Source organism: Moschus berezovskii, chromosome 21, assembly GCF_049115385.1.
Source record: "Moschus berezovskii isolate FMDL1 chromosome 21, NW_MosBer_1.0, whole genome shotgun sequence".
In the NCBI taxonomy this organism is placed as follows: Eukaryota; Metazoa; Chordata; class Mammalia; order Artiodactyla; family Moschidae; genus Moschus; species Moschus berezovskii.
In genome coordinates this window covers 4,504,820-4,646,413 of record NC_142480.1, presented here as the reverse complement: position 1 = coordinate 4,646,413, position 141,594 = coordinate 4,504,820, and the positions used below count along the sequence as shown (strand labels likewise).

General features: G+C 52.2%; 2 protein-coding genes across 4 annotated transcripts; one reads left to right on the top strand and one right to left on the bottom strand.

Annotated features, from left to right (window-relative positions):
• Nucleotides 1-79,443: 79,443 nt before the first annotated feature.
• Nucleotides 79,444-114,198, top strand: LOC148774474 (uncharacterized). Of its 3 annotated transcripts, none has more exons than XM_088829845.1 (7): nucleotides 79,444-79,544; nucleotides 82,091-82,195; nucleotides 82,391-87,232; nucleotides 89,282-89,450; nucleotides 89,557-89,690; nucleotides 99,191-99,266; nucleotides 113,829-114,198. In XM_088829845.1, exons 3-7 carry the CDS (start codon nucleotides 87,117-87,119, stop codon nucleotides 113,949-113,951), a joined length of 618 nt encoding a protein of 205 aa, XP_088685971.1. In that variant the 5' UTR covers nucleotides 79,444-79,544; nucleotides 82,091-82,195; nucleotides 82,391-87,116; the 3' UTR covers nucleotides 113,952-114,198. The 3 variants fall into 3 exon arrangements, 2 of the variants coding, with proteins under 2 accessions (XP_088685971.1, XP_088685972.1); XM_088829846.1 differs by lacking the exon at nucleotides 113,829-114,198 and adding an exon at nucleotides 99,550-112,134; XR_016035725.1 differs by lacking the exon at nucleotides 89,282-89,450 and having other exon boundaries at nucleotides 82,391-89,157.
• A 16,074-nt stretch (nucleotides 114,199-130,272) lies between these two features.
• On the bottom strand, nucleotides 130,273-134,295 carry RTL1 (retrotransposon Gag like 1). Its single transcript, XM_055417588.2, has one exon. It carries the CDS (start codon nucleotides 134,293-134,295, stop codon nucleotides 130,273-130,275), a length of 4,023 nt encoding a protein of 1,340 aa, XP_055273563.2.
• Nucleotides 134,296-141,594: the final 7,299 nt, after the last annotated feature.

Here is a 141,594-nt window from a genome sequence, read left to right as displayed (position 1 = left end):
AAAACGATGACCCCAGAGCAGTTAGTTAACACAGCCCCCTCCTCACATAATTGCCATTTTGGGCTGCTGTTGTTTGTAATAGGAACGCTGAAAGTTTACTCTCTCAGCAAATACCAGCTGCACAACGCAGTGCTGTTAACTATACTCACCATCCGTGCATTGGTGGTTTCAGAGTTCAGTCACCAAGTCGTATCTGACTCTTGCGACTCCACGGACTTCAGCCTGCCAGGTTCCTCTGTCCATGGGGTTTTTCCAGGCAAGAATACTGAAGTGGGTCACCATATCCTCCTGCAGTGGATCTTCCCTACACCGGGATCCTACCCCGGTCTCCTGCAGTGGAGGCAGATTCTTTACCGACTGAGCTAGATCCCAAGAACTTTTCGTCTTGTAGTTGGAAGTTTGCACCCTTGACCACCATTTCCTCATTTCCCGCACCCCTCAGCCCCTGGAAACCAGCAATCAAGTCTCTGTTTCTATGAGGTCAGCTTTTTTAGGTTTCATATATACAAGTCATACAGTATCTGTCTTTTTCTTACTTCATTTAACCTAATGTCCTTAAGATCCATCTACATTTTCACAAGTGGGAGGGCTTCCTTCTTTTCACGGCTGAATAATATCCCGTCACGTGGGTATGTGTACACACATACAGAGACATCTTCTTCTCCATTCAGCCTTTGGTGGACACTTAGGCTGTGTCCATGTTTTGACTATTGTAAATCATCCTGCAGTGAATGTGTGAGTGTTATTTGCTCAGTCGTGTCTGACTCTTTCAGACCCCATGGACTGTAGCCCGCCAAGTTCCTCTGTCCATGGGATTCTCTGGCAAGAACACTGGAGTGGGTTGCCATGTCCTTCGCCTGTTATCTCTTTCAGAGAGTGATTTCATTTCCTTTGGGTATATACCCAGATATGGGATTTCTGAATCATGTTCAGTAATTTTTTTCAGTTTTTTGAGAAACCCCTATGCAGTTCTCCATAGTGGCTGCACCGGTTTACAGCCCCACCCACGGCGCACAGGAGTTCCCCTCTCCACATCCCCACCACGTTTGCTGCTGTCTCTCGTCTCTTTGATAATAAGTGTGAAGTACGGTAACACCATCATCTCCTGTAACTCACTCAACAGCCCAAGAGGCAGATAATATTATCTTCCAGTGCTACAGATAATTTACATCCAGGCTCAAAGAGGTAAAAACACGTGCCCAAGATCCTCTGGCTGGAGAGGGGTTGAGCTAAACCCAGCATCGGCTCTCTAAACATTTACACCAATTTTCTTTCCACTACCCAATCCTCCCTTATGTTTTGAAAAATAATGTATTCCCGATTTTCTTAGCGTTAGTAACTGTGTTTCCCAGGGAGTTTCTGGGAGACAGGCGATCTCAGTCCCTCATTCCTGGAACTCATCAGGGAGAATCTTGAGCAGAATGAGCTCCTAGGCTTTGTCATTTCGGGATGGAGCGTCTCTGCTTACCTCCTTGTCCACTCACTCACCAACTATGGGATAACTCATCTGCCCCTGATGTCTCCTCCTGAGCCCCGCTCCCCCGCCACATAGTCACATCCAGATGTCACTCTGCAAGTTGTAGACAAGAAGGGAATCAGGATGGTTTGCTGTCCTTATTATCAATCATGACAATACCGAACTAGTCTTAATGCTAAGGCACTATATTCAGCCCTGCATTTTTTAAAACAAATTTTATTGGAGGATAGTAGATTTACAATGTTGTGTTAGCTTCAGGCTTATGGTAAAGTGAATCCTGAAGCTAACACAACATTGTAAGGCAGAGTACATCATGGGAAATGCCTGGCTGGAGGAATCACAAGCTGGAATCAAGACTGTCAGGATAAATAGCAGCAACCTCAGATACGCAGATGATACCACTCTAATGGCAGAAAGGGAAGAGGAACTAAAGAATCTCTTGTTGAGGGTGAAAGAGGAGAGTGAAACAGGTGACTTGAAACTCAGCATTCAAAAAACTAAGATGGCATCCAATTCCATCACTTCATGATAAAGTGGAAGCAGTGACAGATTTTGTTTACTTGGGCTCCAAAATCACTGCGGATGGCGACTGCAGCCATGAGATTAAAAGTCACTTGCTCCTTGGAGGAAAAACTCTGACAAACATGGAGTATTAAAAGCAGACTTTTGCCAACGTAAGTCTGTATAGGCCTAGTTATAGTTTTTCCAGTGGTCGTGTACAGATGGGCGAGTTGGGCCATAAAAAAAGCTGAGTGTCGTAGAACTGGTGCTTTCAAAATGTGGTGCTGCAGACTCTTGAGAATCCCTTGAATAGCAAGCAGATCAAACCAGTCAATCCTAAAGGAAATCAACCCTGAATATTCATTGGAAGGACTGTTGCTGAAGCTCCAATACTTTGCCCAGTTGATGCAATGAACCAACTCATTGGAAAAGACCCTAATACTGGGAAGGTTGAGGGCAGGAGGAGAAGAGGGTGACAGAGGTTAATGGTTAGATAGCATCGGTGACTCAATGTACATGAATTTGAGCAAAATCCAAGCTATAGCAGAGGACAGAGGAGCCTGGTGTGCTTTAGTCCATGGGGTTGCAATGAGGTGGACATGACTTAGCAACTGAAAAACAACTATATATATATATATATTCATTTTTTTCAGATTCTTTTCCCATAAAGGTTATTACAGAATATGGAGTAGAGTTCCCTGCAGTATACAGTGAAAGTTGTTCAGTCATGTCCGACTCTTTGTGATCCCATAGACTATACAGTCCATGGAATTCTCCAGACCAGAATACTGGAGTGGGTAGCCTTTTCCTTCTCCAGGGGATCTTCCCAATCCAGGGATTGAACCCAGGTATCCCACATTGTGGGGAGATTCTTTACCAGCTGAGCCCCAAGGGAAGCCCAAGAATACTGGAGTGGGAAGCCTTTCCCCTCTCCAGTGGATCTTCCTGACCCAGGAATCGAACCGGGGTCTCCTGCCTTGCAGGCGGATTCTTTACCAACTGAAAAATCAGGGAAGCCCTGTAGTTAGTTACTTGTTAGTTACTTATTTTCAATATAGTAACTTGTGTATGCTAATCCCTAACTCCTAATTTATCACTTCCCCCCACATTTCCCCTTTGGTAACCATGAGTTTGATTTCAAGATCTGGGATTCTGTTTCTCTTTTGTAAATAAGTTCATTTGTAGTATTATTTAAAGAAGAAATTAGATTTCACCCACAAGTGAGATCATATGGTATTTGTCTTTCTCTGTCTGACTCACTTCAGTTAGTATGATTGTCTGTAGGTCCATCCATGTTGCTGCAAGAGCCTTTCATTTTTATCTTCTCAGACTGTTCAGGGACTCCTGGACACTGGCTCTGAATTAATGCTAATTTCTCTGGACCAAAGCATTATTGTGGTTCACCAGTCAGAGCATGGGAAGTCAGATGGGCAGTGACTCCTTACTTAGGTCTGTCCCACTGTGGATTTCTGAACCCAACCTGTGGCTATCTCCTCGCCTGGAGCTCATAATGAAAATAGACACCCTCAACCCCAGAAGACCCATGTTGATTATCTGATTCAAGGAGGGGTGGATATGATGGTAGGAAAGACAAAACAGAAGCCACTGGAAGCACCCGTTTCTATGAAAATCGTGGGCCAAGAGTAATACGGTATCCTTGGAGGGACTGCTTGAGATCAGCGCCCCCATAAGAGGCGTGAAAGATACAGAATTCCTTCAATATTTCCTTTTGACTCCTTTATTTGGTCTGAGAAGAAATAGATGGATCTAGAAGAAAGACAGTAAATTATTATCGATGAATCAAGTGGTGAGTCTGATCTGCAGCTGCTTTTCTAGCTGTGGCTTCATAGCTGGAGCAAATCTGCACGTCACCTGCTGACACCGGCTGTGTAGCCAGTACATGCTTCTTTCTTTATACCTGCCAGTAAAACTACCAACCAGTTGGCAAGGCCAGCAATACCTCACCGCTGTCCTTCCCGGGGCATGTCAATTCTCCAGCACTTTCATAATCGACTCCCCAGGGATTTTGCTTGTCTTTCCCTTACCAGGACACCATGCTGGTTCATCACATTGATGATATTCCACTGATTGGATCTGGCAAGCAGGATAAAATGCAGGGAAAATGCCTGTAGCCAGAGAGTGGGAAATAAATCCCACAAAATTCAGGGGTCCTCCACCTCAGTAAAAAATTCTAGATGCTCAGTAATTTGGGGGGCACGTGGATACTTTCCAAGGTGAAGGGCAAGTTGCTTCATCTGCCACCTCCTATCAATGTGAAAGGGACATGGACTTCCCTGGTGGTCCAGTGGTTAAGCATGTATCTGCCAATGCAGGAGACACAGGTTTGATTGGTCCGGGAAGATCTCATGCCGGGGGGCAGCTAAGCCCATGTGCCACAACTACTGAAGCCGGCATGCCCCAGAGCCAGTGCTCTGCAACGAGAGAGGCCCCCATGATAAGAAGCCTGCGCCTCGCAGCGAAGAGTAGTCCCTGCTCGGTGCAACTAGAGAAAGCCCCCACACAGCGGCAAAGCCCCAGAGAAACAGCAAATACATCATGAAAAATGTAATTAAAAATATGAAAGGAGCACCCCAGTATATATATACCTTTTCCTGAGAGACCTGAAAATCTGCTGGTTTTGAGCAGGGGTCCAGAATAAGAGCCCAGGCTGCCATCTGAGCAGCTCTGCCTTTTGGGCCACATGATCCAGAGAGTCCAAGGGTGCTGGAAGTGTCAGTGGCATAGAGGATGCTGTTTGGAGCCTCTGGCAGCCTGTCCGAGGTGAACCCCAGTGCAGACCACTAGAATATTGGAGCCAATTCTTGCTGTCTTCCGTGGCTGGCTGCTCTCCATCTGAGAGTAGCTGAGAAGCCGTTTTTGACTTGCTGATGGGCCGTTCGTAGAGACTGAACTCTGTCCTGTGGGCAGCCAAGTCGCCCATTGTGGACTAGGTGTGTGCTGACCCCCAAAACCTTGTTCAGCGTCACACAGGCTGAAGTGGTGTCTGTCAATTCAGGTTCAAGCAAGATCTTAAGGCCAAAGTGAGTCCAAGGGGAAACTGATCTGGATACCCACGGCCCCCGGTCTCTGCCTTTTCTCTGTCATGGGGAGAAAGCTTCGTGGGGAGTTCCCATAAACTCCCAGCTAAGTGAGGAAGAAAAATTTCCACCCTGGTTTATAGACAACTCTGCATTAGATAAAGGTACCAAACCGGATAACTGCAGAACAATAGCCCTACTCTGGGACAGCCCCGAAGGTCAGTGATGCAGGGAGAATCTTACCAGTGGATAGAATTTCGATAGTTCATTTTGTCTGAAAGGAAATTCGGCCAGAGACCTATGGGCCTGTGTTGATTGATGGTTTGGCTGGGTGGTCAGAGTATTAGAAGAAATAGTCACAAAATTGGTGACAAGAAGGTTTGAGGGAGAGATCAATGACTAGGCCCCTGCAAATGGGCCCAGAGTGTAAGTATTTGTGTCCCATGAGAATTGTCACCAAGATTCCCAAAGGGTGACCTCGATAGAAGGAGGTTGAGTTAACCAGGTAGCTAGCCTGTTTCATGGAGAGTGGACAGTTCTGCTCAGCCACATTGGGATTGTCACTTGGGCTTGGGAACAAGCAGCTTTGTTAGAAGTCTGTGCATGGTCCCAGCACCCCTCATGTCCACGTTCCAAGGCAGGTCACCTCCAGCCTCTGATGGGGTCCGATTTGCCAACAGCAGGGCCCAGCACTGGCTCCTGATACAGTGCTGTTCCCCAGGGTGGGGGCATCTGGAAGCGGATTGATTATGTTGTACCCCTTCCTTCCGGAGCAGGGAGCACTGTGTTCTTACTGGAACAGGTATTTATTTGGACGTGAATTTGCTTTCCTGCCCTCAGTGACTCTGCCAGAACTAGCACCCACGGATCTACAGAAAACACACTTCCATCACGACACAACAGTGGCTCTCCTGAGCGGGATGTCGAGACAGCCACCGGCCCCTTGACTTCCCCATGGTGCTGAGTCAGCACGCAAAGAAGGCAACTGGACTGGCTGGAGCGGTTGATGCCGACTGTCGAGGAGAAAGTGGGTTGCCACTACACATTTGGGGAAATGTGGGATGCGGAAGGTCGCCTCGCAGTTTCTTATCACTCCCAGGTTCTGTGATTAAAACCAACGAAAAGCCTTGCTGTTGTTCAGTCGCTCAGTCACGTCCGACTCTTGGCACTCCATGGACTGCAGTACAACAGACTTCCCTGTCCTTTACCAACTCCTGGAGCTCGCTCAAACTCATGTCCATGGAGTCGGTGATGCCATCCAACCATCTCATCCTCTGTCACTCCCTTCTCCCACCTTCAATCTTTCCCAGCAACAGGGTCTTTTCCAATGAGTCAGTTCTTTGCGTCAGGTGGCCAAAGTATTGGAGCTTCAGCTTCAGCATCAGTCCTTCCAAGGAATATTCAGGATTGATTTCCTTTAGGATTGACTGGTGTGATCTCCTTGCAGTCCAAGGGACTCTCAAGAGTCTTCTCCATCACCACAGCTTGAAAGCATCAGTTCTTCAGCACTCTGCTTTCTTTATGGTCGAACTCTCACATCCATGCATGACTACTGCAAGAGCCATAGCTTTGACAATTCCAACCTTTGTTGACAAAGTGATGCTTCTGCTTTTTCATACGCTGTCTAGGTTTGTCATAGCTTTTCTCCCAATGACTAATTCAGGTAGAACCTCCAATAGCCCAGACTCTCCACACATAAATGCTTGGGCCACTCTGCAAGGCAAAGAGCCACGAGTAGTTGAGAGGTTTGCTAAAGGCAACGGAAATACGAAACAGGCATGGGAAGAAGATAGCTATAAACATCATTTACAATGATGGAGCCAGTGGTAGGAATGACTATAAGAATTATGAGTAGTTCTTCCTTCTTTTAAATATGTCTATTTATCTATATGCACGTTATTTCTGCTTTCTTCCAGTCTCTCATGTCCTTATCATCTAGCTTAAGATGTGGCACTAGTCCAACTTCCTATCTCAATATTTAAGCTGCAGGACTTCAGAGGAGGCCCATCCCCGAGTGATGGCCGGACGTGTGTGTTTAGCTTCGTGGGGAAGGTCTGGGATTTTACAGGATGCTTATGTCACCAGCTTCACAGGCAACGAGGAGTGACCTCAATCTGTTTCTCCTTGTGAGGCTCCAGCTCGGTTTATGGGCTTTTCATCCCCGGCCCGCCTCTCTTTCCTCTTATCTCCCCGACTGCCTGCCCTGTGTTCTTCCAGCTCCAGTATCAGAAAGTCTGCAGAGACTGCTTACCAGGCCCCACAGTTGTGCAAGGTCAGAGCTGCCCCCTACCCACCCTCTGCCTCTTCCCTTGGAGTGGTTCTACTCTTAGGATTGAACCCAAGAGTTTTACCATCATTCAGTCGGCCTATGGGTCACAGACTTCTCTGAGAGCAGTGCCCCGTGTGGAGAACGCACCCTGCTCACTCCATGGTCTGAAGGTGTTTCCAACTCAGGTGCCCTAGAAGTCACTGTCAAAGTCCCCAGAGGTCCCAGCCTTGTGCAATCATGATTTTTCATCGTTTTAGACACTGGCGTCCAAAAATGGTGCAATTACCCGTTCACGGAACAGTTGCCCTCATTTTTTAACATCTGTCATTTAGGCTTTTGTTTTGTTTGGTTTGGTTTTGTTTTCTGCCACCCCTCTCTCCCTACCAGCTGCGAGGAAAATGGAGAGGGGAGAATTGATTCATGATAAATGCTGGGCTTAATTGTGTATGATTAAATCAAGAGTGAAATACCAATTGTTGCAGGTTGGATTCCCCTGGAAATATACTCTAAGGAGATTTATGAAGGGGAGTTTGTTGAGAAATGTTCGTGAGATTGACCCCCTGTGGTGCAGGGTGGTAGTGGTGGCGGGGGAGAATTGATGAGCCAGGAGTGGACGGCAGGGTGGGATGGGGTGGGTTGTCAAGTGGCCGTGAGGGCTTCAGATAATCCTGTGTGGGGTTTGGGAGCTCCGATGGCTCTTCAGTGTTGGCCCACATTGGGAATTCCCTGGTGGTGCGAGGGTTAAGACTTCACACTTTCACTGCTGAGGGCCCAGGTTCAATCCCTGGTCGGGAACTAAGATCCCACAAGCCACGTGACATGGCCAAAAGTAAAAAAAAACATTGTCCCACAATGGGGGAAGGAAGCTAGGTCCTTTTACCCCTGTATAGACCAGCCATTGAAAATAGATTGCCCCCGGAAGAGGGCTCTAACTTTGGGCAAGGAGGCCCTCTGCAGACAAGGCCAATGCTAGGAGTAGGTGGTTGGGACTCAGCAGGGAGCTGTCAGCCGTGACCCTCCCAGTCCCCGAGCCTAGGTGAAAACAGTCCAGCCCCGGTGCCCCTGGCGCCCACATGCTCCATGTGAATCCTGAGAGCGACTCCTCCAGGACTGAGAGGCCTCTTTCCCTGAGGAAACCTCGCAGGAGGAATGTCATGGGCTCAACCTACTGCCCGGAAAATGCAGCTGATCAAGATGCCACGCCTGCCACTCAGTGAGTGTCTCCAGCTTTTTACTACCCAGTCTGGAGTCCTCTCATTGTTGCAGGAAGGTGGTACTGCCCACAGTATAGGTGGCCCACAGGGAGGGATACACGACCCTCAGTCCCGAGAAATCTGAAACCTTGGTCACCATGCACTGCTCAGGCCATGGTTCTGCACTGGTCCATTCACCACCAAACTGGGCAGAGGTCTACTGAGAAGGGCCCAGAAAAATCACCTGGGTGCCTAGACTGCTCCCTCCTGTTCCCATCATTTCACCAAAGCCCCGTTTCCTCCTCCTTATCAGCATCAGTTTCTCCTGCCACGTGCTGACACCTTTTGTTGTCCACAGGTCTCTGTTCACCAAGAGCTGGACACGACTGGGCAGCGACTGAACTTGAAGTTTAGTGGGGACAGCCGCAGAAGGCAGACCCCAGTGAAGCCTGTCTCTGGAGAAGCAAGGAGAAGATCGGACATTGTGGTCCAAACAACCATCTCAGAGACCCTGGAAATTAACCAGAGGCCTTTGACAAATTGAATGACATTGATTCCAGAGAAGCTACTTAACCTTGGTTGACAATGGGGGGAATCTGTGCCACGTTAGCTGGGCTGCTCCTGTCTCCCCAAATGGATGTGGCAGCATGAAGAGTAGCAGTCTTGCTGCTGCAGGAGGGCGTTGATTTAATTTGAAGCTCCAGAGAAAAGCCCCTTCTCCGGGGGCACTGTCAAAAGCAATTGCCATCCCTGCAGAAACCAATCAAGAAAGGCCAATATCACAGCTGCCCAAGGGCTGTAATACTGATTCGGGGGAGCAGCAGACCAGCCAAAATGTTTAAGGAGAGATCTGGGGGGCTGGGACAGCCATGGGGGGCTTTGATAAGACTGCACACATTCCTGAGGACCTGGGAGGCTGTGTACAGGAGGGTACTCAGGAGAAAGGGGAGAAAGCCTGCTTATCTACTTGGCTCTGGCTGACTACAGGCAGAGAAAGCCAGGACAGGCCTGTAAACTGCCTGGGTTTTGAATGCATGCCTGACCACAGCAAGAGGGGGGGGAAACTCACTGGCTCAGGGCGTTTGAGCAAAACCTCTGACCAGCTATTGGCTGACTGTGAAGCTATGCTTACTCAGATCAGTTTCTAGGAAGTCAGGCTAACGATGAAGCCAAGATTTTTTTTTTTTTTAAAAAAACACTGACATTAGTGTTTACACGCGGGAGAGAAGTTAGTGTCTAAATAATTCATCCAGACTATTCCCTGAACAAACAAATAAATGCAGCAACAACCCCCGGGGAAGGTGAACCAGAATCCAGATTTGCCATAAAAAATGATCCAAAATGTCCAGTTTCTAACAACAATTGTGAAATACACAAAGAGGAAGACACGGTCAGACGCAGGAAAGAAGCCGTTGGTAGAACGTGTCTCTGAGGGACCCTAGGTGTTGGACTTGGTAGGCCAAGCCCTAAAACCAGCATAGGTTCAAAGACCTATAGGAAATTGCTTTTAAAAGAATTACAAAGTAAAGGAAGCTATCAATGAAATGAAGAGTCAGTCTACCAAATGAGAGGAGATGTTTGCAAGCCATACATCCAACAAGGGGTTAATAGCCAGAAAACACAAAGAACTCATACAGCATGACATAAAACAGCAGCCAACCTGACCAGAACGAGGCAGAGGGCCCGAACAGGGCATTTCCCAAAGAATGCACTGCAGATGGCCAACCAGCACACACAAGACGCTCAACATCACTAAACCGCAGGGAAACGCAAATCAAAACCACAGTGGAACGCCACCTCACACCTGTCAGAACGGCTATTATTAAAAAGACAACAAGCAACCAGTTTGGCAAGGATGTCGAGAAAAGAGAACTGTTGTACATGGTTGGTGGGAATGTAAGTTGGTGCAGCCACCACGGAAAACAGTATGGAGGCACCTCCAAAAATCAAAACTAAAATGCCAAATAACCAAAAGGTGCTTACTGTGTAGCACAGGAGACTTTTTTCAATGTCTTGTAATAATCTATAATGGAAAAGAATCTAAAGGAAGAATAGATATATGGGTATGTATAATTGAACCACTTTGCTGCACGCTGGACACTAACACAACATTGAAAATCAACTATTTTTCAATAACATTAAAAAAATAGAACTACCATGTGACCCAGCAATTCCACTTCTGGGTGTTTTCCCAAAGAAAATAAAAATTTTATTTATTTATTTTAATCTTATTTATTTTTATTCTTTACACTAATTAGAAAAGATACATGCACCCAAGTTTCACTGAAATATTATACACAATAGCCAGCATATGGAAGCAACCTAAGTGCCCATCGAATTTTCCAGGCAAGAATACTAGAGTGGGTTGCCATTCCCTTCTCCAGGGGATCTTCGCAACTTAGGGATTGAACTCTTATCACCCGCATTGGCAGGTGGATGCTTTACCACCGAGCCACCTGGGAAGCCTCACACACACACACACACACACACATATACACACATGTTTTGCTCAGCTATTTAAAAAAAAAGAATGAAATTTCACCTTTTGTGACATCATGGGTGGACCTAGAAAATATTATGCATAGTAAAATAAGTCAGAAAAAGTAAAATAAGTCAGACAGAAAAAGTAAAATAAGTCAGACAGAAAAAGAAAAATGCTGTATGATTTCACTATCAATTGGAATCTAAAAAAGAACAAACAAACAGAAATAGATTTCCAGGCCCAGAGAACAAAGAGGGTGCTGTTGGAGGGGACGGGGGGGGACTGAGACAGGTGAGGTAAATCACAGGTACATACCTCCGGTTACAAAACCAATGAGTCACGGGGAAGAAATGTGCAGCACGGGGAATGCAGTCAAGAATAACTCAACATCTTTGTACAGTGACAGCTGTAATGAGACTTATCGTGGTGACCATCTCGTAACGCACAGAAACATCGGATCGTTGTGTCATACACCAGAAACTAAAGGGGTTATAAGTCAAAAACAGACAAGCAAACAAAATCACAGAAAAAGAGATCAGACCTGTGGTTACCAGAGGTGGCAGGTGAGGGGGAAAGCTGGATGAAGGTGGTTGAAAGATACAGACTTCCAGGTACTAGGAGCGTAGCATACAACAGGATGAATATAATCAACCCTGCTTTATGTCTTAGGTGAAAGTGATTAGGAGAGTAAATCTTAAGTGTTCTCATCACAAGGAAAAATATTTTTTGTCTTATTTGTATCTACATGAGATGCTGGATGCATCTGAATTTATCATGGTCATTATCTCATGATGTATGTAAGTCAGATCATTATGCTGTGCCTCTTATACAGTGCTGTATGTCAGTTATATCTCGATAAAATTGGAAGAAGAAGAAAAAAGAAAAGCCTGATAAATTTGACTCATCAATCAGAGAACACCAAAGCAGAGGCATCTTTGTTTTATTACACTCAGCTTTGCAGATATTGCTTTTTTTTTTTTTAACAGATTGAAGTTTGTGACAATCCTGCATTGTCAGATAACGGTTAGCATATCTAAAAAAGCAATAAAGAAATTTAAAAATAAGGCACTTACATTGTTTTTTAGATACAATGTGTTGTACATTCTTAGATTATAGTGTGTGTAAATGACTTTTACATGACTGGGAAACCAAAAAATAAAGTGTGACTCTTATTGCAATATTTGCTTTACTGAGATGGCCTGGAACCGAACCTGTGATTTCTCCGAGGTCTGCCTGTATAACAAAGAACCAAATAGAAATTCTGGAGTTGAAAAGTAAAACTGAAATGAAAAATTCATCAGAGGGGCTCAAGGATAGATTTGAGTTGTACAAAGAAAGACTCAACAAACTTGGAGATAAAGCGATAGAAACTGTCTAAAGAACGGAAAGAAAGAAGAATGTGTAACATGAACAGAGCTTCAGAATTTTGTGAGACCATTGGTGAAAGGCACAGAATTTTTTTTTGTTAAGAAATAAGGGCTGAATTTTTCCCAAACTTAGTTTTAAAAAATCCATCAATATATGCCTGCAATAAACTCAACACATGTCAGAGGATAAACTAAAAAAAAAAAGATCACACCTACACGTATCATAGTCAAAGGTTATGACTATCATATATGTCATCAAAGACGAAGTCTTGAAAGCACCAGCAGTAAAATGACTCATCGTGTACAAGAAAACCACCGTCGGATTATCTTTAGAAATAATGGAGACCAGAAGGTAGCAGGTTGTCATCGTCAAAGTGCTAGAAGAAAAAACAGTTGAATTTTCTGTATCTGGCAAAATTATCCTTCCAACATGAAGAGACATACAGACACACCCAGATAAGCAGAGGCTGAAAGAATTCATTGCTAGCAAACCTGCCTGACAGAAAGCACTGAAGTTATGTTCTCCAGGCTGAGAAGGAATAATCTGGTGACAAGAGCCTACAGGAGGAAATAAAGAGCGCCCGTCAAGGTGGTTGTGTAGGTAAATGTAAAAGATACAGTCAATGTATTTTTAATCTTTTCTTCTCTTCACGCATGTTTTGGGTTGGCCAAAAAGTTTGTTCAGGTGTTTCCATAGGATGGTGTGGGAGAACCCAAAAGAACTTTTTGGCCAACCCAATAGATCAAAACTGCATACAGTGATAATCATAAAACTGTGTTGTTAGGCTTATAACATAAAGCTGTATGTTTATATGGCAATATGAGGGCAAAGGAGAGGGAAGGGAAGGGAGATATATTGGAGCCAAATTTCTGTATACCATTGTAATTTAGTTAGTATCAATGCTAAACACATTTTTAGGTTAAGCTGCAAATTATAATCCCCACAGCAATCACTAGGAAAATAATTTTTTAAATGTAGGTTAAAAAAAAGAGTGGCAATCGTACACTAGGAAATATCCATTTAACACCAAAGAAAATTGAAATAGCAGGGGAATAGATGAATAAAAAGGCATCAGACATCACTGTAAAGTGACTGCAGCCACGAAATTAAAAGACACTTGCTCCTTGGAATAAAAGCAATGACAAACATAGACAGATATTAAAAAACAGAAACATTACTTTGCCAACAAAGGTCCATACAGTCAAAGCTATGGTATTTCCGGTAGTCACATACAGATGTGAGAGCTGGACAATAAAAAAGGCTGAGGGCCGAAGAATTGATGCCTTTGAACTGTGGTGTTGGAGAAGACTCTTGAGAGTCCCTTGGACTGCAAGGAGATTAAACCAGTCAATCCTAAAGGAGATCAACCCTGAATATTCATTGAAAGGACTGATGCTGAAGCTCCAATACTTTGGCCATCTGATGCCAAGAGCCGACTCACTGGAAAAAGACCCTGATTTGGGGAAAGATTGAAGGCGGGAGGAAAAGGGGCAACAGAGGATGAGATGGTTGGAGGGCGTCACCGACTCAATGGGCATGTGTCTGAGCAAACTCAGGGAGATGGTGAAGGACAGCCGTGCTGCAGTCCACGGGGTCGCAAAGAGTCGGACCTGACTGAGCAACTGAACAATATAGGAAACAAACAACAAAATAGCAGATGAATGTTGAACCATACCAATCATAACATGAAACATAAATAAAAACTCAAAAAGCAGAGATTGACAGATTGTTAAAAACAACAGCAACAACCAGGATCCATTTTACAGTCTTTACAGTAAATACACTTCACATTCAAAGACAGAACGAATTGAAAGTAAAAGGCACACCTCATTTTATTGAGCTTCCTTTGATTGCACTTTGTAGATACTGAGATTTCTACAAATTGGAAGTTTATGGCAACGCTGAATCGAGAAAGTCTGTCAGCATCACTTTTTCAAACAGCACTTGCCTACTTCATGTCTTTGAGTCACGTTTTGGTAATTCTCAACAATATTTCAAACTTTTTCATAATTTTTATTATAATATCTGTTATGGGGACCTGTGACCAGTGATCAGCGATTCGACTGTTATGACTCATGGAAGGCCCAGAATTTTTGGCAGTAAAGAATTTTCTAATTTTATTTATTTATTCGGCTGTACCTAGTCTTAGGGGGATTCCGCAGTGGCTCAGCGGTAAAGAATCTGCCTACAATACAGGAGATGAGGGTTCGATTCCTGGGTGGGGAAGATCCCCTGGAGGAGGGCACGGCACCCCTCTCCAGCGTTCTTGCCTTGAGAATCCCATGGACAGAGGAGCCTGGTGGGCTACAGTCCATGGGTCACAAAGAGCTGGACATGACTAAAGTGACTGAGCACACACACACACACACACTGGGTCTTATTGAGCAGGCAGGCGCTTCCTTGAGGCATGTGGGATATTTATATTTGTGGTATGTGGGATCTTCTTTTTTTGTTTTTTTTAGTTGCAGCATGCAGGATCTAGTTTCCTGACCAGGGACTGAACCCCGGCCCCATGCATTGGGAGCACAGAGTCTGAACTGCTGGACCACCAAGGGAGTTCCAGCAATAAAGACTTTTTGAAATCAGGTATGTTCATTTTTAAAGACATAATGCTATTGCATACTCACAGACTAAAGTATAGCACAAACATTTTATATGCAATAGGAAACCAAAAATTCATGTGACTCACTTTATCGTGGTGGTCTGGAACCAAACCCACACGGTCTCTGAGGTCAACAGTCACCATAAGAGAACTGAAGTGGCTGTATTATTAGAAAAACAGAACTTTAAGACCAAAAAAAGTTACTAGAGACAAAAAAGATATATTTTACAATGTGAAAGGATCAATTAATCAAGAGGATACACTGATCCTAAACTTGCTTGTGCCTCATAACAGTTTCAAAATACATGAAACAAAAGCTGATAGAAATGCAAAGAGAAATAGATAAATTTGCACTTGAAGTGGACAATTTCAACACCTCTTTTATAAAATAATGTATAGGACAAATAGAAAATCAGCAGTATGATAAGGCTGTATATTTTCACCCTGCATATTTAACTTATTTGCAGATTGCATCATGCAAAATGGCTGGAGGAAACACAAGCTGGAATCAAGATTGCCAGGAGAATTATCGAAAACCTCAGATATGCCACTCTAATGGCAGAAAGTAGTAAAGAGGAACTGAAGAGCCTCTTGATGAAAGTGAAAGAGGAGAGTGAAAAAACTGGCTTGGAATTCAACATTCAGAAAACTAAGATCGTGGCATCTGGTCCCATCACTTCATGACAAATAGAAAGGTAAAAAGTAGAAGCAGTGACATATTTTATTTTCTTGGGCTCCAAAATCTGTAGATGGTGACTGCAGCCATGAAATTAGAAGACGCTTGCTCCTTGGAAAAAAAGCTATGACAAACCTAAACAGCATATTAAGAAGCAGTGACATCACTGTGCCAACAAAGGTCCCTTTAATCAAAGCTATGGTTTTTCCAGCAGTCATGTATGGATGTGAGAGTTGGACCATAAAGAAGGCTGAGTGAGCACTAAAGAACTGATGCTTTTGGATTGTGGTGCTGGCGAAGACTCTTGAGAGTCCCTTGAACAGCAAGGAGACCAAATCAGTCAATCCTATAGGAAAACAATGCTGAACTTTCATTGGAAGTACTGATGCTGAAGCTCCAATACTTTAGCTATCTGATGCGAAGAGCTGATTCATTGGAAAAGACCCTGATGCTGGGAAAGATTGAGGGCAGGAAGAGAAGGGGATGACAGAGGATGAAGTGGTTAGATAGCATCACTGAAGCAATGGACATGAATTTGAGCAAACTCCAAGAGACAGTGAAGGACAGGGGAGCCTGGTGTTCTGCAGTCCATGAGGGGGCAAACAGTCAGACATGACTTAGCGACTGGACAGCACAACCAACTGACGTCTATAGAACCTCTACCAGCAATAGCAGAATGTACATTCTTTACACTGTCTATGAGATATTCTCAAAGATACACTGTGTTCTAGGCCATAATACATCTATAAATTTTTAAAAATTGAACTCATAGAAAGGTTCTCCAATCACAACAAAACTGAATTATAAAAAATAGAAGGAGATTTGGGAAATCTTAAGTATTTTGAAATGAATGAAAATGGACTATGGTGCTGGAGAAGACTCTTGAGAGTTCCTTGAACAGCAAGAAGATAGAATCAGTAAATCCTATAGGAAAGCAAAATATTAAAAAAATTTTTATGTCAAAAATATATCAAAATCGATCAGATACAGCGAAAGTGGCGCTTAAAGGAGAAGGTATAGACTAGATGGTTGTGTTAGAGAAAAAGAATGAGTTCAGATCATTGATCTGATCTTTTGCCTGAAGAATTTAGAACAAGAAGAGCAAACCAAACCCAAGGCAAGCAGAAAGAAGTCAATAAAAAATATTAGAATGGAAATAAGAATTGTAGAAGAGAAGTGAACAATGTTGTGGTTTAATCACAAAGTCGCGTCTGACTTGGGACCCCATGGAGTGTAGCCCACCAGGCTCCTCTGTCCCTGGGATTTTCCAGGCAGGAATACTGGAGTGGGTTGCCATTTCCTCCTCCAGGGGACCTTCCAGACTCAAGGATGGAACCCGCGTCTCCTGTGCTGGAGGCAATCTCTTGCATTGCAAGTGGATTCTGTACCAACTGAGCAAACAGGGAAACCTGAAATGAAAACTAGAGAAAATCAATGAAAACAGAAGTTGCTCCTTTGAAAAGAACAACTCAATAGGCAAACTTTTAGCTAATTTGATCAAGAAAGAAAGGGAGAATACACAGAGCACCAAAATTATTACTGCAAGAGGGACGTCCAATCCTATAGAGTTTAAAAGGATTACACAGGGGAGTTCCCAGGTGGCCTAGTGGTTAGGCTTCGTCACTTTGACTGCAGAGGCCTGGGTTTAATCCCGGGTTAGGGAAAAACCCCACATGCCGAATGACGCAGCTGCAACAGAAAAGAAACAAACAAAAGACCTGAAAAGAAACAAACAAACAAAAGTTTATGGGACTACTGTGACCAGCTCTAGATCAGTGTCAGGCCACTGAGGAAAAGGATAAATTCCTGAAAAGACATAAACCACCCCAATTCATTCCAGAAAAATAGGAAATCTGAATATACCTATAAGATGCAAAAGAAAAAAAATTATTAGCAATCAAAAGCTTTTGCACAGAAGAATTCCTGGACAGTTTTTACTGGTGAATTCTATCAAATGTTTGAAGAAGAAATAACATTGACATTCTAGGAACTCTTCCAGAAGAGGAAGGGACCGTTCTCAGCTTCTTCTTTGAGGTCAGTATCACCCAGTGCCAAAGGCAGACAAAGATATTACTAAGAAAATTAAATGACATACTAATAACCCTCATGAATATAGATACCATAATCTTCAACCAAATACTAGCCAAGTGTATTCAGAAAGGTAGAAAAAGGATTACATATTACGGCCAAGTGAGATTCATCCAGGAATGGAAGACTGGATGAACATTCTCCAAATCAGTTAATGTAAGGCACTATATTAATAAATAAGAAACAAAACTCATATGACCATTTCAATAGATACAGAAAGCATTTAACAAAATTCAGCATGCATTTATGATTAAAAAAAAACTCATTCCTGACAAACTTGGAATAGACAAAAACTTCATCAAACTGGTAAAAGGCATCTATCTGAATCCTATAGATAAGGTCACATGTAAATGATGAAAGAATAAGTGCGTTCTCTCTAAGGTCAGGAGCAAGGCAAAGATTCTCTTGGCACTTCTATTCGTTGTCCTACTGGAAGTTTTGGCCAGTGCAATCAGATATAATAAAGAAATAAAAAACTGTTAGTTGCTTAGTTGTGTCCGACTCTTTGTGACCCCATGGACCATAGTCCACCAGGCTCCTCGGTCCATGGGATTCTCCAGGCAAGAATACTGAAGTGGGTAGCCATTCTCTTCTCCAGGGAAAGAAAGAAAAGACAATCTAGATTAAAAAGAAGGAAGTATTGGAAAATTGTCTTTATTCCAGACGGCATGTTTTTATATGTTGAAAGTCCAAAGGACTCAATGAAAATTCTACTATAGTAAATAAATTCAGCTACGATATGGGATACAAGATCAACATACACAAATCCTTTTCATTTTTATATATTGGCAATGAACCATCTGAAAATGAAATGAAGGAAACAATTCCATTTAGTAGCATTCCCCAAAATAAAATGTGCCCCAGATGGCACTAGTGCTAAAGAATCTGCCTGCTGGTGCAGGAGATGTGGGTTCGATCCCTGAGTTGGGAAGATCCCCTGGAGGAGGGCATGCAACCTCCAGCATTCTTGCCTGGAGATCCCAAGGACAGAGGAGACTGGTGGGCTACAGTCCATGGGGTCTCAAAGAGTCGGACACGACTGAAGTGCCTGAGCACTGACATGCACAAAAGAACACAATCCTGAGGAATAAATTCAGTAACAGAAGTATGGGACTCGCACACTGAAAGCTACATCGCTGAGGGAAGTTAGGGAATGTCTAAACTAACAGAGACGTTTCGTGCTCACAGATTAGAAGAATCAGTATTGTTAAGATGGCAGTTCCCCCCGAATTAATCTATTGAGTCAACGGCATCCCTATCAAAACCCCAGCAGTCTGTTTCACAGACACTGACAAGCAGATCTTACAGTTTATACGGAAACGAAAAAATCCAGAGTAGCAAAAACCATCTTGGAAAAGAACAAAGTGGGAGGACTTTCACTGCCCAATTCCAGAGTTTCCTAAAAAGCTTCAGTAATGGAGCCAGTGTTGAACCAGGATAAGAATGGATGTGTGGATCCACGGAACAGAGCTGAGAGCCCAGCAAGAAGTTCTTGCATTTATGGTAAATGGATTTTTGATAATGCTGCCAAGACAGTTGGGACAGTTGAACAGCCACATACAGAAAGATGAACTTGGATCATTACACCACATACACGAACGAACTCTAAAGGGGTTGCAGGCATAAATGTAAGTGGTAAAGCTATAAAACTTTTAGAAGAATGCTTAGTAGAAAGCCTTCATAACCTTCAGAGAAGGCAATGGCAAGGCACTCCAGTACTCTTGCCTAGAAAATCCCATGTACGGGGGAGCCTGGTGGGTTGCAGTCCATGGGGTCGCTATGAGTCTGACGTGGCTGAGCGACTTCACTTTCACTTTTCACTTTCACACATTGGAGAAGGAAATGGCAACCCACTCCAGTGTTCTTGCCTGGAGAATCCCAGGGATGGGGGACCCTGGTGGGCTTCCATCTATGGGGTCACGCAGGGTTGGACACGACTGAAGTGACTTAGCATCATAACCTTAGGTGAGGCAAAGTTTCCCTAGATTCAACATCCAAAGCACAACCTAACAGAAAAAATCGACAAATTGGACTTCATCAAAATTAAAACATTTGCACCTTTAAAGTCATTAATAGGAAAATGAAAAGACAAGCTGTAGATTGAGAAAATAGCTGTAGATCGTATATCTGATAAGCGACTTGTACCCAGGACATAGAGAACCCAATGAAAAGACAAACATGCAATTAAAAAATGGGCAAAAGCTTTGAATAGACATTTCCCTAAAGAAGATAAACAAATGGTGAATAAGTGCTTGAGATGGTGCTCAACATCGTTGTCATCAGGGAAATGCAAATTAAAAGCACAATAAGATACCACTTCACACACACATCAGAATGGCTATACTTATAAATACACACAATAACAAATGTTAAAGAGAGAAATGGGCACCCTCAAACACAGCTGAGAGAAATGTAAAATGGTCCAGCCACTCTGGAGAACAGTTTGACATTTTTTCTTTTCTTAAAAAGTGAAACACAAATGTACTAAATGACCCTGCAATTCCACAACTAGGTATCTACCCAAGGGCGATAAAAACACAAGTCCATGCAAAACTGGCATGTAAAAATCCATAACAGTTTAATTTCTAACAGCCAAAAGGTAGAAATAACGCTGATGTCGATTAACCGATGAATGGACAAACAAGATGCAGTTTATCCACACCATGGAATACTATTCATCAATAAAAAGGAACGAAGTATGGATAGACACTGTGGATGAATGTCAAAAACACATTAAGCAAGGGAAGCCTGACACAGATGATTACCTGTTGTATGATTTTGTTTATATGAATTGTGCAGACAAGGTAAATCTGTAGAGACAGAAAGTAGATTTGTGGTAGTCTGGACTGTGGGTTGAAACAGAAATTAACTGTAAATGAGGGTGAGCGATCTTACTGAGTTGACGGAGCTGTTCTAAAACTGGACTATGTTGATGGTTGCACAATAAAGCAAATTTATTGAAAACTGTTGGCATGCATACTTAAAATGGGTGAATTTCAACAAAGCAATGCTGCTGCTAAAGTTTATTGGGACTCTTTCTATGGCCCTGGCAGAAGGATCCCCCTTGGAGAACTGGGACCTCCATAATCACAGGGTACTGAATCGTAGGATGGACCAAATTCCCCAGAAGAGCCACAGGGAGTGATCAGTAGCAGGTCCTTTCCTATCTCTGCCCTTGGTTCCTGGCTGCTGCTGCTGCTGCTGCTAAGTCACTTCAGTCGTGTCCGACTCTGTGCGACCCCATAGGTGGCAGCCCACCAGGCTCCCCCGTCCCTGGGATTCTCCAGGCAAGAACACTGGAGTGGGTGTTTTTCCATCTGGGGACAAAATAGCATATAATGGCCATCTGTGTAGTGCATATATGTCCTTGAGGACAGCCATCTTCAAGCCAGCATCTCAGCTGTGTTGTCAAAAAGCCATCCTACTATTTGTGTCCTCGGTTTTTGGAGGTTCAGTGTGTGTTAGCATCATGCTTACTTGGCCATTCCTCCTTTGCCGGGATCTTAAGCAGGCTTCTGTGTTGATGGATCAAACACTCTCTAAATCATCAGATGAGGTGAGTAGGGGGTTGTTGAGGTTTGGGGGCCAGGAAAGGCAAATTCCAGGATGTGATGTTTAATTCTATGTGTCAACTTGGAAGGTGTTTTGGATGAGGTCAACATTCAATCAGCCTAATTCCAGGTGAAGGAGATTATTCTCCACGATGTGGGTGGGACTCATCCAATCAGTTGAAGGCTTGAATTGAATGAAAAGATCAGCCTCCTGGAGCAAGAGGAAATTCCCAGCAGACTGCCTTCAGGCTTCATCTGTCCGTCAGATCTCCGGGATCTCCAGGCTGCCAGCCCTAGGACTCAAACTGCCCCCTTGGATGTCCTAGGCCTTGAGCCTGCTGGTAGACACTGTGACTGTGGACGTGCTAGTCTCATGATCACGTGAGCCAACTCCTTATAACAAATCTCTTTCTGTGGATGCACATACCCTATTGGTTCTGTTTGCTGGAGAACCCTGATTAATACACTGGACGTGTTAATTCCCAAGATGAATGGCTGCTTTTTTTCAGGGTGGAAGGGCCCAGCATAGTCAGTTTGCCACCATGTGGCTGGTTGATCTCCTGGAAAAAACATGTCATATTAGGAGCTCAGTGTTAGACTCTGTGGCCGACAGGTTGGACATTCAACCTTGGCCAGCGGGAGACCATGCTTCTGGGCTAATGGCTACTCTGGTCGTGTGCTGACATCAGCCGGCCCTGTCATCTTGCCCCCTCGGGTATGTCTTGCCTCTTCTGTTGTAGATCAGGTGATGCCCACCTGTAACCCAGAGACCTTCCTACATCAGGCCTGCGTGCTAAGTCACGTCAGCCACATCTGACTCTTTGTGGCCCTGTGGCATGTGGTCCACCAGGCTCCTCTGTCCATGGACTTCTCCAGGCAAGAATAGTGGAGTGGGCTACCATGCCCTCCTCCAGGGGATCATCCCAACCCAGGGATCGACATATCTTCTCCTAACGGCTGCACACTTCCCTTATCCTCAGACCTTTTCTCATTCCTCAGCTTCTAATCCTTCTCTTTCTTGGTCCCCAAGGAACCAGTCAAAGTGCTGGGCGCTGCTCAAGAATCAACAGGTGTCCTAACTTTTCCATATTTATGGATTCTCTTCCTTCCATATAAAGTGGAACACGTCATGCCCCACTGGAAGCCCTGTCTGTGGGAGGATTCCCCCTCCGCCCACATTAACTAATAGACTGTGGATCAGTCATAAAAGGCTGTATTAGCAGCATTAGCCTCTGCCTGGCTCCCTCTCTGGGACACTTGCTCTGGAGCCCAGAGCCATCATGTAAGAAATCCAGCTACTCTTGGTAGACAAACCACATGGCGAGAGACACACCAAGGTAGAGAGACCCAAGGGGCACCAACTCTCCTGGCCCCAGCTTGTTGCCTCTCCAGCCCAGGTGCTGGACACCTCAGTGCGAGAACCTGCAGGTGATTCCAGCTCCCTGCCCTGCCCCTGATGCACTGGATCTGCCTGGTTGGAGAATTCAGCCTCTTTCAGAGCGTGGCAATCCTTGTAATTAAGTCCTTGGCCAGATCGTCGGCTCTTTCTGCCCTCCAGCTGCAAGAAATGAGAGTCTCTAATTTGTATGGTGTTAAGGAGACCCTCTGGTTATCTTAATTAGCCTTTAATTGGTGATTAACCACCCTCAGACTTTGCTTCTCCTCCTCCAGGGCCTTAAGCTGCCCCCAGCAACAGCCATCCAATTCTGGAGTCAGTAGGATGACGGTTTCCCGGGTCATTCCCAGATACCCGATGAGCCGTACCCTCCTGGGCTTTCCTTTCTTCGGGTCTTAATTGCACCTCCACCTCATGCCATACCTATGCTTCCCTATCGCCCATGATAGAGTCCTCACTGCCAGCCATCTGGTGGCTGAGCCAGCTCCCAAATCCCATTTCAGAGATCCTTGGACCACCCCCTGGTACCATCTGTTGCAGGTCAGTTTCCCTGGCATCTGGAAGGTTTGACTGGGGAGAGTCCCTGGGTCCACCCTAGCGGGAGGGAGGCTGAAAAATATGAGATGAGGCAGAGGAAGGTGAAGAGCAGTACAGTCAAAGCAAAGGCCTCAGCTGATGCCCTGGGGTCCTGGGCACTGGGATAGCTTGTAAGAGCTGTCCCGCTATAGGGACAGCCTTTTGGTCTCCATACCAACTGGTCATTGCATACAGGTTACCTCTGCCTGGTGAGGGGGAGTAATCTTGGGTAAGGCAGTTTTTCTGGATGGAGGCAATCCCCTGAGAGGACTCAGGAGAGAGGTGTTTTGCTGAAAACCCTCTGAGCAGCTGGGGAAGGAGTGCCCCCAGGCTGGGATGGTGGTGAGTGAATCTGGGCAGGGTACTGCAGCATCTGTTGACACATCCATGGCGCACTTTCTCTAGGCATCTGCTCATGCTCAGTTGCTTGGTCATGTCCGACTTTTTGCAACCCCATGGACTGTAGCCCGCCAGGATCCTCTGTCCACGGGATTGCCCCGGTAAGAATCCTGAAGTGGGTCACCATTTCCTCCTCCAGGGGATCTTCCCAACCCAGGGATCGAACCCGTGTCTCCTGTGGCTCCTGAATTGACAGGTGGATTCTTTTCCCCTGAGCCACCTGGGTTATTGATTGAAAACCCAAACTTGGACTCTAGGATAGAGACCTATGATATCTTTGGATAACTTCCTAGAAATTCTAGGGAAAAACCATTTTTAAGACCACCGTCTCGGTAATCTATCTTCACAGGCTACATGTGTCATGTTCTGAAAGATTGAAATTTGCAGCGGTAAAGGCTGTGACTTATTTTCAATGCTGAGAAAAGCAAGTCTCGAAGCCCCATATTCCTGGCTACCTAAGGCAAAAAGAAACAAGTGTGTTCTTTTAAAAAGTAACACTGCACCCATTGCATTTATCAAATTCTATGTACATTCATGCGTTATTAGTCAGCACTTGTAAGCATGTACCCCATTCCAGACATTGTACTGTGAGCTGAAAATATGCTTCCCAGGAGGAGATTTGACAACCAAACATCCTTGCCTTGGGGAACCACTGGGTGAGGTCTTTGTGGAACTGACAACCATGAAACTCTGCTTCCTGTCCACCTGGACAATCTTACAATACTATACCCCACCCCCACCAAGAAATGAAGGTGAAAGAGGAGAGTGAAAAAGTTGGCTTGAAACTCAACATTAAAAAAACTAAGATCACGGTTTCTAGTCCCATCACTTCACAGCAAATAGATGGGGAAAAAGTGGAAACAGTGACAGATTTTATTTTCTTGGACTCCAAAATTACTGCAGACAATGACCGCAGCCATGAAATTAAAAGATGTTTGTTCCTTGGAAGAAAGCTATGACAAACCTAGACAGCATATTTAAAAGCAGAGACATTACTTTCCCAGCAAAGACCTGTATAGTCAAAGCTATGGTTTTTTCCAGTAATCATGTATGGTTGTGAAAGTTGGACCATAATGAAAGCTGAGTGCCAAAGAGCTGATGCTTTCAAACTGTGGTGCTGGAGACAGCAAGGAGATCAAACCAGTCAATCTTAGAGGAAATCAACCCTGAATATCTTGGAAGGAATGATGGTGAAGCTGAAGCTCCAATACCATGGCCACCTGATATGAAGAGCCGACTGATTGGAAAAGACTCTGATGCAGGGAAAAAGTGAGGGCAGGAGGAGAAGGGGGCGACAGAGGATGAGATGGTTGGATGACATCTTTGACTCGATGGACAGGAGTTTGAGCACGCTCCCAGAGATAGTAATGGACAGGGAAGCCTGGCATGCTGCAGTCCATGGGGTGGAAAAGAGTTGGACATGACTTAACAATGGAACAAAAACAACCTCCCAGAAATGGTTCAAGGGGGGGGCACGTGTCCTAAACCAGGGCAATCCATGCCCTTCCCTTGTGACTATACACGAAAGCAGGGAGAAAGCAGACCTTCCCGCTGGCGGTGTAAGTGTGGTATGATTGCAGTGAGGACTCCTAGAGGCTGTGTCTGTGGTGTGGGGAGGAAACTGGGGAGGCCAGGAGAGAAGGAGAGGGGAGAGAGTGGGAGAGGGAGGGGAGAAACTGTGTTTGAGCCACTGGATTTCACAACTCTGTTAAGTTCTGGAAGTTTCTTTCACAAGCTGGTTTGAGTTGTATCTCTGTTGCTGGCACTCCAGGGGGTCCTGAGGTATCTCAGCAGGTCTCCAGCTACTCCCAGCTGTTGACTCCGAGTAAGGCACACACTTCCCAGTTCACCAAGAACTCCAGGACACAGGAACCCTTGGCCCTTTGGGGTGAAGTCTCTGGTGCGTTCGTCTCCCTTTACAGAGGAGGACACAGGCTCTCTGAGATTTCTTGTCGACGTGACAGATGGGAAAACGCCTTGTAAGTTGGACGATGCTGTCCATTCGGGGCCTTTGACTGCTGCTGATAGTGAATTACTAATCTCACCTGCGAAACTGGTCTCCTTGCTCATGACACCTTCTCTGCCCTCGGCTCCTAAGGATCGGGCTTCCAATCGCCAGAGCCCAGCGGCTCAGCACGGAGCAGGTACTCATCGGAAGCTTTCCGACTGATCTGAGCGGTTGAGATGCAGTTGCTGGCACGGGCAGCCTGTGGTTCAGCAGTGTCCCCAGTGGGCAGATGGGGATGGAGAAGGTAGGACACTGTACGCTAGGGCGGCTGCAGGGGGCAGGTGGACCTGGGGCCGCCTCTCACAGCCTGCCCTATCCTGGGCCTTGCTTCCCTCCCCTGTTAAATGGGGAGGTGGCGCTGACAATGCTCCTTCTGTCTAGATCCCCTGGTTCTTGCTGCCTCCATGGACACTGACCATACGGCTCCCCACTGCACACACTGTGACTCTGCCAGACATGTCTTCTGAGTAAGGCCAGAAGTGCTAGGGGATGAACACCCACCAGAGCCCTCCTTGTGCCCGCAGTGGACCATGGAGGCAGATTCGATGCTATAGGAGTCTCCCAGAAGGATGGAGTCTGCATGGCCTCAGGGGAACCTGCTCACCCAGCTTTGTCATAGACGCTCCCCAGTCCCCATCCCTTACACATGCTCCCTGGAATCCTACAAACCAGTTGCGCTGGATGCTTGTTCGAGGCAGAGGACTTGGGCCCTCTGTCTCTGAGGTCTGTAATGTGAGGACCCTTTGCCAATGGAGGAAACCCAACGCGAATGGCCAGAGTAGAAAGAAAGGGGACCGAGTGACCCACCTACCCGAGAGCCCAGGGCTGGCTGAGCCAGGAACTGTCTCTCCTTAGACCTTCTCACCCCTGGTGACTTCATTTTTAGAGTCTCTCCCCTGGGCCCCCTGCAACTCTGGGCACAGAGCCTTCTAGCTTCAAGTTCAGACCTGGGATGGCGCCTGCTTCCCGAGGATGGACAGTGGCTTGCTGAGCTGGGCTGGACCTCTTCCACTGGCCAGGGGAGGGGTGTGTGCTTTGTTCTCTTGTTGAATTGGGGGTTTGCGCTCCAGCCTGGAGGACTCAGTGGGGAGGGTTTAGCCCCCAGCGAACGATGGAAGGGCTGCCAGTCAGAAGGAAGAGGGCAGCGCTGCGGGGGGAAAGCCCAGTGATGCTGCTCCGGATCCCTGGAGCTCGGACACCCCTCGCTGATCCGTTCAGCATCACCTCCCAGCCCCCATGTGGTGCGGACAGAGGGAGCCCCCAGGCTCTCTGGGGCAGACACGCGGCGGAACAGGATGCACGTGGTCTCCGGAGCTGCGCCAGTGCACCTCCCATCCTGCCCCCCACGCCCGCAGGCCCAAGTTCAGAGCCTCAGTGTCCCCAGCCACCTGACAGGCCGTGACCGCCCCAGCTGAGGTCTCAGGGCTGCGTCTCAACCCTGTGCTGCTGGGCACATGGTTGGTGCTGGACCACGGCTCCTCCATTCTTTCCTCCCTCTTCAAGATTTTTTTTTTTTTTTGCTTTGTTTTGTGTTTGAAAAGAAGAGAAGCAGGGAGAGCGAAGGAGATTTCCAAACGAGTTACTGGTGGGTGAGGGGGTTTGGGGGCCCTGCGGCGACTCCCCTCTCTTCTGGGACCCGCCGATGCTTTCTGCCTGATGCACCTGTCATGTCTGAGGCTCCATCCGTCATGCTAGTGCATGCCACGTCCCGTCCTTGTCAAGGCAGCCGGCAACCGGTGCTAATGAAGCCGCCCTGCGAGCCTCAGCGCGGGGTGGGGGCGTGGGCGGCCGAAACCTCCCAGCCCCACTTGCCACAGCTTCTCTTCCAGCTGCAAGCAACAAGCACCCAGATGCTCTGTTCACGTCGGAGCAAAATGAGACCGGCTTTACACCCAGGCTTTGAAAATTGTGTGGAGTACTTCTGCTCACTCTTGAGTTAAAACAAAAAGGGGGGAGCAAAATTAGTGAAATGGGGAATAATTTGAAGAAATTAGACCTAGTTTGTCCAAGATTAAGGGGAGCTCTAAATTAAGTGGCCCAATCTTTCTTGCTGGTGAGAAAAAAAAATCAATTCAGCCCTTAATTTTCTTAAGTGTCCCTTGTAAGGACCTATGTGCAAAGGCTTCTGGGGGTGTTTATTAGGTCGTTTTATTTTAATCACCCTCCGCTGGGCTTGCCAGGAGATGCTGTAGACATTTCCCTGAATTTGCAATCAGCCAATTCCAGAGCTCATCCAGAACCTTCTCAGGAAGGAGGAAATTTCCACTCCCCTCCAGGCTCCGGACAGGCATGGCCTAGGAGGCCCAGCAGTGGGGCTCCAGGACCCTCACAGACTCTGCAGACAGGGTGGTGGGTTCTCTTCCCAGCTCCATGAGAGAGATGGGATGGGACGGGCCAGGGGCTCAGGAGGGGCCTGAGTGTAGGCACAGGGAAAGAACCTTCCAGAAGGAAAGGAACAGGAGGCCATGAAGAGTGGCGTCTCTGAGGAGGAGGAGGAAGATAGGAGGTGGCAGAGTCAGGGGGTGCCGGGAGAGGAGGCCAGAGGGGGCGTCCCCCAAGGTGAGCCCAGGAGGAGGGCAGAGGGCCCCACCCAGATTGAACCAGGTTGCAGAAGCCAGATCACACGGGGTCTTGCCAGCCGGTTGGGACTTTGTCCCCGGGGGTGATGCAGAGGCGTGACACGCTCTGATGGATGGTTTTCAGGGCTGTCCTGAAATCTGGGTGCAACCAGGGAGCTGGTCAAAGAGGGAGCCCAAGGCAGCTTCCACGTGCAGGACCGGCGGGAGGGGGGCCAGTGGCAAGACGGGAGAGCCTGTGTGAAGGCAGCAATTGCCTGTCGTTGAGCCCGACGTGCAGGATGTGGAATTAAAACATCTGGGGATGGACAGGCGTGGGTGTGTGTGTTTGGAAGTCGCCAGGGTCCTGACACAGAGCTGCCATGCTCAGGTGCTTCAGACGAGGAGAGCAGAGGAACGATTCATGAGATGCCGAGATGACCACCCAGGGGTGTCGTAGTGCCTCCCTGCACACGAGCACCGGCAGGAAGGGGGAACACCCCACCCCACAGGCTGGACAGCTGGACCAGGAGCAGGAAGGAATACCCCTGACTCCCTGCCTTGCCCTCCTGTCTCCAGCCGGCCCCTCAACCAAGAGCCTTCCCCTCCAGGACAGGAGGCAGGAGACCAGGCGACCCAGGGCCCAGGGGTCCGCCCCAGGGCAGGGAACAGGCGGCAGGGCCAGGAGGGTGGCCAGGACAGAGTGTCAGCCACCTCCCATCCACAGCCCGTCTGTCTTTCTGCTGTGGTCGTCTTCTGCCCAGAGTGGCCACCCTGGACGAGAAGGGCTGCTCTGGGGCTTATCGACACGCCTGCAACTGCGGGAGAAGTGTCAGCCCAGGCGCCAAGCGCTCAGGGCGCCCCCGCTGATGTACATCCATGTTGGGGGGCCGGCCGTCCTCCACCGCTTGTCTCCTCACCCTATTCTGTGACCCCAGGGCCTGGAGGAGCCCCCTGAGGCTGACCTGTCTATCCCTCCCTGTGGGGTCCACACCGTGCAGCCCAGCCCTGGAGGGGTTCCCTCCTGGCTCGCAGACCCAGAAGGAGCCCGCTCCCCATGTCACACCCCAGGTGGGGTGGGCCCCCGCCTTATTTCTCTCCACGCCTTCCTAAGGGGTCCCTTTCCTCAAGGGTACGTCTGCTTGCTGTAGGACCCGGACTGAGCCAACGGCTGCAGTGTTTAATGAGGTGGACGGTGGGCGGGACGGGGAGACAGGGGGACACTGGTGAGGCGGACAACCCCGGGCGGGGACCAGGGCATGGATGGGGGTGCTGCAGAGAGGCAGCTGCTCAGACAACGTGCCAGGTCCGAGGCCAACAAGAGGCATCTCCTCCTCAAAATCTGCTGTCCCTGTGATGGGCACCGCAGGGTGGGGAGGCCAAGCTGAGGGCCTGCACATTCGGGGAAGGCATCTTGGTGTCCCCAGGGGCAAGCATCCTTCCGGGAAGAGCCGGGAAACAGAGCAGGACAGAGGGTCCATGGGCTGCAAAACCAAGCCAGTCAGGCCTGCGTCTGGCCTCCAGGCCAGGCTGCCCTCCTGGCTCCGCCCCACTGTCAATCATCTCTGAATGGCCCTGGGGTAGATGTGTCTGTTTAAACCCCACAGCCCCCATCCCCGCCTGCCCTCCCCACCCCTGGCTGGGCTCTGGGGCCCCAGGATGCAGCAGACCAGTCAACCCCCTCTGCCAAGACTGACTGGGCCCAGTTAGACTTGGAGCCTGGGGCCAGAGGTGTCCTGGTCAGGGGAGGGTCCCAGTGGGGGCCTGGGGGTGCCTCTTGCTCACGGGCATTCCGGGCTGGGCCTCCACATGATGGCAGCATCCCGGCACTGAAGCCCGCCGGGCTGCCTGCTCTGGGCTGCCTGCTCTGGGCTGGGACCCAGCACCGCCCTCAGCTCCCTGGCCCTGCTCCCCACTTTCTGCGGCAGCCGCCCCGGAGACACCGTCCCAGGAGCTGCCTGGGAAACCTTCTCATCGCATGGCCCCCCCATCACCTGGCTCTCCCCTGGGCCCACCAGCATCCCTTGGATCCCAGGCCCCCGGTGTGTAGTCCACCCACAGTGAGGGCACCTCCCAGAGTGGGCAGCGGGGGGTGTGGGGACTGGAGGCCTCACAGGCTCAGCTGGGGCCCCAGGCTGGCCTGACCCTGCCCTTCCAAGGCCAGTCTTGGGCCTGAGGGACTCAGTGGAGGGATATTCTCCCTAAGACAGTGCCCTGGGGAGACCCCATCCAGGAAACATGGATGGATCCATCTGCAGGTCAGAGATCCCCCCTGAAAGGTGGGATCTGACCAAGGCCAGCGCCCCAGGGTCCCCTGAGCAGCCCAGACCCTGAGCAGGGCGCATGCTGTCCTGCTCAGCCTGCTTCCGGGGCTCCCTTCTCGCCTCCTCAGTGCCCGCCGGGATCATCCCCTCTGGGACCCACTGTGTTGTTTCTGTACCTTCATGCGCGTGCTTTCCACGCTCAATTCCCTCTGCCCGCCCTCTCCTCCCGCTGTGAGCAAGTCCCCGCTCCCTTGAAAGCCAGAACCTTCCTCAGCCTTCGTTTCCATCACTTCTACTGGGTCAAGTGACTTGACCCCAGCGCCTGCGGGCGCAATGGGGCCTGGGCCGGAGATGGCAGGGGCGAGCACAGGCGCTTTTCTCAGGCCAGGCAGGGACCGGGAGGTCACCAAGCACAGTCCAGGGGGACACCAGACAAAGTCTGGAGACGTTTGTGATTGTGGCAGCTGCGTGCTACTGGCACGTGGCAGGAGAGGCCCTGGTTGGTGCTCGGGGTCCCACCCTGCCCGGGGTGGGCGGGAGCCCAGAGTGGTCCAGGCCCCAGAGTTAACAGTGGCCGGGTTCGGACAGCCTGATGCCCAGATAGAAAGAGAGGCTCACGGCAGGCATCCAGGCCCCCCCGGGACACACTGAGGACTTAGTCGGAGCATCTCTCCTGTGCCCTGAGCCTCTTTTCCTCTTTGGGGCCCGTTCTCGAGGACCGAAGGCATGTCCCATCAGGCCAAACTGAGCACAAGGCTTTCTTCCCAGCCGGTGGGCCTCAGATCACCCTCACTCCCTGTCCCCTCTTCTTCTGTTGAGCCTGGAGATGGGCCTGTGGACGTGGCATCGGGGCACTGAGGCCCCCAACTGCCCGTCCAGCTCTATACCCTATCTGGGCTCAGTTTCCCGCTCCATTAAAGAGGTGGCTGGGGTCGAGGCCTGCTGCAAGCCCCTGCCCGTCCCGATGCCTAGCCTAGAATTACCCGTGTCAGCACGAGCAAGGCCATCCATCAAGCCCCGGCCCACACGGGCACTGACCTCAGCCCCTAGCCGCGGCAGACATGTGCACCGCTGAGCTGGGCCCCCCAGGAATGAGCCCCGAGAGCCCCACCTGCCTTATTGATAACGACTGTGCATACATGAGACGCCGGGAATGTCTACATGATCGGGTCGGTCTGTTCCAGAGGATGCCGTACATACATCAAGGCTATTTTCAGGGGCTGGCGGGGCCAGGCGGGAGAAAGGCAGGGGCTCCTGGATGATCTGGTTACGGCCATGTGCCGGGGCAGCACATGCCACCACTTCTGTACAGTGATCTCATGGGAAGAGTGGCGGATGGCATGACCTACGTGCGGGCCCATCCCAGGGCTGGAGGGAAGGAAGAGGGTGGCAGCTGGCGCCAGAATGCCCGAGCCCCTTGGAAATATTCTACGTCTTTTTTTCCTGAGTGGAGTGTACCCCCACCACCCAATGCCCCCATGCTCACAGCAGCCCGAGGAGGGACACCCAGCAGGCCCTGGGGGCTTGGACTTGGGGGGACCTGGGGTAGGGGGATGGGTGCAGGGCATCCCCTCGGGCATCCCTGAGGGAGAGGCCACCTTGGTTCCCTTTCTGCTGCTTTGCAGCAAAAGCAGGGCAACTGTGACCCTCCAGCGGGCCGTCAGAGGAGAGCATGAGGATTCTGGTGGGGGGGTGTCTCAGTACCTCTTTGGGGGTTTCCTGGCCAGGGTGTGTGTTCTCTGGAGCCTTCTCTTAGGGTGCCTCTCCCTCACCTGCTCCCCACCTCTCCTGGAGTGATTTCCCTTTTCTTGAGAATGCCAGGCAAGGCTGGAGGGTGAGGCAGCGTTGGAAATTCACTATTGTTTGCACTGTGTCTGATGTGTTCAAACAGTGACCAGGGGCTGAGCCTTCACAGGCGCCCTGTGCGGTGTCCCAGCCGCTGGGGCCCTTGCACCACCCCAGGCCGTCCTTCTGCCCCTCCTGGCTGCCCGGCCGTGTCCACTTCCCAGCTTGGCACTTCTGGTTGCCTTCGTGAGTGCATGCTAGGTCACTTCAGTCATGTCCAACTCTTTGCGACCGCATGGACTGTAGCCCAGCAGGCTCCTCTGTCCATGGGATTCTCCAGGCAAGAATACTGGAGTGGGTTGCCATTGCCCTCCTCCAGGAGATCTTCCCGACCCAGGGATCGAACCCGCATCTCTTATGTCTCCTGCATTAGCACTAGAGCCACCTGGGATGCCTGCACTCATCTTTCCATTTCTCCGAGTCCTTCCCACTCTCCAACTGAAAACTGCCAAATGGTCCATTTTCCTCTGACAACTTGGGGTCATGGAGACGGTGGAGCAGGGTGAGACCTGTGCATCTGTCTCCTCCTGTGTGGCGGACAAATCAGCTTGTTCCCTCCGCCCAGCCTGCAGAGACGCCCAACCCACGCAGACCCGCGCTAAACTCACAGCCCCTGCAAACATGCAGGCTGTGTGCGTCCCTCCCCACCACACCGCTCTGCCAGCTTCATGGTGCCCCCTGCCAACTCTCTCTTTGCCTCCAAAGGACTTCCGGTCACCCCAGAGTTTCCTCTGACTTTCCTGCTGTGCCCCTTCCAAGCATGGGCAGGGGCGTGGGGTGGGGCGAGAGGGCTGGATGTTGAGCACACTTCCCACCCTGGAGATGCTATCAGTTAGGGAGGCAGCCCAGAACAAGGTCACCGTACTCATCACGAAGGCTGTGACTCCCTCTCCACCCGGAGACACAGTTGAGGCTGCCTTCCATCTGTTTTAATTTGGTTGACGGACATCAGACCTAAAACAGATCTGCAGTTGGAAGGGGAAAATTCCTCCATGTTTTAATTTGCTCCATCCGACTCCAGGCAAAGAGGCTGGGGGCTTATTTTTCCCACCCCCACCCCTACCCCCTGGGACGCGAGCATGTGTTCACGTTGTCTCGGATACAGAACCTGCCTGTTCCCGGCAGCCCCTAGAAAGGCTTGGCTCAGAGCATAAAAAAAGATCCTGACATTTTCTGTCCCCCCGACTCTTCCCAAAGGAGCGTCTCCTGGCGGGCACAGTTACCTTGTAAGGCAGCGGAGAAGGCCGGGCCAGCGAGGGTGTGCTCAGTGCCTTGGGGACAGGGGACAGGGCCGGTCATAAACAGCCCGGGGATTATCTCAGGCTCTCCGAGCGTTCGGGAGCGGGGAGGAATTGGGCGAGGGTGCCAAGGGAGGGAGAGGTGTTGGTGTGTTTTTTGAATGCCAGAACTATAATTAAGGGGCGAGAAGATTCATGCTAACCCGTAACCAAGGCTGCAAGAGAAAACCATGAAACCCAATCGCCGCGGGGCTTGGGGCTTTGGGACGGCCTGGGGCACTCACTTTGAAGCCTATTTCAGAGCTGAGCACATTTATCACGGGTCCCGGGGCTCTGACAGCGTCAGGTGGCCTCTGCCGTCTCGTGGTGCCACCTGTTCTGGGGCTACCTCGGGAGGCTTGGAGGGACTTTCCAGAGGGCCCATTTGGGTGGGTTGGGGGTGGGGGTCTTGTCTGAACAGAGGACTTCCCAAGGGCACAGGCGTGGGGTGCAGAGAAAGCTGCTCACCGAGAGCTGATGGAGAAAGCACGTCTGATGTGTCTGCTCGCATGGGCCAGGGCGTGCTCTGGTCCTGCCCTGGGTTTCAGGCTGGCCTCCAAACAGGCTGGTACAAACCCTTAGGCTATGGAATCTGGGAGAAGGTTCTACGGAGGCTTGTTTGGCCTTCTCCCCACCTTTGGGGCCATTACACACTTTTCATCGTTAAAAAGTGAAAGCAAAAAAAAAAAAAAATCCTTGGTCCTGGCTTCCCCTCCACCCATGTGAATGTCCGCAATTCCCTCGGGTTTGTCCTCCACGGCCCAGAACTCTGCAGTCAGGCCTTCCAGCTCCTCCCTCCATCTCTGACCACATCCTCCCAGACAAATGATTCCTGGAGAACCCCACACAGACAGACTCATTGTGGCCAAACCATGTGGTCAGGCTGTTGCCACAGGCGTTGGCCAAACTCCTTTCTTCGAAAGCCACAGGCTTGGTGTTCCTGGATGCACGGCGGCCGGGCTCCCCATCCTGGACTGCTTCTGCAGGGAGTGGGGACCATGGGGGCCCCACTGAGAGGGTTGGGGAGCAGGAATCAAGCCCCCCTGGGGGTTGCTTTGCCTTTTCCTGACCCTGGTTTGGTCAACAGATGAGGGCATCTGAGCCAAGTCTGGATAAGGCCTGGCTCTGCCCACGAGGACCCACGTTGCTAGGTGGGACAGGCAAAGGCATGAACTTGCAAAGTCTCGGCTTAATTTCTGGCGCTCTGAAGTCCACCTCCTTCCCGAGGCTGGCGGTAACTGTGCTAATCAGTTAGGCCGCAATGGCAATTAGACGTGACCGTGTGGGGAGCAGCGCCAGACCAGAGTCACCCTGGGCCGCCTTGAGCTGGCAAGCCGGCACCAGGCCTTCCCGACATGCTCAGACTGCGCCGAGCAGTGGGGTCTGTGCTCACCCCTGCTCCCCCTGCTTCCAGATTTGGGGGTCCTGGGCACGGAACCCCATCCCCACTGTGCCTCAGGTGGAGGAAGTGATCCTTGACCACGCCAGAATGTTCCTTCCTCGGGAGCATGGGCACCCATGCTGAGAGGATGTTCCAGCCTGGAACCTTGGCCTTCTTTTCCCCGCCCTTTGCCTCTGCTCAGCCAAGGCCATGCCCAGCGCCAGCTCCAGGGCTCCGGTCACCACAGCAGTCTACCTGCTAATCCTGCTCCCCACACGGAGCAGATGGTCAGCCTTGGGGCCACCCAACCCCAATCCCTTCTTGGCTTCCGGTTGGGAGTCAGACACTCTAGGCTCAGCAAGTCCCACTTGTTTTGAAAAAGTTTTTATTGAAATACAGTTGATTTGCGATGTTGTGTTAGTTTCAGGTGTAAAGTGATTCCATTATAAACACATGTGTGAGTGATCAGTTGGTTTAGTCGTGTCCGACTCTTTGTGACCCCGTGGACTGTAGCCCGCCAGGCTCCTCTGTCCATGGGATTCTCCAGGCAAGAATACTGGCATGGGTTGCCTTGCCCTCCTCCAGGGGATCTTCCCAACACAATGATCGAACCCACGTCTCTGTGGCTCCTGCCTTGCACATGGATTCCTTACCTCTGAGCCACCTGGGAAGCTCTCAGTTTTATATATCTATATATATACATATATATTTATATATGGACTTACCAGGTGGTATTAGAGGTAAAGAACCTGACTGCCAATGCAGGAGTCACAGGAGACATGGGTTCAATCCCTGGGTCAGAAAGATAACCTGGAGGGGAGCATGGCAACCCACTCCAGTACTCTTGCCTGGAGAATCCCATGGACAGAGGAGCCTGGCGGGCTACAGTCCACGGGGTCGCAAAGAGTTGGACACGACTGAAGCGACTTAGCACGCATACACGAATTATTATATATGCATGACTTTTAATATTCTCTTCCACGATAAGTAATTGTAAGACACTGAGTATAGCTCCCTGTGCTGTATACTAGGACCTTGCTGTTTACCTGTTTTACAGATAGTAGTGAGTATATGTTCACCTCAACCTCCAAATTTATCCCCCTCCTACTTTCTCTGGTAGCTATACGTTTCTTTTCTATGTCAGAGTCGGTTTCTGTTTTGTGAATAAATTCATCTGTGGTGTTTTTTTTAAGGTTTCGTGTGTCAGTGATATCAGAAAGTCTTTGTGTTTCTCTGGTTTCGTCACTTAGCATGATCATCTCTCGATCCATCTATGGTTCTGCAAATGGCATGATTTCATTCTTTTTCATGGCTGAGTAATATTCTACCACATAACTGCCCCACTTCTGCATCCGTTCATTTGTTGACGGACACTTAGGCTTCATCTGGGTCCTGGGTATAATAAACAGTGCTACTCTGAACATAGGGGCACAGGCCTATTTTTGAATTATGGTTTTCTCTGGATATATGCCCAGGAGTGGGATTGCTGGATATATGCCCAGGAGTGGGATTGCTGGATCGGATGTTATCAGCAAACCCCACGTAATTAGAGGCTTCCAGCAAGAAGACCCTCCAGAGAGCTGGGCCTCCCTGGAAGCCCACCCCCTTTTCCCTGCTCTTCTCAAGATTCAGGCAGTTTCAGCGTCCCTTCCCAAGAAAGACCTCCTCCGCCCTCAGCCTCAGCCGGACTTTCAGAAGGGCCTACGCATGTGGCTAGAGGTCCTCTTCCCTCTTCTCCCGTCTCCTTCCCTCCCTTCTGCTTTTCTTCCTTCTTCTCTTTTCTTTGCTAATATTTAATAAGAGTTTCTTGTGCATATAAGCAGTTTGCAAACTAGGAGCTTTCAAATACAAAACAGACATAAAGGTCCTCTTCCTTCTTTTTAGTAAAGCATAATATACACACCGAAATATGCACGTATCTTAAGTGTGCCGATGCCTTTTCTCAAAATGAACACACTGTGTAGTCCATCCCAGCTCAGGTACATTTATGCATATCGGAAGCCCTCTCACACTCTGCCTAGTGGCAGACAACCCCCGCCTCTCGTCCGCCCCTGGGTTTGATCCCTGGTCTGGGGAGAGTCCACGTGCCGTGAAGAAACCGAGCTTGTGTGTCACGACTACTGAGCTAGCACTCTAGAGCCGTGAGGCACATCAGAGAGTAGCCCACCCGCAGCCGCAAAGACCCTGTGCAGCCAAAAATAAACAAATAAATAAGATTTTTTAAAATTGCCATTTTATATTGTATATTAACCCATATATCTTGGAATCTAGAAAGACGGTACTGATGAACTTATTGGCAGGGCAGCAGGGGAAACGCACACATAGAGAACAGACTTGTGCCCACAGCGTGGGAAGGAGAGGGTAGGATGACCGGAGAGAGTAATATGAAGACATATGCATCATCGTATGCAAAATAGATAGCCGGTAAGAATCTGCTGTGTGGCTCAGGGAGCTCAGTCTTATGCTCTGGGATAGCCTAGAGGGGTGGGATGGGGTGGGAGGTGGGAGGGAGCTTCAAGAGGGAGGGGACATACGTATACCTGTGACTGATTCCTGTGGATGTATGGCAGAAACCAATGCAAGATTGTAAAGCAATTATCTTTCAATTAAAAAATAAATAAAAATTTTAAAAGTTGTGTTCGTAACCATTTTGCAGTCTACGGTTCAGCGGCTTTAAGTACAGTCACATTGTTGTACAGCATCACCACTATCCGTCTGTCAGAACTTTTTCGTCTTCCCAAACCCAGGCTCCGCACCTGTGGGGCCCTCACTCCGTGTTCCCCCAGCCCCTAGCACCCACCTTCTGCCTTCTGTCGCCGGGAACCTGATTTCCCCAGGAACCTCGTGTAAGCAGAATCCCATGGAGTTTGACCTTTCATGACTATTTTGCTGAGTACGATGCCTTCAAAGTTCACCTATGTCACAGCAGGTATCAGAATTTCTTTTGAAGACAGTACTATTTCATGGTACGTACATCTCACATTTTTCTAACCCTTTTGGCCATTGACGGGTGCTTGATTTCCACATTTTGACTGTGGTGAGTGAGGTCAACATGGGTTTACAAATACCTATTTAAGTCCCTGCTTTCAATTCTTTTGGGTGTACACCTAGCATTTTATTTTATATTATTGCTTTTTTTTTTTTTTTGAGGCAAGGAATAATGACTTTATTCAGAAAGCTGGTAGACCAAGAAGGTGGCAGACTAATGTCTCAAAATAACCATCTTTTATATGTAACTTTTTCTTTTGAAGAATATGTTGTTTATTCTCATTTGCCAGCTACACACTTAATTATATTTATAAAGTTTATTATATATGTAAAATCCAAGTTTATCAAATTGCCTATTGTCTTTCTACAAATAGACGATATCCATTAATTGTAAAAATTGTGCCATACACCTAGCATTTTAGAGAACAGAAGTTCATGTCCAGTTCAAATTTTTGGAAAATCCAGTTGGGGGCCCTCTTGGAGGTTGGAGGACACTGGAGGCAGGGCCCCCAGGGTGGAAGCTGGGTAGAGACCACGAGGCCTGAGCTAGGCCAGGGGGGAGGGGAGGGGAAAATGAGGGGCTGGGGGCTCTCTTCTGAGGCAGCCCAGATAGACACAATGGCCCTGGGCAGTGACGAGAGGAGAGGGTGAAATGGCCCACCCTGTAGCGGGGCGGGCTGAGTGTCTGATAGTGGCACCGTTATCGCAGATGCAGGGTGCGAGGCCTCCCTCATTGGCCAGGGGGAAGAGGGCAGAGAATGAGTTCAGTTTGGCTGATTTAATAATTTCTTCCTTCATGAGTTCAACAAACCTTTCTGGAGGGTCCATTATGTGCTAAGCGCTATGCTGGATGCCTGGAAAGCACAGCCAAGGGAGAGAGGCCACTGCCCCCCAGCTCCCCAGCTGGAGCTGCAGCGTAAACACATGCATAGCTGCGTTAAGAGGCGCCCCTGGGAGGGTCTGTGGCTGACTGGAGAGACAGAGGGAAGAATGGGGCTTGCTGAGGAGGCAGTGGTGGGGGTGCAGGGGGCCTGGGAAGGCTGTGCTGGGCCCCAACATCCAGCAGCGAGGGTGCCTGTGTATGAGGAGAAGGAGGGCAGGGAGGGGAGCAGGGCGGCAATACAGAGGCCTTGCATCCAGGCTGAGGGTTTGCACTTGACCACGGAGATTGGGAGCCATGGACTGTTGTAGCGAAAGCACTGTCACTTTGGGTGGATGCTCATGCTACGGTCCAGATCTGTGAATGGTCTAGTGGAGAGGAGCTGGAGGGCGGTGGACAGGGCAGGAGAGGCCCCTGGAAGCCCTCTAACCTCAGTGGTGCAGGTCAGGGGGGCTCAAGGGGTCCACCTCCTCCCCCTGAGGGGAGGAAGGCCTCCTGTCCACTGCTTGCAGCCCTTGACTGCATCTCTGAGGCAGTTGGGGGGCCCCATGCAGGGGAGAAAGCGCTGATCAGAAGCAAGCTGCAGCCCCCACAAAGGGCCTGTCCATCTCCCCGGGGGCAGTAGGGCCCCAGGCTTCCTTCTCTGCCTGGGATTGGGCAGGGGCGACGGGACAGACGGTGGGGGTTGCTCCCAGTGCAGTTGGAGATGCGATGGCAGCCCCAGAGCCAGGCCCCTGGTGGGGCTGGGGAGATGGGGTGGTGGCCGAACACGCTGTAAGTTGCGGATCCGTGACCCGGAGGTCTAGGCTCCCATGTGGAGGGCTGGGCACCTGTTCAGAGCAGCGGTGTGGCGACAGGCGTGGAGGTGAGCAGGCGCTCCGGGTGTCAGAGGATTAGTGCCCATTCAGAGCGGGTCAGGTGCACGGGGGGCTTTGTTCAGACCTGTTTGCCTTTTGTACCCGCCTGAAGAACACCCAGGATGCATGATGTCATTTCAGACGCATTAAGCTGGAACAGCTCAAAATTGAATAATTAATTACACTCAGCTTCAATCGCAGTGACTAATTGATCAGGGGCTGCCAGCAGACACCTGGACGGGATTAGCTGTGCACAATGAGGGCTGCGGGCAGGTGGCGCGGCCCCTCTGGACCCCCGGTCCCTGTGTGGGACTTAATTAAGACTGACTTGATTTCTCTATTCTTGGTGGATACCTCAGCAGGCCCCGTCCATCCCACAATCAGCGGTTGCAAGTGGACTGGGCACTCGATTCGGACTTGAGAGCTGCCTGAGGTCTAGAAAGACGCTGGCCTTGTCCACGCCTGGGTCCTAACCCTGGCTCCGCCTTCGGGCGAGCATTTAACCTGCTGGAGGCTCCCCTTCTGTCTAGCCGAGACCAGTACTGCTGGGTCCAGCTCTGGGCATGGCCCTAAGCTCGTGCTGCTGCTGTCCCTGGGAGTGCGGGGGAGGCTGCCCTTGCTCTCACCTCCCTTGTTTGGCTGCAGCTGGAGCAGCTGGCCTTGTCCACCGGCCCTGCGGCTCCTTGTTCACTCCCTGGAGAAATTTCTCCTTCAAGGCCCCTCTTGTGGACAGGACTGCCTTCTCAGCCAGCTTGAGCCACCGTCCTGCGTAGACAACAGCGTCCGGCTCTTAGGGGCCCAGCTCACAGTACTGTTCTCCGGAGTGCGCAGCCACATGAGTGACACACCCTGGTTCTACGAACGGCCGGCGTGCGCAGGTGGGCGGGTTGTGCACTGCACAGTTCAGACTTCGCTAGAAGTGGTGAGGCCCACAGTTGCGCAGTGGGACACATCGGCACATGTTTGCACCGCAGAGTTTATTTCTCCCTGTCCGTCTCCTCGCTGCTTCCTGGTCTTCTCCAGTTCATGCCACCTCAGCGCTGTACCCTGGGGCAGAACTGCCATGCAGAACTCACAGACCTCATACATCGCCTTCTGCCCTTCTGGCCCCCAGCACGCTTGCTGGTCCAGATGGGGCACCCCCCTGTCCCCTGACGCCTCCATGTTCATCATGCCCCCAGACCTTGTTGCCCCATCCCCCACCCCTCGTGCAGCCCCCTTCTCGTGACCCGCAGATACCCTGGAGACATTCTCCTCCTTCAAGACTCAGATTCTTCCAGGCGCTACCGTCTCCCAGGTGGGGTCTGCACCCCTCAACCGTTTTCCCTGCTGGCCTCCACTCTCCAGTTCCCCCAATGGTAATCTCAGGCCCTGTGTCCTCTCTGGGGGACATTCTCAGTCCTGGTCATAGCAGAGGCCCCCTGCAGGCTCGGACGCCACCAGCCCTCTGGCCTCCTTGAAGCTCCCTCCTCCCTGACCCTGCCTCGCCCCCGGCCTCCAGCCCCAGTGTGCCCTGCCCTTCACTGATGCCAGGACAGGACAGGGCTTCTGTCTGTGGCCTTCTGTGCTTGCCAGGTGGCCGGTCAGCACAGTCGACCACAGCCAGCTTATTTCGTTCCTCACTCGTCCTGGTCGTAATTAAATTATTTTCCCTCTAAAACCTGGGAACACCTGGGATGTGTGGACGGCTGTGTCTTCTGTCCTCTCCCAGGGTATAGCAAGGCACTCCTGGAGATCCTGGTCACTCTCACCTCCTCCAGCACACCCCCAGCCCCAGGCATGCGAATGCCCAGCTCATCGTGATAGAGTCTTTGCCACTGACCCTCCTCTACCCTTGGCATAGCCCAGAGTGGACGTCGGTACAATCTCCCTTTGGTTTTTTTTTTTTTTTGCAGAAATTGGAGGTGGTTGGATGTGAATTTCTTAAGTCAGAAGGAGAGGAGACAAGGCAGTGAATCTTCCCTCAATTGTGCGTCTTTGTCGTAATCAGAGCCCCTTTGGGTCCCTGAATGAGACTTAAGGGGTGTGTGGACTGGCATCCCCTTAGCCACAGACAATGGGGTTCATTATCTCCCTCTGGGGGTGCTTTCAGAGGCACCCATCGTTCCCATTTCCAGAAAGAGCAAGAGGCTTGACCAATCTAAACCAAAGCCCTCACTAGACAGCGTCGTCTCTGGTGCCCAGTCAGGCCGGCAGGTAAAGGTCTGAGTCTGTGTCCAGCATGGTGGGCACTTAGGGGAAACCCCCTGCCAGCCATCCAGTGGCCAGACCGCTCATCAGGAATGTACTTCTGAACCTGAACACACAGATGTGGTAGTGATGGGCATGTGGCCAGAACCCACAGGGTACACAGGGGCATTTCCCGGGATCTGGGATTTTATCCCAAGGTAAGTAATGTGTTTCTCATCTCTCTTTTTACCTGGCAGAAGTGGAACTAACTTGTAACAGGTTCAAACATAGAAGAACGTACGTTCCCCCAAAGTGATCACTGTTAAACTGGTCACTGTGACTTCCAAATATTTTTAGGCTGCTGCTGCTGCTAAGTCGCTTCAGTTGTGTCCGACTCTGTGCGACCCCACAGACGGCAGCCCACCAGGCTTGGATTCTCCAGGCAAGAACACTGGAGTGGGCTACCATATATGGTCATTTAACTAAATATTTACCTTTACGCCCTTCTTCTTCTTTTTTTTAATATAACAGATGGGATCAGCCAACCCATACAGTTCTTCTTCTTGTCTTAGCTTTCGACAGCTCTCCCCAGCTCCGTGCCGTCACTCTGCTTCATCCTGTCCATCAAGCGAACAGTGAATAGTGTTCCTTAAATGGATGTCCCTGTGGTTCATCCAGCCATTTCTCTAATGATGGGTAAAGAGGTCACTGCAATTTTTTATAATTATAAATAGTGCGGGGGGCGGGGAGAGCCCTAAACACCCTATTTCAGTGGTACTCAACAAAAGCACTTCTGACATATTGCTTCTAAAAGGGTTGTACCTATCTACACCCAATAATGACATGTGATTTTCAAAAATGTTTGAAGCTAAAGAATGGCACACAAAGCAAAATTCATATACATTATTTTTTTTCACTTTTTTTAAACTTCATATCAGATTTGGTGGGAGGCACTTTGCCTCTTTCACCGCCCCCCTCCATCCCGCCCTGGAGCCCTCGGGGGCTCTAAAGGGGGGGCCCTACTCCGCTCTGCGCTGCAATAACTCCAGGGGCGGCCATGGTCACCCATCTGTCCATGTCAGAGGGCCCTGGCAGGCCCTCTGACTCCTCATTTATCAACACTATGTAGGGCTGACCCCACTGAGTGATTTATTGAATTTCTCAAAAGTCCTTTTTCAAGTGATGTAACGTGCCTGAGGTTTGGGGAGACACAATTCCGCCTCTAAGGGGAAATACTTGTATCATTCTGAGAAAAGACACCAAAACTTTCCCCTGAGTTTCCTCCCTGCTGCCACCCCCACTTCTGAGACAGGTCCTGGGGTGCAGGCTCCCAGCTCTTTCCAATCCCCCTCTTTTGGTGGGAGTCAAACACCTGAAGGGGCAGAAAGAAGGGTTTGCACTTTCTCTAGTTGGCAGGCCTGATCAGAAAGCACACCCCAGCCCAGACTCAGACACGCAGCGATGTGGCCACATGGGGCAGAGTCTCTGAGCTCTGGCCATCCTCACAGCCCATTAAAGCTAGGCGTTTGGCTTCAAGCAAAGGGTCCCTAGGGCCCCCTGCCCTGGACTACTCCACTCGGAGGCCCCATTGTGCTAGTCTGGGCTGGTGAGGCAGGCTGGCCCTCAGACAGCAAAGTCTTCTGATGGCGGGTTCAGCACCCCGTGTGCACACGCTTGGCCCCCAAACCTTCTGCTAGGAGGAAGTGTTTAGTCTCCACATCTTAGCACAAGTTCCTCATGTTCCCTGCCTCAGTTTCCTCACCTAGAAAGTGGAGCTCATGATGCCTATTTCACTTACTCAGGATCTGGGATTTTATCCCAAGGTAAGTAATGAGCAGCTGGTGTAAGAACAGGGGGCTTTCAAATGGGTCCTCAGGCCAAACTCTGGAGCAGACATCTTTTTAAAAAATTTTTTAATTAAAATAAAAAATTTATTTTACTGCACTGCAGGGCATGTAGGATCTTAGGTCCCCGACCAGGGATCAAACACCCACCCCACCACATTGAAAGTGCAGGAGTCTCCACCAGGGAAGCTCCCTGCATCTCCTTTTCTAATTGTTCATCACCCTGGCCTGAGCGACAGCACAGATCTTGCGGGTCTCAGAGCCTCCACCCCAACACCTCCTCCAGGCCCCTCGGTCACCCAGAGTGGAAAGAAAGGGCCCCCAGGGCCTACTGACCTCAAGAGTAAACCCCTCCTAGAACATATGGGTAGTGAAAGTCTCGGTCACTAGCGCCGTCAACAAACCTGAGTCTTTCCTGACTGTCCCCGAACGGGTGTGCATGGGAGTACCCCCAATGATTGACAACAGAAGAAGTATTTCGACTAATTCAGCAGGAACGTGTGTGCCGGGGGAGGGGTGTCTTCTCTCTGTAGCATTATGAGCACCCACCCCCCAGGGCAAGCCCAGTCCGGCCCTAGGATCCAACTTTCTTATGTATTTATTTAAACCCTGCCTCATTCCGGAGAGAATCTAGGGCCTCACCATGAATACCATCTTTGTGTGGCCTCCCAGCACCAAAGGCCGGGAAACCCAAGCCAGGCACGTCTGGAGGTGGGGCCTCCATATGGCCTGAAGGCCTCAGCCAATCGCGCTGGGCTGCCTCCCCGTCCTGCTCTCCGCCAGGAGTGGGCCTCCCAGCCTCCCCACAGCGTCCCGTGGTCCTGGGGGCTCCCCCCTGGGGCTCTCAGCCCCTGGAAGCAGCAGTGGCCAAGTCCTCTTTACTGGAAGATAAAACAAATCTCGTTTCTCTTGAAAACCAGAGGATGAAACAAGCGGCAGCTCAATGGCCGTGTGTGTGTGTGTGTGTGTGTGTGTGTGTGTGTCTGTGTGTGCGTCTATGTGTGTGTGTGTCTGTGTGTGTGTGTCTGTATGTCTGTGTATGTGTGTGTGTGTCTGTATGTCTGTGTATGTGTGTGTCTGTGTGTGTCTGTGTCTGTGTGTGTCTGTGTGTGTGTCTGTGTCTGTGTGTGTGTCTGTGTATGTCTGTGTGTGTGTGAACGTCGCCCTGGGGCCTGGCACTCTGACAGCCATGGATGGCAAGAGAAGGGGTTTGCTGGAGGCTGCCTGCCCAGGCCCTGTGCAAGTCAGGCAGCCGCTTGGAGGGAGGCATGGCCCCTGCCCACCCCACGGCCTGAGGGGGATGGCGGATGGGCACTCAGTGCCCACGCACGTGGGTGGCCCTCACCTGAAACCTGGCCTGGCTCGTAGGCCTGTGCCCCTGCTCTGGAGCTAGGGCTCCCTCCCAAGTAGTCAAGACGCCCCACAGCCCTGCTACCACTGTCCCCCAGCATCCAGAGGGTGGCAGTTGGAAGTCTGAGGGACCCCAGAGCTGATGGCCTCAAGTTCCTTTCATTGGGGGGTGCGGTGGTGCCCAGCTAGGATCTGGCAGGTTGGAACATAGATGGTCCTGCAGAGATGGTGAGACCAGGTCCAGAACACTGCGGGGAGTCCTAAGGGAGGCCTTGGGTTTCCCGGACAGGCTGCCCCCAGGGAAGACCTTCATCCTACACTCCCAGGTGGAGCAAGGGGCAAGAGGCCTTCCTTCCCCCTTGACCTCAACTCTCCAAAATCCTTCCATTCCAATACCCACCCCTCCCCAGGAGAATCCTGCCATTTTTAAAGATTCTCCATGTGCAAAGAGACCACAGGGCCTGGGAGATGCCCCTCAAAGGCACCCCCCTCTGACACTGTGCCCGCCTCAAGCTTCTGATGAAGAACTGGGAAAGTCTGCAGCAACGAGTGAGTCTGTCGGGCCCAGCGCCGACCAGTTATTAATAAAACAATATGGTGGGTTCCACCAGGGAAGGGAGCGCTGAAACCAGACTCCCGGCGCACACGCATTCCGATCCGGCTCCAGCGGCCCCCGCGGCGCCTGCTCCTCTGGGGCAGGGGGACGTTTGGGTGGTCCTGCCACCTGTTGGAAGAGCTCGGATGCCTGTAACCCAAGCAGGGCCCGAAAATAGCTGGAGACGCGGCCCTCCACGTCATGCTGCCTTGACCGTCTGCTGGGAGGTGGTTTTGGTGGAGGGCTGGAAAGGTGGACACTTCTGAAACCCCAGAGAGAGGGTTTTAGAGAGAGGGGTGTGCCTGAATGGAAAGAAGATGGGCACGGCCGAGCTCCCAGGGGTCCCAGGACCCTCCCTCTCTGTGGGACAAGCAGAGGAGCCCTCCCTGGCCGGGGGGTAAAAAGCACCGGTGAGGACCGAGTGGTGACAGTGCAGTCACCCGCTGCCCCACAGGCCAAGGCCCCATCCCCGCCAGCCCCACTGCCCCAGCCTGAAACCAGGCCCAGCGAGGCCCTGCTTAGAAACCGCAGGTTGATCGCGAGCCCGAAGAGTCACACCAGGGCAGAGTGAAAGCCATTAGGCTTCCAAGACAGAGGATCAGCCACTTGGCTGGCTCCCATGGTCTAAAGGAAGCCACCACTTTGGAGAAAGCTCCTGGAGCTGTCCAGAGGTTATGGGCCATGGACAGAAGGTCAGAGAGTGTCCACGGGCCCCAGGCTTCGGGCCACTTGAATTTCTCCAGGACCAGGGTTTTACAGGCCAAGACTCCTGTCCCCACCGCCAGGGAACTAAAGGGGGTCTTTGGGTGGGCAGAGGTGTGTTGGCAAACCCAGAGAGGCCTTCAGTGGTCCTGGTCACATGCTAAATGCGTACTAATTCCTGACACCCAAAATAGCCTGGGACAGGGGACACGGTGCCAGGAAGCGTTTGTTCAACATCTCGGCAGCTGGTGGCTCCAGGCTGGGAATGAGGAACCATTGTTAGCAGCGTCGATGGCCTTGGAGGGGAAGAGCAGGCATTCCGGATGGGTACAAAGGTCACATCTGATCATTACTGGCCATGCGCACTTGAGAACGCTAGTCCCTCGCCCCCAGCCTCGATTTCCTCCACAGTGAAACAGCGAGATCTCTTGTACAATGCTTGTAAGAAAGCAGGCATTACATGCGCGTGCAGTTTGCAATCGATAAAGGCCATGCCTGGCTTCCCGTCAGATTGAGGCCCAGCCCCCGAGCCCCTTGTCCAAGAAGACAGTTCGTGAGCTCTGCCAGGAGAAGCAGGAGGCCTCAGCTCTGCCTGCCTCTAGCAGCTGGGGAGGCTGGAAATCCAACGGAGGACGGCAGCTTTAGACAGAAGTAAACTGCAGGCTTCAGAGTGCAGAGCGAATGGGTACAGGGCGGCGTCTGGGTGTTCGGGGAGGATGGAAGAAGCTGGGTGATGTCTGTGGGGCTTTGGGAAAGGGAAAGATGGCACATGGAGGCGCTCGGGAGAAGGATGGGTCCCAAGGCCCATGTGGATTGAAAGGACAGAGAAAACGTGAACCCGGAAGGATCCGGGTGACTTTCCCCCAAAACCACAGGTAACCAGCAGCAGAGCAGAGACACGGGGCCAGGTTTGCCTTCACCTGCAGCAGGCGTGGGAGACAGAGGAGGCAGCCCCCAGGAGACCGCCAGGAGACGCCGAGGCTGCTCAGAGAGGCCGGATGCTGCGGACGTGGGGCATCATCGGGTCCTGGTCTATTTTCAGGCCTCCGCTGAGAGAACAGGAATCCAGGCGAAGGGGCCTGAGGGCTGGGACCACCTGTCAGATCCTTTCCCCAGCTGAAGGCAGGGTGTGGGTGATCCAAGGCCGGAAAAAGTCAAGGCCACCTCCAAGCCTTCCAATTTTAGAGCCGCACGTCTCCAGCTCCGGGACACGGAGTATCCTGCTGGGGCTCGAGAGGACCTATTTAGGACCAAACAGACCCTTGCCCCAGATCCCGGCCAACATCCCCTCAATCTTTCATTAACTGTCTCTCCTGCCAGCAGGCAGTCAGCTTCGTTTTACTCACAAGGCCTGGAGGGCAACAGAGAGCCCGTCAGCGCTGCACCCCGCACGGGCACACTGCGCTGGGCCAGGAGTGAGGGTCTGGGACACCCCTGGACACCACTCCCACCAGGAAATTTGGGGAGCAGAGCTTCGGAGAGCTCAAGGGCAGTGAAGGGGACACGCATGGCTGGAGCATGGAAGGCTTCGTTCAGGCCGGCCTTTCGGTTTGTCCCGTCTGTCCGCTGAGTCACTCGGGAACTCTGGCTCTTTATCTGTAAAATGGGGCCAAGAACCCACCCTTGCCGGCCTCTTGAGGGGATTAACTGATCCCCTGGCAGCTACCCAGGCTGGAGCAGTGAGGCTCCAGGATGTGTGAGGCCCTGGCTGTCCTGCTGAAGCCGTGGACAGGCCCTCCTATCCTGCCTGGCTCCAGTGGGGTGGAATCAGGCGGGGGAGTGCGGAGGGCATTCCAGGCCTCAGCGCTGCTCAGCAGCAGGACAGACCTATAGGAAGGAATTTTCCCCAGGGGAACTGGGCCCCTCCTGCTCCTCCCCGAGTCCCGGTCCCCCTTCCTGGCTAGAGATAAAAGTGGTTGGTGGACAACAAGGACCCACTGTCTAGCACATGGAACTCTGTTCAGGGTTTTGCAGCAGCCTGGATGGGAGGGGAGTCTGGGGGAGAACGGATACATGGATACACACAGCTGAGTCCCTTCGCTGTTCCCCTGGACCTATCACAGCATTGTTTGTTAACTGGCTATACACCAATATAAAAAAAAAATTTTTTTAAGTGGTTGGTGTAAACAGTCCTACTGCATGGCAGAAACAGCTTCTCTTCACCCTCCCCATCAGTCCCACCTATAGAGTGGCTGCCTCCCACATTGGGGAAAACCTTCAGTGGGAGCTGCGCCCACCTCCCAGGGTTAATCACCACCATCTTTCCAATACCGTTGGATTTTCTACCCTTCCATTCATCCGGTCTCAAATGACATGACTATTTGCTGACCCCTCAGCAGCGCTGCTGGGCTGGGGCGCTTATTTTCGTCCAGGCCCAGACAGCTTCTTGATTTTCTGGAGAAAGTAGGGGGTGGTTTTCACAGCTAACCAGTGAGTGATCCTACTGGTAGGCTTCATCCTTCTCGTCAGGCTGAGTGGAATCCAGATAATCGGAGCGGTGGGATACTAGGCAGGATGGGTCCTGGGGAGGTCAGGAGACAGCTCAACCATGTCCTGCCGAACCTCCACTTTGGGTCAGGACAGAGAGACGGGGGGATAGATTTACTCTCCCCAGTGAAACCATCCAAAGCACCAGGCAAAATATAGTGGGCTGGCCAAAAATTTTTCTTTCGGTTTTTTCCATAACGTCCTACAGAAAAACCCAAATGAACTTTCTGGCTAACCCAATGTACAACGAGGCCTCTTCAAGACACCAGACAATGCTGAAAGCTGGGAAGCGAATGGAGTGAGTCCTATCATTGCCCCAGCTTACTCCTTGGGAGATTTCCCAGAGTGCCAGCAGGGAGGCAAACAGAGGCCACACCCAGAGGGCCCTGAGTCCAGGAGAAGGAGCTGAGGGGCTGGGGAGACCGAGGCAGCTAGAACACTGGGGGCTGAGTAAGACGCTGAGGGAGAGAAAGCCCTGGAGGTCTGCATGGGCACCCCCAGAGGACCCACCAGAGGACTGAGCAGTGCCCACCTGGAGGAATCTACCTGAGGCTGGAAAACCATCCTGCTCAAGCGTTCATGCACAGTCGCTCAGTCGTGTCTGACTCTTTGCAACCAGCTCCTCTGTCTGTGGGATTTGCCAGGCAAGAATACTAGAGTGGGTTGCCATTTCCTTCTCCAGGGACCTTCCTGATCCAGGGCTCGAACCCGGGTCTCTGGAGTCTCCTGCATAGCAGGTGGATTCTTTACCACTGAGCCACCTGGGAAGCCCCATTTTGCACAAATCCAAGGATTACAAAAACAAAACAACCTTTAAGCCACTCAAAAAGATTAGTGGGAACAGGCCCAGCACTCATGTAGGACTAGGAATAGTGTCAAATTCCCCCAACCGGCCTGGAAAAATTCATATTCAAAGGGTATTGAGTGGACTTCTCAGGAAGATATGGCCCCAACAGTGGGAAATAATTAGCTTTGGACTAAATGCTGCTTCAGACCTGCCTAGTAAATTATAAAAACAAGAGTCAAAAGGATCAGACTGTTTCCAAGTAACTTGACCAAATGCTCAGACTATTTTTAGGAATATACACTGCATACAAGTGCACAAAACTCATAAGATCTGGCATCCAATCAAACTTTACCAGGCACTCAAAGGGGCAAGAACACACAGCCTGCAATGAGGAGGCTCATTAATTAACCGGAACTGACCCAGAATTTACACAGATGTTAGAATTAGCAAAAAAAGAACATTGAAAGTGTTATTATAAGTACAACCCATATGTTCAAAAGGTTAAGTAGAGACATGGAAGAAACACACAGAAAGAACTGAATTGAACTTCAAGGGATGAAAATCACAATGTGGAAGATGAAAATTACACTGGGTGAGATTATTAGCAGATTAAACATTGCAGAGAAAAACAAAAAAAGGTAAATGACTTGAGGATTCAGTATCAGAAACTATCCAAAATGAAACACCAGAGAAAATAATCCAAAGCATTAAAATAGTGTCAGTGAATCACAGTATGATTTTAAGCCACAGGTGACTCCATGATAAGGAATTTGCCTGCAATGCAGATATAAGAGATGCATATTCAATCCCAGGGTCAGGAAGATCCTCTGGAAAAGGAAATGGCAACCCACTCCAGTATTCTTGCCTGGGAAATACCCTGGACAGAGGAGCCTGAAGGGCTATAGTCCACAGGGGTCACAAAGAGTTGGACATGACTGAGTGACTAAACAACAACAATACACAGGTATTTGAAAACTCTAAAAGAAAGAGGAGAGCACAAAAAAATATTTGAAAAACTAAGCAACAGATTTTTTCCAAATTCAATGAAAATAATAAACCCTGAGATCCAAGGAACTCAATGACCCTAAGCACAAGAACAAGGAAAAAAACTATACTAAAGCACATTATCATAAAATTGCTCAAAACCAGTAACAAAGAAAAAAAAAAAACCTCTTCAACACAGTCAGTAGAGAAAAGACATGTTAGCCCAGAGGAAGAAGAAACAGGATGAATGCAGAGTTCTTATTAGAAACAATGAAAACCAGAGGCCAATAGAGCAACAATCTTTAAAGTACTGAAAGAAAGGAAAAACTGTCAACCTGGAATACCTTCACTGATATACCTGGTGAAACTATCTTGCAAGAACAAAGGCAAAATAAAGCCTTTTTCAAGGTATACAAAAGCTGAAAGAAATTCATCGCTAGCAGATCCGCACCCACAGAAATGTCAAGAGAAGTCATTCGGGCATAAAGAAAATGGGATTAGAAATGTGGATCTAGACAAATGAGAAAAACACCCCAAATGATTCCTCCGTGGGTAAACAGTCGAGGTTGGTTTTTATTCTTTAAAAGAGAGTTGACAGTTAAAACAACAATATTAACAATGCGTTACAGGGTTTACAGTATATGCAAAAGCAAAATTTATGACAGCAATTTCACGGGGGTTGGGATTGGAGAGATGGAAGCCCAGGATGCAAGCTTCTTACACAAGATACTGTGAAATGACACGACGTGGAGACAGACAGTGCTAAGTTAACTTGAGAATTGCAAACCCTAAATAATGACTAACAGAACAAAACCGAGAGTTACGGCTAATGAGCCCACAAAGAAGACAGACTGGAGTAATAGAAACTAATGAGTAGTCCCCGAGAATGCAGAAAAAGAGGGAAATGGGAACAAAGATCAAATAGTGAGAGAATAGGCTTCAACGCCAGTAAAATCCACAATGATATTAAATGTGAGCGGTCCAAGCACCCCGATTAACAGACAAGCGAGACTCAATGTCGCTCATGACAAACACTTCTCGAGTATAATGACAGAAACAGGTTATCAAAAAGAAAAGGGTGGAAAAGATACACCATGCTGTCACTAATCAGAGGAAATCTCAAGTGGTTATATTAATATCAGACAAGTAGATGCAGAGGAAAGGGCATCACCAGAGCTAAAAAAAGATGTTCATTTTGTAGTGATCATAGAGTCACGGATCAAGAGGACAGAATCATCCCAAACATTTATACCTGGAGTAACAGAGCTTAAAAATACATCAAACAGGGCCTTCCATGTGGGCTCAGTGGTAAAGGATCTGCCTTCCAGTGAAGGAGATACGGGTTCAGTCCCAGATCCAGGAAGATCCCACATGTCACAGAGAAAATAAGCCCATGCGCCACAGCTGCTGAAGCCCACGCGTCCCTGAACCCGTGCTCTACAACAAGAGAAAGCTCCTCAGTGAGAGTCCTCTCACTGCGGCTGGAGAGTGGCCCCTGCTCACCGCGACTAGGGGGAAAGCCCACGCAACAACAAAGATCCAGCACAGCCGAAGACAAATATAAACAAAAGAGTTTTTAAAATACGTGAAATAAAGACTGGGAGCTATTTGCACAGGGAGACAGCCAGGTCTGCCACGTGAATTGGCTACTTGAAAATCCTTTTCTCAGTAATTGGTAGAACAAGTAATAGACAGAAAGGTAGTGGGCAGAAAATTGGTACAGAGTGGACTTCAGCTGCACAAACAGCCAACTTGACATGACTGACATTTACAGAGCATTCCAGCCAACGACCACAGATACACATTCTGTTCAAGTGGATGTGGAACACTTACAAGGATAGATCATATTCTGGGTCATAAAGCAAGCATCAGTACGTTTAAAGGGATACAAGTCATGCATAGTGTATTCTCTGACCATGGTGATATTAAATTAGGAATCAACAACAGAAAAATCTCCGGAAAATTCCCGAGCACTTTGGTAACTAAATAACACATTTCTAAATAACTCTTGGGTCAAAGAGAAATAAAAAGGAAAAGTTGAAAGTATTTTGAATTGAATGAAAATTAAAATACAACTTATCAGAATTTGTGGGCTGTCTCTCAAGCAGAAATTAACAGCACCAAATGCCTGTATTAAAAAGGTCTCAAATCAATGCCTCCATTTATAAATTAATAATCTACCAAAAAAAAAAAAAACACCTCAGCATATTAAACTCATGGCAAGCAGAAAAGAGGAAATAATTAACATCAAAACAGAAATCAGTGAACCATATAGCAGAAAATTGATAGAGAAAAATCAATGAAACCAAAAGCTGATTCTTTAGAAGATTAATAAAACTGATAAACTTCCTGCCAAGCTGACCAGGACAAAAAGAGAGAAAAATAAAAATCACCAGTATCAGAAATGAAAGAAATAGTATCACTACACAGCTACTGGTATTAATATGATAATAAGGTAATTTTATGAACACCTCTGTGCCTATAAATTCTGCAAGTTATATGGTATGGAAAAATCATTTGTAAGAAACAAACTATCAGAGTTCATTCAAGAAGAAATGGATAACCAAATTAGCCTTGTATATGTATTAAAGACATTGACTTTGTAGTTAAAAACTTTCCCACAGAGAAAACCCCAAGCCCAGTGACATTACCAGAGAACTCCACCAAACATTTAAGGAAGAAATAACACCAGTTCTACACAAATTCTTGAGAAAATTCAAAAGGAAGGAATATAGCCTACCTTATTCTATGAGACCAGCATTAACTGGACATGTAAACTGGATAAAGAGATTGCAAGACAAGAGAACTGTTCACTAAAATCCCTTATTAACACTGATGCGAAACTTTAGCAAATTCAATCAAACAGTGAATATATAAAGAGCAAATATTCATCACCTAATGGAGTTTATTCCAAGAATGCAGAATTTGTTTAACATTTGAAAATCAATCAGTGTTATTCACCATATTAACACACTACAAACAGAAAAGCCATAAGAACATTTTAATAGACACAGAAAAAGCACTTAATCAAATTTAACATCCATTTATGATAAAACAACTCCCAGTAAACTAGGAATAGGAGAGGACTTCTTTAATGTGACAAAGAGGATCCGCTAAAATCCCGCCTACAGCTAACTGGGAAAGACTGAATACTTCTCTTCAGAGGACAGGAGTCAGACAAGAATGTCTGTTTTCACTGAGTGTACTAGGGGACCTCATTCATCTTCCCACCAGCGTCTCCGTTAGAGAAAGAGGGAGGGAAGGGAAAAGACAGAAGAAAAGGCGCTCGGATTGGAGAGGAAGGCGTGAGACTCTACTTGTAGATGACATGATCATCTACGTCAGAAACCTCATGGAATGTAGTACAAAGCTAGTAGAACTAATAAGTACCTTTAGCAAGATTGCAGATGACAAGAGCAATATTAAAAAAATCAAATTTTTGTTTTACGCCAGCAACAGTCAGAAATTGAAGTGAGGAACTTGCCTGGTGCTTCCACTGCAGGGAGCACGGGTTCGATCCCCGGTCGGGAACTAAGATCCTGCCTGGCCGGCCAAAAACAAAATGAACAAAGAAATTGATATGGAAACACCATTTAGAATAATATCAAATATATTAAACACTAATAGGTTGATCTGACAAAAGACGTGAAAGATCTGTACAATGAAAACCATAGCACTGTTGACAGACATTAAAGATGTAAATAAGTGAAGATATACCTTGTTCATGGACTGGAAGACTCACTGTTGTTAAGATTTTATTTCTCCCTGAATTACCTGCCAGGCTCCTCTGTCCATGGGATTTTCCAGGCAAGAATACTGGAGTGGGTTGCCATTTCCTTCTCCAGAAATTAATCAATAGATCAACACAATCTCAATGAAAATCCCAGATGGATGTTTAGAAATAGTAGCTGGTAAATTCATTCTAAGCTGTTTCTCAAATTCATTCAGTAATGCAAAAGATCTAGAATAGCCAAATCAACTCTGAAAAAGAAGAATAAAGTTGGTAGGTTAATGTTACCTGGTTCCAAGGCTCATGATAAAGCTATAGTAATTAAAACCATGTAATATGGCTTACGAGAGAGACAAGATAGACCAATGGAACAAAACAGAAACTCCAAAAACAGAGCACATGTATATGGAGACCTGCTTTTGACAAAAATCTGTTCGTCAATACTATTAGAAAAATGCCAGTTAAAGCCATAATGATAATGAGGTGGATGAACCTACAATCTACTGCACAGAGTGATATAAGACAGAAAGACAAACATCATGTATTAATGCATATATATGGGATCTAGAAAGAAGTACTGACGATCTTACTTGCAGGAAAGCAAAGGAGACAGAACAGACTTTTGGACCCAGTGGGGGAAGGAGAGGGTGGGATGATTTGAGAGAATAGCACTGAGACACAGACATCACCATATGTAAAATAGATAGCCAGTGGGAATTTGATATATGTTGCAGGAACCCAAAGCCAGTGCTCTGGGACAGCCTGGGGTGATGGGATGGGGAGAGCAGCAGGAGGGCGATCAAGAGGGAGGGACAGATACGTGGCCGGTTCATGGTGATCTATGCAAAAACCATCACAATACTGTAAAGCAATTATCCTCTAAGCAAAAAAAAAAAAAAATTAATTTTCAAAAAAAGCCATTATAAGATGCTATTACAAAGTTATTTAAAAGGCAAAAATTATAGCCTGATCATAACAAGTTTTAGTGAGAAACTGGAACTCCAGTACACTACAGTGAATGTAAAATGGCTCAAACACTTTGTAAAACAGCTTGACTGTTTTAAAAAGTGGAAGACAGGCACCATAACCACTCCACTCCTACACATGCATCACCCCAAGAAAAGCAAGCATATGTTCACTCAGAGATTTGCACATGAATGTTCAGAGAAGCTTTATTTGTAATAGCCCCAAACTGGAAACAATTCATATGTCCATCAGTAGGTAAATGGACAAATTGTGTGGAGAAAATTGTGTTACACCCCTACCATGGAATACTGCTCAGCAATAAAAAAGGAATAAGCTATTCACAGTGGCAACTAAATGTGTGATTCTCAAAATGATCGTGGTGAATGAGAGAAGCCAGGCCCCAGGGATCACATATGATGATTCCATCTTTATAGAACTCTGCAAAATGCAAGCTAATCTACACAGGCAGAAAGCAGGTGAGGGCTTGCCTGGGGAAGAGGCGTGTGGCAGGGAGGAATTACAAAGAGGGTGTTAGGAAGTTTGGGATCCTAACGGCTGCATTCATGACCTTAGTTGTTCTGATGGCTTCGTGGTGGTTTACATGTGAAAACATTATTGTGCACAATTTACATATATTCAGTTTATTGTGTGTCACATATGCATGTATTTTTTTGTTGTTGTTGAGTCACTAAGTTGCATCTGATACTTTTGTGACACCATGGACTGTGTAGCCTACCAGACTCCTCTGTCCATAGGATTTCCCAGGCAAGCATTCGGGAGTGAGTAGCCATTTCCTTCTCCGGGGGATCTTCCCAATCCAGGATCAAACCTGTGTCTCCTGGCATTGGCAGGTGGATTCTTTACCACTGAGCCACCTGGTCATATGTACACATATTTTTACGGAGGTAAGAATATCTTGAGGGCAGGAGAAGGGGGCAGCAGAGGACGAGATGGTTGGATGGCATCACTGACTCGATGGAGTCAGTGCTCGTGAGTTTGAGCAAACTCCGGGAGACAGTGAAGGGCAGGGAAGCCTGGCGTGCTGCAGTCCATGGGGTCTCAAAGAGTCGGACACGACTGAATGACAGAACAACAAAAGCAACAAAATCTTGTCTTCTTTGGTGAGACTGCCTAGGGTGCAGGTGAAGGGGTCTCCAAGATTTCAGGGTGGGAAGGAATCTTCTGGCAACTTAGACTTGAAAGAGCCTTGCTTGCCTTCAGTAATTCTATGGCAGGACTGGGAACTCAGGACCATTCCCTGTGCTCTTCCTTGCCGAGGGTGCATGGAACTGGCTAAGCGTGGGTTCACCGGGGATGGGCCCCACTTCTGGGGAAACACCTCAGTGGGTTGAGTGGAGGGTCAGGACAAGGTAGTGTGTGGCTATGACACAGAAGGTCCCAGAAACACCCCTCACCCTCCATCCCTGTCACTTTTAAATTCAATTTTGCCTGAGAATGCTCTGAGAGGCTTATAGAGCACCTGCCCCCAGAGAGCCCTGCGGGTAGAGGCCATCCCAGTTGAGACAGGAAAACCTCTAGAGAACCCTGTGCCTGGCTCTCTAAGCTTGTCCCAAGACCCTTGAACAGATGAAAAACTGTACGTATTTGCTGGCCCCAGAACGCCCTCCCTTTCTTCCCAGGCAGAGACCAATAAACATCCGTTCCCAGCGGCCGTTATGCCCGGAACATTCCACTTTGCAGCTATTTTCGCTTTTTACTCACCAACTTCTCCACCGTCTCAGTTTCTTACGGACCCAGGACGAATGACGTTTGTAAACTGTAAATTAACACTGCACAGCTACCGTGTGGCTGTTCTGATGTGATTTCCTCTGTGTTATGATCCCAACCCATCTTGTGTGAGACGCGTAGGATTTAAACGACGTGACAGAGCTGAAAATGGAGTCACCGCGGCCAATGCGAACTTCATGTTCGTTGTTTTGCAACGTCCGGTATAGGACTGCGGGTGTCTTAGGATGATAAGAGTGTTACTTTAGATAAGGAATTCATTTGGCAGCGTCCGCGGCAAGACTTCGCTGGAACAGAAGGAGTGACTGATAGGGCCACGCGGCCCAGAGCCGTTCCAGATGGACGCTCCCGGGGCTGTCAGAGCAGAGGGAGACTTCCCACTCAGGCTTGTCGGGGGACCGCTTGCTGGGCCGGCCACCACCGCTCCTGCCAAGACGCCGCCTCCCCGCCTTTCTCTGCGCACTGACTCATCACCCCTCTTCTCCTTTCCCTACGTTGACTAACCTGTGCTGTGTTCAGGTTGGATGCAGTAAGCTGCGTGACTCATGAATTGAACAGGGATCATATTTTTGGACACCTCCAACCCTGTGATTCCTTCTGGCATCATCGCTGGACCCCGCGACAGACAGAGGCCTAAGTGGGAGATGATTCCATCCTGGGGATGGGTCATTGTCAGCATGGCGTGGCCCCCCTTCCTTCTGGCTGGGTTGGCAGGGGGAAGGACATCGGGGATGCTCCTGACCCAGGCAAGAAATGAATAGGGTGGGGATGCGACCTCTGTGGGCCCCAGGTGGAGGCACCCCCTCTGCCAGACTCAAGCCTGTCTCTCTGCACAGGGCTCGTGTTGAAGAGGTCACAGTGGCGCCTGGGCTGGCCTTGGGGTGTCCCCTCCGCTGGCATCTCACTCCTGGGGTGAGGGTCTTCCCTTTGACAGCTGCCCCACAGCCTGCTCCTATCCTGAGAAGCCCTGAACAAGCGTTCCCTCTACTGCCTCCTTCTTTTATTCTTAGCGGATGTCGGCCAGGGATGTGGGAGGTCAGAGATGGTGTTCTGGGGTCGTCCGTGCCGCCCAGGCCAACGCTGACCCCTGGACACAGGCCCTGACTTTGGTGTTCCGTTTGAAAAGCAGATGTGTCTAGATCTCTGCCATTGAGGAAGGTCAGAAGAGATGAGCCCAGGCGGGAAGCAGAGAAGCAGCTCCTATTTTTCTAGCCTGGTCCAGCCGCGGATACCTGAAAGAGAAAATGCTGGTGCTCTGCGGTCCTGGGCCCTGGGACAGCCCTCTCTGGGCTGCTGCTAGATTCCCTGGGCCACCAGGGTTCGCTGTCCAGAAGGGGATCGTCAGAGCCTGGCCTTGGCCGCCAGCACCCCACTCCCTCCATCCAGCCCCAGGAGGCCCAGCTCCAGGCCGCCACACCGACGTCACCCAGGCCCTGAGCGGCGGGCCCTGGTGGATGGGGGCAGATGAATTACGGCAGTCAGCCGGAGGTCGCCAAGCTTTCCCTAGAGACTCTGGGACGGCGGAGGGGCCGAGGGGGGGGCCCCGCCTCCCGAGGGCTCCAGGGGCACCGAGCTTCCTGCCCTGGGTCAGTAAGCAGAGCGGATGGAGGGCGGCCATCTCATTACCTTCATCCGACTCCTTGCTCACCCTGTAACAGAGCCCTGGGAATGAGGGTCTGGGACTGCCTGGGGCCCCCCGCTTTCCCTGGGAGGGAGGGGACAAGGGAGGTGCTGGGTCTGGGGTCGGGGCGGAGGAGAGTGAGGGAGAGTGGAAAAGTGAGCCCGGGAGGAAGGAGACATACAGTCCAGCTGCGGACACCTGGCCGAGGGGAAGGGAAGAGCAGACTCCTGCAGGCTCTGGGTCTTTCTTCAGCTGAGTGATTTCCACTGACCCCAGGTGCCTCTACATTTCCTCCTTGGTTAAAGGAGAACCTGCAGGCCCACTCCCTGGACGTTGTGAAGCAACAACCGCCCTCCCCATCCCCCCACCTCCCCCTGGAAACCATCCCCTACAATTCCCAGCCCAGGAGGGCCCATCAAGAATTCACCCCTCTGTTTGCATTTCTAGCGGGAGAAGGTTGCAGGAAGGAAGGGATTCCAAAGTCAGCGATGTCCCTCCCCTCCCCGACGTTTTGGAGTTCACCCTCCACCCCAAACTCCCCGAGATCGACCTTCTCAGTAGAGCTGATCTGAGAGGGCTGGCTGCCTTCACAAGACTCAGAGGGGCCCCCTGATCGGCCAGCATCCCCCCCGCCCTCCTCTTGGCTCCTTCTAAAACCCAGTGTGTCCGCTGACCCTCTAGTGACAACAGGGACTCTATGGAGAATAAGCTCTTCCATCCACATCCACCCTCCCATCCCCAGCATACCTGGAATCCCAGAAACCCACCTGGATCAGGATCCCCCCCTAACTCCAGGCAACTGGGGAGGGAGTTTACGACAGGAACCAGAGTCACACACCACGGCCTGCTTAGGTTTTTGTTTTGTGTTGTTTGTTCTTATTAAAAAAAAAAAAAAGCAACTGAGAAACAAGAATCATTCCCATAATTGTCTTAAAGGTTAAAATATTATGACAGTTCCCTGATTGGGCTGTTGGAAGAATTAAATGAGATAAGGCTCCAGGGAACGTCAGAGTGGCTTTCTGGAGCTTTCCAACTGTGCAGGAAAAAGAACGGCCCTTCTGCCACCAGCCTCCTTTGCCTCTGCTGTCTGTGGGGAGCTGTTTGGTACCCGAAGCTTGTCACTCATCAAACCCTGGCTACTGGCATCTTGCATGTGACAGATTCTCCTACAGGTTCTCCAGGGAAGCCTTGCATCTTACTGGCGCACTTAAGTCTTCGAGTGGCATTTTCAGTCATAAAGAACTTTCAGGGCACAATTCTTATTAGAATATTCAACCCCTTCAGAACTGCCACTCTCCCATCCAGGCTCGCCTCTCCAGCCAGGACGTGGATTCCAAAGCCAACAGCCTGGACACGGCTCCTGGCCACTGCCCGCCCTAGTCTCTGCTCCAAGATCCTGTGCTGTGGAGTGGTGGCAGGGGTAGGGGGGGTGGTCTTGTGCCCCCAACTTTGCCTTCCGGGCAGGACACAGGCCTTGAGTCACAAGACTGGAATCCAACCGTTTTAGCACAGTGAATGCAGACAGTCAAGTGCCTTCACGTCTGGAGTTTAGGCATCTGCAATGTAGAAGAACAGAAAACACACCTCCAGGGACAGTCGTGAGGGTTCGATCAAATAAATGCCGAGTAAAGACTCTGGAGATTGCAGTAAACTGAAGAATAGGCAGCAACCAGACGCGGTCCCAGCAGAGTTGCAGCGGGGAGGGAGTGTGGGCCCTGGGCCCCAGAAGGCAGCAGGGAGCCTGCTCATATCTGAGCCTGGAGTCCTGCCCTCTCTCCCAGCATGAGGCAAGGGGAGAGGACAGAGCGAAGACTCCCAGGTGGGGGGATATTTAGAGGTTCTCCAGTTGCTCATTTAAGAAGGGAAAAAATTCCCCTTCTTCCCACCCCCATCCTCGTGCTTCCAATAAGCAAAATCCACATTTTCTGGCCCCCAACGCAGCCGGGCTAGCTTGAAAATGCCAGAGAATCAGGGGATGGGGAAGTTGAGGGGCTAGGGGGAAGGACTGGAGACCAGTGAAGCCCCAAGCAAGGGGAATTGGGCCTTTAGGTACCTGCAGGGGCCATCCCAGCATCACCCCAGGCCAGTTGGGTGCTTCTTGGCCACATGCTCACCTTCTGTAGCAAAAAGAGGGGATCCTAATGCCCACATGTGTGGTGGGGCTTCCTGATGGTTGGGGGGTAAATGAAAGTCACTCAGTCGTGTCTGACTCTTTGTGACCCCACAGACTATACAGTCCATGGAATTCTCCAGGCCAGAATACTGGAGTACGTAGCCTTTCCCGTCTCCAGGGGATTGAACCCAGGTCTCCAGCATTGTGGGTGGATTCTTTACCAGCTGAGCCACAAGGGAAGGGTTGGGGAGTAAGGTGGTGGTAAAATGCACTGAAGGCCCCTGGCCGCCAGTCCATGATTTCAGTTGTTAGGGAGACTGTGAGAGGGGACAGCCCGTGGCGGCACCAAGGCTTGCCGTGGTCTCTGTACTGTGGTCTCCATGCTGGGGCGTGCTGGACTCCTGGGCCGTGGTCACGGGCCACGCTGCTCAGTTCAAAGTCTGCCCTGCCCTCGTTCATGGTGCTATGGCTCCCTGGCACTCCATCACTGGCTCTCCATCACTGGCTCTCCACACAGGCTTGTGGTCCACTGTGACCTTGAACTCCTAGCAGAAGCTCCTTCTATGCCTCATGAAGGCTGGGGATAGGATAGGGGGAGGGTTTGTTAAGTGGAGTCCTTGCCCTAATTTCTGTTTTCTGAACTGAATTTACCTAGGATATGGACATTTTGTTGTTGTTTATTTGCTAAGTCGTGTCCGACTCTTTGCGACCCCATGACTGTAGCCCACCAGGTTCCTCTGTCCATGAGGTTTTCCAGGCGAAGATACTGAAAGAGGTAGCCATTTCCTTCTCCAGGGAATCTTCACGACCCAGGGATCGAACCCCGGCCTCCTGCTTGGCAGGCAGATTTTTTACCACTGAGCCACCAGAGAAGGATATGGACATGGTTGGGCCAAATAACAAAAAGAACTTTGAACTCTTAAATCGGACCAGCAAACTTTCATATAGATCTAACGTTGAACTCTTGGAGCAGTGGGTGTAAATATGCACCTTTTGTTCATTTTTATAGAACTTTCGAATACTAGGATTTACTCGCAGTAGGACTAGGTTTAAAAAGTGTTTGTGCTTATATGAGTAAGTAGTGCTATTTCTTTCCTGTTCCTGCAGCCTTAGAAAAACAACTTTTTTTCCTTGCTAATTATATATTATGGTATTTTTGATAGATTTTTATCAACTGTGGGAAACCAACCACAGAGCTGGCAATTTTTCTTACAAACAACCCATAGTAAAGGAGATATAAGACTTACGGAGAAATACTTTCCCAAGGAATTAGAAAAGAAAAATTGCCTGTATTCTCAAATCAGATGGAACTGAAGCAAAAAAAGTGATCCCAATGTAAAGTTTTATGAGTTTGAACTTCAACAATTTGACATTCCTCTAAATTGTCTCTCGGAATGTTGGCCAAAACTCAGCGACGCAAGTAGTTCACAGTCTGTTTTGTTGTTTCGGTCACTAAGTCGTCTTCCTGCTCCTTTGCGACCCCAAGGACGGTAGCCCACCAGGCTCCTCTGTCCATGCAATTTCCCAGGCAAGAATACTGGAGTGGGGTGCCATTTCTTTCTTCAGGGGATCTTCCCCTCCCAGAGATCAAACCCATGTCGCCTGCATTGCAGGCCGATTCTTTACCACCTTACTGTAAACATGAAATGTAAATATTTGCTTAGATGTTCGCTTTAACTAGAGCAGAGTGACCCAGACTAGCCATATCAATGCTCATTTTGGATTTCCATGTTTCCCAGAAAAAAGAAAATTTCCTTTTTTGAGGAAGCTATTTAAAAGGCTACAATTTCAGTGTTACAGTTATCAATGTAAAGTGTGTTTGGTACTTACTAATTAAAATTTTGTCCTGAATCCATTCCCAGCAGAACCTAGCTGTGACTTCTCATGGGTACTCCTAGATTTGTGTGGTCTGGTCTTCCACAAGCCTGAGACAGACCAGTTTGTGGTTTTATTGGGTTGGCCAAAAAGTTCATTTGGATTTTCTATAAGATGTGCCAGAAAAACTTGAACAAACTATCTGGCCAGCCCAATACAAACCTGGAAGTTAGAAGACCCATTTCCTAGGTTTGTTGTGTTAAATAAATTCTAAGGTCCAATAAAGCACCATACATGGTAAGAGTGGGCAGGACCCTCACCCTTTAGGTTCCCCCAAACCTGATACACAGAATGGAGTGTAGGAAGGAAAACGATATTAGCTTCTCCCCAGATAAAAGGAAAAGACGATTTAGCCGAAATTGTTGTCAAATACAAGTACATGTGCCCGCTGCACAGTGAGGCCAAACAAATAGAAACTTTGGAGTTTGGAGCAAACAAAGGTTTATTGCAAGGCCGAGCAAATAGAACAGGCAGCTCATGATTGAAAAACCTGAACTCTCCAGTGATCTTCAGGGAAGAATTTTTAAAGGCAAAATTTGGGGTGATGACTCCAGGTGCATGGTTGTCTCATGAGGTAACATGGTGTTCCAGGAATGTTAACCATCAACCTTCTGGTTTGGACCAGCCTGAGGTCTCAGCAGGTAGTGACCTGGGTGGGGGCCTTAGTTCTGCAAAACAACTCAAAGATATGAGCGATACTTGTTTCTTGACTGCTTTTCTTTTGTTTCTGCATTCTCTTACTTCCCTAATCGGTAATTGCTTGAATCTGTACTTTGAAACTCAGGGAAAGTTCAGGAAATTAAACCCTTTTTCTGCACAAACCAGAACACAGAGGACAAGAAAGGCTTTTGCACCCAGGAGGGCCCTGCGAGGTTTCAGAATGACTGGCACTCCCAACCTCTTTGGATACAACTCCGTGGGTCCCCACCAGGGAGACAGTAGAGTGAATATGTGCGTGCCTGCACACACACATGCTCACGCCCTGCTGCTGTCCTCTGCTCCCAGCTGAACTAGGTAATTTTCCAACTTGAATTACACCTTTAAGGCTGCCTGGAGATCCTCTTCCCCTTTAAGAGAAGACCCACAGTGTAGGAAAAGAGGGAAGAGCCAAAGGAATTACCATATTATCTTTTTCTGGACTGCCCTCCTGCTGCTTTGTAATGGCTTGGTCTACTGGAGGCCTTTGCCCTGGGAAGGACAAAACCCCCCAGAGAGTGGGAACAAACCCAGCCCTTGGTCAAAGAGAGCAGAACTCTCTTTTTTCAGCCCTGGGGGCTGTAGAACTGAGCTCTGGGATTCCAGGTGTGGTTTGGCACCTGCTGGGTTCCCCTATGATCTTCTAGAGCTCCCAGTCCAGGCACTGCCAGTGGCTAGGGAGTGAAGAGGATTTCCATGCCGCAGACCCTAAATAGGGGTTGCAAAATTTGCCGGGCTGTGAGAGGCAACTTCCTCTGGGCCGAGGTTTGCCAGTGGCCCGTGGTCAGGCTGCATCCGGCCCCATAATCCTGCACAGATGCTGAGGCTCACCACGGTTCCACTGGCCTCCCTGCTCCACCCCTGCCAGACCATGATCTGTGCCCGCAGTTCACCATGATTTGCCAGATTTCATAACATTTGCTCAGCTCTCTGATGCTTTAAGTGGCGTGTGATTGATTACTTCTGGGGTCTGGGGGACCAAATGGTCTGGGGGTACATACACTCTGCCTCTCCCACCTGGGGAAAAGGGATCTCAGTGTAGTGGCTACAAACCTCTCTAGGACAACTTAAACGTTACCCTTCGGGCCGCTCCTGAAAGCCGGTTACGTGTGTCCTGTTTCTTTAAAAGGAAACTCAAAGGCCAACAGAATTCTGAGGGAGGGTCACACACCCCTTACTGTTTTGCAAATGGATCAAGCCCTCGGTGGGGCTGCCCGTGAGAGTGGTGGCATCTTTCTTTTCGAGTTCCCTTCCGGGAGGTTTGGCACCTGCAGTGTTACTTCAAAATCATTAGCTACTCCTTTGCAAAAGGGGCACAGTCTGAACCAGATTCTGCCAGTTGCCCACGGCCCACAGTTGTCTGCGGTCCATCAGTTGCCCCTGGCCCGCTAATTCCACAATTCTGCCAATACTCCATGGATTGCCAGATACCCACGGCTTGCCAATTTCCCAATGTCTGCCAGTTGTTCGCGGTCTGCCAGTTGCTCAGAACCCGCCAGATACCTGAAACCTGCCAGTTGCCCATGTCCGGCCAGTTGCCCGAGACCTGCTAGTTGCCCACGATCCTCCGCCAGATGCCCATGCCTGGCCAGATGCCTGTGACTGGCCAGATGCCCAAGACCCACCAGTTGCCCATGATCCACCAGCTCCCCACGGTCTGCCAGTTCCCTGAGACCAGCCAGTTGCCCGCGGTTCACTAGTTGCCCGCGGTCTACCAGTACTCCATGACCTGCCAGTTGCCTATGGTCCTCCGGAGGCCCGAGACCCGCCAGATGCCCGTGACCCACCAGATACCTGCAGTCCATCAGTTGCCCCCAGTCCACCAGTTGCCCGCAGTCTGCCAGAGGCCCGAGACCCACCAGTTGCCCGCGGTCTGCCAGTTGCCCGCGGTCCGCCAGTTGCCCCTAGTCCGTCAGTTGCCCGAGATCCGCCAGTGGCCCGAGGCCCACTGAAATGTCTTCCCTCAGCTTTGTAATTGCCTGCTGCCCTAGGGGTCCCGGCCTTTCTTTGCTTCTCCGTGATTTAACCGCCGTTCACCCTTGTTGGGGGCTTCCCGCACTTCTGTGATACTCAGGTTCTCATTTCAAGGCACACACGACATAGCGCCAACCCCAGTGGTTCTCGGGCAGCTCTGTGCATCCTCTTGAGGGCATGCTGAAATTCTGCCGTGGAAATTGACCCTTCTTCCTACTTAGGGAAAGTGTGGTGGTGGTGGGGTGGCTCCAAAGATCCAATTCTCCTGCTGACAGTCTGTCTGTCACCCCGACTTTCCCCGGATGGTTTGTGTGGTTCTGGCCCCTCAACCAATAGATGAGAGAAGCCAGTTTGGGATTCTCCCAAACTGGAAGACAAAAGACCCATTTCCTCTCATTGTTATGGTAAATAAATGAAATAAGTGTTGTAGTGTGGTTCCTGAAAATACTGTGAATTGTGTGAGCATGCCAGAATCAACGCCCTCAAGAATCACAACGTGTGGGTGACCACACTGGCTTCCCTCCATGTCTGGGGAAAAACAGTGTTGCCAGAAGGCTTTGCCTGGGCTGCAGCAGCAGCTGACCTCCCGCTGAGGTGAACTCCTTGCATTTCATCCTTAGAAGCTGTTCCTTGCTGCCCAACTGGGGACACCCTGCTAGTTTAAGAAAAGAAAGGGGTAAAGACTTACATATTTCCTGACTCCAGAGGTGGGGTGGCCCCCAACCTAGCCTGCTGTTTTGCAAATGTCTCTCCCTTGCGGGGGGCTTAACTATTGGGATGGGGGTGGCCTGATGCTCCTAGAAGGAGAATGGCACCTCCTCCTCCTTCAGACCTGGGATCTAAACTGTTGAGTTTTGCAAATTTGGTCCCTATAACTCCACTCTTCGAGCGAAGAGACCCCAGCTCTGCTGCACTGAGGGGAGGCTGCAGGGTGGCCCGGGTGCCTGGGCAGTATGCAAGCCCCAGACTCAATCGGGGATTGCCTAGAAGTCATGGATCTGAGAGGAGACGGCACTTGCCGGCCTGAGGTCTGCCAGTTGCCGGGCGGAGCCCAGCATGCTCTAACCGGCACAGCGGTCTGCGCTGACCCCTGGGCTTCCAGGTGCTTCTTTGCCCAGATGCATCTCCCTGCAGCACTGCTTCCCATGAGTCACCGCCATTCGCCACAGTTGGTGATTCCACGGGTCTCGGCGATTCTCCGTGCCGCAGATTATCCACGGTCTTCGGGCCACTTTGCGCGCAGTCTCAAGTCTTTAGGGGAAAGGCTGCAGCCAAATTGCTCCGGGCCCTGGTCCTGCACCTCCCCCATCTGAAACTCTGCTTTTCAAGAACTGGTACTTGACTCTTAGGCGACCCTCCCTCCCCCAAGGCTCTTGGTTCCCGGGGGATTATTCGCCCATGGTGGGGGATGGTCATCTCCTGCTCCTAGAAGACTTCTGCTTTCTAGGCTGTTGGAGTCGAGTCCAGAGGTGGTCTAGAGGTGGTCTAGTCCTGGGGGTCCCGTAAGTGCTTAGAGATGATGCCAAGCTGGGTATCACACTCCTCCAGGCGTAAGTGTGAGCAGTGTCATGTGCTACAACCTGCCTCACGCCCACCGCTGCCACAGGAACACATATGTCTGGGCCAGCTCCATCCACAAGAAGTGGACTTAGACTGCCTCCTAGTTCCAAAGATGGGGGGCCTCCAGCCCCATTACTCTGAGAAGCAGCAGTCTTGCTCCCTAGCACTGAGCAGAGCCCCGGGTCCTGCTTTTCCAGAATTCTCACCCACGACAGTCTGGCCCTCATCTTAAGAGTTGCCAAATCAGAGCTGGGGAGCTTGGATGAATCTCTGGGCTTCCGGGAACCTCAGCGGAGGCTTTCATAAAAGGGAAGCGTGGGCAGGATTTGGAGGCACAAGTAAGAACACAGGTCATAGCACGATCCCCCAAATCACAATCCGTTGTAACGAGATGCCTAACTGGTTCCACAGAGACCCAGAAAGAGCATCCCACCCCCATCCCAGGCTCTGGCACTAAAACTGCCCACCGATGGGATCTCTGGGTTCCCTCCTGGAGCCTGGAGTGTGGATAGTGCCACTGAGCCCAGGAAGGGAAAGAAAATGAATTTCTCCAGGGGAGGTGGTCTTTGGTCCAGGGGCTGCTCCCAGCTGGGGATGCTCTGTTTCTTTAAGAAGGAGAAGAACTCTCCTATGCTGGAAGTTTCAGGCCCCCAGCCTGGTCGGGCTAGTTTGCAAATGACCGGGTCTGCGGTGGGGGGAGGAGTGAAGTGGCCCTTCCCCCCTCCTCCTGCTCAGTCTTGGGGACCAAGGAAAGGGCTTTAGGGTCAAGGAGTCTCAGAGGAGGCGTGACACCTGCAGGTTTCACCCGAGACTTCCGAAGCCCCTTAGGCAATTACTAGTAATATTTACCTGTGGAGTAAATGCAAACGAGACTTTGGGAAGCTCCGGTGTGTGCCTGGGCTGCTTGGTGGCCTGGAAAATACGCTAGTTTAAATGCTATAGGCTCCACATCAGTGGTTTTGAACTGTTTGTGTTCCCACAAGAGGCCAGGATCCTTGGCTGGTAAGCGCACCTGGCCGGTTACCCTGTCCTGCTGCGCTTCGGCTCAGCGAGCTTCCCCCGCACCCCGCGGCCTCCGAGGCCCCTGGTGGGCGATGCATGGACGCCTGTTCCCCTTGCCATGGGGCTGCCGTGTGCAGCACCGCGGCTCACTCAGCTGGCAGTGCAGGGACCCCCGGGGTGGCGGGGCTGGGGTCCTCCTCTGCAGCACGGGGCGTGGCGGCTCGGGCAGTGACCGCGGGGCCACCGCGTGGCCCTCGTGACATTTGTTGGAGTCGGGGTGGGAACTGAGACAGGACTTTCTCCCCAGTTAGAGAAACCAGGAGGCCCAAAGACCCCAGGTTCTCTGTGGAGGGTTAGTGCAAATGGGTTTCTGTGTGGCATCCCCACACCAGGTGCAGCGATGCCCCACTCCCTGGGATGAATGTGGGGGTGCACGTGGCTGTTATCACAGCTGGAGGAGAAGGCGTAACCCCCAACCTGGAACGTCCTGCCCAGAGGATCTCCCCCAGGGACTCCTTGTCACCGGCGTGGCCGAGACTGGAGTTCCACGTCTTGAACCTTGGTGTGTTCTGTGCCTTCCCGGTGGGCAAGGGGTGCAGGCGTGGGGAACGTGACTGCAGTGCCACGGGGAGAAGCGCCTTGTGGCAGGAGCCCCAGCTTCGGCTCCTCGCTAGCTGTTTCTCTGTGCCTCGGTTTCCATGTCTGCAGACAGGCGTGATGAAGTGCAGGGGTGAAGGTTAAAGGAGCTGTGAAATAGTAAACAGGCACGCAGAGAGCCCGCCGGGCAGAGTGCAGGGTCGGGGTGTTTTCCGTTTGCCTGCGACAGCCCCACACCGGACAGCCCCAGGGCTCTGTGTCTCTGCACCCTTGCACAGCCATTTCCGCGGGAATCGACTCTAGAGAAAACGGCAGGGCTCTGAGTCCTGCACACTTAAATGTCAGCTCTCTTCTGCCAGAGGGCTTTCCAGAAAAGGTGTGCCCATTTAGATGGCAGGTGCGGTAACAAATTGATGAGGGAAACTGTGTGTATGCGTGTGTGTGTGTGTGTGTGTGTGTGTGTGTGTGTGTGTGTGTACGGGGTGGGTGGCATTTTATGATGAATATTCCAAATAGTTTAGTAAAAGAATGTAGATCTTAAACAAACAGAAGTCCTGTGGAGACAGTCTGCCTGGACCAAATCAGGCAATGCCCTTTTCGCTCTGCAGCCCCCCTTGGGACGATGCTGGCCTGGGACCCAGAGTCCCCTGGCTATCTCTCCTGGCTGCAGGTGGGGGCGAGGGATGTTGGAGAGCCACAAAGCCGGCGTGGCCTCAGCACAGAGTTTTGACTGGAGCGAGTGCCTCTTGGCACGGAAGGATGAGACAGATTTTTGCACTTTTTTTAGGGGGAACACGGGTTCAAATGTGAATCCTGATCTAGGGGAACGCAGCTTGGCACCCGTGCTCTGCTCAGCACAGACAAGGCTGCGTGGTAGCCTGAGCCTCAGTCCCTGGTTCAGAGAACCCCACCCTAGCCTTCAGGGTCAGGCCCCCCTGACTCCGGGAGCAGACGTTCAAATCCCTCACATCCTCTGTCTCTCTGTTCGGTTCAAAATGCAGGCACAGCGCTGCCTTCACCACATGGGAAGTGGCAACGACTTTTACCAAGGGCCCAGCCCCCTCCTGGGACCTGCCACAAGGTTGGGGGCAGGGGGTGGGTAGAAGTGCTCCTGAAAGGCAGCAGGGTGAATTGCTTCCTGTGATCCGGGACATTGCCCTTGTAAGCAGGCGGGGCACAAGACACCCTGCCTTCTGGGCTGCCTTCCTGGACCCCCAATCCTTTTCATCACTCACAAGATTTGCAAGGACCCTGGGGCAGGGTGGAGCGACCAGGGGCTGCCTCCCAGGTTCCTCCAGCTGTGTGGGTTGGGGGCTCCCCTTTCTGGGTGCCATGGCAGTCTCTTGTTGGGGTGTACGACTCCAGACTTATGACTCCCCTATTCCTCCCAGCCCATGTTGCTTGCTAGGTGGAGAGGGGCAGCATCTCCACCATGGTCTGGGCCCTTGCCCCACCTTCTGCCTCGGTCACCACTGGGCTGTTTGTTTTGAGCCTCTGCTGTCCGGTGAGCTGGACTGCGGGAACTCAATGCGGATGTTTTATTCTGAGACTGCAGGAGTAGGACGCGGGAAGCAGAGGGGCTGCCCTCGGGAGTTGGGCCTTCCTGCCGGCCCCTTGCTGTCTATTTCTTCTGCCACAGTCGTTCCTGGGCGGGACTGCCAGCACATCCTTTATAAAGATAAGGTCCTGGGACAGGGCAGGGTGGAGCCTTCTGGTTTGCTGTGGACACGCTCTTCCCCTGTGGAAACCTCACCCAGAGAGGGGACTTTGAGGGGCCTTGCCAGAGAGCACCCAGTCACCTGGGCCCCCTGCCCACCCCACCCCCATCTTCCTCTCCTCCACATTCTGCCCCCCCTCCCCCCCGTATTTCAGGTTCCCGCTCCAGCTTGGTGGGAGATGGCAGTTTACACACATCCGCAGTTTCTTCCTGGCACCCCCATCCCCCTTGTCTAATTGTACTGAGGTTTCTCCCAGTCAGGGCTTTGAGTTTGGGTGTGGAAACCAACCCAAATCCGGGCCTGGGTCTGCACTGTCTGTTCAGGGTGTGGGTGAGGGTCCCGTGGGAGCCCCCGAATCAGGGGGCTGGGAGGTACACTGAGGCCTTCCGGGGTCAGCTCAGGCCAGGCAGCCAGACAGTTTTGCTTGGATCTCTGGGGCTGCCACATGGCCATACGTCTACCGCTATGAGACAGTATGGGTGCCCCAAGCCAGCCGGAAAGGGACTTAGGGGACTTAGGGCCAAGAGCAGGATTTGAACGACTTCTGTTGTGGGGAGGCCCCTCAGAGTAAACAGGGAGAATTTCTGGGAAATGTACATGACGCCAGACTGTCGGGAAAGGACGTGCGCTCAGAATTCCTGATAGTCAGGCCTGGCAGAGAGACGGCAGCTTTCCCCGGGTGTCCTGGCCCCTAAGGGGCTCTCTCTCCTTTAGTTAAATGATCAAGCTGCCCCTTGCTGATTCCTCCTTCCAGGGAGGGTGGGAGGCACTCACTTCCTTTCAGGGCCTAGGCTGAGCACACCGTCCATCCGAGATGGGAGCAGAGGAGCCTGGTGCACAGTTGGTGCAGGGCTCAGCTCCGTGAGTCCCAGAGGCAGGGAGAGTGCCAGTCACTGGCTGTCGTGCCTCCCAGCACTTGAGACACTGCCAGCCTTAGGCATCCAATGGCTGTTTCCTGAGTGGGGTGAATGAATGAAGGCGTCAACACGAGTGTCTGGAATTCACGTTTCAAAGTTAACAAGGCACAGGCCACAGATGCGGGCCCTCAGTGGTGCACCTGGGGGTGCGCAGTGCTGGCTGTCCTGTCTCCGCTTCACGTGGCCCACCTCCCGGGTGACTGGCTCGGATGGTCCACCTCCCCGGCCATGGACATTGACCCTCGTGGACACTGACCCTCCTAATAAAGCGGGAGGCTTTTTTGTTCTTAGCAGTCTGTCAGTCTCATCCTGTGTTCAGGGCTGACCTGGGGTGTGAGTCCTGGTTTCCATATTTTTGCAGAGGAAACCGGAGCTCAGTGGGGTGAGTGGGCAACACCCTCCTCAAAGGGCCTGGGCTTCCCAGAGCCTTCCCGAAGCCCTCTGCCCTCACCGGTTCACAAAGGCGTCGCTGTCTTCAGGTTGGAGCAGGCTTTGAAAGGTGGCCTTTGTTTGCTTTTCTTTATCATCAAATGTGCAAGAGCAGCTCTGTTTACCTAAAGGCAGGCGCCTTTAAGCTCATCCTTTCCGCAAACACCTAAAGGGTATGTTGAACATTTGAGCCCGTGTCTCCGAGGGCCAAGCGTTTGCAGAGCCGTAAGCCTGAGCAATTGGGTAGACAAGGCAAGGTACAGGGGGACCTGTGGTCCTCAGAGGTGATCCTCTGTGACCTGTGGTCACCTCCAACCACCCTGGTGGTGAAGTTCCCTTCACGGGGTGGTGGGGGAGCTTTTGGGGAAACTGAGGCCTCGAGATGTTTCTGCACTCCAGCTTGAGGAAGGGCACGCAGCATGGGCTGGCATGAAGGGTAACTGGTCACCCCTAGAATCTTTGCCTCTGTCTTTAACCCATGACTCCCAGGATGGAGAAGCTTACAGCTCTCATCTACCAGGCCCAGAGCTGTTCCTCCTGAACCAGGAGGCTGTGGCCAAGGTTTCACGCTCTGCGTCCCCTTGGAAAGGATGGCTTTGTGAGATCGACTCTCTCTGGGACAGCATGGCTGTCTGTGTGGGGGTGGGGAGGATGCCACCTCAGTTACCAAGGCTCCACTGAGTACTCAGGCGCTGCTCTGAGGGCTTCACATGTACACCTCCCTTCTCCTTCTCAACAACCCTGGGCGGGGGGGCTGGCACAATGGTTATCCCCATTTTACAGATAAGGAAACTGAGACATGGAGGGGCATGAGACCTTCCCTCGAGGTCGAGTTACGAGCAACAGATGGTATCAGAATTGAACCAGGACTGACGTCAAAGACTGCATTCTCACCCACCTCTTCCTTGGTTGTCAAGGCTGCCTCCTTGACAAATGTTTCATGTTGACCCCAGAGGGCCTGAGTCCTACCAGGGACAGGCGAACAGGAAGAGGGGGAGGAAGCAGGCCAAGTGCTCTGGGGATATTTTTATCTGGACGATCTCTTTCCCACCGAGCTTGTGGACTTCATCTCCCATTCTCATCTTTGGGATGGGGGGTCCTGTCGAGGGGGAGAAGGGGTTCTTGGTGTTGGGGACAGAGGGTGCTGGGCCGAGTGGCTGCACTAGGGTGGCCAGCCTGGTCCATAGAACCCACGGAGCTCAGCAAAGAGGCTGAAGTTGGGGAGGTGTGTTTCATTTTCCTCTCCGGCTGATTGTGGGGACTAGCAGAGCCCATTCCTCACGCTTCGGGGAGCAGCAGCCAAGCTCTCGGGCATTTTTGAGACAACAGCAGTCAAGGTTGTCCACCCATGTAGGAAGGGCATCTCTATGTCCGTGGCAGGGCAATGGGGCACACAGCACAGGCCTGGGCTCACTTCTAGCACGTACGTTGGATTTAATTTTTGTAAAGTACAAAATAAATGCATGCTTCTTACACAGTAAATGCAAATAACATAGACAACAAGATGTCCTCTTGCCATCTTAACCCCTGGTGTCATACGGATTGGAGACACGTGGTGGCTACAGCATATGTTTTATTTGTTTTGTTTTTTCTGTTCACTTAATCTTCCCTCCCGAAGGAGACATTTACTCTCCATTCTACAGACTCTGAAAACGAGGTTAAACAACTAACTTAAGGTACGTGGGTAACAAGTGAGTGGACTTGCCTCTGAAGTCTAAACTCAGAGCCCAAACTCTCACCCACCGGCAAGACTACTGGTCTACCCAAGAGCTGGGCTCAAACACTAGCAATTGGCACTGTGAGTACAGGGTCGCAGCCGTTTCATTTGGACTTCCCTGGGGGCTCGGTGGTAAAGAATCTGCCTGCAGTGCAGGAGACGCAGGAGACATGGGTTTGATCCCTGCGTCAGGAAGATCCCTTGGAGGATGGCATGGCCAACCTGCTCCACTATTCTTGCAGGAAAATCCCATGGACAGAGGAGCCTGGCAGGCTACAATTCATGGGGTTGTAACTGAAGGACTGAAGCAACTGAGCACAGCACAGCCCAGCCCCCTCAGTTCAGGTGGCCGGTGTTACCAACTCGATGTAGGGTGGCCCCTGCACGGAGCGGTCCCCATCTGCCCTCCACTGGTTTCTGATCTCCGTTCACCCCTAGGAGCACCGCGGGTGGCAGGTACACCGCTCCCCTGGAGACTGTTTGTTGCAGATGAGCTTCTGAGCTCTGCTCTCAGGCAGGAGTCATGTAAGTGTGGTTCCTTCTGGCTTTTTGGTGAAGGGGCAGGGGGGTCCCTCTGTTTCCAGGTGATCTCTCTGAGGCCTCAGATGTCAGCATACCTAGGGTCGGCCAAGGAGGATGGTGTGTGCCCTGGAAGTCAACCTCTGAGGGCACACGGGCTCCAACTACAGGGTCCCCTGTGTGCCCTTGACTCTACTAGTGAGCTAGTGGCTTCTGGGTGAGCTTGGAGACTCAGGTATCAGCAGACTTGGCCCGGGGAAGCCAACCGTGGGCTTTGGGAGGATCCAGACCTTGAATGTTTAAACGGAAAGTGAGTCTGCAAATGGTCCCCTTTCCTAGGCTGTTAAGGAGACAGGTCTTTGAGACGGACCTTGCTGAAATCTAGCACAGATGTCTTCTCCTGGGGCCTCTTGGGTGGGGTGGCAGTTTTTCAACTGTCAGCAACCTTTTAGTTTAAAAAAAAAAAAAGCAAACTTTCCAGTCCTGTTCTACCTGGAATACATTTTCTCCTTGGGGGCCCCTCCCCAGGCCTCTGCAGTTCTGTCAACATAGCAAAGCCAGCCCCCTCCCTAGCCGCAGGCAGTTGAATGAAGCAGTTCTTTGCTCCACCGAAGGAAATATTTCCATGGAGTTGGGCCAAAAAAACCCCTTGCTTGAATCCGGGCTGGCCCACACCCAGAGCCAGGGGGGCTGGGTGGGGGCGTGGCTGGGCAACGTGGCCACCTTCTCCTGGTGTCAGGATGTGACTTCTAAAATCCACACTGTGGTGGTGGGCTTCCTCGCCAAGACCCCATTCTTGGCCTGCCTCGTCGTCCCCTAGTAAATGGATTTTCTTAGGTCCCTCTATGCACGGGCACCGACTGACGTTCCATTTCTTTTGCTATCAGCTTAGAATTTGTTCACCTTCATGACGGGATCAAGAGAGACTTTCCAGATATCAAATATGGCTGCCCCTGGACCCCCTCACGCCCACCCCGTGCTCAAATGCCTGCATCCGAGGACAGTGCCTTGAACTACTCAGGAGGGGGAGTCCCGAGTCTCGTGATTTTTATTTACTTACTAGAAAAATATTTCCTATTTGAGGCCCGTCAGAAAGAGGCTCAAATGGTCAGTCTTCTTGGATTGCTGCATTTTCAAAGAAAAATAAAAGCAATACATGTCAGTAGAGAAATCCATAAAAGTGGAAAGAAGACAAACCACTTAGAATTTATTCGCCCAGAACAACTAATGGTTTGGGGGTAATTTGGAGTTATTACCTTCCAGCTCCTTCTCATTGGCTCTAATCATGAAAAGGATCTCTAAAGAGCAGTGCCCAACCTCTCTCCCCCACACTACACACCCCAGAGTCAAACACATAACACACTGCCTGGAAGGCCAGCAGTCTACTGGGAAGTCAGCTTGATCCGTGGCCTTTCATGAAAGGCGCTGCATTTTATTTGTCTTTTAATATCTACAGTTTGGCAAACTCTTCTATGCAAAGGTTGGGGCTGCACCCGGAGCTCAGGTTTCCAGGGAGCAGCATGCTCCTGACATTGGGGTCGTGGGTAGAAAGTCCACATGTGATCAAGAAGCCGTGAGGCTCCCTGCTTACCAACCCCAGGATCACGGCACACCGCACGGACCACCAAGACGCCAACTTGCAGGGCGTGTGCGTAGGACTTGAGTTTGGATACGTGAGAGCAGAATGAAAAAAGGGAATCCCTCCTATAAGTCCTTAAATGCCAAGCTCAAGTGTTTAGGCTTTGTGTTGAGGGCAAAATCAAGTTCTCGAAAGGTAGGTAGTGTAGGAGTCACAGATGAGTGTGTGTTCTAGAAGTGAATGGCAGTCGATCAGTCGTGTCTGACTCTTCGGGACCCCATGTACTATAGCCTGCCAGGCTCGTCTGTCCATGCGTTTCTCCAGGCGAGAATACTGGAGTGGGTTCCCACTGTTCTAGAAGAGTTAGTGTCAATTCCAGCATCCCAGAAGACAGGATTGTGTTCCCTCATTCTCCCTGAATCCCTGATGCCCAGTTTTGTACTTTTCAGGAGGCACAGAGGTGCTACCTGATAATTCCAGTCTCCCCCACCGCAAAGCAGGTTCACAGGAAGACCCTCTGCGTGCCCTCCTGCTTCTTTGGCTTGGGATAAGGTCTAGGGGCGTGAGGGTGGTTCAGGGATGTGTGATTTGGGGGGTCTGAAGTGCCAGAGGCTGGCACTGGAACTAGACATCGAGAAGGCAGAAGCATCAGCCGTCACGGTGGCAGCCTCTGGGTGCGTGGAAGGAAGACGGCCCGGGGGAGAGGTCTCTGGGGAACACGAGCATTTTACCCAGAAGACTGAGAAGGCCCGCTTAAAGGGGCAGGCACTCAGGGGTCACTGAGCAGTAGAAGCCTGAGTGTGGTTTTGAATAAGGGAACACATTTACCCACGCCTGGAAGATGGCTACGGGAGGAGCCTGTCTTCATTTCCTGGCTGAATCTTAGGACGTTTGTCTACTTGCCCGCAAGTATGTACGTGTGGATAGGAGACTGCTCACATTGCTTTTGAGGGCTCCCAAGAATGAATTTAAAAAAGAAGGAAAATGTATGCTTTGAATTAGATCTACATGAAAACAGAGAAAGAAAATGAGGCAGCAGGCTAAGCTGTGCGTCTGGGCCACTGGTTCTCCTCCAGGGATCTTCAGGAGAGTTGGGTTTTAGCATGTACAGAAAGTGAGCCATTTCCCTAACTTGGATTTCCTTGTCTGTTTTGCCCTATCGATGTGAATCTAAGCCCTCATATGTCTATTTTTTTCCAGCAAGTAAAGCTTGCATGACATTGTTCAGATCGAGAAGCAGTTTGGATCCAAATATTACCATAGAGTTAGCTCTTTCAAGTTCTTTTTTCTTTTGCTTTGGACCAACAAATATTTAAAAAGTTAGGTTCTGAGCTCCAGAAAAGCCAGTAAAAACATTTAAACATATGGGCTGTTTGTGTGTGTGTGTGTGTGTGTGTGTGTGTGCGCGTGTGTGTGGTTAAACCAAGCTCAGTAGAGATTAGTTTACAGCAGTCTGTCTTTCTCTCTGCCTTTTTCCCCCCTCTATCTTTTTCTTTCTTTCTTTCTTTTAGGAAGCCAGAAGGATAAACATGTTGCCATGGAGTTCTGTTTAAAATAAAATACAATGGAAAGAAAAGCAGCATGATGAAGTAACCACATGGACGGCAGGATACACCTGATACTAATTACTGTCATGCAGAATGTTCTGGAAGACATTTGACTCGGCTGATGTATACATTCAAATCAAGCAGAGCAGGACTGGAAGGCTCCTTGGGGACCATCTTGTCCAACTCTTTCCTTTTTCCAGATGAGGAAATAGGGGCCCAGAGTGAAAGGCCTGGACAGCAGCCTCCCAGTTAAAGAGGGAGCAGAGCTAGGATTCAAACCCGCGGCGCTTTTGTCGGAAACACAGGCTTTCCAGGGTCTTTTACCTTGGCCTGTCACTGAGACCTTGAAAAGGAGGAGTGGGATTTACTGTGAAGCTCTGAGCAGCAGGCCAAGGAGCCCAGAAAAAGAGCAGAGAGGCGGACTCTGCGCCGGGAGGCCCACCTCTCCTCCCGGGGGCCAGGCCTCGAGGACGGAGATGCGCATTGGCCATCTGGAGTTTCTCTTTCCAGGGCCTCTCGGAGGCACCCCAACCAGAGCCGGGGGCTCCTCCCAGAGCATCGCTCATGTCCTTTCGGGGCTGCAGGAATGACGCCAGGAGGCCGTCTCTGGAACAGCCTCCAGGGACCCCTAGTGCGTAACTACTGACGCTCTCTGGTGGCCGCCTCCGCTCCCACGCAGACTTCCCACGCGCGGAGGGCGAGCTGGCGCCCCCATGACAATGCGCACCCCTCGCCTCTGCCCCCGAGAGGCTAGCAACCAGGCCTGCGGGTGTCTGATTGGCCGCGCCGGCTTGACGACAGGGGCTCCTGGCCGCTGATTGGTCCCCGCTGGCTCCGGCTGTTTCCTAGCTATTAATACCGTGGCTAATAAACGCTCTCCTGTTGACGAGGATGCTAGGAGCCATGATTTTTTGAAGCTTTCTTGACACCCGTGGTTGGTGCGGGCCTTCTGTTTTGCAAGTCCTGCGACCGGGGCTCTAGTCTCTGGGGCACCTTGCACGCTCTCAACCAGGCTGTAAAGGGGGTTCTCGTCCCCCTCTTACGTTAGCTGACACTTTAAGGTAGTTCCTCGCCATGGACCCCAAAGGCCACTTTATCTTCATCTGCCCACAGCCCGCCTGTAAATGAGCCCCCTACCCAAGGCTCGGTGTCTCGTGCGACCGGGTGGTCCATTTTCACTTCCCTGTCCCTAGTGGTGGGCTTACAAACAGCTCAGTCCCTTCTTTTCTGCCCGGGACTCTCCCGACAGTTTTACAGTCAACTACAGGGTTGCTGGCCAAGGCGCGGGGCGAGGGCGAGGCGGCGGGTTGTTGTTGGCTCTGAAGCTCCTTTGAAGCTCCCCAGAAGTGCATGGGAGCTCCTTCTGACTTGACGCGTCCTGCGGGGCCCCTCTGTCTTTCCCCTTAGGGACCCCTCACTCATTCGTACCCTTCTTCTCTCACCAGGCGCTTCATCCTCGTCCTCCCGGCTGCCACCCACCTGTCGCCCTAAGATAGATCCTTAGTTCCTTTCAACAGCATTTTGACCTTTGCGAGAGGACATTTGATTGACGGTTCTGCCCACTCTGCCACTCGGTGCCCGGCAGAGTTGCCGAAGACGGCACCTGTTAAGGATTAAATCTCATGTGCCAAGTCCCGGAGTCCGAGGCCGTGAAGCTCTGGTCTGCGGCAACATGTGTCGCTGCCTGTTTCCCCGGGGGTGGGGGGGGGGCGTCTTTCCAAAGTTGTATGTGTGGGGAAGTGATCTCAAATGTGGAAGGGGGTGCCCTATGGATCTCCCGGTGGGACACGGACCTCCTTGAAAAGTACTTTCCCTATAGGGACACATCTCGTGTCTAGATTACTACAACTCCTTTTCTTAGGGGTAACCCCGCTTTTCTTTAAAGTGGAGGAAACGGATCTCCTGGCCGAGGAGCGGGACGTTGCAGGGTTCTGGGTACCCAGGCTGTAAGCGGCAGAGCCGGGAACTCACAACCCGGTTTTTCTGACTCGGAGGTGCACTATGGAGTCTCCTGATCAGAAAAGGACGGGTAGGCTAAAAAGGGGTGACAGCCGCCGACTTACGTTTGGGTGCCGCTTGTCTTGCCTAGGGCATTTTATTTCCCAGGACAATAAGCAGAAAGCATCATTTCCTTTCCCTAAGCTGCATCCTCTGATAGAGGTTCCGAAATAGCCAGGTGTGCGATCTGCCGCCCCCAGCGCCCCAGCTTTGCCCTCCGCCCGCCCGAGGACAACTACCCCTTGTCCAGGTCTCCCAGCAAATCGTGCACAGAAGTCTCCCCTGCTTGGCGCGCAGGGCTCGTGGAGGGAAAAAGCACCAGCGAGCTCAGGGTGTTGGTCATGGCGGCGAGGGGCACTGCGGCAGAATTTTTTCCTCCCTTCTTTGCTGCAATCTGGGTGCGGCTAGAGCAATTTGTCATAGAATCTGGGGGGCTCATTTTTCCGGCCAATCACTTTTGGAGAAATGAGCGCATTGCAGCAGAATGCACTGACGTCAGAGACCACCCCTTCTGCGCCTCCATATAAACCCCACCCAGCCAGCCCCTAGCGCAGACGGCGGAGAGCTGGGATGGAGCGTGCCTTGGCCCGCTGGCCTGGGCCGCGGCTCCTCCGGAGAGCCCGGGCGCCCACGCGAGAACCTCCCTACCCGGTGAGTGGTTGGCCATCCTTTGCCCGAAAGGATGTGCAAAAGGAAGACGACACCCCCTTCTGGGCCGGGCTCTGTCCGAGTGGACCGGCCAGGAGAGAGATACCCGAGCCCGACTCCTGAAGGCGACCACTTCGCCTGGTCCCCGAGCAGCGGCGACAGAATCGTGTCAGGAAGGAAAGTCTCGAGGCACACTTTCCTGGAGGACGGGGGAAAAAAAAGAATCACAGGGCCCCTTTCCAGTCTGGTCACTGAGGGCAGGCCGGGTGGTCGCGGCTTCAGTTACGAAGAGTGGGAGGAATCGGATCAACCCCGTGTCAGAGGCCAGTGTGCCGCGGCCACAGCGGTCCAAAACCGAGATTTTGTGGGTTTGAAGCCACCTTGAGAATCACGAGTGGTGAGAGACGTGGCGGTGGATGCATCCCGCATTCCCTAAGAAATGGGGGGAAGCACCCCAAAAGCCAGAGTCTCCCGGGCATATTTTCCCGCTAGTTTTAGCCAGGTTCTTGGTGGCCGTAGGCGTCAGGAGTGGAGGTACTTATCAGCTAGAGGTTCCGAATCCAAGTACACAGGTTAGTGCGAAGACTACTCCAGGCAAAATTCAGACAGTAGCATTGCTCCCTGATATCATCTGGTTTATTAAAATAGTGGAGAGATATGGCGCCCAAGTGCAAACCTTCCAGAAGCCCCCCCCCCACCCCGAGGACGAGGTCCGTGCAGAAAGGCGGCTGGGGGGTGGGGGCGGGTCAAGTGATTAGGGGTGCATGCAGAATAGAGGCAGGGGGTGGGTTGAGGTGGACGGAAGGCTGTGTCCTTGGGTCTGGAAGGGGCTGGTCAAAAGGGAAGAGAGAAATACAGAAAAAGGGGGCGTGTTGGGGGAATTCTGGGCTCTGGGCGCGGAGAACTGGGGGCTTGGGGGGTCTTCTCGGTGTTGTGTGATGGTCCCTGGAAGGTTCTGACGTGTTGTGGGCTTTTGATTTTTGATTGAGCCGCCTCTTGCCGTTTCCTTTGTCCCTGTCGAGCACCCCCCCACGCCGCCCCCTCCCCACGGCGGGCCGGCGGGCTTGGGGAGGGGGAGCGCGAGCGGGTTGCTACGTGGCAGGTTTCTGGAAGGTTTTCTCTCTGGCCGCCAGAGGGCGCCCGCGGCACTGCGGAATTTTGGGGGGCGGGGTGGGGAGGGGAGGTGGCCTTTGTTCTCCTGCTGGAGGGGGTCGGGCGCGGGATTTCCTGGAGAGTCCCGGTGCATCTACTTAGGGGGGAAATGTTTGAAGACCCCCAGGTTCCCTGGGGGAGCGGTTGCAGGATTTCGCGCTGGGGTCGCGATGCCGTGGTCGGCACTGATTGCGTGACCTAGGGCGTCGTGGAAGAGTTTATTTCGGCCGGTTTGGGTTTTGAGGGTCTGAGAAGGTGTGGCTCATCGGGGTAGGATGGAGAAGCTGCGAACGGTTAATTAGGCGCCATCGTGCGGGGGTCTTGAGATTCTTACTGTGACGGGAAAAAGGGGACGAGATTTGGGGTGGGGTGGGGGGCTCTGTGGTGGTCCGGGTAGTTTTAGGCGGTTTTGGCTACCTTTATTTTATTTCCTAGTGGTACCGTATTTTGTATCATGTATCCAGAGACACATAAGTGTGTGAAAATAATGTATTGAAAACTGGGCCTTTATCATTTTAATTAATGGATGTGTAATTGCATTTTCTGGAGGTTGGCGCCAAGATTTCGGTGTTTTTACCCATCAAAAGTGGAATCTTGTTCTGGAAAGACCCCTGTGGCGACTGTCTCCCCTTAAAATGCTCAGCTCTGTCTGGTGCCAGATTGACCCCCGCAGTTGGGGGGCGCAGAAGGACCTCAGGACCTGTATTGGGGGGGCGAGCGGCCCCCCCATAGAATCCACAGGTGGATTCTGGCTGGTGTCGGCCGGCGTGGCGCTTAGGGAACCCAGTGGCCCTGCGCGATTGGCTGTGGTGGGCTCTGCCACTTCCTTAGGCCTGAGACCTGTTGGGCGCCCCCTCCGCCTGATGCCAGCTGTGCCCCTGGCAGCTGCGGGCCGGGCGCGGGAGGGGGGCGGGGGTGCGCGCAGGTGTCCGCTCTCGGCTTCTGGGTGCTGGCCGCGCGCCCCCTAGCGGTCTGTGTCTGCAAATGGCTCTCGGCCCGCTAACCCAGGCTTCAGGTTGCGCATGCGCACACCGCGACCACTTGTGCCCTGTCAATCAAATCTTCCTTACCCCCTCCCACTTCTCTCCCTCCTCCCCTTTCCGCTCCTCTCCCTCCTCCCCTTTCCGCTCCTCTCCCTCCTCCCCTCCCCCGCCCATTCCCCCGCCCCTCCCATTTGCCTCACCCCTCCCTTCCCCTCCCCTTCCTCTCTCTCATCCCCTCCTCCCTCCTCCCCTTTCCCCCCACCTCCCCCTCCTCCCTCTTCTTCGCTCCTCCTCCCTGCTCACTTCCTCCTCCCTCTCCCTCGGACTGCCCCCTCCCTCCCTCTGCTGTTCCAGTGCCTGCCGTTAGAGGTCATCAAGAAGGTTTCTAATTGTAGCCCCCTTACCCTGCCCCAGGGTCTGTCTTCAGGATGACACCTTCCATCTGCCTTCCTGCCTCCAAGGACCACCTGTGGATGACGAGCTGATGCCCGGGTGCTTGCCGCTCACCTCCGTCTTATGGTACATCAACCCATCCTGGTGACAATTGAAACCCCACACGGTGGGCAGAACCCCCCCCCTCCTTGCACCACCCCCAGGCCCATTAGCAATTAAAAGGCAATTTAAAATCTTAACTAATTAGTTTCAGTTGTAATTAATTCATTTTGACTTTAACTAACACCTAGACTTGGCCTTCTAACCTTTGATCTGTTGCAGAGGACGCCAGGAGCAGGGGTTTCTGGATCCCACCAGCAAACAAAGCAACCACTGGGCAGTGACCGCCCCTCCAGGACGCCGAAGGATGAAGAGGACCCGAACTGACCAGCCAGCTGTCCCTCTTGGCTAAGTGTTGAAACCAGTGCCCTAGTGAGGGGGCACTGGTTAACCTCGGACTTTCGATGTGCTTCTGCCTTGATGCTTTGCTTTTCTATGTGCGTCTGCTTCTGTTAACCTTCCATCAACCTGGAGGTTTCACCATCCCCAGGGAGGTGTCAGTCTTTCTCAATCTACCCCGTCATTACCCCCAGGATGGTCTGAAAGGAAGGGTCCCTTTGGGAACTTCTCAGGAGGGAGACCTGGGCCAAGGGCTCGACCAGCATCTCCCTGGCAATTCCAAGGCCCAGCGTGGGCTTCTGGAAGGAGCATGAGCCCCGAGGCCATGCTACCGAACTGCCAGGGGCATCCCTACCTCCTCCAGATCTCCTCGTCCTTTCTGGGGAACGGGGTTGAGAAAAGCAACCTCCTAGGGTGTTGTGAGTGTTGGTCCGATTCTGGGAAGCCGGTAAGGCCGGGCATAGAAGAGGCGGTCATTAAATGTTTTTCCAAACAGGTTGGTCGACCACGTCCTCCTCACCCCTGTCACCTGTCTCACGCTTCCCGTTTATTCTCCCACAGCGCTCCGGACAACCCCAGTCCGCAGGGCTCTCGGTGCCCCAGGTAGGGGCTGTACTCAGCCAGGGGGCGAGGTGACCTGTGTCAGGACATGTGCGGTGCATGTTTCCAGAGCACGCTGTGTGTTCTGTGCCTATGTTATTGCTGTGTCAGACGTCCATGTGAGCGAGGCCGCCTCATTTACAAATGAGAATGAATGTGGCCTCGATTTGAGTCATTTTCAAAGGTGGAGGGCAAGAAGACAGAACTGAGCGCCCCTCCCTGTGGGATGGGAGTGACTCACACTTAGAGTGAGGTCTCTGAGGCTGGGGGAGTGTGAGCGTTTTGTCACGTTCCTGGCAAGAGAAGGGGTCAGAGTTGGACCCTGGGTGCCATCGGGGGCTGCCCTTTACCCCCCGCCCCCTGCCCCAGAGATATACCAAGAGCCTTTTGATTTCCACTCCAACGTTTGACAATGGGACAGCCTGTTAGAAATCCCAGCTGCCTGGGGTGGTCTTGGGGGTCTTGGGTGGCCCCAGTGCTGGTACCATGTGCTGGTCCCACCTCTCAATAACGGTGTGACCCTAAATACGTTGCTTAACTTCTCTAAGTTCTTTTCATGGCCTAAATGGGGATTAGGGGGTGGGGGAAAGCAACACAAAAAACACCCGCGTTTATCTACCCCACATGGCGCTTTTGAAGGCCAAATGATGTAACCACTATGAAAGTGCTTTGTAAATTGCTGTGGAAATTGCGAGATACTTAACACCAGGAGGCTGTCCCTCATTATCACACGCCCAGCCTTGTCCCCCCCATGCCCCCCTGCAGTAATAACAGCTCGCACCCACTAGGTGCTGTGTTTGCACTCAATAAATAAATTCCAGGAGAAATAAAAACAGAATTAATTCATCAAACATTTTCTGGACTGCCTACAATATGCCCCGCACACCAGGCCTGGAATGTGATACAAGGGTGATGAAAACAAGTCTCTTGGAAGCTAATTGGGGTCCTCGTTTGACCAGCACTTTCTTTCGTCCCCTTTTAAGCCAACCAGTTTTGTCCGGACGAGACAAAAACAACTCGGGGCCGCTTTAGAGAAACCCGGCTTGGTGTAGACAATAGCTCCCGGGCTTCTGAAAGGGGCTGATTGGATTATGTGGCAAATGAAGGTGGAAAGATGACTTGGGAGGTGGCAAATGAAGTGGGTGGAGATCTGCTGTGAGTTAATCCAGGCTATTAGGAGGGACCTTTTGTCTTCCAAAGGCTGGCAGGAGCTTTCACCACTGGGTTTTACATCCTTAATGTAAGGACGCATAATTTATGGTCAGTGAAAACTCAGGCCCTGGTGAGATCTGAGTGGGCTGTAAAATTGAGCGTCCTGCTACCAGTGAGTGATTATAGGGGACATTTATGTCTCCCTTTGCAGTTGGCAAAGGCCTTTTTTCAACCATCAATTCATTTGAACCTCACAACTCCCTGTCCGGACCCCGGGCTGGCCTGCACCTCCTAGGGGAACAGAGGCTGTCAAGCGGCCTTCAGATGAGGGCATCTGAGGTGTCTGACACTGTAAAGGGAGAGGAGGCCCCCCGCCCCAGCCCCTCCAGTCTCTCAGACCTGGCCCTTCGGCCGCAAGCGAGTCCCTCCAATTCCTAACTTTGCTTCCCCAGCAGCTTCTGAGCCTCGGGGCCTCTCCTGGCCGCTTTCTAGCCTCTGCCTCTTTCCTTCCGCAGCCCCGCCTCCTGTCAAGCCCATCTGCACTGGCTGTCTTACTTCCTCACCTTCTGTTTCCCCTCCAACCCACCGCTTCGTGGCCTCCTCTGGTCCGCTGAACTCCACCAGCTCTAAGGTAATGGCTTTTCTGGAGCCTAACTCCGGACATGTTTCCGGCTCCCGGACGCACGGACACGTACTCAGCGTTTCTCTCACGGTCTTCCCAGCTCCTGGTCTCTGGTGTTGACAGACGGCCCTCTCCCCTCCACCCCCTGACCTGTATGTAGACGGTACAGAGTCACCTGCTCCTGGCCCTCCTCCTTCTTAACCTCTCCAAGAAGAGTATCCAGCCTTTCCAGAACCTTCTAGAACCTGCCTTTGGCATCTTCTCTGGGTTGGAGTCCAAACCGCCTAGAGCTGAGGCCTTTAGGTAGCTCAGTGTTTCCAAGCCTTTCCACTTTTCTCTCAGTTGCAGGATAGTTATCTTTACCTGGCAGGTCAGGTGGGCTATCGTGCAGGTAAAACCTCAAGTCCCCACTATTCAAGGAACTTGAAATAAATTCAGTCAAGTGTTCATGAGAAAATACAGCGAAGGTCGCCATCTGATTTTCTTGTAGGTTAAGTTCCCACAGGAAGGCGTGCAAGGGAGAAGAAAGAAGTGGGCGGGGGGGTAGGGGGTTGGCGAGAGAGAAGCAAAGACTAGAAAAAGGCCCCCAAGACAAAAAAAAAAAAAAGACAGGAGCAAAGAGAGACAGAAAATACGAAAACCCACCCCAAAAAAACACATCCAGAGAAAGGTTCCTTCTGGGGTTAGGCGAAAAGAAAGTAAACAGGAAAAAGGTTTTCAATTGATTATCCCAGAGACAAGTCCCAGGAAGCTTTCAAATCAAATTGCCCCATTTTAGGTTTTTAACTCCTTCTATCGGGTTTAACCTCTTTACCTCCCGCATCCTGGTTAAACCCTCCTCCTGGCCCCCTCGCTGGTGATTAAATCCCGAAGGTACATGGAGTCTTTCAGTGAATGAATGGCCAGCAGAAAGAGCCCTCCCCCTCCCTCCAGCTGTGTTTTTCAGTTTTATTCCACTTTCTGCCCTTTTCCCTTAATGAACACAGGGCTAATCTTGGGCCTTGTCAAGGAAGAGGCTGTAGACCTTAATGAGGTAGCTGCTGGATTCCAATATTCATCTCATAAGGAGCCTTCTTTGTCTGAGGAGGAAAGACACACTGATTATCATAATGAGGTGAACCGCTGCTGCAGGGCAGGGGCGAAGAGGGTCTGAAGCCACACTTCTAATTTTGGTGCTGGAGCCCAGGGACTCATTCTGCTCCCCATTCAAGTCTTTGCCTCTGTCCCAGCTCACGGTGCATGGAGCAAGGTTGAAAGTTGCAGGCAGCTTTGGGCCACAGATGAGGGCTGCTCTGCAGAAGAGTTCCTTTGTTCGACCCTGTGTGCAGACCAGCCATGGGCCAGGGCAACTCAGGCCTCTGGGATCAGTTTTCCAAGAGCAGAGAGATGGAGATGCGGGTCAGGCTCACCCTGGACTCGTTCGTAGGGCTCCCCAGTGTTAAACCTGTAAGACTTCCAAATGCTAGAAAAGTAAGTCCTAGGTGTGAAGTGAAGTCGCTCAGTCGTGTCTGACTCTTTGCTACCCCGTGGAGTGGAGCCCACCAGGCTCCTCTCTCCATGGGATTTTCCAGGCAAGAATACTGGAGTGGGTTGTCATTTCCTTCTCCAGGGGATCTTCCCAACCCAGGGATCGAACCCAGCTCTCATGCATTGCAGGCAGATGCTTTAACCTCTGAGCCACCAGGGAAGCCCTAGGTGTAGACTCGGTGCACTTGTAGCTGAGCCAGCGTCCGTGGAATGCCCCAGGTCAGGAAGTGGATGGGTATGGGTCCCCCAGCACAGCCCCATCCTTGCAGAAGGGCCGAGTTGGGGGCTCACACCCAGCCCCTCATATGAGAGTGCCCGTGACCACTCAGATCCAGTATCCGAACCCGGCGTCACCCACTTCACCCTCTAACTGTTCCTGTGTCCCGCGCCCTGCCCGTCCCTCAGTCCTCTCTTTCTGCCCTCATTCTTGAAATCCCGTCTTTAGGGCAGGTGTGCCTGAGTCAGAAACTTGCCCTTAAGAATCCTGAGTTCTGGATGTTCCTCACCTGAAGGCAGATCGATCACGATTAGATCACTCCAGGCAAACCTCAGACTCCAGCCAGACCTTCCGCCAAGTGGGAAAAACAGGAGGTGGGGGGTGGGGAGGAGAAGTGCAGTGTTTGGAACAAGAAAAGTTGACTAGTTGAAAACTTCCGCTCCTCCCTTCCTCAACTTACCTCTTGGCTAAAGGTCCCCTGGTGTCGGTGGATGAGATTTAGACACTTCCCGAGTCAGCAAAACCACCTCCCATCCAGCTCACTAGATGACAGTGTGGACGGCTGCCCAGATGGCCAGCTGGGACCACGCCATCGCTGTTCGTGGTGGTGAGTCCAGATGCTGCCCGGACCTGGGGGCTGGATGGGGCGAGCGCTTCTGAGAATAGGGGGTCCCACCAAAACCTGCCCTCTCCTGTGCAGTTTGTGGAGGGTAAACTTACAGGGCAGCGCCTGATGTTTCTAGGATTTATTTTTAGTAGGAAAAAGAAAATCCATAGAACCCTCATACCCTCAAATACATACCTATAATTAAAATATCTGCCCCAGAGTCGTTAATATTTTAGCATTTGAGAGCCCAGGGAGGAGGTGGAAGGCGACTGAACTCACCTTCTGAGGCCGCTGGCAGGGAGGTGTCTGCTCACGACTCCTGACTGGACGGTGGACTGCTGGTACCTGTGTCCTTGTTTCTGTGGCTCTCCTTCTGCACCTGAACTGACACAGCTCCCAGCTCCCTGTGCGCACGGGACACCTGCCCCCCAACTCCTCCAGCCGGGGGTCCTGCCGGTCTTCCCGTGTGGGCCCCCGGACTCCTGGGCCCCAGCGGGCTCAGCCACCATTAAGTCAATCCTGGAGGCTCCCCCCAGTTCTTCTGATTATTCCGTTTTTTTCTGCTTTCACTGCCCCCTTCTGTAGTCCGTCCATCTTCTCTCCCCGACTCCCATTTCCTCATCCGGCCCTCAGGGGGGCGTCCTAGGCCAGCCCACTCCTCCTTTGGGTGTCCCAGAACCAGCCTGGCACAAAGTGGGGCTCAGTAAGAGTATGTGGGATGTATGTTTGGACAGGTGAGTCAATGAAGGATCTTGACTGTCAAACCCGAGCTGCTAGGTGGGAGTCACTGGGAGTGCAGGAAGCATTAGGTCTAAAGGGTGGAGGGTGGCCGTCCTTTAACAGGGGGGTGGGGGTCACCCCACCCCCAGCCCCTTTTGAGCGGGGGCCCCACCAGTCTCACCCCTTCCTGGACTCACGCATCCATCCCGTCATCCAACAGTTGATCCTTACTGAGCGAGCCCATGGCTCGGCCCCGGGCTGGGCACCTGCCACCCTAGTGTGTCCCTTGATGGCCTCTGCCTCCCCGGGGTGGGGGGCCGGGGGGTTGCTTCTGCCCAGGGTGCCCTGTCGGCTCCCAGGCACTAGAGCAGCATGTTCCTGCTCTGTAGAGAAGGCAGGCCAGGGGGTGTGAGGGGCAGGCCTGCTTTGCCTTGCTGTGGTCGGGTGGCCCCCTTTGAATCCAAAGCCTGGGGAGGGGGCCCCGAACCTGCCCTTCTCCAGGGCTCAGCCGCAGGTCCCAGCCAGCCAGCCCCTCCTGCTCGCCTGGCCTCCCCGCCCGTCCCGTTAGCTGAGTGCTCATGGCAGCCCCGGGCCCCCAGCCCTGAAGTTCAGGACTGAGGAGCTGGCCCAGGGCAGCCGTGGCAGGTGTCCCCTTGGGCTCTGGCTGCACCAGGTCTCCCTCTTGAGTTGGGGGTCCGCAGGCTGGACCCCTCCCTCCAGGATGCCCTCCTCCTCCTGGGACTACATCCAGCTCCCCCTCCCCACTTTGTGGGCGGGGGCCTGCCCACTGCCAAAGGCCCCTGACTGGGAACCTCCAGGGGACCTGCAGGCCTCACCTTTCCCAGCTGTCCACCTGGCTCCTCCTCTATCTGGTGGCTCCTTCTCTGGCTCCGCTCCACTCCCCCACCAGCTCTGCTTGCCAGATTCGACCTGTATGCCCTTTCCTGTGCCCCCTTCTCTGGGTTCAGGACCCTTTGCATCTCAGCCATCCGACTCTGCTTAACACATTGGTTTTCCTCGCTGAGCCCATACCTGTGGTTACCTGCGTGCTGCCCTGCCCACCTCCCACCTGCGTGCCTTTTCCCTGTCTCCCCCAGTGCAAGAGGCCTTCCCCCTCAGGGTGACGCAAGTTTCCAGTGGGTCTCCAGTGCCTGGGGCGCAAGCTCCCCCCACCCCAGCAGGCCACCTCCCCCTAGCAGCCTCAGGTACCTCTTCCCGTGGGCCTGGCCTCCTAGGCTCTGAGTGACCCTGGGCTGTAGCCAGGCTTTTGCCCTGTCCCCTTCTCCCCACCCTGATCCCCCCAGACCCCTTGTCGTCACATCCTGCCAGGTCTGCCCGTCCAAGCGCCGTGTCCCTGGGAGTCCCAGGCTTGGCGCCCCCGCCCCCCCAGACCTTGTGGCCCGTCTGGGGGCTGCTCCCTGGCCTGTCGCTTCCCACACCTCTTCCCGTCCTTGCCGCCCCCACGAGCCACCTCCCTCCACCGAAAACCAGACGGCAGGTGAGACCAGGTTCTGCCTTTTCTGGGCTATGTGTGTGTGTGGCTTTTCTGGGGGGCTCGCCTTGCTGTCCTTCTAACGTTCTGCCTGTTTCCCCCCACAACCAAGGAGCCCCGGCAGCCCCGGATCGTGAACGCCTGGACTGAGGAGGTGGAGGAGCTGCCCTGGAGCAGCACGTCTTCTGGAGGGTCACCTGGCGTCTCGCGCCTGCCCCGAGCCGCGACACTGCTGCCTGGATTGGGGTGAGTTGCGTGCTTTTTTGAGACACCACGATTTCATCAGGCTTACTCAAACATGTCTCAGTTTGAGAAGGTCCACATGCAAACCTGGGAGGGGGTCACTTCCAAGGGCAAGTTCTCTGACACCCCGACCGTGGGGCTGGGCTTTCTGGAAGCCGCCGGGAGCTGAGACCCTCGTGCGCCAGCACGGTAAGTGGGGAGCATTCCCTCGGGTCTGGGTTCCTGAGAACCAGCGCGGGCTGGGCACACACACTGTAGGTCTTCACAGAGCTTTGCTGAGCGTGGTAATGAAACGAATAGCAGGGCGTTTGCCCTCCACCTAAAGCCCAGCTACTGGGCCCCTTTGGAGACACGAAAACAGCCGTGCCTGTCCGCCTGGAGCTGGAAAGGCGTTTCTGCCCACACGCCATGGAAACGTCGGTGGCTGTGAGAAAGCTGGGTTCTCACGCGCGAGGCTTTGATAATGTCCTTTAATCAAACAGTGTTTTTTGAGGGAGTTCTTCCCTTGGCCTCGTCTCTTCACCCCTGAAATTGCAGCAGGATGGGAATGTTTTTGTGTGTTTAAATAAAACCAGTAATGGTGGAGCACAAGAAAGCTGGGGTTACAGTTCCACCAGGCTTGCTGGGCCTGACATTTGTTTATGGAACCTTCATTTATTCAAGAAGCATTAATGGCGCCTCGGGGGCCCAGGGGTGGGGCTCTACTCCAGGGGCCTGAAGCCAGCTTTGCCTTAAGGACCAGAGGGTCTTGTGGGATGCCCGGGTGGGTCCCATGTGGTGATGTGGCCTGTGTGTCATCTAGGTCAGGTGGACAGGGGTGGGGGTTCCCCCGAGGGCATCTTGCTTTCTGCAGTCACTGCAGCGGAGCCCACGGCAGGGCTCCTGGAGGGGCCTTGGGGGAGTTTCCACAGCCGGCAGCTCAGTGGAAGGTGCTTGGCTCTATGTGCATGTCCAGGATGTTCGGGGTGGCCACTGGGGTGAATGAGTGACGGCACTTAGATGGCCGGGATGGTCTGGTGGGGGATGGTGGGAACTCCCCAGACGTTTACGGAGGCTCAAGTGGGCCCAGCCCTGTCCCAGCGCCTTGATGCTCTACACAGGGTCTCTGAGAGGAAACGGGGACCATGTAGGAGCTGGGGGCCCGGTCTTGGGGTGCACCCACCTTTATAAGTCCTGCAGCCCAATGAACAGCGGGGCTGGACCCCTGTACTGCCCAAGGGTCTCCCGTTTCCATCTCAGCTTCTGTAAGGCTCTTGCATCCATCAGATTTGGGGGACAGCTCTTCAACAGTCCTGCCCTCCTGCCCTGAACGGGGACTCGGCTGGGGATGTTATTTTGAGCAGGCGAGAAGGGAAGAAGTATCCATGCAGGGGACTGACCCCTTTGTCCACTTGTCTCCACTCCCCAGAGAGGTTGCAGAGAGGGGCAGAGCGTGTGCCCAGGCCTGATTCTAGGGAGGGGGCACCAGGTGGGCTCCGCCCCTTGACATTTACTCCAAGGCTGGCATCTGCCACCTGCAAACATGATGATGTGGAACGGATCCCGGGAGGGGATCTTTACAAAGGGCAGGGTGTGGGCTCTGGGGTGTTGTATCCGGATCTTACCAGAAAGATCTGTGTGATTCGTCGGAGCCAAATGCCCACGGTTCCTGGACGCCTCCCTCCTCAGGGATGTCTCAGGAGCCCCTCCAGGTAGGCTGGGCCACTGGGCAGAGTCAGGATGGAGGGCAATCCCCAGTCAGTCCTGGACTTTGCCAGCCCCCGGCCCCTTCTCCTCCTTGGTATTCGGGATGGCCTGTCTTTGGGCTATGTTGAATTTTAGAGGCTTTGGTGAATGCTCAGTCTCAGGCAAACACATATTTTGGATTTTGTGTGTCATTATGCAGAAAATAGGGGCTTCCCTGATAGCTCAGTTGGTAAAGAATCCACCTGCAATGCAGGAGATTCTGGTTCGATTCCTGGGTCAGAAAGATCTGCTGGAGAAGGGATTGGCTACCCACTGTAGTATTCTTGGTCTTCCCTGGTGGTTCAGCTGGTAAAGAATCCGCCTGCAATGCGGGAGACCTGGGTTCGATCCCTGGGTTGGGAAGGTCCCCTAGAGAAGGAAAAGGCTACCCACTCCATCCAGTATTCCGGCCTGGAGAATTCCAGGGACTGTAGAGTCCACGGGGCCACAAAGAGCCGGACACTTTTCATGCAGAAAATAGAGAGTAATTGGTATAGTAGGTCAAGGTCTTCGTTTAAAGAAGTGAAAACGTAGTGTCATCCATCTGCCACTGTCCAGTGTTGAAAGAAAGAATCACTTTCAGGAAAATTATTTTTTGGTGGACTGGCCCATCCCTGAGCAGTAAGGGGTGAAAATGAGGCCCTGACCAGCCAGCCAGATGAGGGGGAGGGGTTCTCTGGCTGTTGGTCGTGGCGCTGGGCTGGTCCCCAGGGCCGCCTCTAGCTGAGTGCTTCCGGGTGCGCACAGGTATCGGGAAGAGATGGTGGTCTTGCTGGAAAGCTGGTCCTCGGGCCCCACCTGCTTCCCCCACGGTGGAGGGGGGATGGGGAGGGGGCTGAGAGCAGAGTCCAGCTTCTGCGTCTGGAAAGGAAGAAAATGTCTCCTTTCTCAGCCTTCAGTTTCCCCCCTGCAGGTCGCCTGTGGGACTGATTGCAGCTTTCAGGGCCCCTGACCTAGTGTCTCCTGACTCGTGACTCAGACCCCAAACGTATTTCCAAGCACATTTCTCCCAATAATGTCAAAAACTGGCAAGACTTAAGGGCAGCAGGAGGCATGTGTTTCTTATTCATTCATTTACATGAAGGAACTTAAATGTGTTTTTTTTATGACCAATCTGACTTCCAGAAAGAAAAAAAAAATCACCCGTCTTTAATGAGCTTGCTAATGAATTTTTCCTTGAAAAGAGGAAGGCAGCTTTACACAGAAGGGGGTGTGGAGGGAAACAAATTAAGGCCCCAAAGGGTTAAAGGGCAGTGGACAATGTAGAAACCGCCATTGTGAGCTGAATCAGAAGGTCTGGGGTGCTGGGAGCATTTTCTTTTTAGAAGACTGACATTTAACAAGTTGCAAATGAGCCCCAAGAACTGGTTCCTTTTTCCATCTGTGGCTTTGAGCTCTGCCCCCTGTCCTAAAGAAGGACTTAAAGGAGTCTGACTACCTTGGTTTGAACAGATGGAAAATTCTGGAAAAGAGTTAGTTACAGCTTTCCAAATGAGGCCATGGGAAGCATGGGGTCCCCATGTTGAAAGGAAGAAAATGGTCTGGTAGGGGAAGGAGTGGAGATCTTCACTCTGGGGCACCCCCCGCCCAGTTCCAATGGGCAGCCCCAAGTCCCAGCTGCCTGCCTGTGGCTTCGGGAAGCCGGGCCATTTTTTGGGGGGGAATCTAAGGCAGGAGTTATGCTGAGGTAGCGCCCTGTTATCAGTGTGGCATGAGTCAGTGTTTTGGGGCCAGGAGGGAAGAGAATGAGGGGACCCTTGGAAATCCACCGGGAGGAGGTCAGCCCCCTACAGTGTCCACTCCCAGGCACGCCCCCCCCCACATGCTGCAGCAGCAGCAGGAGGGGTCTCAAGTTGACTTGGATCCAGCAGAGGTCGAGGGTCCCCTTCTCGGGGCCCAGGCGTCCTGCTAGCAGTACCCAAGAGGCTCATTTCTGAATCCCACACATCCTTGAATTCCTAGTGCCTTCCAGATTTTAGATACTTGGCCCTTATCCCCGCCTTTGGGGAACTCACCGAGGGCCCCGTCGGTCGTGAGGGGCCTGCAGGCAGAGCAGGTGCGGGCGGCTGAGGCCGGGACAGGCCCCAACTTGGGCAGGGTGTGTGTGTGTGTGTGTGTGTGTGTGTGTGTGAGAGAGAGAGAGAGAGGAATTAATTAAGGGAGAGGAGAGAGGTGGAGGGTGTAGTCATGACTCTCCTAATTGCTCTCCAATTTCTTTGGGCTTCAACAAAAATCCAGATGGAGCATTCTTAAGTCCTCCTTCCTGGGAGTCGGGGGGCTGGGGCGGCGGGGGAGGAAGGCTGCCCACCACCTTCTGCTGGGCGTCTCTTTGCAGAGTGAATAGGGTCTTTGGCAGGGGTTTAAGGAGGGGACTTAGCCTGGGAGCTCCCAGGGCGGTGCAGATGGAGACAAAGGCCCAGCAGAAGGAATGTGGGGAGCCCCCCACGGAGAACAGCCACCTGGGGATAATTGGGAGGCCCAGTGCAGATGAGTTTTCCCAGGTTCTGTGAATACATTCTCTCAATAGAAGGTGCCCTTTCTTCACATGAAAAGAGGAAACCTCAATTACCTCCCCCTGAAACAGAGTGTGTGTGTGTGTGTGTGTGTGTGTGTGTGTGTGTGTGTTCCCTCCGGGGGTTGCAGCGGGGCCCCTCGCCCTTGTGTGCGTGGCGGGCGCTCCGAGGCGCACAGACCAGAGGCTGCACAAAGCACTTCCAACCAGACGCCCCGTCGGCGCGACCCCAGGCCAGCCCGGACTCCCTCGACCCGGGGCTTTTTCTTTGCAAGTTTCTCAGGAGGGGGAAGCAGAGTCGCCCTGCCTGTAAACAAGAATCTGATCAAACTGGGTCCATTGCCCGAGAAACAGCCAAAGGAGACAGAAGTCCAGGGTGGAAAGTTGGGGAGGCCGGTTGGGGGGTGCAGAGACTGACTGCACATCTGTGCTGGCCGTCCAGACTCACAGCCGTGCTGGTCCTTCTAGCCCTTTCTCTGGGCTGTTCCGTGGAGGAGGGGAATCAAGTCATTCCTTCGGGTTAGGAAACCGGGGCTTTGGGGCTCAGATCCATGGGGCTGATGCTTGCGCTTAGGAAAGATGAGAGAGGGGGGCAGTCAGCAGGGGGCTCAGGGTCGGGGCTACCCTGAGCAAGGGGACCCTCTGAGCTGGAGAGAGTCAAGTTGGCACCCTCGCTGCCCCCGACTGTCCCGAGGACTCAGGCCCCTCTGGAGGAACCCAGGGCAGAGTCCCTGCCATGGGGTGGAGGCATCCTGGTTCTGAGTCTCTGCTGGTGCCTTCGTTGCTGCTGGCTTCTGGGCCTCAGTTTCGCCATCTGTAAAATGAGGCAGTGGCCTTTCAGTTCTCTGTATTCAGTGAGGCAGAAGAAGCCAGGGATGTTGGCGCTAGAAAGACAAGGGCTCTTTCATCAGAGGAGGGGATGGGGGTCCCCAGGTGTTCAAATTGGGCCCCCACTGGCCTCCTGGCTGGGGCAGGGACCCCCTGCTACTCAGGCCTGGTCCGTCAGAGGAGAGAGTCCAGATCGGGCACTTTGGGTGCCCCAGGGTCAGGCAGCAGCTCTGCATTGGTCCTCTGGGGACCTGGTTCCAGCCTATGCTCAGCTCCCACTGTGACTATGACCTTGGTTCCCAGTGGGCCTCAGTTTTCCTATCTATGAAATGGGGGCTGTGCAGGATCACGGTCACCTCAGGGTCCATGGGGCCCTGGGTTCCTTCCAGCTGCTCGGGGGTTTGTTTGCTGAGTCTTGAGAGTCAGAGGGCTGGAGATCACTGGTCTGTCTCTCCACCCTCTTTTACTTCCAAGACAAGGAATCAGAGATCCGAGGGAGCTGGGTGTGAAGCCCACCGCCCATGGCCAGGCAGCAGGGTGGGCAGTCGTCAGCCAGTCATCTCAGTCAGCTCTTTGTGAACACAGATCCTAATAAGGCTCATGGCCCAGAGCAGCTCGGTGGACCATTTGCTACTCAGGTGGGCCGCTGGCCAGGACCGGAACACCTTTCTGGGCCGTGTAAATGAGCCTGGCCCATGGCTGCCGTCCCAGGAGGGTGTGCCAGGCCGCACCCTCCCCTGCGGCTCACCCCGGGGCCTTTCAGTCATGAGACCCTCTGCGGCACCTCCATGGGTGCCCTGGCCTGCTCCGCGGAGAACTTCCTGAAAAAGCCATTAGGCAGAGAGGCAAAGTTCTGGAAAAGCGATCAGTCACCAGGCCTGCCCCAGCTGCCCGTCCCAGACTCAGTGTTGCCAACATCTCTAGCTGTCTCTTTGTGCTCTGGTGTGGGGTGATAAAGAGTGCACAGGCCCGCGGTCGGGTCTGCACCCGTGATTGCCACGGTGGGCTGCAGCCTTTGTTTGCTGACCTTGGTTGCTACAATACCTGCGAGCTGAAATGAGGGATCGGGAAATTGCCAGCTTCAATTAGACCGGCAGCCTGCCTTCCCAAGTGCCTCTGCCACTCTATCCATTAACGGTGAACATACGCCAAATAGGCCTTAATTCTCTCTAATTGCCCACTCCTGAAGCAAAGAGTGAAATTCCAGGAAGAGGCGTATGTAAACAGCCCCCTTCCCCCGGCCAGCTGAAATTAGAGGACCGATGGGGGCCAGCGAGAGGCTGGTGGTGGTGGTGGGGGGGACGTGATTTCAAAAGCTGTCCCAATTACCTCTCCTATTTTCATAAATGAGCCCCTAATGTTCAGGGCCCTGGCCTTCACAAAGGTACAGGAAATGAGGTCCGCCGAGAGCTTGCATCTGTTGGGAAAGTTGTGAGGGGGTGGGCTCTATTCAACAGGTAGGAGGGTGAGGCTGATGACTGTTTGGATCAACTGCGGGCTTTTATTTCTGAGAATCACCATTTTATGAAAAATCGTCCTTTTCCATCTTTCTCCTGCACTCAACACCCACAAATGATATTTTTTTCCCAGTATTTATTGTATAGAAGAAGAGTAGATTAATTAGTAAATAGTAAAAGGTTTGGGGGGAGAAATATATTACAAGTAGGAAAAATTCTTTAAAAATTTTATTTCTTTAAATCTATTTTTTAATCGGAGGAAAATTGCTTTACAGTGTTGCATTGGTTTCTGCCCTACCACACAAGTCAGTCACACACACACACACACATAATTATGACTGATCCACAAATGATTTGTCCTAGACATGCCGGATCAAGGAGGTCCCATTTGCCCCTAGAATAGAGGAAGTTTAAAAATCTTGAGAGGCAGTGTACGTGTAGATGATTCATGATGTTGAACAGCAGAAACTAACAACATTGTAAAGCAGGTTCCTCCGATTAAAAAAAATATATCCTGTGATAAACCATAGTGGAAAACAATATTAAGAAAAGAACAAAAATATACGTATCACTTTGCTGTACCATAGGAAGCAGCGATATTGCTAATCAACCATACTCCAGTAAAAAGAAAAAGAAAGAAAACATTTCCTGAGAAGCAGAGCTAGGGTTTTCTGACCCTCATAAGCCCCGGAGGATGATTTTGGTGTAGTCAGCAGGGCTTCCTGTGTGGATCGTGAGCGCAGCACGTGCGTTTCTCTGATCAGTTGCTTGCGACAATTGTTCCTCTGGACCCCAGAAGGAAGCTTGCGTTTTCCTTTGGTTCCAGCCACTGACCCATCTCTGCAGTGTCTTCGCCTGTCACGATTGCACCCCAGTCCCGCAGTGCTGATCCATCCCCATGGTCGCAGGGCTGGGACACACAGAGCTCAGAGACCAAGTCGTGACTTTGCTGGGGCAATGTCTTTAGTCGCAGCCTAGGGGTCTGCACAAAAGTTGATTACGAACAACCTGGAAACTCTGAGCGCTCCCAGGGTCCCTGGGGACAGATGCAGGAAAAAAAAATCAGATACCCTGCGCTGCTTCTGATTTCCCCGGTCCTATTAAAAGACACCAGAGAGAACCAAACCGGAAAGACAGAGCAAAGCCCTTTCCTACCTCTTTGTCCTGTGGGAAAGGGCGGTGACTGTGGTCTTGCCGTGTGTTCTGGGTCTGGAGCCTGGTCATCCTCTTAGAACTGTGGTGATGATGACAGGGCCACCCCTGTGTGCTTGTGGGTCTCTGGGGAAGGGCTGGAAACGCTCCTGGAGTGGGAGTCCACAATACAGCACCCAGAGCACCCTTAGATAACCAGTCTACCCTGGTCACCCCTGGGCTGATGACTGCTTGATTAACTCTGGCTTTTTAAAAAGGCTTCCTGTTTCTTGCTTATAAAATCAACCAGTTAGGGGAGTAGAGTGTTTGGGAAGCTCAAGGTCAGGGGAGGAATTCTTAGGAGGCTGGGGCCCTGGCCAAGTCTTGGGCACCCCAGTGAGTGAACTGTGGGCAAGGGGGTTGAAGTACCCAAATGCCTTAAGTCAGGGCAGGGGGCTTGGAGAGGACCTCTTCCTTCCTTGGGTTTCCTTGGAGGCTGCTGGCCTCTCCTTGTTCTTTCTTCCTTCTCTCAAGTTCTTATTTCTCATTCTTGCCTCGATTTGGCTCCCTCCTCACCTTACAGTGCTGATCAAACCTCAGTCATCAGATAAAAGAATTAACAGGGGCCTACTGTATAGCACAAGAGAGCTCTATTCAATACCCTGTGATAACCTATCGTGGAAAAGAGTCTGAAAAAGAATAGATACATGTTTTTGCATCACTTTGCTGTACACTTGAAACTAACACAACGTTGTAAACATCAACTACGCTTCAGTATAAAATAAAAAATTAAAACAAAAACCACACCAAACCTCCCTCAGTCATCACAGACCACCTGTTGGCCACACTTACCTACCATAGGCTCCTGGGTGTATGTTCAACATCAACTCCCTTAAAATATTTTTAGAAAATGACTAATCTTTTTTTAATTTTCTGAACAGTTTTAGATTTATAGAAAAAGTGAGTGGCAAATACAGAGCATACTCGTCGCCTGCCCCTGCTGCCCGTTTCCCCCGAGGTTAACATCTGGCATCAGCATGGTGGACTTGTTGCCATTGATGAGCTGACCTTGATAACGTAGCTGTTAACTGAAATTCCTGGTTTCCATTGTTCTTTGTATCCCACAGTCTGTGGGTTTTGACAGATGTATAATGACACGTGTCTATCACTGTTCAGCTTGTTCATTTTAAACTTTAAGGCAAATACTTGACGCCAAAGATTTGACACCCCTGGTCAGGGCTTTTTATACGGGGCTGGTGAGGACTTGTAGGTAATTCTTCATGTGAAGCCGTCTGTCCAGGCAGCCCTGTCCCCTCATCTTCCATCTCATGGTTTTAGGACACGCTGCTCATTCAGAGCCCCACAACCCTGGCGTGGTGAACAGCGCACTTCCCTAGTCTAAGCCAGGGCCCGCCGCCCTCACCCCTCATCACGCACACGCTACCCTGCACACGCTAACCCTGGCTCAGGTGTGCCCCGCAGCGCCCTTCTTCCTGGTGGAATGTGCTTCCAGGAAGCCTTCTATGCAGCCTTCGAGTGTGTCCAGCTCCAGCTGTCACTCATGCAGTGACTCTGAGCCTGTAGGTTCTGTGAAACAGCGTCTAGCACCACGGGAGGCACCAACCCACTCCGAGGGCCCTAGGGTCAGGAGCCGTGTCCACGCCAGCCCCCGTCAGCTCCAGATACACCTGGAGCTGGAAGGTGGGGAGCTTGGCAGGTGAGAGCACTCGTGAGTGAGTGTAAAGGGAAGAGAAAGGCTTGATTTCATCAGTTCCACCCTTGAAGTTGGGGTGTCTCTGCTTCTGTTGGGTGAGATTCTCTTTGAGTGACCCAGCGCTTTCTTGTTCCAGCCGAAGCCGCCATCTGGAATCCTCCGTGGTCCAGGACCTCGAACCTGCCACCCCAGCACCCTCTAGCTCCATAATCGTAAGTTGTTGGGGTGTGGGGGCACATCTGAGGCTGGTCACCAAGGGAAGCGGGCTGCCGCCCCAACAGCCTCATGGGGAGGGGTGCCCAGAGGGCCAAGCTGAGTGTGGACCCCGGGGGCTCGTGTTCAGAGGCGCACCCCCACCCTCCTCATGGCATCTCTGTGGCAAAGGGGTTCTACAGGCGGCCTCGAGGGCCAGACCCCCACAGAATTGCTCCTCTTTCACAAAGGAAGTGCATGGCCCTTTCCTGACTGAGCCTCACTTTGGCTCTCATGTGGCAGGGCAAACTGGGATGGAAGTGGCCTAGCTGGGGGGCCCTTCGACGGGCCAAGGAGAAAACGCAGGCAGTGGCACCAACCTCTGAAGCCGTCTCCGAGCTCCAATAACCTTCGCTCGCCTGCCCCCTTGAAATGTCCGAATGGACAGACTTTCTGTCTTCAAAGCTTCCGGCCAAGCCTCTTCAAGCCTTTTATTGTTTGGGACTGGGACGCTTAGCAATAGTGATGAGCAGTTCCTTTTTTATTTGCCTTGAAAGGCCAAAATACATTTTTTTGTGTGACTGTAGACAAAGTCGTCTGCTTTCAGATGAGCTCTGTCCGTCGCCTCCTGCCGGGGAGGTTGTGTATACCATATGTGTCTCTGTGTGCTCTTGGGTCTTGAAACAGGCTTCTCACAGGGATGACCATTCAAAGGGGCCCTTGGGGAAGCGCCTGCCCCAGCAACGGGCCTGGGGAACCGACTCCTGTCTGTACAGGGTGTGAGCCCCCGGGGTGGGGGTCTGGCTGCACTAACATGTATTCTGCCTGTGCCTGCCTCTGCCGTGCTTGTGTGTCAAGGACTGTGGGTTGTGTGCTCCTTGGTGGTGAATGGGATGAGAGGGGGTGGGAGGTCGGAGAGCCTGTGAATGTCCTGTTGTTCTGGTTGGGAGGTCATTTTGCTGGGCTCTGTTACCTGATCCAAAGAAACGAGTGGATGAATCAATGGATGCAGGCAAGAAAGAGTGAAGAGACCAGTAAGCAGGGTAAAGAAGTGCGCCTTGGGTGAGATCCAGCTGGATCCATGGGAGTCAATAGATAAGTCGATGAGGCATGGGATCAGAACGTAAATAGGGCCATGAGGAAGCCAGCGTCAGGGGTTCCTGGACTAAGGCACACGAGCAGTTCAAAGACACAGCACCTGTTGTTTGTCCACAAAAGAAGAAAAACGTGCACGACAGAAGGAAAGAACAAGGAGTCCGGGTGTGTAAACCAGGGGCGAGGCTGGGACGGGGAGGCCCGTCACAGTGAAAAGACGGGAGAGAGGGCACCAGGGGTTGAAAGCGGCGAGGAAGATGGAAAGGTGCAAGTTAAAACCTAAAGATAAGGGAACTTTTAAAATTAGGGGGTGAGAAAAATACTCACCATAAGAAGGACTATGTCAGGTTATTATAAGCCGAGCATTAGGATTGATCCAAATACGTGCTCTTGGTAGTAGAAAAGAAAAGAGAAAACACCAGAGGCAGAGCTCAAAGAATAGTTAAAAATGAAAAGAGACCCAGGGGACCAGAGATGAGATTTAACTTTAACCCAGAGTTTTCTCATTCTGGGCACACATAAATAAAGACTGAAATGAAAGAAAGTCCAAAAAAGAGAAAAAAGTGAAGGGAAGGATGAGTGAGCAGTGGGCATACCTCCTGGATCCAGAAGGGAGCATGGCAGAAAGGGTTTTGAGTCATCCAGTCCTGCGCACTGAGGTCTGTTTCGTGAAAGGACTAAAAAAGAGAATAAAATATCTAAATAAAAATCTAGAAATGTGGAGTCCAGAAAAATGTTAGTGGGTGGCTAGATAAACAGACCCAAGAAGGCAGTGCTAGGAGCTGAGTAATGGACCGTCATGAACCGAGGGTCGCGGTGAGTCCGACCCTGAAAGCCACAGACTATCAAAAAGTAGTGAGCGCGTCCATGAACAAGTGAGCGAGCATCTGAGGAGACCGGCGGCGTGCAGTGAGGAGCGGGAGGGGCTGTGGCCACAGCAGAGCTCCAGGAAAAGGAGAGAAGACGAGTGAGAACGGAGGGGACGAGGCAGGCTGCAGCGAAAGAGCAAAACAGGGGACAAGTGGGTCGATCCTTGGAAGAAGGCGAGGCTCGGAAGCCAAACTGCAGATCAAAATGGGTCAGAATCTGAACACGCGCTCCGTCAGCGGAGGAGTAAACACCTAATGGAAAGAAACGGGAAGGAAGAAGGGTAGGAAGGAAGGAAGGGAAGCAGGAAGGAAGGAGTGACGGGGAGGCGGAGCTGAAGGGCCCGGGGTGCTGTTTGCAGGTGACTTTAGGCTCCATCAGGTCGTGGCACCTGAGCTCCGGAGAAAGCAAGGAGAGAGAGCAAAAGAGGGAAACAGTGGGACTGAAAATGGGAAAGAAACGACAAGTCAGCAGTCAAACTAGAAATGCAAAAGGAGAAAGGAATATATTAATAGAAAAGCGCGTATATGAGAGAGTTATTCTAGGAATAAGAATACGAGGGGCGTGAACCATGCACGTGGGTGAATTCACATCTGGGCTTCTGAGATGGGCCACCACCCACCCAAGCAGGAGGCAGGTCAAAGCCGAAATGCATAAGGGAGGACCTCAGAGAGGCCCGGGAGGGGAGGACCCGTTGCTTGTAGATTATCGTGTATCCAGTTAGGTACCCTGCCATCCAGAAGTGTAAAAGCAGTTACCAAGGAGAAAGGAGGCCTGGATGGGTGCGGGAATGCAAGAATGGATGAGAAAAAGTATTGACCAATGAGGCTGATGTTGCGAGGGGTGTTAGGGTTCATCCACTTCCTGGTGCCCAATCTCCGAAAGAAAGAAAGGCAGTAAGAAAAAAGCCTGAAAGACTGGTAGAAAAGAACAGTTAATTAAGATGGGAGGGAAAAAATAAAAAGCTGTTATAAAGAAGTAAAAAAAATAGTAAGTATGTCAGTGAAGTCTGTGAGAGGGGACTGGTTTAGCACAGATCATCCACATTCATTCAGATCTCTGGCCCCAAAGTTGATAAATAGTAAAAAAAAAAAAAGCAATAGCGTAAATAAAAGCCTGAAGGAATAAATGCACGCCTTCCATGAGAAGACAAGGAAAGGAGTTTGCAAAATTGAAGGGAGACTGGGAGAAAGAAAGAGACGGGAGAAGAAATGAAAATGGATGGAAGGAAAAAGGCACTTCCTGGATAAGGAGTTAATAAACATTATTCATTAAATATAAACTAGTAAAAGCTGACATTCATCAGAAAGAATAAATAAGGGATGGCTGTGGGGATGAATGAATGAGGAAGGGGACTTTGATGAATTGGCCTCTGCGCCTGAGGCTCTTGACAATAAAAGAATGCCCAAAGAGCCAGTGAGGACGGAGGAGGGGCATTGACAATTATGACAAGATGGATATTAGCAATAGAAGCATATTGAATGAATAAATAAATATGTACATAAATTACGAGAGAGAGGGCCATGCTAGAACAAAAAAATAAGAAGGCACCATGCACCAGGAATTATGAGTGATTCACAACTGGGCTCCTGAGAGAGTTAAATAAGTCCTCCCACAAATCACTAGTACAAGGAATTAATGAACCAAAGGGGCCCTACATGGACCGGTGCCGAGAAGGCTCCAGGAACTGCAGATGATGGTTAATCCAATTCTGTGCACCTGAGGTCCATAAATAAAAGAATAAATATTGAAATAGAAGAGTGACAGAAAGAATGAATGGACCCGTGAGTGACTGAACTAGTTAGTAATGGACATGCCTGAGATGGCCCGTGGGATTGCCACTCATCTCACTCCGGACACCTGAGGTTCCTAAGAGTAAAAGAGAAGCAGAGAAAGAAAGGAGGCAAGATGAAACTTAAGTGAACGAGAAAGGTGGGGGACCCAATAGAAAGGTAGTGAAGATGTGGGTGTGTCCGAGAGAAGGGTCTGTTAGGATGAGGGGTGAGGTGGTCATCAATCCTAATGATGGATAAGGTCACCCAGTCCCCTTTTCTAGGGCAAAGGAGGATGGAGAGATTAAAAAAGAAGAAGCAAAAAAAAAAAAAAAACGAAAAAGGAAAGATGGTAAACCAACCACCAAAGTGATAAATGCTTTGTTAAGAGAGGTTGTCTGAACAGGAATGATAATTAGTTTACATACTACTCCTTAGATAGAAAAATGAATTACACCTTTCCGAGAATAAATGAGAAATAGAGCAAATACCCAGCCCCAAGACAAGGCTGCACCTCCAGCCTTTTATTATCTTTATATCATAAAATATAGGCAATGGAGGTCCATAAGTAAAAGGATAAATAGCAAAACGTGAGTGGTGACTAGTGGCGGGGAGGAAAGATTGATTGCAAAGGCAAGTAAGCATGTGGGCCAATGATGGTTATTCTGCACGTGGAGTTTGGGCCTGGATGAGCCAGGATGAGAACGAAAGGAAGGGCAAACGCAAGACTGCGTGAATGAGCGGATGTGACGGTGTCGCATGTGGGATCCTGACTCATCTTTCTTCAGCTGAGTTTGTAGGAAGGAAGGGATGAAAGTAAGCTGAGAGAAGTAAGAAAGCAGGGATGGAAATAATGTATAAACAAGTAAGAAGGGAGACCTTCGTGAACCAAGGGCTGTGATTCAAGTCGTGCTGTTGAAGTCAGTAGGCAAAGGCATCAAATCTAAATGGATGAGTGAATGAGTGGGAGAAATGGATGCCTGGAAGGAAGGGAGCAAAGAAGGCAAAGGAAGAAGGGAAGCGAAGGGAGGGCGGGAGGGCGGGCTTCCTGTTTGGGGCCCCCGGGTTCCGGCCCTCTGGATGGAGCGGGTGGCCCTTGGCATGCAGTGTGCTTGTGACGTGCACCTCCCTGGCGGGGAGGGGCTGGCTCAGGGGACCCTTGCCTGGAGCGCCACTGTCATATCCTGGCTGGGGGGGCCATTTCACCTCATTGCTCTCGTTCCGTTTTCCCCATGTGTAGAGTTGGAATGGCATCGGCTCCCCGCTTGGGTGGATGGTGGGGGCAAATGCTGCCCTGCCTGTTGGCAGTGTCCCTCTAGAGCCCGGGAGAGTCAGAAGGGCTGAGGCCCCGGGAGCCTGCAGAAGGTTGCGGGAACAAGGGGTGTCGGGCCAGGTGGGTGTCCTGGCCCCTCCCTGGGCGTGGGTCACCTGCGAGGGAGGCTTTTCCCGCCAGGGGGCAGCAGAGGGTCAGGGAGGAGGAGGCCCTGGGTGGTGTGTTGTCCTGGTAGGGGTGCCCCCCACCTCCAGGGCCTCCTGGGATGGGGTGGGGGGCTCCCTCACCTCCAGGACCTGTGCAGGGGAGAGGCGGGCGGGAAGGGGGCCGGCACGGCCTCATCACAGAAACCTCGTTCCCGCAGCTTTCTGAACCATGCCCGGGAGCCCTCCAGCTGGGTCTTCCGTGGGTGGGCTGCCGTCCCTTCCCAACTCGGGGTGTCCTGGGGCAGGTGCATCTCAGCCAGGGGTTGGCAGAAGTGGTCCCAGGACCCCGCCCCCTTCCCCTTGGCATCCCTGGAGCCCGTTTCAAGGCCTTGCTACCTTCTCAATTGTTTTGCGATGTCCTCTCTGTATTTTGACAAAAAAAGAAAAAAAATGGCCTTTGCGTGGTGTGCTGTTGAATGTGTCTTCTCTCCCCCGCCCTGCCCGTCGCCGGGGCTGTTCGCACCGATGATTCCGAATCCCAGGGCCTCCCTGGTTCTGTGTGGCCCTTTCTCTGTATCGGTAGGATTTGTGCACCTGTCTGTGGCGTGCCTGTGTCTGTCTGTCAATCCAAGGATCAAAGTCCCTCTCAACTTCTCGATTCCAGTCTGGGACATTAACAATATAAAATAAAATTGGATTCCTAACCAGTGCCCTGAACGTGAGGAGCCCACTTGGCTGGACCCAGGATTCGTGGCTGGGAGTGCGGGGGAGCCCCGGGGGTGGAGGCTGGTGGAGGTGGGGCTGAGGGGCTGGTTACCCCTGTAGGAGTGACTCTGGGCCCTGGGTGGGGACAGGGAGTGGTCAGGGTCGGGTGAGGTGGGGTCGGTGGGTCTAGTCCAGGCCAGCGATGCCGCAGATGTGCTCGGATGTCGGGTGGCAGGGAGACAGAAAAGCAGGAGCCACAGCTGCAGACAGGGTGCAGGGAGGGAGCCAGCGGGCCCAGGGGCAACCTCTGCGCTCTTAGCGCAGGCCCTGAGTGGACGCAGGCGGCCTTTAGGAGACCGAGGACGTGGAGTCACGTGTCAGGAGCTACCCTTGCCTGCCTCCAGGGCCACGTGAGCAGGGCTTCATGGGCCTGAGGTGGCACTGGGGCTTTAGGGCTCTGCTTTCTTCTCTTTTGGAATCTGGGGGCCCCGGGTTCTGCCTGAAGCCTGGGTGGGGGGAGCACTTAGAAACCCCAAAGACAGCTACTCAGAGAAGGGTCCCCAAAGAGCCCCCCAACCAGCCCAGGCATCATCGCGTGGGCTGGAGTGGGAGTCAGAAGGGCTTGGGGCAGGAAGAGCCTGGGAGGGTCTTTTTGAAGAACCCATGTGTGGTTGTTTTAAAAGGCAGCTGAGGGTCGAGAAGATGGAGAAAATATTAGGTGTACAATGGGAGGGGGCCACAGCCCAGTTCACAGGGGAGATGGGGAGGGACAGAAGCAGACTCCTAAGGAGGGGGGCCTTCTCCCTGGACCAAGGGGCTGTCCAGGGTCATGTGGCTGGAAATAGGCAGGTGAGGGAATGTCCCAGGGTGAGGGTGGGTTGGGATTGGATGAGTTCTATCCTAGGAATGCTGGGGGTCTGAGAGTCACTGGGTCAGGCTTTCTGAAGGTCTCTAGTTCTGGGATGCTGGGTTTCAGCCCAGGGCTCTGAGGGCTGCAGAAGCCACGGGTGGAAATTCCACGTGGGCCCCCATCTGGTTCTGTCCGTGCCCGACCCACGAGGTCCAAGGTTGGGTCTCAGCGCTCCTCTCTGATCACGGCCTGTCTCAAGTGCGTGCTTCTCTTTCCCTTTTCAAAGAAAGAACAAATTTTGTCTGTTGACTTTGACCTTTGCATGCACCCCTTGCACAAATCCTTCCCTTGATGGTACCAGGAGCTACAAGTCTCCTTGGATTTCTGTATGACTCCCAACTCCGGGAGGCTGGCCTTGGGGCTGGCCTGCCGGAGGGTGGAGGGTGGAGGCTGGGTCTCTGGGGCAGATGGGCCAGAGGCCCTGTTGTGATCTCACTGTAAATGGTGTGGATAGCACATGACCTGGAGCAGATCACGCATTACTTGACATATCACTCACCTTTATTTCTCCCCTTGAGATTCTGTTTGTAAGCACACTATTTTTTAATGGACATCTAATTTTTTAAAACAAGCATCCATTTTTTAAACCCAATTGCTATTCTTCACCACATACACTATTTTATTTTTCTTTTTGCATCCCACCTTTTCCATTTAATATTCCGCTGTCAACATTTTTCTTTCTTCCATATACTTCCTCACCTCACTGGCTGCCTGGAGTCTCATTGAGCGGCTGTGTCAGTCATTTGCCACATCAAACTGCTATTATTACTCTGGCTATGCATAATTCATCTTTTTTAATGTTACAAATTATGCCACAGCTAATAACTTAGCACACCCACTTTTTTTTCATTCTTATGAATTATTTTCCCACACCGAGAAATGATCTTTGCTTTGTGGTATGTCAATTTCCCCTGCTAGGCTGTGAACCCTTGAGGGCAAGGAGCTTGTTGCATTGATCTTTGTATCTCTAATGCCTGAAATGTTGTAGATACTAAATGTTAGATGAGAGGATGGAAGGGTGGATGAAGATGTGAGTGAGTGCCTGTTTGGCTGTTGCAGGAGAGGATGGGAATGGATGAAGATGTGAGTGAGTGCCTGTTTGGCTGTTGGAGGAGAGGATGGAAGGGTGGATGAAGATGTGAGTGAGTGCCTGTTTGGCTGTTGGAGGAGAGGTTGGAAGGGTGGATGAATAAATGGAATGGTGATGAACGAATGGATTTTCTGGTGTTGAGTGTCTGAGGAAAGGCTAGGAACTTTTCTATGACTACTCATTTCAGAAGGTTTGTAGCATTTTATGATGTCCAGCGATGTATTAGCACTTTGTTAAGATGTTGCTAATTTCTCTCTGTTAAAAAGTGTTTTTTTTTTTGTCATTTTAACTTGCACTGCTTTGATGACTAATGACGGTTGAACATTTTACTGTGTTTGTTAAACAAAAAAATTGCATCTTCTGTGAACTGTTTGTCCAAGTCCGCTGGGTCATGGCTTTGTGGTAAGACTGGCCAAGGATGAATGAGGGTCCTTGGGATGTAGTGAGCCCTTCATCTCTGGAGTCATTCAAGGGACAGGACAGGCAGGTACTCGATGAGGGTAGCTTTAAGGAGATTCAGTTAGTAGGAGTGGAGTTGGCCTAGATGACCCTTCAGGTCTCTTTGACTCTTCCTGGGAAATGGGCATTGGGATGATATTCTCCCTTTGGCAGCCCAGTGACGTTTAAGGCTGCTTCTCCTGGGTGGGTTTGTGCATTTATGATTTATAAACTCTCAACTCACCCTCTGTAACTCTTGTGGTGCAGGAATCTCTTTGACCCTCCAAGGTCCAGACAACTGTGCCGCCATCTTGAATAGTGAAGTGTTGGCCTTCCTGCCCCCCCTCCCCCATTTCACTTTGAGGAAGACAACCCCTTGGATCACCACTTGGCATCTCTCAGGGCAATCAGCTCAGGCAATCTGCTGCCCTTCATGTTCCTAGTGCCCTCTGATGTGTGAGCCAATGTCCTATTGGCCTCCATGGTGGTCTTTGGGGTTAAATTAAGTATGTCAGATCAGGTCAGATAGTGAATCTGCCTTCAGAAATGGGGCAACTCAATTCCATGAGCCAAGGAGTAAAATGGCCCCCATGTTCTCCTTGGTCTTCCCTCATGGTCCACCCCAGGAGTAGCCAGGTCTCAGAGGTCATCATGGCCGTTCGGGAAGGGCACGTGACCCAAGAAGGCTCGCCCCTGCTTTCCAGAATACCCTCGGCCCGCAGCCAAGGGCCGTGTCTTCCCACCGACCGTCTACTATAGCACTGAGCGCTGTTTGCCTGTGTCAGAATTTCTCACCCACATGTTTGGGAGGCCAGTGACAATTCCCAACATTACTTGGATCCATCTATCCATTCATCCATCCATCCATCCATCCATCCATTCATCCGTCCATCCATTGCATTTGGCCTCTTGACCTGGTGCTTTGGCCTTTCCCTTTCCTGAAAGCAAACCTTTTCCTTGTGGGCAGGCTGTGTAGCGCCATGGGCTGTGGTTATGAAGTGAACGCCCTTCCTTGTGGCTTCTTCTTCCGGGGTCACTGCTCTGAGCATGTCCCAGCTGGATGTCATCTGCCACGTCACCCACACGGCTTCCTTCCCTATGGTGCATTCCCATGCATCACACACTGTGAGGGATCCAGGGCCCGGGGGCTCAGGGTGGCCCCCGCCCCCACCTGTGAGTGGAGATGTCCCCCCCAGGCCACCTTGCCTGGTGCATGGTCCCTGCCATGAGATGTGCCCTCAGCCTCTCCGCTTCCTCTACCAGATGACAGCGGTTGTAACTCATCCTTTCGTCCCTTCATCCACTCCACTCCCAGTCCGCAAACATTTCGAAAAGGTCAGCTGGTGCTATACTAGAGCTGGGTCAGAAGGTTGCATTCCGACACCCCCTCTTGAAAGAAAAGATGAGCGTTTTTGCTGGGGCTAGTCACAAGGCGGGATCCTTGATTCGGTGTGCCCACCCTTCGGCCAGAGTTCTGTCGAAGTTTTGATTGCCCTCTCCAACTTCGTTCCTCCGCAAACTGGGTTGATTAGTAATCAGCAAGCTGTGTTCCCTGGGTGCTCAGAAATCATAGCCCAGAGTCTCAAGAGGCCAGAATGATAGCTGAAGTGCGGGGGTGGGGGGCTCTGAAACAAACAGCTGATTCTGGCTGTGAGCAGGATTTCGAATCATTAGGACACCCTCATCTTGCACAAAGGACGAGTTTCAGAGTCCTTCCTGTCCCTTGGAGATTGGTTCATTCTGGGCTCTATTTAGAGAAAATTGGGGGAAGACGATTGCCGGTTTGGATGGTGAGGGTCATGCCCCCCCGTGAGGTCTGCACAGAACAATCTATTGGCACAACATGGCATCCGGGCCGCCTGGTGCTTGGCAAACCTGGGATGCATCTGTGAGCATCCATCCAGGTTCCTAGCCAGGCGGGGCTTCCCACCTAAGACCTTGGGGGTTCTCCTGGGAATTCTGCGTTTGCCTTATTGCCTTGGACAGTGGGTGTGGTGGACAAAGCCAGGACCCTGGAGCTGGACAAGCGTGTGGTTTAAACTCATGGGCGCAGCCGAGTCTGTCTGCTGGGCAGAGCATGGCACCCACCTCGCAGGGCTGTTGTGAGGATCTGCTGTAACCAGGGTTTTGAACTGTGATCTGTAGGGTGGTGCGCGTGCCCCCGGGAGTAGGCGGCAGATGATGGGGTGACAGGCCAGGAGGGGCAGCCTGATTGGGGCAGCTTAGTGGGCAATCTTTCTAGCAAGCACACAGCGGGTATCTTGGGATCGAATGCTGAATTTGTATGGCATTTGAAAGGTAGGTAGGAGTAATTTGGGGGTTAGGGTTAGGCTTGGGAATGGGGATTGCTCTGGGCAATGCCCTGGACCCCTGGGGTACGCGTTCACACCCACCTCTGAAATAAGTTGTGTCTTGCCTACCACTGTGTCTGGCCTGTGGGCGGCACTTACCCTCTACAAGAGACCCCTCCCAGTAGTACCCTCCCCTCAAAATATTAGGCACCAGTTGTCAAAGACACTACCCCCCACCCCCCACTGCCCAATGTCCCCTCTCCCCCTTCTCAACATTTGGGCTCAAATGTCAGCTGCCTGGGTGCCTAACACAGTACCTGGCCAGTGGTAGGGATCGCCTTCCATTTCTGTCGGAAGGATGGATGAGTAGTTGGTCAAATAACACAACTGTAAGCCAGTGTAAGCTGCGGTTGTTTATAACCTTGACTAAGAGATTGTCCTCCGCTCCTGATTAACCTGTTAACCAGTTACTGTATCTTACGGACCTTTGTATGATATATGTTGTTTGAAAACCAGGACTCCGGTTTCAGATGTCACGTGGTGGAACTTTTGCTGTTCGATGAACGAGTCGATATTTTGTGTTAGAAATGAGCATCTGGCTAACGTGTAACTAACTGGGCACTGTCGGTCAAGGCCCTTCTCCTCTCTGACCGTCGGTTTTCTTTATTCTCCTTTTTTCTAAGCCGTGGGTCACCGGAAAGCTTACCTCACAGGGTTGTTGTGAGAGCTCAGGGTTGGGTGAATTTAACAGCATTCATTAAATGCTGCCGTCACTGAAAGGGATCATGTGTTGGGGGCTGTCTGGAAGGAAACAGGGAAGCTTTTGCTAATTCTCAATGAATAAAAAGTTGGTCTTGACTTTATAATAAGATTGTATTTCCGACAGTCACGGGGACGTGTGAGACAGAGGTCAAGTGGCCTGAGAGTGTTCAGTGATGCAGATCCGGAGTAAATATTGGCTCAGTTAATGAGTGATGGCTTTTCTCCTTCTTTGGAGGCTCCTTTCCTCTCCCCCCACCACCCCAGGTGGCTGTTTGTCACGCACAGGTGACCTTTCCTGCCAGGTCTGTGGAGGGACTTTTGTGAGTCCCCCGAGGGTGTTTGTTAGGGGGGAGGAGCAAGGACAGTTTAGAGAGAGCCCAAGAAGGGGTTTCTGGGTAACATCTTAGGGACTAAAACGCCCTCTTCTGCCCTTTAGGGGAAAGGCTCCTGCTTGATTGGCATGTGGGCCCATTCAGCAGATGAGCGAGTTATGTCCAAGCCTTCAATGAAAGGCCAGAGGGTGCTCTCTCAACTCAGTCAAAGCAAAGCCTCCCGGTTCTGCGGCTGGTCTCTGCTAGCCCAAATGTGCCCCAGTGTGTCCCTGTCCCCACCACATGCCTAGCAGTGCCCCCGTGGAGCTTCAGCGGGACCTGGAAACTTGGCCAAATTAGATATTGCCCCTCTTCCTGCTCAGGAGGAATCCCCTTGGGGTCACTGTGGATCCAGGGGTCTCCACGAGTCTGTGGGGTTCCTTTCCTGGCCCTGTCTCATGTGTGGACAGCAGGGTTCTGCAGAGCACCCCCAGACTCCATTCCGGGTGGGCTGGAGCTGGGGGTCTCCTCTGGCCCCTCCCCCTGCAGAAGCCTCCCTGACCCCCTCATGTGGCCTCTGGCTTTCACAGTCAGTGGGCGGTGTCCACACGTGCCCACCCTGTGTCCCTGAGAACTTTTCTGAAGCTCCCAAGGGGATCCGCGGGTAGAGACAGGTGGCTAGGGCCCTCCTCCCAGGGGACTATGAGTCTGTATGTACGTGTCTGCTCCTGGATGGTCCTCGGGCCTGTGTGCCCAGGGTTGAGGAGTGTTTTCAGGGCCTTGTCCTCCCAAGCCGGGCAGGTCTGGGTCCCCATCTCCAGAGGGTGGGCAGAAAGCTGAGGCTCAGTGAGGGTTAGGGTTTCGAGTCAGGGTCAGGGTTCTCAGACCCCCTCTCTGACTCCGAGACTTAGGCTTCTCTGACCCTAATGGTCCTGCTGCCTGTGTAGTAGGCGCTTAATAGATGCTCACTGATGGGTGAGCGGTGTTTTAGTGGATGTGAAAAGCTGAACTGACTGTTGGCTGATGGACACATTGACTCTGCATGCATCTCTGTAAGAGGAAAGAGGGTGTTTTCTTGGCAAAGACTCTTCAGGGCAGACCCTGAGGGTCTCTGTCTGCAGTGGGGGCTCACCCTGGGGAAACTTCCGGATGCAAATAGCTGTCTTCTGACTGTTTTTGGAAATGGAAATGTTTCTATCTAGAATAAAACTTTATTTGGGCTCTAAAATATACTCCTATGTGTTGTGGTCCAAGTGATTTCTTAAAAATTTTGTTGGCATGTATGTAGTTGACAACACACAGTATTGTGTTATTTTCTCCTGTACAGCAAAGATGGCTTGATGTTCCATATATATTCTGTTTTCATATTCTTTCCCACTATATTTTATCACAGGGTATTGAATTTGGTTCCTTGTGTGACACAGTAGGTGGTCCAGGCGATGTTGCTAATGTGGCGTTTGGCAGGTCCCCAGTGGCAGAGGTATTCTGGCCACGCCCTTGCCCACTCTGGGTCTCAGGAGCCCTTGCTCTGGGGGCGGGGAGGTCTTTGACCTGAGAAGTCTTTATCCTCACCATGGGTGGCCATTCGCCTTCGCCTGCCAGGCACATGCCCGGTCTGAGACGCCGCCTGGTCACCCAGCAAATGAGGGGGCATTGGACCCCAGACCTTGATTCCTTTCTTTCACTTGCTCCTGTCTCCCCAAGCTGGGGCTCTGGTTCGGTGGGGATCTTACTCATTGGAGTTCTGGCTGTGGCAACACCATTTGCCAGTGCAGTGGCCTTGAGGGGTTACTTGAACCACCCCAAGCCTGGTTCCCCTCTCTGTGGAATGGGTACATAATGGCAGTGTCTGCTCAGGGGGTGCTGGCTAACCTGTCTCGATGGGCCCCATACACTGGTCCCGAGAATCAAGGTCTGACGTTCAAAGCTATCTAAGCACCTATATGTGTGTGGCCTGGATGGGTTTGTTCACCTGTAATCTGAAAATAGTCACGTCTACCTGGCATGGTTATTGTCGGGTTCGAGGAGGTTGTTTATGTGAAAATCAGTGCTTTGTTACCTGGCCTCCTGGTTTGAGGTTGGCCACAGTGCCCTGCAGCCTATGGGTCCTGATCACAGAAACCCAGTGCTTTCTGGAACTATGGTGGCCCCAGAAACTGCTGGGCAGAGAGGAGGGTGTGAGGGGAGCACCCAGCCAGCCTCGGGGACGTAGTGAGGAATGGGAAGCTTTGCTCTTCAGTACAGAGATGTAACAGGTTCAGAGGGGAGGGGACTGAGGTCCAGGTGGGCAGAATCAGGGAGAATTTTCAGAAATCCCCAGAGGAAGAGTAGGTTCCCAGGGGGCTCAGATGGTTAAGAATCTGCCTGCAATGCAGGAGACCTGGGCTTGATCCCTGGGTCAGGAAGATCCTCTGGAGAAGGGCATGGCAACCCACTCCAGTATTCTTGCCTGGAGAATCCCATGGACAGAGGAGCCTGGTGGGCTACAGTACCTGAGTTTGCAGAGTCGGACACGACTGAGTGACTGACACTGTCTCTTTCAGAGAGGGAGGATTTGGTAGTTTAGAAAGTGCCCCGGTCTAATTGGTGATGGCTTGGACAGGAGCGCTGGGGTGGTTTCTCCCAAGGCCAGGAGTTCTAGATTTCGGTTAGTTAGGTGAGGACCATTGGAGTTACTGGTGCAGAAGCGTGTGATGCTTTTACCTCACACGAGGAGGAGGAGACCAGGGAGGGGGTGATGTGAAGGGTGCCAGGTAGAGGAAAGGAGCTGGTGGCTGGGTGCTCCCCTCTCCCTGTGTGGTCGAGGCCCTGAGCATCCTTCTCCTAACTGTCTGCCCCTGCCTGTGTGACCTGCCCGTGTGCATAAGAACTCTTGTCAGCTCGGGAGCGGATGGCCTTCATCTGCGCCTATGTCTCTCTCAGCCTCCACAGCCGCAGGGGGCACCTGCACGCGTACCCACGGGACAGGCTGGACCCCAAGACTCTGGACCTGGGCCGAGCCCCCTGTGCGGAGGGGCGTGTCCTCCCCACCTCCCCTCCCTTTGACCGATGGACTTCACTGATCTGAGTGTCAGACACGCGGGCCGGACCCCCTCCCCGGCCCTCATGAACCCTGAGACTTGGGGGAGCACCGGGCCTCGCTGTCCGCATCTGAGAAATGGGCTTGGACACCTACCTCACAGGGCTGTTGTGAGGAGCCTGTGCCGGGGACAGAAAGCACCCTCCCCCGGTGGCGGGGGCGGGGCTTGGCACAGCACATTGTGCTCTCAATAAATATGTTTCTTGCCTTAACACAAACAGCGATGGATGTGCTACTAATCTGAGGAGGGGTGAATGTCGGGATGCTGTCTGGCTGGGGGCTTCCCGTCACCTTGGGCCCGTGTGGTGGGGAGGGTGGGGGAGCCAGTTTGGGTCCCAGGAAGCCACCTGTCCCCTGCCCGTCGGGCACTCGGGGCGATGGGTGGCCCAGAAGCAAAGCTGGCCTACTGGGCTCCTGGGGCAGATGCATGTTGGGAAGAACTAACCTGGGCTGGTCCCCTTCTTCTGCTGGTTTTAGGATGCCGGGTTTCTTTCCAGAAAGGAATGTAGACAGGAGGTGGAGGAAGTCTGTGTGGGTCCCTGGTGCCCCAGAGGTGCCGCTCCAGGCCTGTGATTCTTCCTCCCATTTCTCACACATCCCCAGGACCCTGGCAGGGGACCTGGTAGAACAGTCGTAATGCTTAAACCAGTGGTGAGTGGACTGCCATGCGGTCCAGCCGGGCTGTGACCCAGGGCCAACATTCATCCCACCAGTTGGCTTCTGAGCAGGTCTCAAGGGCCCGAAAAGGTAGCTCCTGAGTTGCAGTCCCTGCCCTCTGGCAGGGGGGCACCCCCTGCACCCCCATGGCTCAGCTCAGGAAGGTCAGACTGTTGACCAGCAGTATATGGCTGGAGCCAAATGGGAACAGAGGGGGACAGGTGCTAGAGAGCTTCGGACCTGAGTCCACGAGGAATCCTGGGGCAGCACACTTGGCTTCACTGGCGCAGATGATCTGGACACTCACCCAGTGGGAAAGAGAGGCTGACCACTGCCACTGCCTCCGTCAACGCCAAAACCACCAGCATCGCCACTGTCAGCGCCAAAGCCACCACCAGCTCCGCCATCCCTCCCTTCCCCATTTCTCCCTTTTCTCCGTCCTCCTTTTCCTCCCCCACCCCTCCCCTCCTGATAGGGAAGTGCCTCAAGAGAACTACAGGCAAGTCCAACCATGATTGCATGGGGCTGAGAGTGGCCCCTTTGCAGAAAGGACCACCTCTGGACTGTGGCCATATCTCAGCCAAGGAGGCTTGACCCCAGGCCCTGAAGGGGATGCGGACAGTCCAGGCAACACTGAGATGAGTCGAAGACCACCTCTAAATGTGCCCACCAGGTGAGTCCCTGCCCGGGCAAGGGAAAGCTGAGAGTCCAGGAGTCTTGCTTGCAGTGGGCAGAGTCCCAGTCCCTGATGAAGCTCACACATCCAGAAGGAAGGTCCCTTTGATGTTCCAGAGCTGAGAGCCCAGCTCCGCCCTCAGATGAAGCTCACACATCCAGAAGGAAGGTCCCCTTGATGTTCTAGAGCTGAGACTCCCAGTTCCACCCTCTGATGAAGATCAGCTGTCCGTGATGAGGGACTTCTTTGGTGTTCCAGGGCTGAGACCTCATCTCTGGCCTCCCGTGAACCTTGGTCATCCAGAGTGACGGCCCCTGTGATGTCTAGAGCTGAGACCCCAGCTCCAGCCTCTGACGAACTTCAGATTGTCTGTGATGAATGGCCCCCCTCTATGTTCCAGCACTGAGACTCCAGCTCTGGCCTCCAGTGAACCTCGGGCATCCAGAATGGGGGCCATCTTGATATTTCAGAACCGAGACCCCAGCTCCAGCTTCCGATAAAACTCAGACAGGCGGAACTGAGAAAGTCTCAAGGCTGTGGGCTTGCCTGGGCGAGGACTTGGTGCGGCTGAGGTTTGACTGGACTGGAGGCAGCAGAGGGGACTCTGCTCTCCACATGTGGCCTGCAGACTCCTCCCTCGCAGCACCGGAGGTAGCCTTTGCATCCCGTAGGAAGCTGGGTTCCAGATGCGTAAGGAGACAGGTGCAGCAGGGACCACTGGCTGGAGGAGGATGAGAGGACAAGCCCGGCCGCAGAAGTCATGGATCGTGGGTGGGCCCTGCTGCCGAAACCAGCCCCTGAGTGTGCAGCGAAGCGCTGTTCCATCGTGCTGGACTCACGGCTGGCTGTGCACCAGACTTGACCCATGGGCCTGCCAAGTTGGCCGGACCCTGGAATGTAACCCAAGCTCGTTCCCCTGACTTAGCTCCTCTCCTGGGGGAAGGTGCTAAACGCCCACTAGCCAGTCCAGCGTGAAGCCGAGACCTTGGGGCTGGTCAGATCTGGTTGCCTATTTCAAGCAACAGAAGTTTATTATTGAGGTTGGGGCTGAGAGGGGGCCAGGCCATCCCCATGGGTGGTGAGGATGGCACGGACAGCAGAGGAGGCCCCCAGAACACACGGGGACTGGATGGCGGCACGTGCCACTGTGTTTTGAGCCAGGACCCTGCCCCCAGCACCTGGACGGTTGCCGTGATACCTTGGACGCTGGCTCGACCCCAGTCTGTCCACTAAACCGAAGAGGGGTGGCAATGAATGGAGGGAGGCCGAGAACACTGCCTTGCTCAGAAACCCTAAGAACATCTTGGGTTGACACAGTCAAAGTGATGAAGAGCGTCAACATTGCGGGAGAGAATGCTGAGTGTTCTTCTGCATGTGTTGACTTTGAACTCTGTAGACTGGGAGGTTCTGAGAATCTGATATCATCATTTATGCCATTCAGACATAGCTACAATGATATATCCTAGAAACTGACTTATTTTCTGCAGTTGGAGTCTGCAGGAAAAGGGAGCCGCTAGCAAGCATTCTTGAAAAACACATCCTAACGAAGCCAACATCATTTTGGTGGTGTTTCCTGGAAATTCATTCGAATCTGGAACTGTGCACACAAGAGCTTTTTTTATGAGTAATTGGAACTCAGGCCTGGGTTGGAATGGAGGAGAAATGTTGTCTTAGAGGACTGCCCCACCCCCACTGTCATTGGGCCAAGTTATTTTAGGAGATTTCCAAGAACAGGCAATTATTAGAATCACTCCTTGCTGATTTCCTAGAAGTCCCCACAACAGTCTCTTAAGCCAAATGTGAAACTGGTGTGCCAGCGGGCTCATAATGTTTGTGAAAAAAATGTGAAGTTGCTCTGTGACATCATCAGCTGCAGGGAGCAAGGCTCAAAGTCGAACGGTGGTAGTGGAAATAAGGACAGAGGGAGCTTCTGGACCATGGGGCAGAGCCTCCAGACTTGATGCAGGTCGGAGATGATGACACAGCCCCTCTCAGGAAGGCTGTCGAGCTGTCGAAGATTTTCTCGAGTGTGCTAGGTATTGTGCTGAGACTCTGGGAGAAGAGACAGATTTGATTCAGTCCCTGCCCTCCACGTGCAAAAGACTAAATTCCAGGTGCTGTTGCTGCTGTGGTCTCAGCATAGAGGGCTCCCCTTTGGTCAGGCCTGGATGGTCCATGGTGGTCTCCCAGTCAGCTCCCATTTTACAGGTGGCAACACTGAGGCTGTGAGACATATTGGTTACTTGATGTCCGTTTAGACCAGACCCCTCTCTCTCTGGAGGTCAAATCTTCAGACAACAAGACTGCCTCTGACTGTACTGAGATTCAGGCAGAGCCCGGAAAGCTGAGCGGATTGCCCACAGATGCCCATCAAGAGAGCAGAAGTGGGAAGACTTGGCGCCAGAGCTCCTGTCTCCTCGGGCAGATTGACTGTGGTGGTTCCCGTGCTCCAGGATCCCAGCCCCAGCGCCACGCAGGAAGACCAGGCCAGAGGGAGTGAGGCTGCTCGGCGGGATGGAGTGATGGGACAAGAAGAGCTCCTTCTGGGGGTCTAGGGAGCCAGGCCCAGCCGCCGTTTGTCTCCGACTCGCCCGTGGGGCTTTAGTTCCCCTGTCAGTCACTCTGTCCTCCGTTTTGGAGGAGTGTTGTCTGATGGGAGCCCCCACTTTTGCTTAGTGAGTACTGACCACTTGGTGAAATGGATTCATGGCGAGGAGGCAGGCAGTCCCTGAGGGAGATGAAAATCACGGCCTTCTTCCTTCCCAGGAGGGGTCGACTCGTGCCCCAGATTTCGTGGATATTGCCAGCTCCGCTCTTAGAGGAAGCAATAACCCAGAAGATGCCCTGGGCTGCCATTTCCCCCCAGATGACTGTAATCTTCCCTTCTTATCCACACTGGCAGCCACCATCTTGTTACCTAAATTCAAGTTGACCTGGGCATCCTCTATGTCCTGTGATAACCCTCTGTGTGTGTGCTAAGTCACTTTAGTCGTGTCCGACTCTCTGTGACCCTGTGGACCCTAGCCCACCAGGCTGCACTGTCCAGGGGATTCTCCAGGCGAGAATACTGCAGAGGGCTGGCATGGACTCCCCCTGGGGGATCTTCCTGACCCAGGGATTGAACTCAGGTCTCCTGCATTTACCACTGGTGCCCCCTCGGAGGCCCTGGTGGCCTAGGAAGCCAAGGAGCTGGGGGGCTGGAGTGAGACAGGGGCCGGCAGCCTGCGGAAAACTTTCTCTCAAGCCCCCTTCACGTGGAGGGGTGTCCCCCACACAGGCCGGTGGGGGGCAGGACACCTCTGACTCCCCAGCACTTCTCAGGAGAAAGTGTGGCCTTTTGCCCTCAGCCCTGCACCCTGCACTCAAGTTGAGCCTTCAGGGAAGTCAGTCACCAGAGCCGCAAAGACTCTGCAGAGGCCGGGCCCACTCGTGGGAGGGTGGAGGCGGGTTGGGAGGACAGATGGGCAGGGCAGTGAGGGGCCAGACGGCAGCCAACTGGCCCAGAGTCAGACCAAATTCCAGCCAAGTGTTACTCAAGTGAACAGCAGAGGAGGGGGAAGCCCCACCCCAGGGAGCCCTGTATCAGGCTGATTTGATAGCTGGTACTTCCCAGAAGCCCATAGTCCACTGCCTCCCAGCGGCTGTGGCGCCTCCAAGGCCAGAGCTTCTCTGGGCTCCAAGTGGCCCTGGGAGTGGGCGTGGGTGGGGGCCGGGAGGGGGATGGCAGGGCGTTGTGGACCGTTACCTATATACCTGCACTTCACAAAGCACTTTATCTGTCTGCTTGGTGTTGGCTGATGGTGGCAGGAGTGGATGGATGTGTGCCTGTGTGGGGCTGGGTACCCCTTGGGTCCCCCACGTCACAGGGGAGACCTTAAGGCCCAGAGACGGGATACTCACGTGTCCGTAGGGTGCTGGGCCCAGGAGCGGTCTTTTCTGAGATACTCTGGCTGGGGCCTCAGTGCCCAGGAATTGGGCCATGCTGCTAGGAGCAAAGCCCCCAGGGCACCCCTTCCTGGTCATCTGGGGTTAATGACCCAAGCTGGAACTTGCCTCTTTAGAACTGGATGTGACCTCGAAGGGTCTTAACCAACACTCCCCATGCAGCCCAGATTCATGCCACCTACATGGGGGCTGTTTCTGAAGGTTTCTGCCTTCTGGAATCCCTGACTCGGGGGTCAGTCTACACCCCTTCACCCCAGCTCCTGCACTGTCCCCAGCACCAGATAGGTGCTTGGAAGGCTCCCCCAGGTTAGGCTCAAGTGCTCTCCCGACCCCGGGGGATGGTGCTCACGGTGCAGGGGGGCCCTCGCCTTGGTTGGGAGATGGATGTGTTTGAGCATGCCTGTGTGTGCATGGGTGTGTGCACGTGTGCAGATGTGTGTGTGTCCATGTGTGTGTGAGCGAGAGAGACGGTGGAGAGTGACTGGAGATGAGAGACAGTGGGTCTCTCCCTAACCTCAGACGCCCTGAATCAACTCCATATCCCTTCCCCCGGAGACCCACGCTCTGCAGTACCCCCTGCCACAAGCCCCCTGTAGCTTCCCACCAGCCCATCTGTCATCCAGTTCTGCCACCATGAACAGGAGAGTGGCATCCTTGGTCCTCACCCCTTACCCTACCCTGTCCGACCCCCACACCCCCTGTCCACTGCAATGCCTCTCCTTGGCAATCTTGCCCCCAAGTGCTGTTGACGCCCCCTCTCACCAGCTGTGCCCAGTGTTCCCTAGTGGGGCCTCCCCAGTTCCTTCCTCCCCACCTGGGACTCTGATCGGCTCCCCCAGGCCAGCCCCGAGACCCCAGCAACCCCAGCAACTCACAGTATTTGTCCAGCCACCTCCTGGATGGAGGGATAGGGTGTTGAGCTGGACATGTTGGGTCCTGCCCAGTCTCTGCAGCCTGCCCAGACTCCCTGGCCACTGCCTGGGGTGTCTGCCACCCACGGGCACTGGCCAGGACCTCTGGACCCAGATGCTGGCCACTGCACTGCGGCCTCGACAGAGCCTCGGACCTGGACGATGCCTTCAACCCCACGGCACTCAGCCCGGAGGCTGCTCCATCCAGGTCAGTTCCCATCTGGTTGTCCCAGGTGCCCCATCCCCTTCTCATCTGGGGGATGTGTCTACCTGAGATTCAGAATCCAGAAGGGTAATGTTTGTCTTTGCAATGCTTAGGGTTGCCTTGGTCTGGATTGAAGGTGCTAAAAACGCCAGACTTTTGCTGATGAAAGTCTGTTTTGTCTGATTGATTTGCCAGTGAGATTGAGAGTGGTTGAATCCAATGAGCTCTGTGCTTTTGACAGATCCGTATCTACATATGGCACGTTTTTATATATGTCTCACATAAATATTATGTGATACCCAGGAAGTTACATCACTGCAACTCTGTAAGCTTGACATGAAAGCTTTGTTGCTACTTTAAAAGTGGGCTGGGGGAAGGGGGGATTAGGTGGCTTTTCAAAATCCCTTCATGGGGAATATGCCCCCACTCTAGGGCACCCAATGTTCTTCACTGGCAAGTTTATCAGCCTGGTAGTTCTCTGAGCTTTGTACAAGATGGGTATTCTGTAAATGCAGGTGGGCAGGGGTGTTAGCTGGCACTCCAGGTCCCATCTGGAGCCTCAGAGATTTCCAGGCCCAGGCTGTGGGTCCTGGAGTTCTCCTCCTCCCACCTCTAGTGTTGGGGGTCCATCTCATGCATGTCTGTCACCATGGGCTCCCTCACCCTGGCTCCCCTCACCCAGCACTGCTTTACTGTACGCCGCAAGTCCTGGGTCCCGGCCCATCCTTCCCTGTGGGCCGGTCCATCACCTCCACCTGGCCTCTGTCATCCTGAGCACAGCATCTCATCTCACTGTGGACCCGGCCATCGCCCATCCATCACCCGCCTGCCTCCGTCACCCTCGCTTCGGGGCTCCCTCTGGCCCCCAGGGCCTTGTACATGGCAGGCTTTCATTCATTCGTTTGCACATTTGGTGAAGGTCTACTGTGTGCCAGGCCCTGTGCCAGGCAGCAAGTAAACGGACATGGACCACGGGAGTGCACGCCTCGGGGAGACGCAGGAGAGCCGGTGGACGGCAGAGAGCCTGGGCCAGGGCGGCTTGGGTGTGCGGGTCTGACTGTGTGGGTGTGAGGAGGCTTAGCCCAGGTCCTGTTGAGTGGGCTTTGCAAGAAGAGCCCACCTGTGCCCACTTGCTTCCCCACTGGTGGCTGGCATCTCAAAATGGCACCAGGACCCCAGACCCTCCCAGCCTGCTCATGGGGGTCATTGCTCCCAGGGCCCTGGCACAGGTCTGGCCCCCCTGGTAGCCTGAGCTCCTTGTACTGTGCACCCCATTCCCTGGGTCAGCCTCTTCATCGTCCCCTTTGCTGGGGATCTCCCATTCCTGCCCAGACCCTTTGGTGTTGGTTCACACCTTTCCCTTTCGAGATGGTAAAACTGATGCTCAAATGGTTCCCTCAGTGTCATAAAGGACTCAGAGGGAGGGTTAAGGGCTGAATTTTGTGCTCTTTCCACCAAAGTGGAAAGGAATGAATGAGTGAATGACATGAGAGAGGGAAGTGGGCGGGGAGGAGGCATGGACGTCTCAGCCTTGGAGTGGTTTCAAGGCAGACAGCCACCTTGGAGGAGGGAGGGTCCCAGGGCCACCCAATGTGTGAAGGAGGCTTACACTTCCTTGTTGAATCGTGGAAAAGGAAGTGAATTTCTACAGAGTAGACTTTATTCCATTGTAAAATTCTGAGCAGTGTCTTTGTAGTTTAGACCATTATACTGTATTTGTTTTGAATCACGGTGGCAAGGATGGTTTGATCCCTTGACTTGAATGTCTTTGCTTGGTCAAGTGGTGAAGGTCAGATATCCATCTGGGAAGTTTCCAGGTCTTGGAGAGTCAGAAACAAGAAAGCTTTAGTGTCTATGAAGACCTGATAGATGTTCTGATAATGGGGAGCCCGTTTTTGGGGTACAGTGGTGGAGGTCTTCAAGGCACTCTCCAAGGATTAGAGTGGACTCAGCTTTAGGGGATCTTGAGGGTCATCGCATGGTTTAGGTTTGGAAATCTCCCTTTGGTGAGGGACTTCTTTAACTTTCAAGATTGTTACATTTCCTATTAGAGTTTGAAACTGAATCAGAATTAGTGTGGGATGTGCAGTCTTGATTGAGGGTCTATAGGGATGAGGAAACACAAGGAAGGGGGTCCCCATGAGGATGTCCATCATCTCCCTGGGTGGGGCTGCTCTTCATGGGATGATTGAGGCTGAAAAGCATTCCGAGGTTCATACCATAGCTATACACACATACACTCCACAGAGTAAAGAACTTTTTCTCTACTTGGGTCACACAGAGCCCCTCCTCCACAAAGGTGTCACACAGATCAGATAGATGAAATATAGAGTCCCTCACCCACTTAGGTATCACATAGAACCTGTTCTTCACTCATAGTGACACAGAGACCCTGCTTCACTTAGATGTCACATAGAGTCCCTCCTCCATCAGGAGTCACATGGAGTCCCTCCTCCATCAGGAGTCACATGGAGTCCCTCCTCCATCAGGAGTCACATAGGGGTCCCTCCTCCATCAGGTTTCACGTAGAGGGCCCTCCTCCATCAGGTTTCACATGGGTCCCTCCTCCATCAGGAGTCAATGGGTCCCTCCTCCATCAGGAGGGCAATGGGTCCCTCCTCCATCAGGAGTCACATAGAGTCCCTCCTCCATCAGGAGTCACATAGAGTCCCTCCTCCATCAGGAGTCACGTAGGGTCCCTCCTCCCTCAGGAGTCACGTAGGGTCCCTCCTCCCTCAGGAGTCACGTAGAGTCCCTCCTCCCTCAGGAGTCACGTAGAGTCCCTCCTCTATCAGGAGTCACATGGAGTCACTCCTCCCTCAGGAGCCACATGGAGTCCCTCCTCCATCAGGAGTCACGTGGAGTCCCTCCTCCATCAGGAGTCACGTGGAGTCCCTCCTCCATCAGGAGTCACGTGGAGTCCCTCCTCCATCAGGAGTCACGTGGAGTCCCTCCTCCATCAGGAGTCACGTGGAGTCCCTCCTCCATCAGGAGTCACGTGGAGTCCCTCCTCCATCAGGAGTCACGTGGAGTCCCTCCTCCAGACAGGAGTCACGTAGAGTCCCTCCTCCCTCAGGAGTCACGTAGAGTCCTACTCCATCAGGAGTCACGTAGAGTCCCTCCTCTATCAGGAGTCATATGGAGTCCCTCCTCTTCAGGAGTCACGTAGAGTCCCTCCTCTATCAGGAGTCACATAGAGTCCTCCTCCATCAGGAGTCACGTAGAGTCCCTCCTCCATCAGGAGTCACATGGAGTCCCTCCTCCATCAGGATCATGTAGAGTCCCTCCTCCCTCAGGAGTCACGTAGAGTCCTCCTCCATTAGGAGTCACGTAGAGTCCCTCCTCCATCAGGAGTCATGTAGAGTCCTCCTCCATTATGAGTCACATAGAGTCCCTCCTCCCTCAGGAGTCACATGGAGTCCCTCCTCCATCAGGAGTCACATAGGGTCCCTCCTCCATCAGGAGTCACGTAGAGTCCCTCCTCTATCAGGGGTCATATGGAGTCCCTCCTCTATCAGGAGTCACGTAGGGTCCCTCCTCCATCAAGAGTCACGTAGAGTCCCTCCTCCATCAGGAGTCACATGGAGTCCCTCCTCCACGCAGTAGTCACATAGGGTCCCTCCTCCATACAGGAGTCACACAGAGTCCCTCCTTCCCTGAGGAGTCACGTAGGGTCCCTCCTCCACACAGGAGTCACACAGCGTCCCTCCTCCCCTGAGCAGTCACACAGAGTCCCTCCTCCACGCAGGAGTCACACAGAGTCCCTCCTCCACGCAGGAGTCACAGAGGCCCCTTCTTCCCATTGTGTGTCACACAGCTCCCCTGTCTGCTCAGGTTTCACACAGAGTCCCTCCTGAACTCAGGAATCACCCTGAGCCTGTTCTCTGCTCATGTGTCCCAGGGAGTCCTCCTCCTCCCCTGTTAGCCTGACTCCTGCTCATGTGTCCCACTTGAGGTCATTCTTCTCTTGTAACACAGAGCCCCTCCCAGACGTGTCGGTCACTGTCTGTCCCTGATCCACCGACATGTCTTACGGAGCCTTCTCACTGGTCTCACACCGGCCCTCTCCCATCTTTGAGCCACACTGACTGCAAGCCCTGTTCCTGTTTCACATGGAGCTCCTCCAGCCCTGTGTGTTGTCATGAGCCCCTTCCCCACCCATACGTCACTGGGGACTGCCTACTCACGTGTCACAGCTTCCCTCCCACTGAGCTCCACCCGCACTGACCTGTCCATGCGCCTTCGGGCGCCACCCGGAGTTACTCCTGACCCTTGTGTCAGACCGAGCCCTCCCCGCTTCTCTGTCCCCCTGAACCCGTCTCCTGTACTTAAGCATCACTTGCATCCCTCCCCCCAGGGCCACACATGCCCTCCTCGAGCGTCACATTGAGTCTCTCCTCTGCAGTGTGTAATACTGAGCCCCTCACTTCTGTGTCATGCCAGGCCAGTTGTCACGCCAGTGCCTTCCTGGCTTATGAGTCACACGGAGCCCCTCCCCCTTCACGTGTTGCATGTGTGCTCCCCTCTCATGTCATTCTGAGTCCCTTCCTTCTCAAGCTCCACCCAGAGCCTCTTCTCCACCCGTGCATCACACCAAGTCCTTCCCTTGCTCGTGACCCCCATGAGACCCCTGCCCCACAAGGTCACACCCGGGTCCCCCCTCCCCCCGTGTGTGACTGAGTCCCTTTCCCGCCCTCACGTTATACTGAGCATCTCTGCCTGGGTCCTGGGTCACACTGAGTCCCCCCCACTGATGTGTCTTGTGACACCCCATCCCCACTCATGTCACACTGAGCCCCCCGGGCCGCATACAGTCCCCGCTCTCTTCCTGCTGCCTCTGATCCCTGCCTCTTCCTGGCTGTGACACTGAGCCCCGTGCCCACTCTTTTCACATACACCCCTACCCCACCTGTGTCTCACTGAGTCCCCCATCCTGTGTGATGCTGAGAAGCTTCTTGTCTCTCACGTGTCCTCTTGAGCCCCTCTCCCTCCCATGTATCCTGCTCCATCACCCCCAATACGTCTCACCTGGAGCCCCTTCCATGTCAAAGGAAGTCCACCGCTTACGTGTAATGCTGACTGGGTGAGAACGACTTCATGCAGGCGTTGATGCACAGTTGCCAGCTTCTCGACAATGCCTTCCTTGGCCCCCTTCACCCACATGCAGACCCTGGGCGCTCCTGTGGGGCCCTGGCTGCACAGGGCCATGTCTTCAAGCTTGTCGATCACCGCCAGCCTCTTCCCGGCCCAGGCTGGGCCGTCTCTGAGGGCCCCCTCCTTGGAGGGGGAAGGTTAGATCTGCGGTGGGACACTCCCGAGGGGTGGGTTCTGGGGGCCAGCCGTCGGACTTGGTGGCCAGGAGCAGACAGACCAAGAGGTGGGGATGGGGCTGGCCCTGGGGCTTCTCCTGCTGACGGGGCCATGGCTGTGTTCCCTGGAAGGTGCGCTCTCTGAGGACCCGCCCCGGGACATACAGGTGGACATCAGAGAGATCGTGGTGCCCTTTGCTTCCAGGACTGGGGGCACGGGGCCTGGCCAGGACAGGGCTGCCCCTGGAGGAGGGTCTCCTTGAGGGGTCTTGGCCTCTGCCCAGGACTCTTTCATGACCAGTAGGCCGAGGCCCCTCACAGGCGGCTGCTTACTCTCCCTCAAACCCCGTCTGGAGACGCCCCAGCTCCCCTGGAATTCCTAAGCTCTGGGTCCACCAAGGGCCTTGGCCGGAAGCGACTGGCGGGGGCCCCATCCTTCTCGTCCGAGCTGGGTGCCTGAGGACACTGGACTGGTGTCCCCTGGGCCCTGGCTGCTGACGTGGGGGTCCCCTGCTAGCTCGGGTCCTGTGCGCGATGGGAGGTGGCGCGCCGAGCCCCTGTGTGACTGGAGTCATCCGCCCACGGAGCGGGGGCCCTGGCACACGCGTGGGGTGCTGGGTGGGGGTGGCCTTGCCTCCAGCGCGGAGGCCCCAGCCAGGACTGGAGTGCCGGCCCCTCTCCTCCGAGGCCTTTGCCCCTTCCCCTCCCTCTCCATATCAGGAGGTCCCTGAGGTGGTCAGGGAGGCCTTCCCGGCCAGGGGACCACTTGAGCGACGGTGGGGCCTGCCAGGGTGATGGGCGTGTGTTGTGAGTGTGTTTGTCAGGCATAGGTGCTGGAACATGATATGACACGTGAAAGATGGAGGTCCCACCATGAGAGGCCTTAACGTTGCCCAAGGAGAGAACTTCCTCTCACTCCTTGATGTGCGTGCGCTGGGGACAGGGCCCTGTGTGTTGCCAGCCTCTTGCTCACTTCGGGTGCCGTCCCGGTAGGCACGGGGGGTCTTGAAGCTCCTATCACACCCCCCACATGGGGGCCTGTGTTGGGGGCCCCTAACCCGACCTTTGGCCGCCAGCAGGAGGAATGGTGAATCCGAACCTGAGTGGTGAGTAGCCATCTGCTGCTTGTGTGTCTTGTTTGTTCTAGAAACAGGCCCCTGTGTAAGGCCTGGTAGCTCTTGGTCCGGGTGGGGTGGGGTGGCCAGGGAGGGGCAGGGAGGTGGCGGAGAGGCTGGCAGCCTCACTTGGGCGGGACTCGGGGCTCCCCTGGGTCTCGAGACGCTGTCTGAGCTCTCTGGATGCCAGTGGCCTTGGCAGGGGAGGGGGCACCTGGGCAGAGGTGGTTGTGTAAGCTGTCTTTTCTCTTGACTTTCCATGTTCATTGCAGTGCCATGCGGTTGTCGCCCAGTGTGTCAGTCATTATCAACTTTCTTTTTTTTTCTTTCAGGAGACAAACAGGTTTGTATTGTGTTCTTTAAACTCTTTTTCTACGGAGGTGGGGATTATCACCGAGGTACTTTTTGCCTTGTCAGTAGTTGATCCTCTTGGCCTGAGAGTGGCCTCTGTCTTCTAGAAATGGGTTTAAAGCCCCTTCTGGCTGGGTTGGGGAGGGGGACCCAGTGAGGCCAGGACGCCGCTGTCTGCAGTGTCCAGGCTGTGTCTGCTGTGCCAGCATGATGGTGCTGGCGATCCCACTGGGGCTGGCACCTGGGTAAGCGGGTGCGCCTTGGTGGGCGTCTGGGCCCCTACGGTAGGGCACGGCTGGGTTGTTCGGTGACGAATTTGACCTTGACCGAGAGGTTGTCCTGTTGCCCCTTCCCCTGCACAGGTGAGCTAGGGGTGGGGCGGGGACTGGGCATGGCTTCCCCCCTGTGCCCCCAGGCCCTGCCTCTCGCCAAGGGATTTGGAGACCCCAGAAGCACATCACCCGGGAACGGGGGATTTTAGGAACCAGAGACCTTTGGAAATTGTGTCTTGTTGTCCCTGAGGCCCCCCTCCCATCTCCATCCCACCCCCCCCATATTTGGTGATGGGAGAACAGGCCTGAAGACTACTAACCAGGGTCAGCCAGCACGTTAGGGGCAGGACCACTTAGGGGGACTTGGGGTCCTTGGAGATGAGCCCCTGACCTTGAGCCCTGGGACTTGCCTCCCGGGGAGAGCCCTGGGCTGGCTTCTTGGGGCTGCTCTCAGGGAGTGGATACGAATGGGGTGGCCTGGGCTACTGGGGCCGCAGTGATCGTGGCTGTTTAGGGGCTTGTTCCTGGGTCCTGTGATAGTACGTGTGCAGGGCGTGGTTGGGGTGGAGAGCCCGGGGGGAGAGGGCAGAGGCCACCAGTCCTGACTCTGTTCTTGACCCCTTCTCAGCCACCATCAGGTCACCTGCCCTCTCTGGGCCTTGGTTTCCCGAGTTTATTCTGCATAAGTGCCCGGGGTGCGGTGGAGGACAGGGACGAGGGTGTGACTTCCGTGGCGACAGCACCTCCGATGGGTCCGAGCGACAGAGAGAGGCTGGGAGAGGGGTGCAGCCAGTGAGCAGGGGCTCGGGGCGGGGAGAGGCCCAGAGGGAGAGCGGAGCCCCTGGCTTTGAACTTGGAGATCCCGGCCATGATCTCTCAGTACTGCCGCTGGGGTAGATGCTTCAGACACACAGACACCCGCCCACCAGGGTGGGTGGGTGACGACCAGTCCCTCCAGGGGACCAGTGAGGCCCAGGGCATGAGGACCGGTGGGGGCCAAGGGGGCCAGAGCTCTGGCAGGGGGGGTCCGTGAAAGACAGGGCTTTCCTTGGGAGTGAGGGCAGGCCTGTGTGGGGGTGGGGGTTCAGGCCCCTGCTGAGCCCCTGACCTTTGAACCTGAGATCTGCTTGGTGGTCTCACGGTGCTGCCATCAGGGGTACAGCTGAGCTGGGAGGGCCGCCTTGGGGCGCATGACGTGCCCATGTTGGACCCCTCCCCAAGTGGAGGTTCCGTGTCCCCCACCAGGAGTGGTCTCAGTGTGGAGGGGGGCAGTTGTGCTCCGGGAGGTCCAAGGGTGGGCCCTGCGGCCGGGCAGAGCGGCTCTGGGTCAGCATGGGCCAGGCTGGGGTAAGTGGGCCTTGAGGGCCTGAGGGCCCCGTACCTGCTGTTCCCATTCACCTGGGCCCTCCCCGCTTCCCAGGGCAGTGCACCCTCAGAACAGCCTTTCTGCCGTCTTTAGGGCAGTGTGACCTCCCCGCTTCCCAGGGCAGTGCACCCTCAGAACAGCCTTTCTGCCGTCTTTAGGGCAGTGTGACCTTGACTTTCTGACCAGGGGTGATAGTGAGAGAGCTGCTTGAAGCCGAGGCTCCTTGGTTTACAGACCCTTTGAGTTGAGGCGGGAGAGCCCAGCCCACGCCCCCACCCTCATTTCTCTTGTGGGAAAATTTGGGACTTGAGTTTCTGGGGTCCCTAATCCGGACCCTTGGGAAGAGGCAGCTCCCAGGGTCCCTCCCCACTCCCGCCTCCCCTAGACGGAGTGCCAGGCGCCGGGTGGGCCTGTCTTTCCTGCCCCTGCCCCACGCCATGTGCTTCCCCTCCATCCGCCTGCCCTGCCTGAGCCCCATCCCTGCACCTTGGGAACAAACCACAAAGTCAGATGATCTTTTATTCTGCTTTATTTTGGGGGTGGGAAGGGGTGAAGGGGGCAGGGCTGGGGGCAAGTCTCCTCCCCGTGGCAGAGAGCGGTGGTCTGGTGGGAGCCCTCTCAGCTGCTCGGCATGTCCGCTGGCTGGCTCAGTCTCTCAGTCCCCCTCGGAGCCCCTGCGCTTGTTGTGGGCCTCCGGGCCCCTATGCTGTCAGTGCTGGGGGGCGGGGAGGGAGCCGCGTCGGGCGAGGCCACCCCATCAGTGTCCCGGAGTCGTGGGGGGCTCCTGAGGATGCGAGTCTGGTGAGTACCGGTACGTCGGGACCCTCTGTGGAGCAGCACCATCCAGGTGAGAGCTGGAGGTCAGGGTCAGACAGTCAGTGTTGCGGGAGCTGGACCAGACTGGGGGGCACTGGTGGGCGGGCGCTGCTTTGCAGGGAGGCGGGGTGGGGGAGGCACCACAGCACACACCACGAGACGTTGGGGGGGTCGGGGCCCAGGGGAGCAGGAGCACCGCTGAGGAGGTAGAAGAAGTCAGTGGAGCACCCGAGGTCAGTGTCCCACAGTGGCCCAAGGTGGCCCCTCGTCCCGCCAGGGGGTGGTGGGTCCCTGGCACTTGCTTGCTTGGCTGCCTCTGCTGTGCTGCGTTGTCACCTGGCCTTGGGTCATGGGGTCATTTCCTGCTCATCACTGCCCTCTTCTCATTGATCTCACGCCCAGTTGCAGACCTGGCACCTGTTGAATTAAGACGGAATTGTGTAGCCCTGAGCTGGCTCTGGGTCTCTGATGGTGGAATAGTCCGGTTGTTGGTCCGTTGGCACGGAAACTGTTGCTGGTTGATGAGTTGGTTGCGTGCCCTTCTCAGGTGGTTCCCCTTGGGTCACGAGGGGCAGGAAGGGGGTGCAGGGGTCTGAGCGAAGCAGGCCGCGGCACGGGGAGGTGCTGGAGTGAGGTTCTGCGGGGCGGCGGGGAGGAGGCACGCTCAGTCGAGGTCAGCATCCTCGTCGGAGTCGCTGGGCAGTTCCTCCAGCGTGGCTCCTTCTGTGGGTGGGCTTGCCTCGACCAGGGTCGGCAGAGCCTGGGTGTAGACAGTCGCCAGGAAGTCGGTCAGGGCCCTGGCTGTCAGCTCCCGGTGGATCACGACGGAGCCCCCATGGGTGCTGCGGATGTAGGTCAGGCGGGCCAGGACCTCTGCCTCAGTGGGAAAGTGCTGGAGGGGCCTGAGGGCGCCCGTGGTGGGGCTCAGGGTCTCCCACACGTCATCCTGCGCGTCCTGCGAGGTGTCTTGCAGGCCGTCATGCAGGCCACACTGACGGAAACGTTGCAGGTCGTCTTGCAGGGCTTCTCGCAAGACGACATATTCTTCACCCTCGACGTGCGGTGCCAGGGAGTGGTGTGGACTTGGGTGGATCTGGGTGCCCTCAAGGGCGGGGACCCTGATGCCGAAGAACTGGCACAGCATCTGCCAGAACCCGGGCGTGATCTGCAAGCCCTGCAGGGAGTGGAGCTGCCAGGGCCTGGAGCCCAGGAACAGCTCGGCCAGCTCCTCGGCCGGGAGGGTGCTGGCGCCTACGAGGGGCGGCATCTGGGTGAACAGCTGGGTGACGGCGGTGGCGATGCCGCTGCTGGAGAGGAGGTTCGGGTCCAGGAAGAGGCGTAGGGAGCGCTGTGGGGGTGGCCGGGCTGGGTCCGCGGCAGGCGCGGGCAGCAGTGCCAGGCGCCTCCTGAACCGCAGCATCACAAGGAGCGCGGCCATGGCCAGGAGGTTCTTCCAGAACAGGAGGCCTCGGTAGAAGTGCAGCATGACCGCCCTGATCTGGGCCATGCTGAAGTGGGCTAGGAGGCTGTTGAATATCTGGTCTGCGGGTATCAGCGCCAGGAGCCCCTGCTGGAGGTTCTGCTCGTTGGGCTCGTCCGGGTGAAGGGCATCTGCACTCTCCTCTTCATCCTCTGATTCTGGGGACTGATCCCTGGGGGGGGCCTGCACGGTGACAAGCATCGCTGGCCTGGTGGTGGTGGCGGCACGGCGCTGCTGGGCCCTCTTGCGGCGGAATCTCTGCCGGCGGGTCAGGGGCTGGGCGTCCTCCGATGTCGGCATCTCCTTGACGTCAAAGTGGAAGTGGGTGAAGAAGAAGACCCAGTGGCCGGGGAGAAGTACGGTGAGCCTGTCATTGTTCAGAGAGGCTAGATCCTCCTTGTTGAGAAGGATCATGATGGGCTCCTCGGTGTTCTCCAGGTAGTGGCACCACACCATGAAGGCAGCCCGGATTGGAAGGATCTTCATCTCCGCCGGCGAGGCCTCCACCTCCATTGGGGAGATGTTGCGAGAGTAGAAAGCGCAGCACACTTGCTTGCCGCTCCGCTTGTCCATCTGGATCAGGCTGGCGTGCAGGGCCGTCTTGGTGACGCCCGACTGCAAGTAGAACTGGTTCTGGGGCTTGGGGTGGTGGAGGAGGGGCGCCTGGCGGAACGCCCGCTTCAGGCCCACGAAGGCTTCCTGCTCCTCGTCCCCCCAGTAGAAAGGCAGGTCGGGCCGGAGCCGCCGCACCAGGGGCGCCGTGATGTCGGCGAACCGCTCCACGAAGTGCCGGTAGGGGAAGGCGAATTCCATGAGGTTTCGCAGGGACTTCCTCGACCCTGGGGTGGGGTAGCCTGTGACGGTGCTGACGATGCTCTTGTTGAGCTTCACCCCCTTGGGGGTCATGACGAAGCCCAGGAACTCGGCAGTGTGCCGGTGGAACTGGCTCCTTGTCAGGGAGCAGTAGACGTGGTGGTAGCGGAAGCGGACCAGCACTTGGCGCACGTGATGGTAATGCTCCTCCTGGCTCATGGAGTAGACCAGGACGTCCTGCCCGTAGGAGACGACAAAGAGGCCCATCATGTCCTTCAGGATAAAGTGGATCACGCCCTGCGGGATGATAGGGTCTGCGCAGATCAGGAAGGGCTGGTAGCTCACCATCTCTTGGAGCTCCAAACCGAATGCCACCCTCCATACGTCTTCTGTCTGGTGTATGTTCATGCTCTCCCCCACGATGGTCCCACGCAGCTCCAGCTTGGTGAACCATGCAGCTCCGTGTAGCTGGTCGAACAGTTCTGGAATCATCTGTATGTAGTCATGCCTGCTGGTCAGCATGTCCTGCGGGTCCCAGAATTCCTCCCGCTTGGCTTTTTCTTGCATCCCGGCACCCACAGGTTCCCACGGCGCGGTGGAGGCGCAGTCGTAAAAGGTCTCCTCGCTTTGATCACTGTCTCCAGCCTGCTGAAGCTCAGAGGGCTCTGATTCAGAAAGATCATCGGATCCGTCTGAGCTTGGCTGGTCGGAAGTCTCCTCATCTGCTTCCTTCGGGTTAAACACGTCGGCCAGGTCGGAGTACTGGTGTGGCAATCCGGGCAGCAGGCTTACGGCATGGTGTTCCAGAGCGATGCATGGTGGGGGCGGGCGGAAGCAGTTCTTCAGGCAGTAGGGAGAGTGGAAGGTGCAGCGGCCTTTGACCCAATCGATGTCAGGGGCGTGGAGCTGGAGCCACTTGACGCCCAGAATCACAGAGAAGTTGGATGAAGCCACAATGTCGAATTCCAGGGACTCCTGGTGGTTCTGGTGCAAACACACCAGGGGTTCGGTGTAGAGCCAGACGGGTTCGTCGCTGACCAGCCAGCCATCCGCGGGCTGGACCGACTCTGGGTAGGGCTTCTGGTAGAGCTCCACGTAGTGCTCTTGGGCGAACTCCTCATCCATGTAGTTGCTGGTCGCCCCCGAGTCGACCAGGGCCTGGACCGCCACGCTGTGGTAGGGGTTTACCCTCACCAGGAGCAGCAGGAAGAGGTGGTTGCGTTTGATGTCAGGGTGGAAGTCGTCGGGCAGCCAGGTGCTCACAGTCCACCTCTCGGGAACAGATGAGTCGATCCAGGTCAGGTGCCGCGGGCGGGCCTCCGGGGGCAGCCTGAGCATCGCCCTTCTCTCGGCCAGCTTGTCCTCTATCTGCAGGACCAGCGTGATCAGGTTTTCCAGCGAATTCGGCTGCGGGATGCGGAACAGATACTGCCTGATGTCTTCCTTGAGCCCCTGGCACAGGTGGGCCTGGAGGACTTCATCCGGCCAGCCCAAGGTGGGTACCAGGCTCTGGAACTCATTGATGTATTCGATGGCGGCGCGATCCCCCTGCCTGAGGTAGAACATGGCATCTTCCGCTACGCGCAGGGCCTGGCGGTACTCAAACGTGTCGTTCATGGCTTCCAGGAAGGCCGGGAAGTCGTCAATCACGGAGCTTTCTTTCTCCACCAGGTCGCTGGCCCATTCCATAGCCATGCCTGAGAGGTGACTGATGACGTACCCCACTCGCAGGCGGTCATTGCAGAACACTCTTGGGTAGCTCTGCAAGATCAGCTGGCAGAGCACGATGAACTCATGGTATTCTCTGCGATCGCCTGAGAACAGGCTCGGGGTCGGCAGTTGGCCGCTGTTGATCGCGTTCATCAGGATCTCTTCCGCCACTCGCTGCTGCTCTCTGAGGTCTTGCATCCGGAAATACAGAGAGATGATGGACCTCACCATGCCCATGACCTCCACTGTTGAGCTGTCTGGCTCTTCGGGACTCTCGTCTTCCTCCGATTCGGACAGGTCAGTGTAGTATTCTTGGTCTTCCTGGGACTCCCACGGGTTGTCCTCTTCTTCTTCTTCCCCACCAGGCGCCCCGCCGAACGGACACCCCTCTTCCAGATGAGAACCCTCGCATGACTCCTCCAAGTCTTGGAGTAGGTCATTGGGTGGATCCTTTATTTCCCTATGTGGGCCACTGGATGGCTCCTCCATGTCTTGGCGGAGATCAATGGGCTGCTCTTCCATTTCCTGGGCCAGGCCACTGGCCAGCCCCGCCGCCTCTGCTCCTCCCACTGGTGTTGTCTCCACGGTGGTGTTGGATGAGCCCTCGGAGGACTCCATTTGTTTTGATGATGGATTCTTACGCTCCATCATCGTCTCAAATGAGTCTTCAGAGGGTTCTATCATTTCGTCGGATGGAAAGGAGTGTTCTCTGAAGACTGGTAAGGTCGTGACGCGTCTGGTCAGCGACTGGGATGGCAGAGATCAGAACCTGGGGGGTGGGGGGAGATGGGGTGGGAGGAAAGGCAGTGATTTAGGGTCTCACGAGGTCAGGGTCTCTAGGACAAGTCAGATGCCCACCTAGTCTGATGCTGGGGGGAAAACCTCCCTGGGTCTAACTTAGGGCATCCTGTAGAGAGAAAAATCCTCAACCCCCCTGACCTTTGCACCTGATCTCTGAGGCTTATTCTGCCTGTCTGGACTGCCTGCTTCCCCCACGGTGGTGAGAAATTCACAGTTCATAAATTCTGTGGCGTGCTGGGCCCAGAGTGGCCCTGGGACAGGCAGGCACCGGGCAGGATGCACTGACCACTTCATTTCAAGCCTGGCACACAGGCCTGGTCAACTTCCCTGCCCTTCTTTGGTACCAGAAGGTCACAGAGGTCACATCTCAGTGCCATCCAAAACCATCCCTGGCAGGATGGGCCCCCTCGGGGCTGAGGTGGGAATCTCCAGGAGAGATGCCTACTGGTTAGCAAGTTCAGGGCACGAGCAGAAAATGGGCACTTGGCTGCGATCCTGTCAGCTGGGTCAGCTGCCCGAAATAGCTCTTATTTCTTCTAAATTCAAAGGAGACACTGGGGACAGGTGGAAGCCGTGATCTGGATTCTGGCTTTTCTATTTTTTTTTCCCCCCAGAAACGATTGGAAAATACCTACTGTCTGCCAGAGACATGCCATTTGTGACTTAATTCTGACTTGGAATTTTTGCTGATGTTTTTTCTCTTTTACTGACTTCCAGGACTGAGCTCTCTCCCCAGCTGTGAGCTGTCGGGGGAGACCTACCAATCATGTCCCCACCTCTCCTAAAATTCTCCACTCTCCCAGGACTCTCCTTGTGGAGGTTCGGGAACCTGCAGGGGTTTGGGAACTTCAAACATCTGGCCTCAGTTCCACTTGTTGAAAAATCTTTATAGACCTTCCAATCTCTTTGCCCCGGTGGACGTACTTCTCTGCCCTGGGCTGGTTTCCCCCCAGCATTGGGGTGCAGCTAGTAGAGCTGGGATGTTCACTAAGGCGTGGGGATGTGGGGAGTGCATGAGATAACCTTGACATCTGAGTGACTGAAGAATTGATTTTGGAAAATCTTTAGTGGGTCAAGGCTGAATTGACAGAGATGTTTTGATTGGGATTGTTAATGTGCTTTTCTGCTAGAGCAGGGCAAATTGAGTTCTGGCTATCCAATTAATTAGCTCTGCAGTTATCGTTCTTTAGGCATTTAACACTTTTTGTTGCTTCTCAGATTTCTTTTTAGCCCCCGGGCCAATCTATTAAAAAAAAAAATGCATTCCCTCGCGAAAAACTCATTGGCTAAAATCCAGCCTTTCCAACATGATATGCTGCTTCTCAAAATTAAATGCATTCTTGTTAGCATGACAGTTAAATTTGATTCTGCAGTCCCTCTGATTAAAGCCTTCTCTGTTTATTCGCAGTATACGATATTAAATGCAAACCTGTTAGCATAAAAATTCCTGGCACATAAACTCATCAAAATCATTTTCTGGCTAAAATTTAAGGTCTTAGAATAATAGAAAATTCTAATCATGTTTCTCTTTCAAAGTGGAGACTACATTTTTTTAGGTACAATTGTCATCACCATCCTCATATCTATTATGATAAGATTATGTATATAGCAAGTCACATAGATTAACTCATTTCTTTTTCATAAAAGTCCTACAAACTATATATTAGTGTAAAATTCCAAGTCTCTAATTAAAATACTAAAGTTGACAAATTAATTCATCTGCAAACTCATGTATTAGAAATAAAAACCTCAGCATCTCTCTTACAGCTCTTAAAACCTTTTATTGGTTAAAATTTAAATTGGCTAAAGTTTAGACATAAAATCTCATTATGTATCCTACAACCATTAAAATGCTTTATTGTCTAAAATTTAAAATAAAAAATTTAAATTGCTTAAGATTTGAATTTAAAAATAAAAGTTTTAAATTGGTTAAAGTTTAATATAGAAAATCTCAGTATGTCTCTTACAACTCTTGAAACCCTTTATTGGCTAAAATTTAAAAATTTAAATTGGCTAAAATTTACAATATAAGATCTCATGTATCTTACAACCCTTGAAATGCTTTATTTGCTAAAATTTAAAATGGCTAAAATATGAATTTTAAAATTAAAAATTTTGAATTGGCTAAAATTGAAAATATGAAGTCTCAGTTGTCTCTGAAGTATTTTATTGGCTAACATTTAGTATTTAAGAATTCAAACTGGCTAAAATTTGAATTTAAAAATTAAAACATTAAATTGGCTTTGTATTTTAAAATTAAAAATGTTAAATTGTCTAAAATTTAGAATGCAGAATCTCAGTATGTCTCGAAAAACTATTAAAACACTGTACTGGCTAATATTTAAAATTTAAAAATTTAAATGGGCTAAATTAAAAATTTTGAATGTAATATCCCTAAATGTCACCTACAATCCTTAAAACCATTTATTGGCTAAAATTTTAAATTGACTAAAATTACAATATAAAATCTCAGTATGTCTTTTAAAACCCTTAAGGTGCTTTATTGACTAAAATAAATTAAATTGTTTGAATTTGAAAATAAAAAAATGTTAAATTGGTTACAATTTAAAATACAGAATCTCAGTGTGTCTCTTAAAACCATTAATTAGCTAAAAACTGAGCACCTTAGCACAATGATTTAAAAACTAGATTATCCCCTTCTTAATATAAAGTCTACTCTTAATATATGTATAAATTTGAAGCACCTGATTAAATCCTTCAACTTTCCCGATTTCAACCTAAAATCTGATATCCTTAGCATGTAAAACCTGATATTACTAATGTTCCTTAACATAGAATTTAAACTTTTAGCAAGATGCATAACAGTTATCCATAACTTCTCTATTTAAAGCTTACAAAAGTTTCTTTTCATTGCCTATAACATGAAGTTCCAATCACTTAGGATAAAATAAAAAATTTTATTATGAATTTATCTGCAAACTGATGGATATAAAACCCCAAATCTCACTAGGTCACTTCTTAAACTTTGTATTATTGGCTTAATTTCAAACCAGTAATTAGACATGATATTAAAGTCTGACCATTTCATTAAAGGCCACATTTGCAAGAAACATGAATTTCATCTTGTAACTTCTGCTTAAAGTCTTATAATATCTCTAGTCACTAAAGTCCTTAGCATATAGGACCTAAACTCCGTAGCATAAAAGACACATTTTACTGTACAATTTCTCTGCAGCCTTTGTTTATCAAACACAGACATTTTGCCATATCACTCTCTGAGAATCTCTTAATGGCCAACATCCAAATTCCTTAGCTTGACACAAAAAACTGATCCTGTTCCTCAGGATAGAGTCCAAACTTCTTAGCATGCTATGTGCATTCAATCCTGTAGCCTCTGTTTCTCCTGCCCCGCCTCTATATTACTTGCAATAAATGCTCCATTTGCCCACATAAAGCACAGATTGGGTGCACTTTTGTCAAGGGGTGCCTCCCCCGAACTGTCGATGAGCCCTCGTTATCTGCTTCATCAAATCCAGACACCTTCACCTAAAATACGTTTTACCAGCTAATTCCCCTGGAGACTAAACTCTACTCAGTCACTCTTTAAAATCCTTTATTGGCTAAAATCCAGACGCCTCTACACGAGGTTCAAAAATGAGATCATATACCTCCTTCGAATGAGATGCTCCAATGCCTTCAATTCATTCAGTTCACACATAAAATCACATCTACTTGGCATGTTATAAAAATCTGAACATATTATCTTTGTCATAAAAATCTGCTCTTGTAGCTGTCCTGAAATATGTACATTTGATCATGTAACTCCCCAATTTTAAACTCGTCAAGGTTTTTTCATAGCCTATAACATAAAATCCCAACTACTCATAAAATGCAATATTTTACCATATAATTTATCATTGGATCGGTCTATTAGAAAACCCCACACATCTTACTCTGTCACTCCTTGAAACCCTTTACTGGCATAAATCCATCCTTATTAGCATGATATAAAAATTTGATCTTGTCATTCCTTAAAATAAAATTCACACTTTCTAGCACAGTCAGTAAACTTTGATCTTGTCACCTCACCTTAAGAATCTTACACTGTCTCTTGATTGTGGAATTAGGGAATAAAAATGCAAAATCTTAGCATAAAATGTGAATTTTATTTGGTAATTTCACTGCAAACTCTTTATCAAATACAATGAAACTCAGCACATCCCTCTTAGAACTTTTTATTGGCTGAAATCAAATTCCTAGGCACTTGTCAAAATCTCATTGTGTCAGAGTCTCTAAACTCCACATTTCTTTGCGTATTCCCAGTGTTGGCCATGGAACTTGTCTGATCAAAGTCTTTCAACTTTGCTGTCAACATCAATCAAATTTCCTTGGTATGCTCTGAAAGTCAGACTTGAGCTCCCCCTCAACTAATAAAGGATGTTTTAGCGTGATACTTAAATGTGTGGCTTTTACTTTTCTGTCAACAACTTCCCAATGTTTCTTCATTGTCCATTCATAAAATCCAAAGCCTTAAAATATGTTTTATATTTTTCTGCTTACTTACCTCCCACAAGCAAAAAAATCTCCCCGTCATATTTCTTCAAACCCATGGGCAAGAATCCAAACTCCTTAGTGTAATTATAGAAGTTTGATTGTGTTACTTCTCAGTAATAAAGTCCAGATTACTTCCCTCCAAACTCTGTATCTATTCATGAAACCGCTCCCAGCCCCCACTTAAAATCTTTTTAACCATCACTAACAAAATGTCTCCACATCTTAGCATGGCACCCCCCATTTAATCATGATATACTCGGTTTAAAATCCTTAACATTTCATGTCCATAACATAAAACCCAGTTGCCTGAGCATGAAATGAAAATTGGACCAAGTGTTTGTTATATTGAAAAATCTTTACATGGCTCTTTATTACTTAGAGTAGAAAGCCTAAATTTGCATGAAATCGAACTGTTTTATTGTCTAGCTTCAGTTCCTTATTCCTTTCGCACTTCCCTCCTGAAAGCCTGGGGTTCGTTACTTCTTGTCCCCCCAAACCCATCTTGATTTTATTGTCACAGATTCCTTTTTTTTTTTGAACTTGTGTCCGTACCTATGATTCATTCATTCATATAGATGTCCTGACTCTTTGTTTTGGGCCAGGCATTATGCTAGACCCCCACTCTAGCATGAAGAAATGGAGGCAGCCTTGCCTTGCAGAACATCACCAGTAAGAGATGAGGACCATGCACCCTCGTGTTCAGTACTGTGCTGGAGGTGAGCCTGGGGTCTCCCTGAATCCCTGGTGAGAGTTTTCTCGAGGCTTCACTGGGCTCAGCTGTCTGTCCCTTTGCCAGGACTTCAGGCACCGTCGGGGCCCGGGTCCTGCTGCATACTGCTTTAGAAACCAGTGCGGGCTTCCTTCTGACCCCTGTCCTCCACAGCTCCACACAGCCCAAGAGGCTGCCCCTGCCTCTGCTCTGGGCTCTGATGAAGTATTATTCCCAGTCCTATAAACGCAGCTGGGATCACACTGAAGTCTCAAGGCTCATGAAAATTTCTTTGAGCAATATCTACTGACTTGGAAATTCTTAACCTTACCAACAACAAAAAAAACAACCCTCCAAAATCCAGGATGTGCAGCTGGTTTAGTGCAGCTGGTTTGGGGTCTTTGCGTTGGATTCTCTTTCCCCTCCCGACACTCATAGACAGACAGTCCAGCCTCACCACCTTCAGTGCCCGGAGCCTTCTCGGTCAGGTCAGCTCCTTGCTTGCCTCTGAGCAAGTGGCCCTTTGGGTCAGGGCTGCCAACGTGTGTCTATGAAGGGTTGGGTGTGTCGGGGGGGCAGGGGGCCAATCCCTCAGCGAATACCTCCCCTCCCGCCACTGTCAGCTCACTTGTGCAGTAAAGGAAATCTGATTTTAAAAATAGAGCTTGGAAGAGGAGATGAGAGGATGTTTAGGGGCAGGGTTTGAGCCTGGGGCAGGGGGCTGGCGTGGAGGAATTAGGGGAGAGGTGAGGGCACGCTGCCGGCTTCCCAGGTGCCAGCGCAGAGGCCGGCACCTGGAGCCCCACCCCCGGCTTTCAGGGAACCTGACGGCAGGTGGAGACACCGGCCTGCCCCGTGAGGCCTCCAGGTGGCGCTCAGAATCACATGGACTCCATGGACACAGCCACGGGGGCGTGGGGCCTCGGTGGTCTCAGCATCCTTACATGCCCCTTCTGCCCCGGTCCTGCTGGTGGCATGGACGGGGGGGGGAGCATCCAGATGTGGGTGGGCACACAGGGGTGCTGGGAGGGCCACAGGCTGTTGTTTGTTGTTCTGTTAGATTAATGCCAAGGTCAGGGTACACAGACTGAGGCTGGGGGGCCATCTTGGTTCCCCTGGTGCGGACCAGTGGCGTGCTCCCTGTCCGAATTCAGCTGGCTGGTCAGGAGCAGAGGAGGAGGAGGGTGCTGGGAGCTCTGAGGGGGATTCCCGGAGGGTCCCGTGAAGAGCTGGGCTGGGGCCCTGGGGCCCTGGGGCCTTCAGGGACTGCTGGCCGAGCAGAGTTCAAGTCAGGGGTCCCCCCTCCTAGGCACTCAACCCCCTGACTTGTGCCAAAGACCCCCTTGGTCCTTCCAGATGGGAGACCCCTGTCACTGACCCTGAATACTGAGTCTCCACCCTCCTTTTCCTTCCCCTGGGGCCTCGACAGACTGGCTAGGCTGTCAGGCCCCACTGGGCCTTGGACGTCACTGGGGACAGTAGTGTCTAGAAAGGGGACACTGTGCCTCAAAAGACGGCGAGCACTGTCCCTGGGCTCCCTCCCCCTGCAGCCCGGGCGGGGCAGGGTCCCCCTGCACAGCCCCTCGCTCCCCCCCCGGCCTTCCAGGGGACGGGCAGTGCTCCTGACCCAGCCGTGTTCCTTCCGCTGAGTGCCTGCTCGCCCTCCACTTGATGGGCAGCTCCAGGGGGCAGCTGGCTCACTCTGCCCAGAATAACCAGGGGACGGGGAGAGTGCCGCCTGTGAGCAAGGCTGGGAGAGGGGTCAGGCGGCCAGCAGCCTCCTTCTTTGGGCTGCCCCGATTGGTGGAGCCAACCAGCTGCTCCCCGGGACTGCTCTTGCCTTTCAAGGCAAGCGGGCAGGGGAGGGCGCCCAGATCAGCGGGAAGCCCCGAGCCCTCGCTGACTTTCAGCGTGCCCTTCTCCTGACCCTCAGTTTCCCCAAAGCTGCAGGGAGGCTT

Excerpts from the sequence above, each read along its gene's own strand:
- RTL1 (XM_055417588.2), bottom strand. The coding sequence starts at position 134,295 with ATGATAGAACCCTCTGAAGACTCATTTGAGACGATGATGGAGCGTAAG.
- LOC148774474 (XM_088829845.1), top strand. The coding sequence starts at position 87,117 with ATGAGATTTAGACACTTCCCGAGTCAGCAAAACCACCTCCCATCCAGC. Across the intron at positions 87,233-89,281 it reads CGCCATCGCTGTTCGTGGTG|GTCTGCCCGTCCAAGCGCCG; the intron begins GTGAGTCCAGAT and ends ACATCCTGCCAG. Across the intron at positions 89,691-99,190 it reads ACACTGCTGCCTGGATTGGG|CCGAAGCCGCCATCTGGAAT; the intron begins GTGAGTTGCGTG and ends TTCTTGTTCCAG.